The sequence below is a fragment of the Theobroma cacao genome, chromosome 9 (genome assembly GCF_053813885.1).
Source record: "Theobroma cacao isolate CCN51 chromosome 9, ASM5381388v1, whole genome shotgun sequence".
NCBI classification, from domain to species: Eukaryota; Viridiplantae; Streptophyta; class Magnoliopsida; order Malvales; family Malvaceae; genus Theobroma; species Theobroma cacao.
Window position 1 is genome coordinate 14,369,537 of NC_142647.1, and position 144,179 is coordinate 14,513,715.

The 144,179-nt window shown below is 33.1% G+C and overlaps 3 protein-coding genes and 5 long non-coding RNA genes across 13 annotated transcripts; 5 read left to right on the forward strand and 3 right to left on the reverse strand.

The window, feature by feature from the left end:
• Positions 1-7,965: 7,965 nt before the first annotated feature.
• LOC148760760 (uncharacterized) lies at positions 7,966-10,017 on the reverse strand. The gene is made up of 3 exons (XR_016028601.1): positions 9,679-10,017; positions 8,946-9,029; positions 7,966-8,077 (listed from the first exon to the last, which is right to left on the reverse strand). It is a non-coding gene; the product is annotated as an uncharacterized LOC148760760 (long non-coding RNA).
• A 2,495-nt stretch (positions 10,018-12,512) lies between these two features.
• On the forward strand, positions 12,513-20,643 carry LOC148760761 (uncharacterized). The gene is made up of 3 exons (XR_016028219.1): positions 12,513-12,596; positions 13,455-13,522; positions 20,538-20,643. It is a non-coding gene; the product is annotated as an uncharacterized LOC148760761 (long non-coding RNA).
• Positions 20,644-23,221: 2,578 nt separating this feature from the next.
• On the reverse strand, positions 23,222-25,068 carry LOC148760762 (uncharacterized). The gene is made up of 3 exons (XR_016028160.1): positions 24,982-25,068; positions 24,249-24,332; positions 23,222-23,413 (listed from the first exon to the last, which is right to left on the reverse strand). It is a non-coding gene; the product is annotated as an uncharacterized LOC148760762 (long non-coding RNA).
• A 2,264-nt stretch (positions 25,069-27,332) lies between these two features.
• Positions 27,333-36,992, reverse strand: LOC18589289 (Transducin/WD40 repeat-like superfamily protein). 2 transcript variants are annotated; one of them, XM_018126959.2, is made up of 16 exons: positions 36,764-36,992; positions 36,489-36,674; positions 35,663-35,842; positions 34,744-35,152; positions 34,220-34,338; positions 34,038-34,115; positions 33,480-33,620; positions 33,237-33,281; positions 32,979-33,145; positions 32,552-32,630; positions 32,379-32,464; positions 31,850-31,979; positions 31,071-31,203; positions 29,636-29,787; positions 28,405-28,603; positions 27,333-27,979 (listed from the first exon to the last, which is right to left on the reverse strand). In XM_018126959.2, exons 1-16 carry the CDS (start codon positions 36,881-36,883, stop codon positions 27,765-27,767), a joined length of 2,439 nt encoding a protein of 812 aa, XP_017982448.2. In that variant the 5' UTR covers positions 36,884-36,992; the 3' UTR covers positions 27,333-27,764. The 2 variants fall into 2 exon arrangements, with proteins under 2 accessions (XP_017982448.2, XP_088666432.1); XM_088810306.1 differs by lacking the exon at positions 34,038-34,115.
• Positions 36,993-43,986: 6,994 nt separating this feature from the next.
• Positions 43,987-112,800, forward strand: LOC148760763 (uncharacterized). Of its 5 annotated transcripts, XR_016028440.1 has the most exons (4): positions 43,987-45,348; positions 45,499-45,603; positions 62,969-63,021; positions 63,728-63,913. It is a non-coding gene; the product is annotated as an uncharacterized LOC148760763 (long non-coding RNA). The 5 variants fall into 5 exon arrangements; XR_016028442.1 differs by lacking the exons at positions 62,969-63,021; positions 63,728-63,913 and adding an exon at positions 112,675-112,800; XR_016028443.1 differs by lacking the exon at positions 62,969-63,021 and having other exon boundaries at positions 63,733-63,913.
• LOC148760764 (uncharacterized) lies at positions 87,229-92,580 on the forward strand. Its single transcript, XM_088810295.1, has 3 exons — positions 87,229-87,297; positions 88,031-88,407; positions 92,577-92,580. The coding sequence occupies exons 2-3, from the start codon at positions 88,037-88,039 to the stop codon at positions 92,578-92,580; spliced, it is 375 nt and encodes a 124-aa protein (XP_088666421.1). The 5' UTR covers positions 87,229-87,297; positions 88,031-88,036.
• On the forward strand, positions 94,299-99,651 carry LOC148760765 (uncharacterized). Its single transcript, XM_088810296.1, has 3 exons — positions 94,299-94,367; positions 95,102-95,478; positions 99,648-99,651. The coding sequence occupies exons 2-3, from the start codon at positions 95,108-95,110 to the stop codon at positions 99,649-99,651; spliced, it is 375 nt and encodes a 124-aa protein (XP_088666422.1). The 5' UTR covers positions 94,299-94,367; positions 95,102-95,107.
• A 16,047-nt stretch (positions 112,801-128,847) lies between the features above and the next one.
• LOC148760766 (uncharacterized) lies at positions 128,848-129,823 on the forward strand. Its single transcript, XR_016028628.1, has 2 exons — positions 128,848-128,941; positions 129,590-129,823. It is a non-coding gene; the product is annotated as an uncharacterized LOC148760766 (long non-coding RNA).
• The last annotated feature ends 14,356 nt before the right edge of the window (positions 129,824-144,179 follow it).

Here is a 144,179-nt window from a genome sequence, read left to right on the forward strand (position 1 = left end):
TTATCCGAATAATTCTTCTGCCTATCTTGAGCTGTCTTTAACCGCTCTCGGATAACCTTGACCTTATCATTTGTCAGATCAATCAATTCCACATTCACCAATTTTCTCTCACCTACTTCATCCCAACAAAGTGGAGTTCGACACTTCCTTCCATACAAAGCCTCGTATGGTGCCATCCCAATACTAGACTGAAAACTGTTATTATACGCGAACTCCACCAATGGCAAGTGTCTGTCCCAACTCCTAATAAAGTCAATGACACAAGCCCGTAACATATCCTCTAAGGTCTGAATAGTTCTCTCATATTGACCATCTGTCTGCGGATGAAAGGCAGTACTAAATCTCAATTTAGTTCCAAAAGCTTCCTGAAATTTCGACCAAAATCGAGAAGTAAACCGATGGTCTTGATCTGACACAATAGAAACTGGAACTCCATGCAATCTCACAACCTCATCTATATAAAGTCTTGCCAGCCTCTTAATAGAATACGTGCTATGGATAGCCAAGAAATTGGCGAACTTAGTCAATCTATCCACAATCACCCAAATAGTATCCTTCCCACTTTGTGTCCGTGGCAAACCCAATACAAAGTCCATAGTCACGTGTTCCCACTTCCATTTAGGAATCGATAAAGGTTGAAGAGTACCTGACAGTTTTTTATGCTCCGCCTTAATCTGTTGGCATGTGAGACATTTCGCTACAAACTCTGCTATGTCTCGTTTCATACCCGGCCACCAATAACTTTCTTTAATAGTCCAATACATCTTGGTGCTTCCGGGATGTAAAGCGTAGGCGGAAGAATGAGCTTCCTCCAAAATAGCTCATCTCAACTGATCATCCTTAGGGACACAAATTCGGTCTCTAAGCATCAGAGTACCATCATCGCTGAGTCTAAACTCACTAGTTTCTCCATCTTGTAGCTTTTGAACTTCCCGTTTCAACCAATCATCAGATTTCTACAATTCTCTGATCTGATTCAACAATGAAGGTCTCACGACGAAACTAGCAAGTAGGGTTCCATCCTCACCATTATTCAACTAGATCCCTAGAGATTTCATCTCAAGTAACATCAAAAAATAAGAACTCCGAATTGTTGCTAACGACGATGAGGATTTACGACTTAAGGCATCCGCTACCACATTTGCTTTTCCCGGATGATAATCAATCACTAAGTCATAATCCTTAATCAACTCCAACTATCGTCTCTGTCTCAAGTTAAGCTCTTTCTGGGTGAGCAAATACTTCAAACTCTTATGATCAGTAAAAATTCGACAACGCTCACCATATAAATAATGTCTCCAAATCTTCAATGCGAAGACTACTGCTGCTAACTCCAAGTCATGAGTAGGGTAATTCGTCTCATGCTTTTTCAACTGCCGGAAAGCATAAGCTATTACCTTCTCATCTTGCATCAACACACACCCTAATCCCAACTTAGATGCATCACTGTATACCACAAATTCTTTTCCACTAACAAGAAGTGTTAAAACGAGAGCGGAGGTTAACCGGTTCTTTAGCTCTTGAAATCGATTCTCACAAACATCATCCCACTCATACTTAACTCCTTTACGAGTCAAACGAGTCAGAGAAGCCGCTATCAAAGAAAATCCTTGAACAAATCTCCGGTAATAACTGGCTAAACCAAGAAAACTACGAATCTCAGTTACCGTTCTCGGTTGCTCCCATCGCAAGATTGCCTCAAACTTCTTGGGATCAACATAAATTCTAGCTCCGGACACCACATGTACCAAGAAAACCACTTCCTTCAACCAGAATTCACATTTAGAGAACTTGGCATAGAGTTGCCTCTCTCGCAAAGTTTGCAACACAATGCGTAAATGGACAGCATGTACATCATCATTCTTCGAATAAACCAGGATGTCATCTATGAATACTATCACAAACTTATCCAAGTATGGATGGAACACCCTGTTCATAAGATCCATAAAAACTATCGGGGCATTAGTCAAACCAAACGACATCACCAGAAACTCATAATGCCCATAACGCGTCCTGAAGGCAGTCTTGGGTACATCCTACTCCTTAATCCTCAACTGATAGTACCCAGATCTCAAATCAATCTTAGAGAATACCATAGCACCTTGTAATTGATCAAAAAGATCATCTATCCGGGGTAAAGGGTATTTATTCTTGATGGTCATTCAGTTCAGCTGACGGTAATCGATACACAATCGAAAAGTGCCATCCTTCTTCTTTACAAATAGAACTGGTGCTCCCCAAGGAGAAATGCTAGGGCGAATGAAACATTTATCCACCAAATCTTGCAATTGGACTTTTAATTCCTTCAACTCTACCGGAGCCATTCTATATGGAGGAATAGAAATAGGTGCGGTACCCGAAAGTAAATCAATAGGGAACTCAATCTCTCGATCAGGAGGTAGTCCCGATAAATCATCAGAAAATACATCAGGAAACTCACTTACTATTGGGACATTCTCTAACTTAGGTTCCCCCTTTGACGTATCAATCACGTATGCCAAATAAGTCGGATACCCTTTTTGCACTAATTTAGAAGCTTTGATGGCTGAGATTACACAAGATGGTAATACTCGACGTTCCCATACAAACACAATCTCTGCTCCCTTCGAATTCTGAAGAACAACTTCTTTTCGGAAACAATCCACGTTCGCCCGATGTGCAGTTAACCAATCCATACCCAATATTAAATCAAAATCCAAGATCTCTAGAGGAATTAAGTCACCCCTAAATTCTTTCTCACCTACCCTTACCCCACAGTCTCTATAACAAGTATTTCTAATCAACTGTTCTTCTAGAGGGGTATGCACTACAATTTCTCCCTCTAATGGTGATAGGTTTCTATCAGCAATTGATGCAAATGTCGTACTCACATAAGATCTATCTGAGCCAGAATCTATCAAAACATAAGCATCTTTATCAAATAAAGACATAATACCTGTCACTGCTCCAAGTCGGACCCGTGCCTCATCTTCCGTCATAGCGAAAACTCTTGTCGAAGTATGAGTCTGTGGTCTTGAAACTGGATGCGCCAGGGTATTACTCTCTACACCGGATCATATGGCTACTCCCTCTCTTGGTGGTAACCCAGAAGAATCTCTCCTCTACATATCAGTGCGAGCTGGTGGAGATGATGCAGCTACAGTGGTTCGTCCTAACCGTGGGCAATTACTCCTAATATGACCCGTCTGTCCACATTGAAAACATCTTGTTGGCCCTCTACATAGCCCACTATGATAATTCCCACAATTTCTGCATCTGTCAGAAGACATACCAGGATTCTTCCTTTTTGCAAACTCAATCCGAATCCTCCTATTCTCAGTCGCGAGCTTCTCAGCCCGTAAAGCCATCTGTACGACCTCCTTATGTGGCTCCCTACCAGTCACTGTCATCCGCTATCTAATCTCATTACGGAGCCCTTCCTCGAAATAACTGGCCTGATCCTGCTCAGATTTCACCAGATCCGGCACATATAACATCAACTCGTTAAAACGAGTCTCGTACTCCTCTACAGTTAGATTTCCCTATTTCAAACTCAGAAATTCTCTCTTCTTTTCTTTCTGATGAAAATAAGTGAAATACTGACCATCGAATTCCTTGAGAAAATCGGACCATGTCATGACATGTGTTTATAGGGTCAGGTTTTACAAGAGTTGAGTACATGGAGACAATAAAATAAATCATCGTAAACTGGGTCACAGCATAAGAATACATTTCATTTAAAATATGTAAAGAGGCTTATGAATTTCATAAAAACTAGACTTGTGCCATAAATCCATTCTCAAGGACACCTTGGCCTAGGCATCCTACTGAGACCGCCGAGGCTATTAAAATTCACATTTCACATAAATCATGTTTTTGTTTTGAAAACATAGTCGTTCCTTGGCATTGGCTGAGTTCACCCTCACGTAGTGGTTTAGCGTGAAGTGAACTCTAAACTTTACCCCAAGAGATACCCTACGCGCCTCTCCGTTCGATATAAGAATATAATGGGGTTTACTGTGCCCCTCTAAAAGGCTGGTCCACAGAAACCCCCTACTGCAGTGATTAATTAATATATATAATCCACCATACAATAAAACTCAATAACATGATATGGCAATTTTGTAATTCACAGTCTTTCAAGGCAATCAAATAATTCGCATTTCAATACAATTGCCAATTAGCCAATCATGCCCGATTTATCATAAGCCAATCAATTTAAATAATCAAATTGCCACAATTAACAGTCTCCGTGTACTCTATTTTTCAAAATCACTATTAATTTCAAAACAATTTATAATTTAATTTCATTGAAACACATTTATTCATAAAACATGAAGATTTACCTTTTTAAATTTCTTTTTCCATAGAATTCATGAAATTATCTAAAAACCACCCTAGATAATTAAAATGACAGTAAGTTTACTCACAATGTCTAGAATGCAGACTTTCGACGCACTCTGTCTACTGATCCTCGGATGCAATTTCCTTACCTTTATCGGATGACTCACCACCTTGACACAGTACAAAATCGAGAAGTTCACTACATTGGTACTAAATTGAAATTAAACTAATTTAGACTATTAATGCATAATATGGAATGCAAAAATGCACTGGTAACTATCTAAACTCGGTATTAGCCTAATTCGTCTTATCACCCGATTAAATTACTAACGCGTCCAGTTTAATCCCAAATTAATTTTTCAGTTTCTATTCCTCAATTGCACCCAAATTGACTTAATGTCCCTCAATGTGGTGTAAATTATCAGTCTTAATAGCAAATTATGAAAATACCCCTAATGGGTAAAAATTCGTATTTTTCCTTCGAAAATTTCCATTATTTTTTTAGGCTCATAATTCATCATTTCTTAACCAATTCTCCTAGAATAAAAATCAAACTCATCCTCACTCATACATGGTAAATTCGGCCATTAATGGTTGTGGGAGAAAATAAATTCTTTTCTTGTTGTTTTGTTTCTAAATATGCTAAACTAACTAAAAACACTAACATAACTTAAAATCAAATTAATCTAACAACTTTCTCTCTCCTAACCCATTTTGATCAGCCAACAATTCATCATAAAAACATGTAATTTAAGCATGGAAAATAAGGAGAAATGCTTAAGGAAAATAGATTTCAAGCTTAAGTTGAAAAATCCTACCTTTTTCACTTGTTTTCCTTGATTTTCCACACTTTTTCTCTTGAAATTCCTCACCTAGGGTTTGATCTTCCTCTCTTTCTCTCTCTTACTTGCTTGGCCGAATATTTGGAGAGTAATGGGCCGATTTGTGCTGATTTTTTAGTTAAATAATAAAACATCCTAAGCTTGACACATGGCATTTTCTTATTGGTCCATTTTTAAAATTTTAAAAATTTAAACATTTTATCTCCACCACATGATTAGTCAAGGGTCAAAGATGAAGATAAAGGAAGACCATGTGCTGAAAAAAATGTCTTGATGGTGGAAAATTACAATTTTGCCCCTGAGGTGGCAAAATTACCATTTTACCCTTTTACTCCAAATTATACCGAAATTAAAAATTTTCACTTCTAAACCTCAAATCATACTCCAATAAGTCAAATTATACTCCAATAAGTCAAATGGGGTCAAAAAAATCTTTTCTAAAATTCTCATTTTGTCCCTAGGTGGCCAATAACCATTTTGCCCCTAGATAGTGAAAATTTCGATTCGACTCCAAATTGATCCTCAAACTCCGAATTACCATTTTGAGTCATCCTTGGACTGTGACGATCTTAATCTCACCTTAAAATTCCTATTTGATCTAGTTCGAGGATTAAATCAACTTTGCTGTACCTCTAGGTACAATACCGACTTTTGTAAATTTTTTGGGACTCTCCTAGCATACAATCATGCTATCATCACATGTACGTCATGAATAGTATTTTATAAGGTCGGACTTTACAATAACATTTCACGTACAATGTATAAAAAGTGTCAAAATTAACTTAAAAACTTATAATGACTTAAAACGTAACAAAAGGTAATAATAACCTAATTATAATTTAACGTAAATAAGTAAGATGTACCATAAAGTTGAAATTAATTATCCTAAAATCTTAATGTAAATGTATTATGATAAAAGTAAAAAGTTATATCAAATATCATAAAATAGAAAAATCAAATATTTAGTATTTTTTAAACATTTTAAAGTAATTTGTATCCCTCAAACTAATTACTAATAATTCTTACACAAACTTTCAAAAAAAATTCTTACACAAAAATTATATTCTCCTCCCTTCTTCCACCACTCTACCTCAAATTTCATGCAATTAAATAAAATATTAATGTTAAAAAATATTTTTAAATTTTAACGTAAACGTGTGAGAATAAAGATAAAATAGCAAAATGTTTAAAGAGTTGCGTAATCAACTTAAAAATAAATTATAATGATTTAAAATGCAAGGAAAGGTAACAATAAAAATAATTTGATTACAGTATAACATAAATAAGTAAGATATACCATAAAATTGAAATTAGTCTTTAAAAAAGCTTAACGTAAAATTCCTACACTAAAAATGTAATTTCACGCGTTTAACTAAAATGTTAATGTTAAAAGTTAAATTTTTTTAAAAAAAATTCTAACATAAATGCATGAGAATAGGGATAAAAATACATAACATCTAATGTAAAATGAGTAAAAAGTATTGTAATCAAGTTAAAATAAATTATAATGATTTTAAAGGTAATTGACGGTAACAACAAGCATTACCTAATAACAGTTTAACGTAAATAAATAAGATGCAATAGAAAGTTGAAATTAATTTTTTAAAAAATCTTAACGTAAATGTATAAAAATAAAGGTAAAAAGTTATATCGTTTATTGTAAAATAAAAAACCTAGTATTTAGTTTTTTAAACAATTTTAAAGTAATTTGTATCCCTCAAGTTAACTATAAAAAAATCTTACAAAAAAATATAATTTCATATAATTAAATATAATGCAAATGTTAATGTTTTTTTTAATTTTTAACATAAACGTGCAAGGAAGAGGATAAAATACTTAACAATTAACATAAAATAGGTATGTAAAGTAGTTTCGTAATCATTTAAAATAAATTATCATGATTATAAACATTGCAAACTTATAATAAATGTGTGAAAATAGGATAAAAATATGTAACATCTAATCTAAAATGTGTAAAAATGTTGTAATCAATTTAAAAATATATTCTAATAATTATAAACGTAAATGGAGGTTAAGAATAAACATAATTCAGTAATAATTTAACATAAACACAGATGCGGTGTTTCAACACTCAATCTGTAAAGCCACTAGATGTAAGGTTATTTGGTGTCATGAAGGTTTTTGGATAAATGGATTTGTAGTAAATTTGGGTTTGTGTTCTTCTTATAGAGGAGAATTGTGGAGAGTTTTCTATGGGTTGAAATTGGTTTGGGAGTCAAGGATTCGCAAAATTTGGCTTCAAGTGGATTACAAGATGGTTGGAAATGCTATTTCTGTCACGACCCGGAACTCCCTATCGGGCCCGTGACAACCGCCGCGAGGCCTCAACAGACATTCTTCACCCCGAATACTGATTGAAACCCCGCAAGGCTTAGCATCAACTTCCTCATCTTCCCGGTGAGCAACAGTTATTAAATCTTGCATTTCAAAAAAATCATAAGTCATTTTCAAATAAGAACAATAAAATATTATTTTCTGGCTCATAGGGGTATTTTTGTAATTTTTCGTCGAAAACCTCGAAACTTGCTAAAAATGTAGTAGGTAAGCAGAAAATATATATTTAATGATTTAAAAACAATTAAGTATCTAAAACGTTCATTTGAAAGCAAATTGTTGACAACTAGTACTATTTAAAAATAATAAATAAAATATTCTATTTTCTCATAAAATAAATTTTTTATAGAAATATTCGTAAATAATTTTTCGCACATGAAAGTAAAGTAAAAATTGTATGAATAGAAATACAGATAACCAAAATATAAGTTTTGATCTGCAATGACACGTGGGCTCCAATTAACCAAGAGGGTGTAACACTGTGAACTCTTACTTTCTATAATGCAGTTCCGAGCTTAGTTCTCGTCCTACTCGACTATCTACAAACTGTCCTGAGCCTGAAATATGTATAGGAAGAAGGGGTGAGATTTTATAATCCCAGTGAGTAAACAGATACCATCTAAAGTATCTAAAGCCGAGTAAATGGAGACAATTAAAATAAGTCATCGTACCGTAATTTCATTACCTTTCAGTTCATTTCAACCAAATAAAATCAATTCATATAAATCGAGTAATCAACTTGGCTTATGAATTTCTTAAAACTTTGGCTCGTGCCAAAACTCATACTCGGTGATACCTTGCGCAGGGCATCTAACCGAGTCCGCCAAGACTGTTAAAATTTTGTGTACACTTAAAATATATTTTTGTTTGAAAAAAATACAGCCGTTCCTTGGCGTTGGCTGAGTTCCCCTTCACGTGGTGGTTTGGCGTGAAGTGAACCCTAAGCTATACCCCAAGAGATACCCTACGCGCCTCTCCGTTCGAGGTAATAATATAATGGAGTTTACCGTGCCCCTCTAATAGGCTGGTCCACGGAACCCCCTCTGCAGTAAATAATTAATATATAATCCACCAATCAATAAAATTCATTCTAGCATGTCATGGCAATTTATCGCAACCTAGCCTCTCAAGGCTGAATACACAGTATAAATAATTATAACACCAAAATCAGTTTAGCCATTCATGCTCATTTATTGTCATAAGCCATTCAATTCAGAACCATAAATTTGCAACACAAACTAGCAGTCTCCAATTACTCTATTTTCAAAACCAATATTCGATTTTTCAGAAAATTTATAAAATCATTTTATAAAATCACAATTTCATTTAAAACATAACAATTTACCATTTAAATTCATTTTTCATAAAATCACATAGTTGTATAAAACTACTCTAGATAATTAAGACGATAATAAGTTTACTCACAATGTCTAGAATGCAGACTTTCAAAGCACTCTGTCTACTGGTCCTCGGATGCAATTTCCTTGCCTTTATTGGAGGACTCACCACCTTGACACAGTACAAAATCGAGAATTTCACTAAGTTGGTACTAAATCAAAATTAAACTAATTTGGACTACCAATGCATGATATGGAATGCAAAAATGCACTGGTAACTATCTAAATCCGGTATTAGCCTAATTCGTCTTATCACCCGATTAAATTCCTAACGGGTTCGTTTAAACTCCAATTTAATTCTTTTCAGTTTCTATACCTCAATTGCACCCAAATTAACTTAATGTCCCTCAATGTGATGCAAATTATCAGTCCCAATAGTAAATTACGAAAATACCCCTAGTGGGTAAAAATTCATATTTTTGCTCCGAAAATTCCCATTATTTTTCTAGGCTCATAATTCATTATTCCTTAACCAATTCTCCTAGAATAAAATCAAACTCATCCTCACTCACTACATGGTAAATTCAGCCATTAATGGTTGGGGGAGAAAATAAATTCTTTTCTTGTTGTTTTGTTTCTAAATATGCTAAACTAACTAAAAACACTAACATAAATTAAAATCAAATAAATCCAACAACTTTCTCTCTCCTAACCCATTTTTTCAGAATTGAATTCATCATGAAAACATGTAATTTAATCATGGAAAATAAAGAGAAATGCTTGGGAATAAGAAAACTCAAGCTTAATAGAAAAAATCTCACCTTTTTCACTTAATTTCCTTGAAAATTCACACTTTTTCTTTGATTTTCTCTCTCTAGGGTTTTGTTTTCTCCTTTCTCTCTCTTGTTTCTTGCTTGGCCGAATGTTGAAGAAGAAGAATGGGTGGGCTGATTTTTTTATGCCTTTTTTATTGTTTAATGAAATAATATTATTTTATTCATATTTTAAATATTTTATTAATTCATTTGTTTTTTCTAGCCATCCATTTGTCCTAATTTTTCCACCATGCATTCCCTTTGACTTATCCAAGCCTTAAGTGAAATTTCCAGATTTTTCCAAAGTTTTGGTGGAGCAAATTCTTCAAAATTACACTTTTGCCCCCGAACTTTTCAAAAATTACATTTTTGCCCCAAAAATTGAAAATTTTCCATAATGCATAATTTGCACTCCTCATACTCATTTCACACTCCAAATAATTAAATTTGATCAAAATCCTTTCAAAAAATTAAATTTTCGATTTCGAATGGTAAAATTACCATTTTACCCTTTTACTCCAAATTATACCGAAATTAAAATTTTTCACTTCTAAACCTCAAATCTTACTCCAATAAGTCAAATGGGGCCAAAAATCTTTTCTAAAAATTTCCATTTTGTCCCCAGGTGGCAAATGACCATTTTGCCCCTGGATAGCGAAAATTCCAGTTTGACTCCAAATTGATCCTCAAACTCCGAATCACCATATTAAACAATTCTGGGACATTAAAATTCTTAATTTCATCGTAAATTCTCTATTTGATCTAGTTCGAGGTTTAAATCAACTTTGTTGTACCTCTAGGTACAACACCGACTTTTGTAAATTTTTTTTTTTTGGGACTCTCCTAGCATGCAAACATGCTATCCATCACGTGTATGTCATGATAAATATTTTTATAGAGTCGGGCTTGTCATCTTCTCCCCCACTTGAATCAACCATATGATCTTTCTTCTTGACTGATTTCGACATCCGGCTAAATATTAATATTTTAAAAATTTTATCTTGTCTCCTTGGTACCTGAAATACCTTATTATGCCTCACTTGACTTCTGAATTGCCTTTTATCTCACAAATTCTCCTCTGATAAAATTATTATTATTTTATTGTTATTTTCTCACTTACGGAATATTTTATCCTAAACTACTCCTTTCGTGTCTTATCACTTTTAAACATTTTAATTGACTTCAATTTGCATTCGCTCAACTTTATTTATCACCATATCAAAGTATGGGGTATTTCAATTTCAATGTCAGTTGTTCCTCCATGTGTTAATATGGACTTTGTCAAGCCCGACCTTATAAAATACTTTCCATGTCATTCATATGATTGACAATATGCTTGCATACTTGGAAAGCCCTGAAAGAAAAATCGTTAAAAGACGACAATGTACCAAATGGTACAATTAAGTTAATTTAAGTCTCGAACTAGATCAAATAGAGAATTTAAAATGAAATTAAGAATATTAAAGTCCCAGAATGGTTTAATATAGTGATTTGGAGTTCGAGAATCAATTTGAAGTCAAACTAGAATTTTTACTGTCCAGGGGCAAAATGGTCATTTGCCACCCAAGGACACAATGGGAATTTTTAGAAAAGAATTTTTTTAGCCCCATTTGACTTATTGGAGTATGATTTGAGTATTGGAGTATAATTTGAGGGTTTGGCAGTGAAAAAGTTTAATTCCAGTGATTTCTAGAGTGTAGGGGCAAAATCGTAATTTTGCCACTCACGGACAAAATTTGAGATTTTGAGAGAATTTAGATCAAATTTGACAAATTGGAGAATGGTATGAGTATAAGGGATGAAAAATATGTCTATGGGCAATTTTTCAATTTTTGGGGCAAAAATGTAATTTTTGACTTTTACGGGGGTAAAAGTGTAAATTTCAAAAATTACTCCACCAAGACTTTGGATAAGTCTGAGAATTTTACCTAAGCTATGGATATGTGGGACAAGTGTATGGTGAAAATTTGGAAATAAATGGATGGCTAGAATTTAAGGAATTAATAAAAATATTAAAAAAATGAATAAAATAATATTATATTATTTTAGCCTTTAAAAAGGTGAAAATTCCGGAATTCTCATCTTCGTCAGCTGTCCAAACCAGGGGAGAAAAGGGGAAAAAAAAAACAAGAATCCTACCTGAAAAATTTGGAGAAAATCAAGAGAAATCAAGAAATCAAGCATTAAAAAGGTAAATTTCATTGATTTTCCTTGTGATTTTCACTACCCATGCATTTTTTTCTCATTTCCATGCAAAATTAGAAAGTGGGTATGGACACCCATGCTGGCCAAACCTCCATGGATGAGTTTTGAGCTTGATTTTTGGTTGATTTTAATTGAATTAAGTGATTTTAGTTAAGTTATATTGAAATATAGCAAAAATAAGCTAGAAATATAATTTTCTCCCATTGAAACCCATTATGCTGAATTTTCTAGGGGAATATTGGCTGCTGATCTTGATGGTTATTTGAGGAATTATGATGAATAATGATGAATTATGAACCTAGAAAAATAATGGAAATTTTCGGAGCAAAAATACAAATTTTTACCCACTAGGGGTATTTTCGTAATTTGTTATCGGGATTGATAATTTGCACCACACTGAGGGACATTAAGTCAATTTGGGTGCAATTGAGGTATAGAAACTGAAAAAAATTAATTTGGAGTTTAAACGGACGCGTATATCAATTTATCGGGTAAAAGACCGAAATAGGCTAACACCGCATTTAGGCAAAAATTTAGACATTTTTGCATTCCATATCAAGCATTAGTAGTCTAAATTAGTTTAATTTCAATTTAGTACCAATGTGGTGAATTTCTCGATTTTGTACTATGTCAAGGTGGTGAGTCCTCTGATAAAGGCAAGGAAATTGCACCCGAGGACCAATAGTCTGAGTATTTCGAAAATCCTCACTCTAGACACGGTGAGTAACCTTACCATCATTTTAATTATCTAAAGTATGTTTTTATTCGGTTTTGGTGAATTTTATGAAAATGAGTTCAAATGGTAAATTTTTATGTTTTGTAAACAAAATGAGTTTAAATGAAAATATTTTATAAATTGTCTTGAAACGAAATAACGATTTTGAAAAATAGAGTAATTGGAGACCACTGATATGTTGTAAATTTAAAATTGAATTAATGGCTTATGTTATTGTATTGGCATGACTAGCTGGGCTGTGTTTTTATGAATTATATGAATTGCTTTATTTTACCCTTGCAGGCTGGGTAGTAATATATTAGCCCTGTCATGCTGTCAAAATTTTATTGTATGGTGGGTTTGACCTGCTGCAGTGGGCTGGATTCTGTGGACTAGCCTATTAGAGGGGCACGGAATCCTGTTATATTTTTACCTCGGTTGGAGAGGCGAGTAGGGTAACTCCTGAGGTATAACTTTTAGAGTTCACTTCACGCCAAACCACCTCGTGAAGGGGAACTCGGCCAACGTCAAGGAATGGCTATGTTTTCAAAATAAAAACATGACTTTCTAATAGCCTTGGCGGACTCAGTTGGGAAAGCCCTCGGCCAAGGTATCCCAAATAACTGAGTATGATAATAATTTTTGGCATGAGCCAAGCTTTTTAAGAAATTCATAAGCCATACTGATTACTTGCTTTAAATAAATTGATTTCATTTGGTTGAAATAAGTTGAAAGATGATAAATTACAGTTTGATGAAATGTTTTAATAGTCTCATTTTACTCGACTTTAGATATTTTGAGTGATGTTTGTTTACTCACTGGGATTTTATAATCTCACCACCCTCATTTCCACCCATTTCAGGTTCAGAATAGATTGTAGATAACTGATATCGGCAAGGATTACAGTTGAACTTGCCACATCCAAAGACTGTAGGTTCATTTTTTTTGATACTTTTGGTCATTCGTGGGCCCACGTGTCACTGAAATTAAATTCTATACTTTGGTTATCTGTATTACGGTATGTAAGAATTTATTTTGCTTTTACGCTATAAAAATTATTTATGCAGTGTTCTTAAAATATCGTTTTATGTGAAAATTGAATATTTTATTGAATATTTTTATTTTATTATAACAGTCATAATTCCATTTTAAACGAATGTTTTAGACATCCAAAATTATTTTTGATTAAGAAATATGTGTTTTCCACTTACATACTATATTTTTAGATGATTTTTTTTTATTTTTGGGATAAATGACAAAAATACCCTTGTGAGACGAAAATTATTATTTCATTTGTTTAAGTTGGAAACAGTTTAAAATCTTTTAAAATGTGGTATTTGGAAACAGTTACCCACAAGGGAAATGAGAAGCTGATATTAAAGCCTTGCGGGGTCTCGGTTGACATTCCGGGTAATGAATGTAAATTGAGACGTCGCGGCGGTTGTCACGGGCTCGATGGGAGTTTCGGGTCGTGACAATTAAGTTGGTATCAGAGCTGTTGGTTTGAAAGATTAGAGTTTTGGGTTTAAAGTTATTTTAAAGCTGTTTTAAAAATTTACAGTGTCAGTGTGGCCCTGAGTTAAGTTAGGTTAGGTTGAATAAAATACATGCATAAGCATATAGAGCCTGAGGTTGCCTAAACTCACTTTGTTCCCTATTATAGATTATTATGTCTCCTCGACGCGAACAACCACCTTTCACTAGATCAGCTGGAAGGGGAAGAGGTCGTTTCCAACGTCGTCAGTTAGGTGCAATAGAGGAGGAATTGACTGCATCCACCATTCGGGCAGCACCTGCTGCTGAACAAACCAAGACTCCTCCACATCCTCCACCTCCTCTACCACTTACTAGTATTCCTGCTATGCCTCTTGAGGCAGTTCAGGCATTAGCAGCCTTCTTTACTGCTATTGCTGGCCAGGCTCAAGCTGGTCAAGCTCTTCCTACAGTTCCTCTGGCTGCTCCTTCAGTACCACCATCCCCACCTCCTATCCCACCACCAGTGCTGGATGTTTCTGATTCTAAGAAGCTTAAAGAGGCTAGGCAACATAGTTGTGTTTCTTTTATGGGTGAGTCGGACGCAACCGTGGCTAAAGAGGTGGTGCGAATGGCTTTAAGAGCTGAGAAGCTTGCGAATGAAAATAGGAGTTTGCGAGCTGAGTTAGCAAAAAGGAGAAATCTGAGTGTATCTTCTAGTCAGCCACCAAAAAGGGGCAAAAACTCTTCTGTTTCAGGAAGTTCAAGTAGATGCAGAAATTGTGGGAATTATCATGTTGGGCCGTGCAGAGGGCCTGCACGATGTTTTCATTGTGATCAACTGGGTCACATTAGGAGAGATTGTCCACAGTTAGGACGGGCTACGGTAGCTGCTCCATCTCCACCAGCTCATACGGATATACAGAGGAGAGATTCCTCTGGATTGCAACCGAGACAGGATGATTTTGACATACCACCAAGGGTAGATTAAATAAGTTGAAATTAGTGCTCTAATAAAGTACGTATGATAGAAAGCTAGTTTGTAAGTTGTAGTTTTCATGATCATGAAATATATAAAGATTATCAATATATGGACATACATTTAGAGTTGTAATTTACAAGTTTGAAGTATTTAAGATATGATTAAATGGAATTAGCATTAGTTAGGGTACGTAAATCTTTTAATTAATTTCTATGGAGTATCCATGATAGTAGAATGGAGGAACATCGTGCAGTGATGCTATATGGTGAAATCACTATACAATATGGAAAGGGTATTTTCGAGTGGGATTTATGGACTGATGATAAGTGATGAGCAATTTGAGATACATGTAGCTATGAATAAATTTGGAGATCTTTGCTTAAGCAAACTCGTATTAAATGTTATGGTAAAGATATATGAATGCTAGTGGCAAAAAAAAAAAAATACGTTAAATCAATGTTTTGATCGCAAACTTGTGATAGAAAGTTAGTCTTACTAATTGTGGTATAGACTCGAAGGGAAGCCACACGATTGTGAATAATTGAGGTAGTAGCTTTAAGGGTAGAAGAGTTGCTGGGATAAAGTGAAATCAAATAGTTGCAACGCCACAGTACTGACTCTCAAACACTGTCGCGTTAAGAACCCCTAACGGCTAGCAAGCAAGAGCAAATTGAGAGTGGCATGAAGATGAAACTCACGAGTTGAAGAATGGTCATTGGTTTTCATGCTAAGCTTTGTTGTTTGGAGTCTTAAATGCATTGGGAGGTATTAAGATAAAGATGATGAGTGAAATTACAAAGTTTTTTTTTTTTTTTTTATTTTATTGCCTTATATATATTGGCATGTAAGAGGAAGAAAAGTTAGAGAATTTTTGAGATGGCTACATAAAAATAAATTAACATGTGGAGTGTTAAGATGAATAATATGATGACTGAAGTCAAATCTTAAGAAATAAAGAAGACAAGAGATTAAGTCTTGTTAAAGACTAAAGAGGAAGCGAGCGAAAGGTTAGATGAATGTATGAGATACTGATAAGAGATGTCAATAGCAAGTGAGGAAAATGTAAATAAAGATTTCAATAATGATATAGCAAATGAGTTTATATAGAATATTGTTATGAGAATATACTGATCTTGTCTTGACCTTGTTGAAAGGAAAGGATTAGTAACAACACAAGTAAACTAGGTGACATGCTAGAAACCCATGGAGATAAATTGAAGCATGAGTAGTTGGGCATGCCTTTATGGAAATGATATACTTGGTGTATAAAAGAGTAAATAAGTGATTAAGTGTTTCAAGAATGTTTAAACGCCCTTGAGAAAGAATTATAAGTTATACATGATGGGCATAAGATGCGTGACTTTGAAACTTGCTAAGGAGCCAAATGGCTAAGTTACGGGTTAAATGATCATATGTTGTGAGACATAAATTTAAAATAAATATCCCTAAGGAAATACTCAAGAGAAGTTCTGCCATGGATCTTGTGAAAGCAAGCACTAAGTTATGTAGTTATAAAAAGGAAGCTATAAGCTGAGAGTGGTATAAGTATTAACATTAAAAAGTACTTGAGGAGAATTTAGTTTCAAGTCTTGTAATTTCAAGTACAATTTGTAAATTAGTTAAGGAAGAATGATGTTATATTCATATGAAAGAGTGGAATAAAGGATGATAGAAGTTAACCTTGATAATGAAGTCAGATAATGAAACTTTCTTAATATATTATGGGAATTGGAATTCGAAAATGCGTAAGGCATACATGATTCAAATGAATCTGAGTTTTAAGTGACAAATCAATATCGAAATGCAATAAGGATACAATATATAGGAGACATGAAGGATAATCGAGGAATAAGGATGACTTTTAGGAATTGTAGTATTGCATAAGATGCAATGATCAAGTCAAGATAAATTTTTGAGATACCAATGGGATTATAAAACATACACGCATAATAGATTATAATTCAATGGAGATGACATTGTGATGCAATGATATACAGTACAAGGAAACTTAAGCATATAATTGGAAACGATAAGAAGAGAATATAAGTATATAAATGATGAGGAACTATACACAGGCATGATGAGAATTTGTATGAATTATGAAGCTTATTTTATTGAATCTTGATTGTGGATGGGAATGAATTAAGAGAAATTAGTCTGAAGGCATTTGAAAACAGATACTCGTATACATAATGAGGAATATAGACATTTGAATGTATATGTATATGTATGTGTGGAGTAGTGATGTACCCAACTAAATGAATAATGGTTTTAGTGGTTCAAGATTTGAACTCAATATATTTGATGAGTTGTATAGATAATGTAACGATTAAGAATCTTATCAGAAGAAGATTTATGGTGACCTAAGGAATTTTGGAGAAATAGTTAAGGGAATATAATCTATAGTACGATTAAGCCATATGAGATGGATTAATAGGATTAAGAAGATTGAAATTTCCTAAATGCAAAGTAAACATGAAATATGTAGAAATAATTAAAGCCATTAATTTTCCTGAACGCTGAGGATATGTACAGGAATGAGTATGGCGTGTTAATGATGTTGTAAACTACACAATAGTGTATGAGGATAGGATGAATGAATGAAAGTCGAGAAGTTTGATATGGAATGAAGTAATAAGATAGTGATTGGTATACCTAAATAAGAATAAAATGTGATCGAAATTGGTATGATTGAGATGGAGTTATGGTTCAAGCTTAATGATAGTAATAGAACCATGCTTAATGTCTCAATATAAGAGATCATAATTGTGAAGGTTATTGTTGATCTGATTTTAAAGGATAATAATAGACATAAGCGAAATACTTGAGTTGAATTGGAGGTAAATGAGGTGAACAAATCGAAATTCCCTATAAAGGGGAAGACATAAGAATTCGAGCATTATATGAGAAAATAATACCCCTACCTTTTCTCTGACTTCAGTACATGAAATTTTGAGGTCAAAATTTTATTTTAAGGAGGGTAGTGTTGTCAAGCCCGACCTTATAAAATACTTTCCATGTCATTCATATGATTGACAATATGCTTGCATACTTGGAAAGCCCTGAAAGAAAAATCGTTAAAAGACGACAATGTACCAAATGGTACAATTAAGTTAATTTAAGTCTCGAACTAGATCAAATAGAGAATTTAAAATGAAATTAAGAATATTAAAGTCCCAGAATGGTTTAATATAGTGATTTGGAGTTCGAGAATCAATTTGAAGTCAAACTAGAATTTTTACTGTCCAGGGGCAAAATGGTCATTTGCCACCCAAGGACACAATGGGAATTTTTAGAAAAGAATTTTTTTAGCCCCATTTGACTTATTGGAGTATGATTTGAGTATTGGAGTATAATTTGAGGGTTTGGCAGTGAAAAAGTTTAATTCCAGTGATTTCTAGAGTGTAGGGGCAAAATCGTAATTTTGCCACTCACGGACAAAATTTGAGATTTTGAGAGAATTTAGATCAAATTTGACAAATTGGAGAATGGTATGAGTATAAGGGATGAAAAATATGTCTATGGGCAATTTTTCAATTTTTGGGGCAAAAATGTAATTTTTGACTTTTACGGGGGTAAAAGTGTAAATTTCAAAAATTACTCCACCAAGACTTTGGATAAGTCTGAGAATTTTACCTAAGCTATGGATATGTGGGACAAGTGTATGGTGAAAATTTGGAAATAAATGGATGGCTAGAATTTAAGGAATTAATAAAAATATTAAAAAAATGAATAAAATAATATTATATTATTTTAGCCTTTAAAAAGGTGAAAATTCCGGAATTCTCATCTTCGTCAGCTGTCCAAACCAGGGGAGAAAAGGGGAAAAAAAAAACAAGAATCCTACCTGAAAAATTTGGAGAAAATCAAGAGAAATCAAGAAATCAAGCATTAAAAAGGTAAATTTCATTGATTTTCCTTGTGATTTTCACTACCCATGCATTTTTTTCTCATTTCCATGCAAAATTAGAAAGTGGGTATGGACACCCATGCTGGCCAAACCTCCATGGATGAGTTTTGAGCTTGATTTTTGGTTGATTTTAATTGAATTAAGTGATTTTAGTTAAGTTATATTGAAATATAGCAAAAATAAGCTAGAAATATAATTTTCTCCCATTGAAACCCATTATGCTGAATTTTCTAGGGGAATATTGGCTGCTGATCTTGATGGTTATTTGAGGAATTATGATGAATAATGATGAATTATGAACCTAGAAAAATAATGGAAATTTTCGGAGCAAAAATACAAATTTTTACCCACTAGGGGTATTTTCGTAATTTGTTATCGGGACTGATAATTTGCACCACACTGAGGGACATTAAGTCAATTTGGGTGCAATTGAGGTATAGAAACTGAAAAAAATTAATTTGGAGTTTAAACGGACGCGTATATCAATTTATCGGGTAAAAGACCGAAATAGGCTAACACCGCATTTAGGCAAAAATTTAGACATTTTTGCATTCCATATCAAGCATTAGTAGTCTAAATTAGTTTAATTTCAATTTAGTACCAATGTGGTGAATTTCTCGATTTTGTACTATGTCAAGGTGGTGAGTCCTCTGATAAAGGCAAGGAAATTGCACCCGAGGACCAATAGTCTGAGTATTTCGAAAATCCTCACTCTAGACACGGTGAGTAACCTTACCATCATTTTAATTATCTAAAGTATGTTTTTATTCGGTTTTGGTGAATTTTATGAAAATGAGTTCAAATGGTAAATTTTTATGTTTTGTAAACAAAATGAGTTTAAATGAAAATATTTTATAAATTGTCTTGAAACGAAATAACGATTTTGAAAAATAGAGTAATTGGAGACCACTGATATGTTGTAAATTTAAAATTGAATTAATGGCTTATGTTATTGTATTGGCATGACTGGCTGGGCTGTGTTTTTATGAATTATATGAATTGCTTTATTTTACCCTTGCAGGCTGGGTAGTAATATATTAGCCCTGTCATGCTGTCAAAATTTTATTGTATGGTGGGTTTGACCTGCTGCAGTGGGCTGGATTCTGTGGACTAGCCTATTAGAGGGGCACGGAATCCTGTTATATTTTTACCTCGGTTGGAGAGGCGAGTAGGGTAACTCCTGAGGTATAACTTTTAGAGTTCACTTCACGCCAAACCACCTCATGAAGGGGAACTCGGCCAACGTCAAGGAATGGCTATGTTTTCAAAATAAAAACATGACTTTCTAATAGCCTTGGCGGACTCAGTTGGGAAAGCCCTCGGCCAAGGTATCCCAAATAACTGAGTATGATAATAATTTTTGGCATGAGCCAAGCTTTTTAAGAAATTCATAAGCCATACTGATTACTTGCTTTAAATAAATTGATTTCATTTGGTTGAAATAAGTTGAAAGATGATAAATTACAGTTTGATGAAATGTTTTAATAGTCTCATTTTACTCGACTTTAGATATTTTGAGTGATGTTTGTTTACTCACTGGGATTTTATAATCTCACCACCCTCATTTCCACCCATTTCAGGTTCAGAATAGATTGTAGATAACTGATATCGGCAAGGATTACAGTTGAACTTGCCACATCCAAAGACTGTAGGTTCATTTTTTTTGATACTTTTGGTCATTCGTGGGCCCACGTGTCACTGAAATTAAATTCTATACTTTGGTTATCTGTATTACGGTATGTAAGAATTTATTTTGCTTTTACGCTATAAAAATTATTTATGCAGTGTTCTTAAAATATCGTTTTATGTGAAAATTGAATATTTTATTGAATATTTTTATTTTATTATAACAGTCATAATTCCATTTTAAACGAATGTTTTAGACATCCAAAATTATTTTTGATTAAGAAATATGTGTTTTCCACTTACATACTATATTTTTAGATGATTTTTTTTTATTTTTGGGATAAATGACAAAAATACCCTTGTGAGACGAAAATTATTATTTCATTTGTTTAAGTTGGAAACAGTTTAAAATCTTTTAAAATGTGGTATTTGGAAACAGTTACCCACAGGGGAAATGAGAAGCTGATATTAAAGCCTTGCGGGGTCTCGGTTGACATTCCGGGTAATGAATGTAAATTGAGACGTCGCGGCGGTTGTCACGGGCTCGATGGGAGTTTCGGGTCGTGACAGACTTACTCACAACAATTCAGGAGATGTTACAAAGACAATTGGAGGTCAAAGTCACTCACATATATCATGAAGCCATATGGTTACTGACTTCTTAGCCAATTTGGGATTCACTTCTGATGTTTCTTATATTGCTCATAATAATCCTTCAACAAGAGTTAGAAACTTATTATTGTATTGTATGATGGGAATATGTTTTCCCAAAATGATTCCAACTTAATATTATAACTTCTCCATTGAAAAAAAAAAGATGTCAATGTAAATCTCAAAAAACCCTAAACTTTCATAAAATTTTAATATAGGTGCGAAGTACAATAATAAAAAAAATAAATACAATACTTTTCATAAATAAAGAAAACTTAATTTAAAGATTAAATTAAAAAGAAATCTAACATATGTTAAAAATATAATGTGTAACACAAATTAAGTATGAAATGTAATAATTGCATTTAATTTTTAGATTTATGTCAATTGTGTCTTTTGAAAAAGTATGAAATTATGGTGTTGGTATATGCCCTTGAGCTAATTAGATTGGTCGAGAAATATATATTGTCATTTAATGCATACTTAATTGCATAAATTTATGGTGTTGGTATATGCCCTTGAGCTAATTGGATTGGTTGAGGAATATATATTGTCATTTAATGCATACTTAATCACATAACTATATGTCATAAAGGTTTTCCTTTATGTTAGTACAATAATAAGAAGTTATTAAGTATTAATTGGATGAAGCCCATGGAACATAAAGGCCTTGCAAAAGAATTATAAAGTTGTTACATTTATGAGATCTCTATGAATCAAAGTCATGTTCCTAAAATAGTTTTTGGTTATTGTATTATCAAGACAGGGCATTGAAAATACTTAAAAATAATTATATGTTAAGCTTCCTTAAGTAAGCAATCAATTTCATAGATTGAAGTATATGAGAAACTTGAGAATGGCATATGGGTGCTTGTTAGAGAACAAGTTCACTGAACGTGACCTTCTATAAGAACTCCATTAGGTATTTCACCCAAATGTTTATGGAATATATTCTCATATGATAGTTGTGCAACTAGTCCTCGGACTTGAGACACCCAGTCATCTTATATGGGGAATGATATACTTATTTCACCTTTACTGGTTTAAAGAAGACCAGATGCTTAAACAGGGTGTTTTGGGTGTGCCATGAAACATGCAACAATGGATGAGTTGTCAATAAAGGACTCAGCACCCCAAGTGATATGAAGGAATGTATCACACTTGTTCTCAATTTTAGATTAACTTATATAAAGTCATTGGCCAAAGCATTTTATGACATATTTAGGATATTTGATGAAAGGATCATATTGCACTGAGAGGCTTATAACTGAAAGGCTTTGTGAAATTTTTTAATTGACTCTCTAATATTTGGATGGTCATAATGTGTTGCTAGATACCACTTATGAGCTATAAATATAAATCAATTATTAAATTGATATTTGATCATGATATATATTTATTGCCAACATGTTAAAAACCTAATGGGTTACACACATTAAGTGACATGATTGAGATTAAATAAGGATAATTAATTAAGTTGAACTTAATTGAAATAGACTAAAATAAAGTAAAAAAATTAATTAAGTTCACAATGACTTAATTGAATAAAAATACATGTCACGATCCGGTACTCCCCTCGAGCCCGTGACAACCGTCGTGGTGTCCCGGTAGACACTTATTGCCCGGAATGTCAACCCGAAACCCCGCAAGGCTTTACTATCAGTTTCTCTGTTCCCTTGTGAGCAACCATTGTCAAATATCGTGTTCTAAAATATTTTAAGCTGTTTCCAACTTTAAACAAATAAAATATTAATTTTTCGTCTCACAAGGGTATTTTGATCATTTTTCTCAAAAATTTTAAAACTGGCTAAAACGTAATATACAAGTACAAAACACACAATTCATATTCAAAATGAGTTTAAAAGTCTAAAATCTTCATTTAAAACGAAATTATGGTTATTTGAATATAATAAAAAAATAAAAGAAATATTAAGTAAAATATTCTATTTTCTTATAAAACAATATTTATAGAGTTATACGTGAATAATTTTTATAACGTAAAAGTTAAATAAATTTATACATACTTAAATACAGTAAGCCAAAATATTTAATTTAATTTACAATAACAAGAGTGCCCCCGAATAAACAAAAGTAAAGAGGACTGTGAACCTACGGTTTGGAAAATGCAGATCCCACTGTAGTCCTCGATGAGATCAGCTATCTACAGTCTATACTGAACCTGAAATGGGTGGAAAGGAGGGTGGTGAGATTATAAAATCCCAATAAGTAAACAAACATCATCATAAACATCTAGAGTTGAGTACATTGAGACAATAAAGTAAATCATCATAAACTGGGTTATAGCATTAGAACACATTTTGTTCAAAACACGTAAAGAGGCTTATGAATCTCATAAAAATCTAGGCTTGTGCCATAAATCCATTCTCGGGGACACCTTGGCCGAGGCATCCTACCGAGACCGCCAAGGCTATTAAAATTCACATTTCACATAAATCATGTTTTTGTTTTGAAAACATAGCCGTTCCTTGGCGTTGGCTGAGTTCCCCCTCACGTGGTGGTTTAGCGTGAAGTGAACCCTAAACTTTACCCCAGGAGATACCCTACGCGCCTCTCCGTTCGAGGTAAGAATATAATGGGGTTTATCGTACCCCTCTAAAAGGCTGATCCACAGAAACCCCCTACTGCAGTGATTAATTAATATATAATCCACCATATAATAAAACTCAATAACATGATATGGCAATTTTGTAATTCGTAGTTTTTCAAGGTAACCAAACAATTCGCATTTCAATACAATTGCCAACTAGCCAATCATGCTCGATTTATCATAAGCCAGTTAATTTAAACAATCAAATTGCCACAATTAATAGTCTCCGTGTACTCTATTTTTCAAAATCACTATTAATTTCAAAACAATTTATAATTTAATTTCATTGAAACTCATTTATTCATAAAACATGAAACTTTATCTTTTTAAATTCCTTTTTCCATAGAATTCATGAAAGCATTTAAAAACCACCCTAGATAATTAAAATGACAGTAAGTTTACTCACTATGTCTAGAATGCAGACTTTCGAAGCACTCTGTCTACTGGTCCTCGGATGCAATTTCCTTGCCTTTATCGGAGGACTCACCACCTTGACACAGTACAAAATCGAGAGTTTCACCAAGTTGGTACTAAATCAAAATTAAACTAATTTAGACTACCAATGCATGATATGGAATGCAAAAATGCACTGGTAACTATCTAAACCCGGTATTGGCCTAATTCGTCTTATCACCCGATTAAATTCCTAACGGGTCCGTTTAAACTCCAATTTAATTCTTTTCAGTTTCTATACCTCAATTGCACCCAAATTAACTTAATGTCCCTCAGTGTGGTGCAAATTATCAGTCCCAACAGAAAATTACGAAAATACCCCTAGTGGGTAAAAATTCGTATTTTTGCTCCGAAAATTCCCATTATTTTTCTAGGCTCATAATTCATCATTCCTTAACCAATTCTCCTAGAATAAAATCAAACTCATCCTCACTCACTACATGGTAAATTCAGCCATTAATGGTTGGGGGAGAAAATAAATTCTTTTCTTGTTGTTTTGTTTCTAAATATGCTAAACTAACTAAAAACACTAACATAAATTAAAATCAAATAAATCCAACAACTTTCTCTCTCCTAACCCATTTTTTCAGAATTGAATTCATCATGAAAACATGTAATTTAATCATGAAAACTAAAGAGAAATGCTTGGGAATAAGAAAACTCAAGCTTAATAGAAAAAAACTCACATTTTTCACTTAATTTCCTTGAAAATTCACACTTTTTCTTTGATTTTCTCTCTCTAGGGTTTTGTTTTTGTTTTCTCTCTCTTCTTGCTGGTTTGGCCGGCCATGGGGTGGAAGATGGGCTGATTTTGTGCCTTTTAAAAAGGAAAATAATAAATTAATAAAGGCATGACACATGGCATCATGTCATTGGCCCGTTTTTAAAATTTTAAAAATTTAAACATTTTATCTCCACCACATGTTTAGTCAAGGGTCAAAGATGAAGACAAAGGAAGACCATGTGCTGGAAAAAATATCCTGGTGGTGGAAAATTACAATTTTGCCCCTGAGGTGGCAAAATTACCATTTTACCCCTATACTCCAAATTATACCGAAATTAAAATTTTTCACTTATAAACCTCAAATCATACTTCAATAAGTCAAATTATACTCCAATAAGTCAAATGGGGTCAAAATAATCTTTTCTAAAATTCTCATTTTGTCCCCAGGTGGCAAATGACTATTTTGCCCCTAGTTAGTGAAAATTCCGATTTGACTCCAAATTGATCCTCAAACTCCAAATTACCATTTTAAGTCATCCATGAACTATGAAACTCTTAATCTCACCTTAAAATTTCTATTTGATCTAGTTCGATGATTAAATAAACTTTGTTGTACCTCTAGGTACAATACCGACTTTTGTAAATTTTTCGGGACTCTCCTAGCATGCAATCATGCTATCATCACATGTATGTCATGAATAGTATTTTATAAGGTCGGGCTTTACAATACAAATGTTGTATCTAAGGTTACAACTTAATTTGGCTACATAAATATGTTATGTTAGCCAACTAAATCTCAAAGCTTTAAGCTACTTCTCAGCCGATTCATAAAAATAAGAAAAGAAAAATAAGTTTTCTTTGTCTAATAAAATAAGATTCGGCTAGGATTTTTGGTCTTCTGGTTTTTTTTTTAAAAAAACATAACTTGTTAATACAAGTAAAATAAATCTTACCTTTGAGAAGGTCTTATTTAGTTACTGTGTGGATTACTGTTAGAAGCCAAACACTTGAGTGACTGAAAATTTAACAAATCTTAAAAGTGAAGAAGCAAAGATTTCCACTACAAGATTTCAAACTGTCTCATTCTTTTTTCAAGTTTCTTGCTTCATCAAAAGCTTTTTGGATTTACGATATTAAAGCAAAGTATATAATGCTTAAACTTATAAGTATTCATAACTAATCTAAAATTTCATGAAAAACACAAACAATTGATCTCGAGGGATTTGGCTATTTCTTTAATTAAATGTATATTTTATTTTTTCGTTGTGTTATGCTTTTAATTTATTAATTAATTTCATGTATGAGTATGAGGTCAAATCCTAGCATATTGTTGGTAAAATAATTTTGTGCATAAACAAATAAAGCTAATAGCATTTAAAAAAAATTCAACTTCTTAAACTTAGAGAAATATTATTTTTTTTAAAATCAAAATAAATATAATAAAAATATTTAATTTATTTGTTATAATAAAAATATTTAATTTATTTGTTTTAAATTTTCAAATATGATATATTTACATGTAAATAACTTTTACTTTAAAAAATTAAATTACTATTATTCAATTATTTTTGTTAAAATATTTATTATTTTCATTCACCTCTATCATTTGTTATTATGTTGTTCAAGTCAATCTTTATTATTTAAAATAATTTATGCTATAAAGTATAATAATTTTAATTACTATGATTGTTGTAGTATAATTTGATATGCAAACAAAGACAAGTGGGGTAAAATGACAAATGATAATTAATCATAAAATCTTATTTGACTTAAAATAAAAGTAAAAAAACTTAATTGAACACAATAAAAAACAAAAATTTATTTGAAATTTTTTGAATAATTAAAGAATTTTTAAAATATAATTTATTTTAATTTTCAAGTTTACTTATTAATTGGTTTAATTATTTTCCTTATATTTTAAACTCTTATGAGACATTGATATAGTATCGTGACAAACACTTGGCATGAACATGATCACTTCACGGAATAACTTATTCCAAGATTCAAATTTCAATATTGTCCAGGTGTGAGGGGAGATACGAGGTGTCGCTCCGGCATCGAAAAGATTGCCAAACGACCAATCCTGCGATCGTCAGAAGCATCAGTAGAGGCTTGGCGACAGTTAAATATCCTTGATACTAGCACTTTGGAGAACCCCTCGCTCTTTCCTCACTTCCTCTGTAACAATACTGTTTTATTACGAAAATAGACGATTACTCTTGCCTCTTGCACCATTAACACTTTCATTCAGGAAAATCTTAACCTCATTCAACAAACAAACGCAAATCAAGCCAAAAAAGAGATAATGAAACATTTTAGCATCACACTGATTACCTCAATTTTTTTTTTTTTTTTGGGTAGATGTTTTCTTAATTTACATAATGAAACATAATCCTTTTCTATTTCATAAATCTCAATATACCCATCCTAAAATTTGAACTCAAAGACCTCTAAAATGAGTTTTGCACAAGTATGAAAATCAATGAACATATGATCCCTATTCAGGTTACAAAATTTCGACATCAATTCTGACCTTATAAGCTTGTTGGTACTCACCTCAAGCCTGCCTCTGAGCTCATCTTACTTCATCAACCAGACAGCTTCCTTCATTGGTGATGTTTCAGAAAAAAGAATGGACAGGTTCCCTTGAACGCAAAAAAGTGGCAGAGAGAACATTTGCATCTAACATCACCCAAAAAGGCTGGCATAAGAAACACCTGTATGTATCTAAACAGCCATCTAGAGTTACTCCACAGCAGCTGTCCTCTTTTCCAATAATGATTCAAGGAAACCCGAACACAATTTGGTGAGTGGTGGCAAATTATGAGATGGTCCTGTGAATATGGATTCCCATGGTCTCGCTGATGGAAACGATGGAACCCAAGAAGTCTGGGTTCTCTTCATGTCAAACTCTAGTAGCTCACCATAGATGGATGCATACCCAAACTGCCCTGCTTGTCCTGTCATAGGAGAGGCAAAGAATCGGGAAAAAGATGACAATAGAATTAGTCATGAGATAAAATCATTGCTGCAAAAACTTATCATCATTAACTTAAATTCATGTGTTTTTTTTTTTTTTTTATCATAATAAGAAGAGCCCTACTTAGATCAGAATCCTAAAAGGACAGAATCATACACAAGTTCTCAACCTGCATGTGATATGTTTATACTTCACAATCTCAGCTAAACACAGCGTAAATCTATCATTTCATGGGATAAATAAAACAGGATAACAAGAGCACCTGACAAATTGAAGCATCTCATAGAAAAGCTACATTTGCTTTGCCCATTAATAGTGATGATAGTGCCATAGTGCAATAGTGAAGAACATCATGAATTTCATTTCGATATAAATGAGGTTAAAACTATTATAAGGAAGACTCACCTTTCTGTTCAAGGGCAGCGAGACCTTCCCTTCGGCTCATGCTAACCTCATGGACATCTTTGCTGTATGGGTCAAAGAGAACATATTCATGATCACCATTCATGTATGCAAGCATCACCTGAGGTGTTTTACCATCTATACTGATTTCTTCAACAGAAGATGGATTTACTTGAAGAAAACCAAGAGCCCCTCCCTTGGCCTGCAAAAAGCAAATAGAGTATACACATAATTCTGCCCCTATTATCCTGAACTATGATTGACAAGTATGCTAATATTGGAGCAGAATACAGTAACACTAAAGATATAGTTAACAATGGTATGGGATTTCATGCAACAAGATTTCAGCTTCTATATAAATATATAGAGTATAGACACATACGCACACAAATCATCATCAAAAGAATTTCGGTGGTATATGCACTTAAAATTACTTATAAGTCAATTGTTAGGAGAGAAATGGGTGAAAAGTACAACATTAGCACTCTCTCTCTCTCTCTCTATATATATATATACATATAATATTATATTATATCCATCTATCTATCTATATATATTATTGTCCTTTCAAGGCAACAATAAAAGGTTGTGTTTCTCTATTGCTTCTTTTTAAAAAATTACAAGGATCTCCAACCTCCTCTCCATGTTTGCACTGTCACCACTATATAAATAGACAACATGAAACTCAGAATGCAAAACCTTATAGGGGCAGAGCAAATTTCCATTATCATAGGGAAGTGGTACTGAATGCTTATCACCAGCTAGAACTCAAAATAACTGTTTCAAAGGTTGCTTATGCAAACAACAGAAAATCTTAAGACAACCACAATTGATCCGTGGTGCTCCAAGAGAATGATATTATAACTGTTTTCACTTGATATTTCACAGATCACATTAAACTTTTCCATTTGGGTTGGCAGATGATAAAAATCATATCGTTACAAGTAAAATACAAAGAACCCAATAACCAATTGAAATTTTGTTCTTCAGTATATAATGTTGTAGCAATATAATTGTCCATATACTTGAACAAAAGAAAATTTTAAAAAAACCTTCTAAATGCTAATAAATAATGTTTAAGCTACTAGAACTGCCTGACTGCAGGTATTTGTCCAAGAAAAAAGTCACAATTCTTAATAAATTTGATCTTGGGCATATTTGTTTATCCATCTTCATCACAAGCTAAGTTTTGCTCTTCATTCCAATGATAATTAGAAACGGATTGAGATCATACCTTCCTCACAGACCAGATTGCAGTAGGAACAGGATCAGTTACATTGTATAAGAATATTACACCATCCCTTTCTTCAAAAGTTGTTTCATTAGATGATTCAGGAAGAAGGGCCAGAGCAGCAAAATAAGATAAATCAACTGCAGAAGCTACAGCTGCAAAATACAAGAACATAAAAATTTAACAATGCCAGATACAGCAACCAAAGTAAAAACACATTTTGACTTGACACATGTCATATGCATAAAATTAAGCATGCCATAACCCATGCGAGTACAGTAGCACAGGGCATAAAATAAGGCAAGCAGTTTCCAACACTACAAATCAATAACTTCAACTACTCACGAAATCCACTAAATTTTACAAATTGGAATGTCACAGACCAGTTTTGACTTATGCCATCTTGGAGAAAGGATTCATCGAATATGATAAATCCCAAATAAAAAGAGGACAGCAATTATATTTTTATATTTGTTTGCATAATTTACATAAATTGTCTTTTTCACTAATAGTGAGTTAATGTTCTAGCTACTTTAAATTAAGATTAACAGCACAGGGTTTGTTGAATACCCGAAAATTCGCAGTTCAGACATTTGTACTAACTTGCTGATGAATTTAACATGCATTATTCAGACTTCTCTAAGGTATTCAGCAATGTTGACCAGTGTTTCACAATTGTACAACTCAACAGGCTAAATCAGAAAAAATTATAATTGGCACAAGTGCCACTTAGAATGTATTCGATTACCATTAAAAATGAATATTTACAGTGGTTTAATATTTTCTATGCGTTTAATAACTCATTTTAAAAACTATTTTTAAATGGAAGATTTTCAATGAAAAAGAGTTGAAACTCTTAAATAGTTAAAAGCTACTTACCGTATTCAATCATTCTTATTTAAGGAAAAATTTGTCATTTAAATACATTAAACTTATATTCTTTCCTTTTTAACTATTTAGTTTTCCTCTTTAATTTTTATTAACGTAAAATACTTGTAAAAGATCAACAAAAAAAATCTATTTAATATTTAACTTTCAGAAGAATACCAAATATTTTTACAGTAGAGATTCAATACTTAATTTTTCAGAACTAAAAATTCATTACTTAATTTTTCAGTGTTCAATTTTTTCAGTTTACCAAATAGCACCTTATTTAGCAATCATCAAAACCACGTCTTGTTATTCTATATCAAAATGACTTATATATCACAACAATCTACCTTAAGCTTCCAAAAAAAAGGCATACAACTTAAAGCAGGAGGATCTAACATTTATTGCTTTGATAATTGCATTTAGATATTAATTCTTTCCTTTTTATGGCTATAAATACTAATAGTAGTTATATTCAGAAAAATTTGAACATGGAACCTCTCCAGGCCTTAGAAGATCATTGATGTTTGGCAAAAATATCATCAGCTGAAAAGAAAAAGTGTTTCACCTTCTGTACGAAGCTTATATGACCAAGATAGTGATAACTTTGACATACTCCAAACAGACAGTTGTGGCTTTGAACCACGTGATGCAGCGACAAGATTATCTGACCTCCCAACAAATGATAGGGTAACAATTGGCTGTGGGACAAAAAAAACGTAGAAACAATTAACCTTAAACTAAAGATTTAAGCATACAAAATACATGAATGCATTAGCAAAGACAGAAGGCCATATTCTGTCAAATAGAGGAACTCCATTTTTCTTTTTATAGGGATAGAGAAACTCTATTTGTAAACAGCAAACAGACAAAAGGAGATGGCTCATGTTCCAACAGAGAAGGAAATTGAATTCCAAAATTTTGTTCCTTTAGCTTTCCATTCTTGTAGGCAATTTCAACCTATTATTCCCTTATTTAGTAAATACTCTTATACATAGGTTCCTGCCTGTACATTCTATCCTGGTCAGATCAAGAATGTGGTTACTTCTCCGTTTCCAGCAGACACATAATAACAAACAACAAATTAAAAATGTACAGAATCATTGAGACAAACCCTTGAGAAAACTAAAGTCTAAAGTTGTTGGCAAAGACTAAGCTATGTTAAGCTTACAGACATTTATTTACTATAAGGAGGTGTCGAAGTGATCCACAAAAGGATCCAAAAAGGACCAAAGCATGATGGCTAGGCCATGCCTGTCACCCTGCATGTATATGCTAGTTGTTTATTAATATATGGTTTCCACAGCACAAATAGGGAAAGACAGATGGTACTAATAACATAATTACCGTGAGAGTTTCCCCAAGTACAGCCAAGAGAACATTCGTGCACGGGTTCCATAATGTAATAAGGGTTTCTGCTGCAACAGCAAGAACAGAACCATCAGCAGAAAATGCAGCAGCAGTCATCGGCTTTTTTCTGCAACAGGGGAGACAATAGTTTAGAATAACAGAGATTGATATCTTTTAATCCCCATGCTGCGTAGGGAAGATAATATATCAGATTTATACGTGTTGCAAACTACCATTCTGTCTCTCTCCATGCAGAAGGCATATCTCAACATGTCAAGTTCTAACATTTAAAAGTACCAAGTGAACACTGATTGATTAATTTGAAACACAAAAGAAAATGTAGAACATGCCTCATTGAAATTAAGATGCCTTTAATGCAACAAAAAATCCTTGTAAAATCAATTTGTGCTCAAGTATATCATTCCATCTATGCAAGTTTTCTAATATATTAGTTAATCCATCTGTCTTGGGCATGTAATACCGGCCTCCATGGGACAAGAATTGCATGTAAATTTAGAAGTCATACTTATAAGAACCAATAGCATGGCAAGTCCAGCTAGAATTCTGACGCATCTGATCATTCTGTGGACTCTCATTGCTGCATATCCAAACCTGATATATCAGAATAAACCAAAAGATAAGGTTAATTTCATTGGAAATAGAGCACAGAACTCCAAAAGCATGCTGATCCAAGATTACCTTGAAGTCACCTCCATAAGATGAACTAACCGCCATATCACCAGAAGGTTGGAATGCAACAGCAGAAATGCCCGCATCCCTATAAAATGTCAAGTATCATCATATATTCATTTCTACTTCTGATACATTAAAAGATAGTATATTCTAATCAACATGCAATTCAACTGCCACTCTTTAGCAGAAACAAATACATAAGAGAAAATCAGAGGGGAAAACAATCAAGAACATGTGCTTTTTGGACAAAAAAGAGGACAAGTTTATTGTCACCAGAAAAATTGAACTCCAAAAGCTTAAAGTTCCATCTTTTCATACATCATGGCAGTATGAAAGTAGAGCTAGCAATGAGGGCTATCATGCACAAAACAGTTCATCAGGCATTTCACATTTTCGATTTCTCAAGGGGAAGGGGGTGAATAAACCAGTTCACCTGTGTGGTTCATAAACAATGGTTGACAAGCTAAACTCCTTGTTTTGAGATCCTGATGCCCAAAACTTGAGGGAAACTAGACCACCTATGCCCTCTTCAGCAAGCTTCATTTCAGCAGTGCTCATCATAGAGCCATCAAGGGAGAGAGCCACTGCAGTCACTATTACCTGTAAAATTGGTCTCAAATGATATCAACTACGGTCAATAACACATCAAATTTATCAGAAGACATGTAATTGTAAAAGAAAACTCAATTACCGTGACATCATCACCAGGTTGATGGTTTCTCTCACAAACTTGAACCTGAAAGGCAGCATAGTTAAGAAATTTTCAACTTCCACCTTATTCCAAAACTAGGAAGTACTGGTACAAAAATTTGTATTCCATGATAGGCAAAGCACATATGCAAAAAAACTCCGTATACAATTTGATTTGTCCCACTAACATCCATTAGGATAGATGTCCATTAAGATTTAAGCAACTGAATAATAATATGCTCACCTCAGAAATTCCACGATCATCAAATAGGCTGTAAAATTGTATGCAATAATTCTCTGTGCGTAAGGCAACCAACCCAGCAGTTTGATCAAAAGCAATCCCATTACCCAAGCCTTTATACATCTCAGGATAAGAGCATCGAGCCTGAAACATACAATACATACGATTAACTAAGTTGAATTAGCAGAAAATAGAAATAGATATACCAAGGTGGACCAAATCAAAGGTCCCAGAACTAGGCATTGACAACTACTATCCACATATCCTATGAACTAACTTAGCAGCATATTTATGAACTACTTTTTAAGTTCACAACCATAAGGCGTAAGCAATTTTGCACATTTACACATTAGCATGGAAATGCATATCCATGGTGTCAACCATCACCAAGCACAGTAAATCATTTATATGGGATCTATTAACATTATATAGAAAATTAATATCTGCAAATCATCCAGTTCATTGTATGGTCGTTTCAGTCAATCAGATACTTGATGATCACAACAACATAACTAGAAAGGAAAACGTTCGTGACATTGTGGTCATGCACATCAGAACAACCTTTATCCCCGAAATAGTCTTCAAAATTCCCATTGAAGGCATTTTCAGTAGATGAATTTGATTATCTGCACAAGATATCTGAAGACCCTCAGTTAGGACTTAGGACAATAACTACAACTACATAATACTCTCTTAAGGAACAAAAAGCAATAACACAACTGTAGACAACAATTTCTGCTTACAGAAGAAAGGGTAGGATCAAGAGAATCTACAAAATACAGCAGAGGAGATCCAATTCGTGGCAGAAATTTCTTCTTCCCTGTGTCTAGTTGCCAAACGACAAGCACTCCTTCCTTTCCACCTGAATACTTGAAAAAGTCAGTGTTATAAATAGAAAACTGACTTCAGTGAGTGTATGAACAAAAAGCTGGAGGAAAAAAATAGTGGAAGCGATTGATTTGAAGCACATTTCAGCCAATTAATTTAGCCAACAACCAAAAGGGTTAATAATGAAGTTAAAACATATACCCACTTTGTCTATTGCCAATGAAATTTGTAATTTATCATATGCAAGCACTCAACAAAATGCACAATGCCACTAATCTAGGGTCCACAGAAAACAAAAATATATTCAGTTGGTGAACTACGACCAAAAACAAAAGGCCAATCCATTCTCATCCTCATGCCAGCATAATTGCAAGAAACCCCCAGAAACAGAAGTACACAAAAGTTCATGAGTTATACATGTATATCAATTTTCAGTTACCTGAATACAAATATGCGCCATCCGAAGAGAAAGAGAGGACATTGACTACAGTAGGGTGCCAGTGCCATGTAGAGCACGAATCAGCATCATCATTATCCCTCACGCCAGGTTTGTCTTCTTGAACATCTATTAACCTTTCATTCACTACTCTATTTCCTATAGCAAAAGTTCTATTGCCAAATCCCCTCCAAATTAAAATTCTCCCAGTCACATCCCCTGCAGCTACAATTCTCTGAGTTGGATGGAATGCAATGACAGTAATCTTCTTTGTATGATGTAGTGTTATCTTTGTGACTGCTGCATGCTCAGACCCTGGATCAGGAACCTTCCATACATGAAGCTTACACTTATTTTGGATGCCAAAAAATTTTCCTGAAGGACTAACAGTTAAAACCTCTGGCTTTTTTGTCTGTAGAAGAAAGAGACAAACATAGTATCATTCATCTAAATTATAATCCTTGAAAAAAAAAAAGGGGCAGAATCCCACTTTTTTAAATGACTCCAAACACGCTCTAAGCTCAAAACTCAAGTAAGCCAAAATCATCATAATAACAAATATAACTCTTTTTCAGGAGGGAAGCAAGGGAGTTTTCTCACAAGATTTTTATGCCATAGTCATAGTAAGAAATCACCACATTAAGAACATCTCTACTCTCTCCATTACTCAAGCATACTTAAACACCCCATGTTGAACAATTTTTTAATGTTCAGGCAAACATTCCTACCACCATATCAACATCCAGTCACTTTAATTAAGCTACAGCTATGTACAGCATTTCTCACAGCATTAATTTTATTAAGTCAAGGTCGCAAGGTCTATCTCTAGTTACTTAGTAAGGCAAATCACACCTGCTTTACATTTTCAAAAGCTATACTTACAAACAGAAAAGAAGATCTGTAGAAATCTTTTGGATTATACCTCTCCCAAAATTAATCTACCAACTAAACGAGATTTGCTTAAGTTACACTTCCGGATTTGTCTCCGCAAGCCTTTAGGCTTCTCTTTTGTTTCCTTTGTATCTTCAGCAGACACATATGCGAAAAGGTCTCGACGCTTTTCATTATTCTCAGCTGGAACGTCAAGGAAAGACGGAATCACCTACCATTAGAGATAAAATAATCAACACTCACTAAGAATTAAGGTAAGAAAAATAAGCAAAAATTTAAAATAAGAACAATAAAGGAAAAGAACAACTCTATGCACTCATTGCAAGCACAAAACAAATGTATAACTAATAAACAAAAAAAAATCTAGGATGTACTTATTTCAATCACACAGATCAATGCATGAACTTTTAAGCAAATTAGACTTGATTTGAGTAACCAGATTTTCTTCTTGTCATGGTTAGCCAATATCAATTCAATTTGTCATGTATGGTAATGAATAATCCCCGTCACTATTAATACTCGTTAATAGCTTTTCATTATAAAGTAACTCAGTCCAATAAAAATAGAAAAAATGTCACAACAGAACATCTTCAACAGAATTAGCCTGGATCTTAAATAAGTTTTGAAAATTGTAATATAATAGCACAACTACCAGTTATAATGAGCTTATAATATTCAATACATAAAACTTTTTTCATTATTACTTTTACTACTCTGACTTTTCTTTTTCTCAAAAGCAACATAATAGATTAAAAATAAGGAAACAGCCAAACTGTAACCCGCATTCAAACATTTTTTATCAACAAAAATTTAAAAATTTTAATTCCGAAGTATTGAAACAAATGTTAAATGCTGACCATGGAGAAAATTGGCATTCGAATATCGACAGTCTTCATTAACTCAGGCACCGAAAAATCCCAATAACGAATGGTACCATCAAGCGAGGCGGTCCAACAATAACACAAAACCTTGGCGGCTGGATTCGACGCTGGCACCACGATGACCGAGGTGACGAGCGACGTGTGACCCTCAAGTGAGGTTATCTACGCCCAACCAAAAAACAAAAAAGAATATTGAAATTTCAGAAGATGAAGCGAAGAAGAAAGAAAAAACAAAAAGAAAAAGAAAAAACCTGCAAGCCGGTGGCGGTGCTGAAGATGGAGACGGTGTTGGCGGTGCAGACGAGGAGTTTCCTTGCGTCGTTAGAGAAAGCAGGAGCTGAAGCCACGAAGCTTCGACCACCTCTTATCATTGTTTTTCTGTGAGAGGGACTTTCTTGTCTGAGAGGAAAAGAATGTTAGTCTGCGGTCGTCGGCTCTGCTTGCTCCTCCGCAAAGCCCTAGCTAAAACCCCATTTTAATGTTTTTCTTCTTTCTTGGTTCGTATAGGTTTTTCTAGTGCTGAGCTGGCACTTTCATGTATGAACAACTGTTTCTCCTAAATAAAAAAAAAGAACTCCTAAACAATTTTAAAAAATGCAAATTAATTTTTATTCATTTATTATATTAAATTAAATTTTTATATTTTTATTTTTAATCAAATAAATCATTGTACTTTTATTTTAAATTAAATTAACTCTTACAATTAAAGATTAATTTAATCAAAATATCTCTTATCATTTTATATTACGTGACGCTAACGTGACATATTGAAATGATATAATTAATGATAATATAATATACTAACATATTCTAATTGATAATAATATAGCATGTTATGTGGTAATTTTTACCCTCTACATCAATACCACATCATGCCATGTGGATATAAAATGACAAGTAGTATTTTAATTTATGAAAATTACTCAATCATTCGTCATAAGAATTTATTTGATCCAAAATAAAAGTATATGGGTTTAATTAAACATAATAAAATAATAAAGGTTCATTTGAATTTTTTAAACTATTTCAAGGATTTTTTCAAACATTATGCTATTTAAAAATGAATAATATGATATTTTTAATACGCAGCTAGCATTTTATGATCATTATAAACATATAGTCAATAAGTTATAAATGTAACAATGCATTGTATTATCTAACCTATATTGATTTCTACCTACATACATTCTCTACATCTAACACCTGTTCATGGTATTTTATCAATTTGAAAAAGTATTTTCGATTTTTCATTTCTTTTCTCCTTTCTTCTTTACTTTCGTTCTTTCAAAATAGGCGATGCTTGAGACCCAGCTCCTCTTCTACTTTCACACCAAATTTTTAAAGCTTTCCAGTTCTTTCTGATATTGCTTGTTGAAATTGATGCATCAACAATCACATTAGAATGGGCAATGTTTGAGACTCTTTGATTGAACCTAGCAGCTCCTCTTTTGCTCCCACACCAAAATTTTAAAGGTTTCAAATATTCCGCTCCTTTAAGAGATGTTTGTTGAGATCTCCCTTATCTTTGCATTTATTTATTTTTTAATTCTTGCACTCCTCTTTTACCTACCCCTCCCTTTTTGTATTCCATCTTTTGTTTTATATTTTAAGTCTTTGTCTAAATTCTCTACATTTGAAAATTGTTTTTCTAGTCTAAAGGTATTAGTTCAAAATCACAAGTGGAGGATTTAGGGCATAAAGATAATTCTGGTGCTATTAGGCATGTGAATATGGTTTACTATGTCAATACTTTGCTGTTGTGGATTTTGTCCAATTCTAACGTTTGCTGCCTCAATGATTATGGCCGTGAAGTTTGCATATGCTTGACAGAAATGTAACACCATTACATAAGTTTGAACCAACAATTCCATCTACAATTGATTTTGTTAGAACTTTCAGCAATTCAAAACAACGGCATTTTGTACTTATGTCTAGGATCTTTTCGTGGCTAGCTCAAATAAAATCATGTACAACTATTGTATTAATCCGCATACCTTAAAGATCTAGGTTTTGACCATCTTCCCATGCATCATTATAGACGAAATCCAAGTTTAGTCTTATTATATCTTTTACATTGAATGTTTGGTCTAAATAATGGAACTAAAAATTCTATGGTTTTTTGCTTTTCAGGTTCAATATTCAACACAAGAGATGTAAAAGACTTTGAAAACAGTTTTGGAGGTGTTATGGGGGCAAAAGGGCATTCTGCAATTGACTATAACCACACATGGGTGACATGCAAGGATAGTTGATGTGGAATTAAAATGGGGATGGGGATGTCGAATATTAGGTAATTTTTTCTTTTTCACCTTTTTGTAGTCTTTTCAATGTAGTGTTTGTCTCCTATTTTTATTTCTTCCTTTATTTGCTTTATTTTTCTACTTTCATTCTTTACTTCTTCTTCTCTTTATTGACTTCGGTTTTTTCGCAATATATGAAAAGTAAGTTTCAGTATCTTGCTTGTGGTCTCATTTTTTTAAGCTTTGACATTTCGAAGGGCAACCACTCAAAAAGGGGCATAATTTCAGCTTCCAAAAGTAGTGTAGTTGAAGGGTGTTAGCACATACTTAGATGTGTTATGAGTTTGTAGTTGAATTTGGAACATTATTGTCCTTTCACTAACACTTTTGACTTTTGAAACTAAATGTAATCTCTTTCTGTATGAATAATTGAACTTTATTTTTTTTTTATGCTGGTTTTTTTTCTAGAGATCACAAAATAATATGATATCTTGTTTTTCGTCTTATATTTGAAGCTTTGACATCATGTATTGGATGCTCTTGGTTTGCATCTAAAGTTGCAACATGTTTAGTGCCATAGATATTTCTTTGTGCCCACGTTAAATTCTATTCATTTGAATTGATTTCAAAATCTTTCATCATCATATTGTTCAAATCCTTATAATTTTTTGCTGCCAATATTTAATTCCTTATGATCATATGATGAAATTAATTATCTTATTTATTGTCCTTATTTAGGTAGTATTAAATTATTCTTTTTACACATCAATAGATTTGCTTATAATTTTTTTCAATTGTGCAAATGTTACTTATTAGTAACTGCAGTTGTATCAATTATTTTGAATATGAACTTCTACTTTACCTGTATATACAATTACTGATATCCTAAGTCAAATTGAGTTCTTTACTATTTTGCATGTATCTTCTTTGACTCCTTTAAAACAAAATGATTTCTATCACTCTACTTACCTCTTTAACTTACGTTTTAGACCTTTCTTACTTTTTTTTTCTTTTTTTTTTCTCCTTTAAAGTGCAGTTACTATTTCTTATCCTTTAACATGTCAAATTGGCTTGCAGCTTATGGAATAACCACTTACTGACACCTTGCATAGGCTAAGTATTAGTGTGCTCAGCAATGTTTACGTTGGAATGTGCTTCTTTCTAGTTACTGGTGTTAATTCTCTCAAGTACAATATTATTATAGGTACACATTTAATACATCAATATCTGGACTTTCGCTACTAAAGTGATGTTTCTACATTTTATATGAGAATATAAATGTAGGTGAAGAGTGTTGGCCCATGCTTAGATGTGTTATAAATTTGAAGTTGAATTTGGAACATTATTGTTGTCTAATGAGATGACTTGATTCCATCAAGCTCTTTATCCTTTCAGAAACTCTTTTGAATTTTGAAACTAAATATGCTATTCCTTTCTCAATGAATAATTGAACTTTGTTTTTTTTTTTTTGTGTGTTATGTATGTTCTACTGTCAAATAATTCTTTATGCTATTTTTTTTAGAGATCACAAAATAATATAATACCTTGCTTATGGTTTTATTTTTGAAGCTTTGACATTATGTATTGGATGCTCTTGGTTTGAGTTTAAAGTTGCAACATGTTTAGTTTCATAGATATTTTTTTTACGCGCACGTTATATCATTTGAACTAATTTTAGCATTTTTCATGATCATATTATTCAAATCCTTATAATTTTTTCCTGTCAATATTTAATTCTTCATGATCATATGATGAAATTACTTATTTTACTTACTATCCTTATTTAGGTAGTATTAAATTTATCTTTCTTACATGTTTTGATTTTTACTTGATTAGATTACATATTCTTCGTTGCTTTGTATGCATTGATTATGATGCTGACTTTGACACCTTAATATTGTCATATTAATTGTATCGATTTCAAAAAATTGCCATGTCTCTTCTAATGGAAAGATCTTTCATATTATTTTAAATTCTAAGATATATAATATCGAAACAAATCTTTTTTTTTTAGGGTATATAACCATCAAAGTCATGGTATTCTCTTAGGTAAGTTTAAAGTATCTCAATTAAAATATCTCCATCGTCATGTTTTTATAATTAAATAATCATGGTTATTAAAATTTCAAATTTCTATCATTTCCTTTTTCGCATGAGTGTTGTGTTTTTCTTTTTGTTTGATTTTTTTTAATGTGTTAAATGTGTCAATTTAAAATCAATTGTCCACTTTTTTGTTGTTTGCATCTTGATAAACAGAGACAAAGCTAAGATTAGAATATGGAATGTGCCGAATTTTATTCTAACCGTGCTGCTCTTGTGCGTCATCCAGATGTTTTCTTGTATTTAGTTGTTGGGTTCAATGGTGAACTAAAGACTGTGTCTCAAAAATCTGTTGATGTTTTTGTACTTTCTCATTTTTATTATTCGTGCTTCTTGAATCTAAGCACAAATGAGTATCACCAATTGTTGGCAAACACTAGTCAAATACAAAATTCTATTGTGATTACAAACACCAAACAAAAGCTTAGTTATAAAATTGTTGAATCATCATCCTATATTCAAAAATGTTGAACATGATTGTCCAAATTCTTGAAGGAGGAAAATTGTGAGCTTTGACGTTGATCATAGAGATGATGACAACTTTCTCGAATGGGAGTTGTCTTTTGCTTCTGACGCTTCTCAAATGCTTCTTATTCTTAATGATGAAGATGATGTCTCAACATTTGATAGACAAAACGCTCACATTGGGACTAGCTTTGTTGGAGATAATCTAACTTCTATGCATTTTGATTCAAGTGATTATTTTTATGAATTTTCATTTTATATATAATATTTTTTTATTTTCATGATTATTTACTCTTGGTTTTCCTAACCACTTTATATCATTCATATGTAGATCAATATACTATTCCTCTATATCTAGGTGGCCTAAGATATGTGTGTTGTTTTTGTGGTGCATAGATGTGGTATGAAAAAAGAAAAACGAAGTCAAGGAATGAGTGAAATTTGAGATTTTACCATGTGTTGTATGGAGGGCAAAGTGTCTTTGCCATCTTTCATGCAAACACCTCCACTATTGGCTACATTGCTCAATTACAAAAGGGGTCAAACTACTTATAAATTTAGAGACAACATACAGGTTTACAATTCGATGTTTTAGTTCAGATTTATAGGTTGTAAAATAGATAGTGAAATTAATAGAAGGCCAAGGTGTAATATCCCGCACCCTCGTTGGACACAAATAAGACGCTATTGATCAAACGAATGATCGTTTGATGTGAATTTACGTGCTAAAGAGCGACAAAGGATGAAAGGAACGTTCAAGAATAAAATGCTTTGCGTGTGCAGAAACAACAATTAAATAATAATATGTTTGTTGGAGAGGAATTAGTAAGCTAAAGGATGATTCGGAAGTAAAACTGAGATGTAATGATGTGTTTCGGGACCAAAGAAGGCAAGTGAAAATTTTTGAAATAAAATAATATTTTATTCAATAAAATAATATTAAAATATTAATATTTTATATGTTGTCGGAATTAGTCATGAAAAATGGAATATGACTAATTTAAGTGGGGGAGATGAAGTAAAGAAGAATTTTGAAGGAAAACGACGATAATTGCATCAGCGTGATTTTATTAAATCGAGTTAACGCGGGTAAGTAAATATTTAAATATTATGATGACACCGCGTTGAAATGCGATCTCGATATTTTGATTATACACGTGTAAGAAAAGGAAGATAAAAGGAAATTAGAATTTTTACACATGTCGAAAGAATTAATTTTAAAATATGAAAATTTGAGGGAGGTGTGTTAAATAAAATGAAGTTAAGGCATAATATGTAAATTTTATTGTTTTGAAGAAATAAAAATAAAATGAAAATAAAATGGATAATAAAATAATGAAGAAAAGATGTTGAAAAGTCAAATAATATTTTTATATGTACATGAGTGGCCACATGAGTCAAGAATGGGAATGATGTGGTTTGGATGGGAATGAAAAAAAGTCAAAGTCAATTGAAAGAATACTAAATTGGAACCAAGTGAAGTGAATGGCCGGTTGAACAAAGGAATAAAAGAAAGACAAAAAAGTAAAGAAAACAAAAGAGAAGAGTGTAGAAAGGAAAGTGGGGGCTGGCCATCTGAGGAAAGAAAAAGGAAGAGAGAAAAGTTAAGTCGGTTATGAAGAAGAAAAAGAGAAGAAAAATAAAGGAAGAAAGAAATGAAGAGAAAAAGGGAGAGAAAGAACCGTGGGAGAGGAAGAGCAACGAGAATGGTTTTGCTGCACTTTGAAGAAGGAAAAGAGAGCTTTTTGCTGCAATTTTTGGAGGAAGAAGAAAGCTGAAAATTTTAAAGTAAGAAAGCTGATTTTTTTTAAGGTAAATTGCTGGAATTTTTGAGGTTTTTATGGCTGATTTTGGTGCTAAAAATTTAAGGTTTTTGTCGCTGAAATTGTGTGAATTTGCAGTTGAAAATTTTGGAGGTTTTGCTGCCATTGAAGGACAGCAAAGTGCTGCCAATTTGTGCAAAAAAATTGGAGCTGTTTGCTGCCAATTTGTGCAAAAAATTGGATAGCTTTGTGCTGCCAAAATTAAGGAGTTTTGTTGCTGAAAATTGAGTTGGAAATCTGCTAATTTTAGAGCAGAAAATAGCAATAAAAAGGGTGAGAAAATGAGGCTTTTGGTGATCGATTTTGAGAGGAAGCCACTGTGGTGAAGAGAGGAAACCATGATGGTGAAGAGAGGAAGCCACGGTGGTGAAGAGAGGAAGCCACGGTGTAATACTCGGCACCCTCGTTGGACACAAATAAGACCTTATTGATCAAACGAATGATCATTTGATGCGAATTGGCGTGCTAAAGAGCGACAAAGGATGAAAGGAACATTCAAGAATAAAATGCTTCGCGCGTGCAAAAACAATAATTAAATAATAATATTTTCGTTGGAGAAGAATTAGTAAGCTAAAGGATGATTCGAAAGTAAACCGATATGTAATGATGTGTTTCGAGACCAAAGAAGGCAAGTAAAAAAATTTTGAAATAAAATAATATTAAAATATTAATATTTTATATGTTGTCGAAATTAGTCATGAAAAATGGAATATGACTAATTTATGTGGGGGATAAGAAGTAAAGAAGAATTTTGAAGGAAAACGATGATAATTGTGACAACGTGATTTTATTAAATCGAGCTAACGTGAGTAAGTAAATATTTAAATATTATAGTGACAGCGCGTTGAAATGCGATCTCGATATTTTGATTATACACGTGTAAGAAAAGGAAGATAGAAGGAAATTAGAATTTTTAAACATGTCGGAATGATCAAATTTTAAGATACGAAAATTGGAAGATTGAGTACCAAATAAAATGAAGTTAAGGCATAATATGTAAATTTTATTGTTTTGAAGAAATAAAAATAAAATAAAAATAAAATGGATGATAAAATAATGAAGAAAAGATGTTGAAAAGTCAAACAATATTTTTATATGTACATGAGTGACCACATGAGTCAAGAATGGAAATGATGTGGTTTGGATGGGAATGAAGAAAAGTCAAAGTTATTTGGAATAATATTAAATTGGAACCAAGTGAGGTGAATGGCCGACCATACAAAAGAAAGGAAGAAAGACAAAAAAGTAAAGAAAACAAAAGAGAAGAGTGTAGAAACGAAGGTTGGGGCCGATCATGTGAGGAAAGAAAAAGGAAGAGAGAAAAGTTAAGTCGGTTAGTGAAGAAGAAAAAGAGAAGAAAAATAAAGGAAGAAAGAAATGAAGAGAAAAAGGGAGAGAAAGAACCGTGAGAGAGGAAGAGCAACGAGAATGGTTTTGCTGCACTTTGAGGAAGGAAAAAGAGAGTTTTTGCTGCAATTTTGGAGGAAGAAGAAAGCTAAAATTTTTGAGGTAAGAAAGTTGATATTTTCGAGGTTAATTGCTAAAATTTTTGAGGTTTTTATGGCTGATTTTGGATGCAAAAAAATTGGAGCTATTTGCTACCAATTTGTTTAGAAAAATTGGAGTTGTTTGCTGCCAATTTGTGCAGAAAATTGGAGCTGTTTGCTGCAGAAAAATTAGAGCTGTTTGTTGCCAATTTGTGCAGAAAAATTGTGCAGAAAAATTAGAGCTGTTTGCTGCCAATTTGTGCAGAAAATTGGACAGCTTTGTGCTACCAATATTGAGGAGTTTTGTTACTGAAAATTTACCGATTTTAAAGCAGAAAATGGCAGCAAAAAGAGTGAGAAAATGAGGTTTTTGGTAATTGATTTTGAGAGGAAAGGAAGAGAGGAAGCCACAATGATGAAGAGAGGAAGCCATGGTGGTGAAAAGAGGAAGCCATGGTGGTGAAGGGAAGCCACGGGCTGGAAAGAAAAAAGAAGAAGAAACATGGAAGAGAGAAAAAGAAAGAAAAAGAAAAAAGAAAAGAAAAGAAATAGAAAATAAATGGGCATGACCCAATGGAAAATAAGTGGGCATGACCCAATAGAAAATAAGTGGGCATGGCCTAATAGGAAATAAAAATAAATGGGCTTAGCCCAAATAAAAAAAATGGAGAAGCCCATGGAGAGGGCCTAAAGGTCATAAAGAAATGAAAAAGGCCCAATGGTAAGTTAATTTTATATTTTAAGATTTATGGGTAGTTTAATATTGTGCATATTTTGGATGAAAAATATGCAAGTTGCTTAAGAAATTCTTAATTAAGTTGCTACCCATACAAATGTGTGATTAAGTATACTGAGTTTAAATTGTTGCTAGGAAAGTTTGTCGTGGAGGTGTGCCGAACGAAGTATGTGACCGACAAATAGGAATAATTATATACGCGTACGAATCAATAGTGAAGTAATATCCCACTATTATGAGGTGAGTAAGGGGTGTCAATTTTAAAAATTCCTTATATATATACATGTATGTATATTTTACGTGAAGTGCAAAATTTATGGAAAGCATGCGTTGATAGAATTTTAAAGAATTGTGGGTGTAAGTTATTTTTAGAAATAATTTGGAATATATATATATTATAAGTAAAGTGTTTTCAACTAGGAAACAAGCTTTTCGAAAAGATTTATATCAAAGGAAATTGTGCCTTATTGTTTGTGTGGTGTGCATTCATCAAATTTATTACATATTCACCATGCTATTTTGATACAAAATATCATGCAAATATTTACAATGAACATTTTATGAAAAGAGAGTTTTAACATGATGTGGGGACTGATATTTTGAGAAAGATTTAAAATATCCCCTTGAAGATCAAATTTCAATTCTTTTAAAAGGTGATTTCATTTTAATCGAGAAATTCAAGAGTAATTGGAGATTGCTACTTGTTGTGTTATAAATTGTATTTTGAATCGAATGGCTTATGACAATACTTGCATGAATGGCTAAATTGGTATTTGTGTTGAAATATATGAACTGTGTATTTAGCCTTGAGAGGCTGGATTGTGAAATAATTGCCATGTCATGCTATTGAAAATTTTATTATATGGTGGGTTTAGCTTGCTGCAGTGGGCGAGTTTTGTGGACCAGCCTATTAGAGGGGCACAAAATCCGGTTATATATGTGTCACGACCCGAAACTCCCATCGGGCCCGTGACAACCGCCGCGACGTCCCGATAAGCACTCATTACCCCGAATGCCGATCGAAACCCCGCAAGGCTTAGCATCAACTTTCGCATCTCTCCGGTGAGCGACAGTTATTAAATCTCGCATTGCAAGAAATCATAAGTTGTTTCCAACTCAAAACAATAAAAATATTATTTTCTGGCTCACAGGGGCATTTTCGTCATTTTTCTTCGAAAATATCGAAACTCGCCAAAAACATGGTGTAAAAGCTAAATATATTCCTACGTACTTTAAATCAAATAACTGAAGAATAAAATTACTTTTTCAGTGACACGTGGGCCCCCAACTGACTAAGAAGATGTAAGGCTACGAACCCTTACTTCCTATGATGCAACTCCGAGATTAATTCTCGTCTTAATCAACTATCAACAACTGTCCTGAGCCTGAAAATGGATAGGAAGAGGGGTGAGATTATGATTACATAATCACAGTGAGTAAACAATTACCATCAAAAGCATCTAAAGCCGAGTAGATGGAGACAATATAAAAACGTTATATCTCAATAATGTTCATAACACAAATTTCGTTTCAATCTATACCAAACAATTTATTTTCATCAAAATTTTCCGGCTTATGAATTTCTTAAACTTGGCCCCTGCCATAATCATTCTCGCGGGTACCTTCGTCAAGGTATCCCACTGAGACCGCCAAGGCTGTTCAATGACCCATACCCATAAACATGTTTTCACATTTGACACACAGCCGTTCCTTAGCGTTGGCTGAGTCTCACTCTCACGTGGTGGCCCGAACGTGAGGTGCACTCAAATCATACCTCAGGAGATACTTCACCCAACATCTCCCCCCGGAGGTAAGTATATAATTGAGTTACCGTGCCCCTCTCATAGGCAGTCCACGGAAACCCCCACCACTGCAGTGACGGTTTAATATACCACCAGACCCATAAAAATTCCAGTAGCATAATATGGCGAATAAAATGTAATCCAGTCTATCAAGACCAATCCAAAACTGTTCATGTATTTCATGCCAACCTCAAAATTTTAGCCATCATGCTACCATAGTGTCATAAGCCACAATTTCAATAACATATAAAATCATAAATTTCAACACAGTCTCCATATACTCAATTTTCCCAAAACAATATTAGTTTTCAAAACCAGTATAAATCTCATTTTTTATTAAAAAACATTTTAATTGGAAAACATAATATTTTATAATTTAAATTCACCATTCAATAAAAGCATCAAACAAGTATAATAACTCTAGATATTTAAGACGATAAATTGTCCACTCACAGTTCTAGGAGTCGATGTACTCCTAATCCCAGTCTTCAAACACAATTTTTTGTACTTTTACCAGTGTAATTTGCTCACCACCTATCCATAATGTACAATACATAATTCACCAAAGCAATGCTTGACCATTATAAAATCAATTCAGGCTCGGTATATATGCATGATATGATATACAACTTATCCGACTACCGCTTAAATGCAGTGCTGACCTAATTCGGCCTATTACCCGATTAAATCGATATACGCGTCCGTTTAAACTCCAAATTAATTTTTTTCAGTTTCTATACCTCAATTGCACCCAAATTGACTTGATGTCCCTCAGTGTGGTGCAAATTATCAGTCCTGATAGCAAATTACGAAAATACCCATAATGGGTAAAAATTCATATTTTTGCTCCGAAAATTTCCATTATTTTTCTAGACTCATAATTCATCATTATTCATCATAATTCCTCAAATAAACATCAAGATCAGCAGCCAATATTCCCCTAGAAAATTCAGCCAATAATGGTAATGGAGGAAAATAAATTCTTTTCTTGTTGTTTTGTTCCTAAATATGCTAAACTAACTTAAAACACTAACATAACTTAGAATCAAATTAATCTAACAAGTTTCTCTCTCCTAACCCATTTTTTCAGAATTGAATTCATCCTCAAATCACATGATTCAACCATGGAAAATGATGGGAAATGCATGGAAATGATAAATCTTAAGCTAAGCTTGAAAAATCATACCTTTAAACACTTGATTCCTTGAAAAATCACACTTTTTCTTTGAATTTTCTCACTCTAGGGTTTGTTCTTATTTCTCTCTCTCTCCTGCTGCTTTTGGCTGACCATCCCAATGAAGAATTCTGGAACTTTCAAGCCTTTTAATAGGCTTAATAAAATATTATTATTTTATTTACCTTTTGAATATTTTATTATTTTATTTTTTTCTAGCCATCTTTTTTACTTTCTTTTTCTACCACTCAATCCTCTTCACTTATCCATGTCTTCCATGAAATTTCTAGACTTTTTCAAAGTTTTGGTGGAGCAAATTTTTAAAAATTACACTTTTACCCCCGTAAAGTGAAAAATTACATTTTTACCCCAAAAACTGAAAAATTGCCCATAGACATATTTTTCATCCCTTATACTCATACCATTCTCCAATTTGTCAAATGTGATCTAAATTCTCTCAAAATCTCAAAATTTATCCGCGAGTGGAAAAATTACAATTTTACCCCTAGATAGTGAAAATTTCGGTTTGACTCCGAATTGATCCTCGAACTCCTAAATACCGTTTTGAGTCATCCCTGAACTGTGAAACTCTTAATTTCACCTTAAAATTTCTATTTGAACTAGTTCGAGGCTTAATCGACTTAATGATACCATTAGGGGCAATATCGTCTTTTAACGATTTCTCGAACTTCCTAAATATACAAACATTCTATCGAGCATGTGAATGACATTATAATTATTTTACAAAGCAGGGTTTGACAACACTACCCCCCTTAAAATAAAATTTTATCCTCAAAATTTCACTTGTCAACTCAAAGAAAAGGCAGGGTATTATCTTTTATTTGATGCTCAACTTCTCATGTTATCTCCTTTATAGGGAATCTTGAGTTTCTCCTCGTATTTATTTCCAACTCAACTTGAATACTTCACTTATATCTATTGTTACCCTTTAGAAGTTTGATCAGCAATAATCCTCTCGATCATGAGTCTTTATGTCATTTAGGATTATACTAAGTGGTTTCCCAAGATAAAGAGTCTACGTAGCCTCCTGTCTATAATCGGTGCTGCAGTCACTGACTATAAACAAGACTCTACATCAACTCCACTATTTCGCTGTTTACCACAAGAGTTGCTTCATTAATCACTTTTCATTTAACTGAGTTAATACAAGAATTATAAATCCTCTTAGTAATCCTTTATAGTACTCATTTTCTATGCCACCGTCGTAATCCTTTATTCACAAATTCGTTACTTAACATTGATGTTCCTTCTCATTAATCTCTCATCCTCTTTATTTCTTAAGATTTGACTTTGATCAATACATTATTGATCTTAATACTCCACAAGGTAATTTATTTCAATGTAGCCGTTGGAATCTACTTAATTAAAACAAATCTTTCACTTTTGGAGTTACTACCTTAGTCATTCTCAACGGCTTGGCTCCTTTTTGAGTCTATACCACAATTAGCAAAGTAAATTTTCTATCACAGATGCATGATCGGGATACTGACCCCAACATATCCATATTATCTATGTGATATGCCACCGTCATCCCTTAGGGCATATTTCATTACCAATATTCACATATCTTTACCATGACAATTTCTCAAATAAATTAAAACTTGGAAAAAACATACTTTACAATTTATATCTCCCTCTATAAGCATCTCCAAAAATCCTCATGTCCTATGTCCCACCTTAGGACAGTCTTCCCATATGGTTCAATGGATCACAACTTCATCACACGCCTAAGGATTCATTATTGATAGTATCCCACTATTCTCATAGTCGAAACCGATTATATTCCTCATCTTAAAATTTTACGGTATCACTTTCTAATTCCCTCCATACTCAAATTTATAATCCTTGACTTAACCCCGTTAACTGGTGATCAATTCATAGTACTACAAGGTTTAATCGTTATTAAATCCAATAATTGCTCGAACCATTAATGGCTTTCTATTTCAACCTTCAGCACTTATTTAAAATAATCGATCTTGCCACTAAGATAATTATTCATCCTCAATACTTATATTACTAATCTACCTTTGTCATACTAAAAGATTTTTATACTCCTTCTGTCCTTTAAACAACTACTCCATCATCCGTTTATATTATACAAGACAAAAGTCAACTCTTAAGACTTTTATACAAGGGATTATTATCCTTCTCATTCTGCATCTGCCTAGGATTACATTATTACAAGCTTCAACAAGGCACTAAACATCTTTAGGATCATTATCATCTTGATCCTTTTTCGAGTATGTTTTAAGTTTTCCCTTTTTCTTCTGTTGCCATTTACTTACATCGCTCCCACAGCCTAGGGGGGGATGTCTAACGACCGATGCCGATGTTTTCCCACAATAATATTCTTCTTCTGCTATCCTCATTTTCTTCCTCCCTTTGGCATATTCCTCAATTCCTTTTAAGAGAAAATTTCTCATGCCTTCATTTACGTCATTACTATCAACGCTCTCATCAGTCTCACTGTCACTAGGACTTTCCCTTATTTTAACTTTTGTTCCCAAATCTGATGGAGCCCAATTAGTAGGTACTCTAAATGGATCTCCTTCTAGATTATTAAGTTCAGGACACCATCGACTTTCAGCAGTAAAATTTGTTGGTTCTTCACTAACACTCTGTGAAATATCAGAATCACTGTCCCCCCTAGACATGTTAAGTGTAATCCAACACACTTCAAAACCTATATGAAATCAAACGAAAATCACTTAATCTCTTATACACCCTGCAAACAAATAGGTCTCTATATGCAGACTCATGCATTCTATTTGACTTAACTTAACTTGGGGATACGCAGTGTCAATGTGGATTTCTTAAAACAACTTCAAAACTAAAAACTTTAAAATCCAAAACTTTAAAATCGAAATCTTTGATCTTTAAACCATGCTCTGATACCAATCTAATTGTCACGACCCGAAACTCCCATCGGGCCCGTGACAACCGCCGCGACGTCCCGATAAGCACTCATTACCCCGAATGCCGATCGAAACCCCGTAAGGCTTAGCATCAACTTTCGCATCTCTCCGGTGAGCGACAGTTATTAAATCTCGCATTTCAAGAAATCATAAGTTGTTTCCAACTCAAAACAATAAAAATATTATTTTCTGGCTCACAGGGGCATTTTCATCATTTTTCTTCGAAAATATCGAAACGCGCCAAAAACATGATGTAAAAGCTAAATATATTCCTACGTACTTTAAATCAAATAACTGAAGAATAAAATTACTTTTTCAGTGACACGTGGGCCCCCAACTGACTAAGAAGATGTAAGGCTACGAACCCTTACTTCTTATGATGCAACTCCGAGATTAATTCTCGTCTTAATCAACTATCAACAAACTGTCCTGAGCCTGAAAATGGATAGGAAGAAGGGTGAGATTATGATTACATAATCACAGTGAGTAAACAATTACCATCAAAAGCATCTAAAGCCGAGTAGATGGAGACAATATAAAAACGTTATATCTCAATAATGTTCATAACACAAATTTCGTTTCAATCTATACCAAACAATTTATTTTCATCAAAATTTTCCGGCTTATGAATTTCTTAAACTTGGCCCCTGCCATAATCATTCTCGCGGGTACCTTCGTCAAGGTATCCCACTGAGACCGCCAAGGCTGTTCAATGACCCATACCCATAAACATGTTTTCACATTTGACACACAGCCGTTCCTTAGCGTTGGCTGAGTCTCACTCTCACGTGGTGGCCCGAACGTGAGGTGCACTCAAATCATACCTCAGGAGATACTTCACCCAACATCTCCCCCCGGAGGTAAGTATATAATTGAGTTACCGTGCCCCTCTCATAGGCAGTCCACGGAAACCCCCACCACTGCAGTGACGGTTTAATATACCACCAGACCCATAAAAATTTCAGTAGCATAATATGGCGAATAAAATGTAATCCAGTCTATCAAGACCAATCCAAATCTGTTCATGTATTTCATGCCAACCTCAAAAATTTAGCCATCATGCTACCATAGTGTCATAAGCCACAATTTCAATAACATATAAAATCATAAATTTCAACACAGTCTCCATATACTCAATTTTCCCAAAACAATATTAGTTTTCAAAACCAGCATAAATCTCATTTTTTATTAAAAAACATTTTAATTGGAAAACATAATATTTTATAATTTAAATTCACCATTCAATAAAAGCATCAAACAAGTATAATAACTCTAGATATTTAAGACGATAAATTGTCCACTCACAGTTCTAGGAGTCGATGTACTCCTAATCCCAGTCTTCAAACACAATTTTTTGTACTTTTACCAGTGTAATTTGCTCACCACCTATCCATAATGTACAATACATAATTCACCAAAGCAATGCTTGACCATTATAAAATCAATTCAGGCTCGGTATATATGCATGATATGATATACAACTTATCCGACTACCGCTTAAATGCAGTGCTGACCTAATTCGGCCTATTACCCGATTAAATCGATATACGCGTCCGTTTAAACTCCAAATTAATTTTTTTCAGTTTCTATACCTCAATTGCACCCAAATTGACTTGATGTCCCTCAGTGTGGTGCAAATTATCAGTCCTGATAGCAAATTACGAAAATACCCATAATGGGTAAAAATTCATATTTTTGCTCCGAAAATTTCCATTATTTTTCTAGACTCATAATTCATCATTATTCATCATAATTCCTCAAATAAACATCAAGATCAGCAGCCAATATTCCCCTAGAAAATTCAGCCAATAATGGTAATGGAGGAAAATAAATTCTTTTCTTGTTGTTTTGTTCCTAAATATGCTAAACTAACTTAAAACACTAACATAACTTAGAATCAAATTAATCTAACAAGTTTCTCTCTCCTAACCCATTTTTTCAGAATTGAATTCATCCTCAAATCACATGATTCAACCATGGAAAATGATGGGAAATGCATGGAAATGATAAATCTTAAGCTAAGCTTGAAAAATCATACCTTTAAACACTTGATTCCTTGAAAAATCACACTTTTTCTTTGAATTTTCTCACTCTAGGGTTTGTTCTTATTTCTCTCTCTCTCCTGCTGCTTTTGGCTGACCATCCCAATGAAGAATTCTGGAACTTTCAAGCCTTTTAATAGGCTTAATAAAATATTATTATTTTATTTACCTTTTGAATATTTTATTATTTTATTTTTTTCTAGCCATCTTTTTTACTTTCTTTTTCTACCACTCAATCCTCTTCACTTATCCATGTCTTCCATGAAATTTCTAGACTTTTTCAAAGTTTTGGTGGAGCAAATTTTTAAAAATTACACTTTTACCCCCGTAAAGTGAAAAATTACATTTTTACCCCAAAAACTGAAAAATTGCCCATAGACATATTTTTCATCCCTTATACTCATACCATTCTCCAATTTGTCAAATGTGATCTAAATTCTCTCAAAATCTCAAAATTTATCCGCGAGTGGAAAAATTACAATTTTACCCCTAGATAGTGAAAATTTCGGTTTGACTCCGAATTGATCCTCGAACTCCTAAATACCGTTTTGAGTCATCCCTGAACTGTGAAACTCTTAATTTCACCTTAAAATTTCTATTTGAACTAGTTCGAGGCTTAATCGACTTAATGATACCATTAGGGGCAATATCGTCTTTTAACGATTTCTCGAACTTCCTAAATATACAAACATTCTATCGAGCATGTGAATGACATTATAATTATTTTACAAAGCAGGGTTTGACAACACTACCCCCCTTAAAATAAAATTTTATCCTCAAAATTTCACTTGTCAACTCAAAGAAAAGGCAGGGTATTATCTTTTATTTGATGCTCAACTTCTCATGTTATCTCCTTTATAGGGAATCTTGAGTTTCTCCTCGTATTTATTTCCAACTCAACTTGAATACTTCACTTATATCTATTGTTACCCTTTAGAAGTTTGATCAGCAATAATCCTCTCGATCATGAGTCTTTATGTCATTTAGGATTATACTAAGTGGTTTCCCAAGATAAAGAGTCTACGTAGCCTCCTGTCTATAATCGGTGCTGCAGTCACTGACTATAAACAAGACTCTACATCAACTCCACTATTTCGCTGTTTACCACAAGAGTTGCTTCATTAATCACTTTTCATTTAACTGAGTTAATACAAGAATTATAAATCCTCTTAGTAATCCTTTATAGTACTCATTTTCTATGCCACCGTCGTAATCCTTTATTCACAAATTCGTTACTTAACATTGATGTTCCTTCTCATTAATCTCTCATCCTCTTTATTTCTTAAGATTTGACTTTGATCAATACATTATTGATCTTAATACTCCACAAGGTAATTTATTTCAATGTAGCCGTTGGAATCTACTTAATTAAAACAAATCTTTCACTTTTGGAGTTACTACCTTAGTCATTCTCAACGGCTTGGCTCCTTTTTGAGTCTATACCACAATTAGCAAAGTAAATTTTCTATCACAGATGCATGATCGGGATACTGACCCCAACATATCCATATTATCTATGTGATATGCCACCGTCATCCCTTAGGGCATATTTCATTACCAATATTCACATATCTTTACCATGACAATTTCTCAAATAAATTAAAACTTGGAAAAAACATACTTTACAATTTATATCTCCCTCTATAAGCATCTCCAAAAATCCTCATGTCCTATGTCCCACCTTAGGACAGTCTTCCCATATGGTTCAATGGATCACAACTTCATCACACGCCTAAGGATTCATTATTGATAGTATCCCACTATTCTCATAGTCGAAACCGATTATATTCCTCATCTTAAAATTTTACGGTATCACTTTCTAATTCCCTCCATACTCAAATTTATAATCCTTGACTTAACCCCGTTAACTGGTGATCAATTCATAGTACTACAAGGTTTAATCGTTATTAAATCCAATAATTGCTCGAACCATTAATGGCTTTCTATTTCAACCTTCAGCACTTATTTAAAATAATCGATCTTGCCACTAAGATAATTATTCATCCTCAATACTTATATTACTAATCTACCTTTGTCATACTAAAAGATTTTTATACTCCTTCTGTCCTTTAAACAACTACTCCATCATCCGTTTATATTATACAAGACAAAAGTCAACTCTTAAGACTTTTATACAAGGGATTATTATCCTTCTCATTCTGCATCTGCCTAGGATTACATTATTACAAGCTTCAACAAGGCACTAAACATCTTTAGGATCATTATCATCTTGATCCTTTTTCGAGTATGTTTTAAGTTTTCCCTTTTTCTTCTGTTGCCATTTACTTACATCGCTCCCACAGCCTAGGGGGGGATGTCTAACGACCGATGCCGATGTTTTCCCACAATAATATTCTTCTTCTGCTATCCTCATTTTCTTCCTCCCTTTGGCATATTCCTCAATTCCTTTTAAGAGAAAATTTCTCATGCCTTCATTTACGTCATTACTATCAACGCTCTCATCAGTCTCACTGTCACTAGGACTTTCCCTTATTTTAACTTTTGTTCCCAAATCTGATGGAGCCCAATTAGTAGGTACTCTAAATGGATCTCCTTCTAGATTATTAAGTTCAGGACACCATCGACTTTCAGCAGTAAAATTTGTTGGTTCTTCACTAACACTCTGTGAAATATCAGAATCACTGTCCCCCCTAGACATGTTAAGTGTAATCCAACACACTTCAAAACCTATATGAAATCAAACGAAAATCACTTAATCTCTTATACACCCTGCAAACAAATAGGTCTCTATATGCAGACTCATGCATTCTATTTGACTTAACTTAACTTGGGGATACGCAGTGTCAATGTGGATTTCTTAAAACAACTTCAAAACTAAAAACTTTAAAATCCAAAACTTTAAAATCGAAATCTTTGATCTTTAAACCATGCTCTGATACCAATCTAATTGTCACGACCCGAAACTCCCATCGGGCCCGTGACAACCGCCGCGACGTCCCGATAAGCACTCATTACCCCGAATGCCGATCGAAACCCCGTAAGGCTTAGCATCAACTTTCGCATCTCTCCGGTGAGCGACAGTTATTAAATCTCGCATTTCAAGAAATCATAAGTTGTTTCCAACTCAAAACAATAAAAATATTATTTTCTGGCTCACAGGGGCATTTTCGTCATTTTTCTTCGAAAATATCGAAACACGCCAAAAACATGATGTAAAAGCTAAATATATTCCTACGTACTTTAAATCAAATAACTAAAGAATAAAATTACTTTTTCAGTGACACGTGGGCCCCCAACTGACTAAGAAGATGTAAGGCTACGAACCCTTACTTCTTATGATGCAACTCCGAGATTAATTCTCGTCTTAATCAACTATCAACAAACTGTCCTGAGCCTGAAAATGGATAGGAAGAGGGGTGAGATTATGATTACATAATCACAGTGAGTAAACAATTACCATCAAAAGCATCTAAAGCCGAGTAGATGGAGACAATATAAAAACGTTATATCTCAATAATGTTCATAACACAAATTTCGTTTCAATCTATACCAAACAATTTATTTTCATCAAAATTTTCCGGCTTATGAATTTCTTAAACTTGGCCCCTGCCATAATCATTCTCGTGGGTACCTTCGTCAAGGTATCCCACTGAGACCGCCAAGGCTGTTCAATGACCCATACCCATAAACATGTTTTCACATTTGACACACAGCCGTTCCTTAGCGTTGGCTGAGTCTCACTCTCACGTGGTGGCCCGAACGTGAGGTGCACTCAAATCATACCTTAGGAGATACTTCACCCAACATCTCCCCCCGGAGGTAAGTATATAATTGAGTTACCGTGCCCCTCTCATAGGCAGTCCACGGAAACCCCCACCACTGCAGTGACGGTTTAATATACCACCAGACCCATAAAAATTCCAGTAGCATAATATGGCGAATAAAATGTAATCCAGTCTATCAAGACCAATCCAAATCTGTTCATGTATTTCATGCCAACCTCAAAAATTTAGCCATCATGCTACCATAGTGTCATAAGCCACAATTTCAATAACATATAAAATCATAAATTTCAACACAGTCTCCATATACTCAATTTTCCCAAAACAATATTAGTTTTCAAAACCAGTATAAATCTCATTTTTTATTAAAAAACATTTTAATTGGAAAACATAATATTTTATAATTTAAATTCACCATTCAATAAAAGCATCAAACAAGTATAATAACTCTAGATATTTAAGACGATAAATTGTCCACTCACAGTTCTAGGAGTCGATGTACTCCTAATCCCAGTCTTCAAACACAATTTTTTGTACTTTTACCAGTGTAATTTGCTCACCACCTATCCATAATGTACAATACATAATTCACCAAAGCAATGCTTGACCATTATAAAATCAATTCAGGCTCGGTATATATGCATGATATGATATACAACTTATCCGACTACCGCTTAAATGCAGTGCTGACCTAATTCGGCCTATTACCCGATTAAATCGATATACGCGTCCGTTTAAACTCCAAATTAATTTTTTTCAGTTTCTATACCTCAATTGCACCCAAATTGACTTGATGTCCCTCAGTGTGGTGCAAATTATCAGTCCTGATAGCAAATTACGAAAATACCCATAATGGGTAAAAATTCATATTTTTGCTCCGAAAATTTCCATTATTTTTCTAGACTCATAATTCATCATTATTCATCATAATTCCTCAAATAAACATCAAGATCAGCAGCCAATATTCCCCTAGAAAATTCAGCCAATAATGGTAATGGAGGAAAATAAATTCTTTTCTTGTTGTTTTGTTCCTAAATATGCTAAACTAACTTAAAACACTAACATAACTTAGAATCAAATTAATCTAACAAGTTTCTCTCTCCTAACCCATTTTTTCAGAATTGAATTCATCCTCAAATCACATGATTCAACCATGGAAAATGATGGGAAATGCATGGAAATGATAAATCTTAAGCTAAGCTTGAAAAATCATACCTTTAAACACTTGATTCCTTGAAAAATCACACTTTTTCTTTGAATTTTCTCACTCTAGGGTTTGTTCTTATTTCTCTCTCTCTCCTGCTGCTTTTGGCTGACCATCCCAATGAAGAATTCTGGAACTTTCAAGCCTTTTAATAGGCTTAATAAAATATTATTATTTTATTTACCTTTTGAATATTTTATTATTTTATTTTTTTCTAGCCATCTTTTTTACTTTCTTTTTCTACCACTCAATCCTCTTCACTTATCCATGTCTTCCATGAAATTTCTAGACTTTTTCAAAGTTTTGGTGGAGCAAATTTTTAAAAATTACACTTTTACCCCCGTAAAGTGAAAAATTACATTTTTACCCCAAAAACTGAAAAATTGCCCATAGACATATTTTTCATCCCTTATACTCATACCATTCTCCAATTTGTCAAATGTGATCTAAATTCTCTCAAAATCTCAAAATTTGTCCGCGAGTGGAAAAATTACAATTTTGCCCTTAGATAGTGAAAATTTCGGTTTGACTCCGAATTGATCCTCGAACTCCTAATTACCGTTTTGAGTCATCCCTGAACTGTGAAACTCTTAATTTCACCTTAAAATTTCTATTTGAACTAGTTCGAGGCTTAATCGACTTAATGATACCATTAGGGGCAATATCGTCTTTTAACGATTTCTCGAACTTCCTAAATATACAAACATTCTATCGAGCATGTGAATGACATTATAATTATTTTACAAAGCAGGGTTTGACAACACTACCCCCCTTAAAATAAAATTTTGTCCTCAAAATTTCACTTGTCAACTCAAAGAAAAGGCAGGGTATTATCTTTTATTTGATGCTCAACTTCTCATGTTATCTCCTTTATAGGGAATCTTGAGTTTCTCCTCGTATTTATTTCCAACTCAACTTGAATACTTCACTTATATCTATTGTTACCCTTTAGAAGTTTGATCAGCAATAATCCTCTCGATCATGAGTCTTTATGTCATTTAGGATTATACTAAGTGGTTTCCCAAGATAAAGAGTCTACGTAGCCTCCTGTCTATAATCGGTGCTGCAGTCACTGACTATAAACAAGACTCTACATCAACTCCACTATTTCGCTGTTTACCACAAGAGTTGCTTCATTAATCACTTTTCATTTAACTGAGTTAATACAAGAATTATAAATCCTCTTAGTAATCCTTTATAGTACTCATTTTCTATGCCACCGTCGTAATCCTTTATTCACAAATTCGTTACTTAACATTGATGTTCCTTCTCATTAATCTCTCATCCTCTTTATTTCTTAAGATTTGACTTTGATCAATACATTATTGATCTTAATACTCCACAAGGTAATTTATTTCAATGTAGCCGTTGGAATCTACTTAATTAAAACAAATCTTTCACTTTTGGAGTTACTACCTTAGTCATTCTCAACGGCTTGGCTCATTTTTGAGTCTATACCACAATTAGCAAAGTAAATTTTCTATCACAGATGCATGATCGGGATACTGACCCCAACATATCCATATTATCTATGTGATATGCCACCGTCATCCCTTAGGGCATATTTCATTACCAATATTCACATATCTTTACCATGACAATTTCTCAAATAAATTAAACCATTTCATAATGTTTTCAATTTGTTTCTTAAACCATAAAATATTTGTAATTTACCAAAACAGTTGTTAAGGCTTATGTCTTTTATTAAAATAAGGCTCAAGCCAAAACTAATCCTCGGGGATACCTTGACCGAGGCATCTAATCGAGTCTGCCAAGGGTGTTAAAATATTCACACGTGAAACACATTTTTATTTTTAAAAACTAGCCGTTCCTTGGCGTTGGCCGAGTTACACATTCACGTGGGGGTTCGACGTGAAGTGAGCTCTAATACTACCCCAGGAGTTACCCTCCTCGCCTCTACAACCGGAGTAACTATATAACTGGGTGTACCGTGCCCCTCTAATAGGCAGTCCAAGGAAACCAGTCACTGCAGTGACTAACCCACCAATTTTAATAAAATTTCGACAGTATAACGTGGCTTTTATTTATTTATCCAGCCTGCATAGTAAAACAACTTACATAAATTTCTCAATGCATTCTCAAAATATAGCCACATATACTTACTTCTCATAAGCCATTCCTAGGAAAATATATATTTTTCAAGTCAATTTGTAGCCTCCAATTACTCAATTTCATAATCAATACAATATATTTTATTTGTCACATTTATTCCTAAAACATCAAAAATCTCGTTTTAATCTCGTTTTCATTTCATAAAATACATAAAGGGCATTTAAAAATAAACTCTAGATAATTTACAATAATAATAAGTTTACTCACCGTTTGTACAAACTAAAAGCTTTCTAAGCACTCCGATCACTACTCGTCGGGTACGACTTCTTTGCCTTTTCCGGAAGGCTCTCCTCCTAGACACATTACAAAAATTTACACAATTCATCACATTGATACTAAATCACTATATAATTAACTTAAATCCTATACTAATGCATGGTATGAAATGCAATAGCCTAAAACGGCTTAAACGCGGTATTAACCTATTTTTGGCACTTTGCCTGATAAATTGCTAACGCGCTCCATTTTAGCTCTAAATCATCCCATTCTCTCTCCAACATTTCTAACCATTAAATATCAGCCAATAACCTTCTAAAAACAACAAAATCAGCTCACTCCCTTCCTTGGAAAATTCGGCCAAAAATGGGACATTAACTCGGTTAATTTTCTACTTTGTTTTTCTATCACGTTTAATCGTTTTTCATCATTTTCTCTTCATTTCCCTTAGAATAAAATCAATTCATCATCATTGTACAGCATTGAGCATCCAGCCAAGAGTGGGTATTGTGAAAATTTAATGATTTCTTGCCCAATTTAATTTCTAAACACATTTAACTAACTAAAACTATCAATTTAACTAAAAATCAAAACCTAAAAATTTCAATTTCTCTCCCCTAGAATTTCGTCGAGACCTTGATATCACTTTTGATCTCTCTCCTCAAGCATGCTAAATGGAAATAAAGGCATAGGAAAGGTAGAAATCAAGCTAAAATCAAAAAATCTTACCGTCAGAAGCGTAAACAGTCGAAAACTGTGAATTTCCCATTGAATTTTCTTGTTTCTCTTTGGTTTTTCTTTTTTTCTTCCTTTCCTCTCTATTTCCTCTCTTGTTCTTCCTTATGGACGGCCAGCACTTAAAATTTGGGTTTAAATGGGCTGATTTTTTATTAAAATAATATTATATCATTAAAAAATGCCACATGTCACTTTCCCATTGGCCCATTTTTAAAATTTCATCCATTTGTTTCCAAATTTTCACCATACACTTGTCTCATATATTCATAGCTTAGATAAAATTCTCAGACTCATCCAAAGTCTCGGTGGAGTAATTTTTGAAATTTACACTTTTACCCCCGTAAAAGTCAAAAATTACATTTTTGCCCCAAAAATTGAAAAATTGCCCATAGACATATTTTTCATCCCTTATACTCATACCATTCTCCAATTTATCAAATTTGATCTAAATTCTCTCAAAATCTCAAATTTTGTCCGTGGGTGGCAAAATTACGATTTTGCCCCTACACTCCAAAAATACCAGAATTAAACTTTTTCACTTCCTATCATTAAATTATACTCCAAATAGTTAATCTTGGTCAAAAATTTCACTCCATGATCAAATTATTATCTTAGGTGGTAAAATGACGATTTTGCCCTTGAATATCAAAATTTCTAATTTTACCCCAAATGAACCCTCAAACTCCGAACAATCATTTTTAGTCATTCCTCGACTATAAAATATTAAATTTCATCCTACAATTCCTATTTGAACTAGTTCGAGGTTAAATCAATTTAAGTGTACCGTTAGGTACAATATCAGGTTTCGTCTATTCTTAGGTGCTTTTCTAGCGTAATAACATGCTACTCAATGCATGTATGTCATGACATGTATTTATAGGGTCAGGTTTTACAGGGTATCTCTTGAGGTATGGTTAGAGTTCACGTCACGCCAAACCACCTCGTGATGATGAACTCCGCTAACGCCAAGGAACGGCTGTGTTTTCAAAATAAAAATATGATTTATATGTACATGACTTTTTACCAGCCTTAGCGGATTCGGTTGGGATAACCCCAGGCCAAGGTATCCTTGACAACCGAGTATGAGAATGATTTTGACACAAGCCAAGTTTTTAAGAAAGTCATAAGCCATGTTATTTATTTTTGACAAAAATGTAATGGTTTTATACGAATTGAAATAAGTTTTAGTATTATAAATTATATTTCTTTGCATGGTGGAAATAGAATTAAACGGTTTTTCACAGCTCCCCTATTTGTTTATCCGTGAAATGAATCTGTAATTCCTCGCATATGGGGCGAGTTATGATTTGTGCATGATTTTAAATATTATATGGTTTCACGGGAGCTTGCTAAATTTTATTGATTTGATTCAAAAATGATTATTAATATATTTTGATGCGAAAAATTTTATTATCTCGATTATTTATACTTTATAAGAAATTCTCGACTTTTATATAAGGCACAAATCCCCGTTTGAAACGAATTGCTTTTATAATCCTGCATTTTTATATTCAATTGATCTGCCGTTTACTTATTTCCCATCTACACCCTACTCGCTGAGTTGATGATTATCACTGAGTCTATGAGATTCACACCCCTTTATTTCCCCTTTGGCAGATAAGGATCAGCCTAGCGTGTAGTTAGTGACGCGTTTGGTCCACTGTGAATAGGTAAAGGCATCTCCTAGCATTTTATTACGAGTCGCTCCACTGTTAAGGGTCAAGTCGTAGCATTTTATTTGTTAAGTTGTAAACGAATTCTAAATTTTTATATAAGCATTAATTTGGAGATTATAGATTTAATGCATATACTTACGAATAAAAGGAAAAAGTTTGTATTGATTTTTATATTTATGGTTCAATTTAGTATATGAAAGTATCAATATTATATGGTGATTGAATGTAGTGGATTAACGAGCAAATTCCAGATAGGCTTGTTCGAGACTTGGCAGGTCTTTTTCGGAAGTCTTGGACTCCAGCAACGATTGGGGAGAGGTCGTTGCACACGGGCTGGAAAGAAAAGAAAAAGATGAAGAAACATGGAAGAGAGCAAAAGAAAGAAAAAAGAAAAGAAAAGAAATAGAAAATAAATGGGCATGACCCAATAGAAAATAAGTGGGCATGGCCTAATATGAAATAAAAATAAATGGACTTGGCCCAAGTAAGAAAAATGGATAAGCCCATGGAGAGGGCCCAAAGGTCATAAGGAAATGAAAAAGGCCCAATGATAAGTTAATGTTATATTTTAAGGTTTATAGGTAGTTTAATATTGTGTATATTTTGGATGGAAAATATGCAAGTTACTTAAGGAATTTTTAATTAAGTTGCTACCCATACAAATGTGTGATTAAGTATACTGAGTTTAAATTGTTGCTAGGAAAGTTTGTCGTGGAGGCGTGCCGAACGAAGTAGGTGACCGACAACTAGAAATAATTATACACGCATACGAATCAATAGTGAAGTAGTATCCCACTATTATGAGGTGAGTATAGGGTGTCAATTTTAAAAATTCCTTATATATATACATGTACGTATATTTTACGTGAAGTGCAAAATTTATGAAAAGCATGCGTTGATAGAATTTTAAGGAATTATGGGTGTAAGTTATTTTTAGAAATCATTTGAAATATATATATATATATATATATATATATATATATTAGACGTAAAGTGTTTTAAACCGGGAAACAAGCTTTTCGAAAAGATTTATATTAAAGGAAATTGTGCCTTATTGTTTGTGTGGTGTGCATTCATGAAATTTATTACATATTCACCATGCTATTTTGATACAAAATATCATGCAAATATTTACAATGAACATTTTACGAAAAGAGAGTTTTAACGTGATGTGGGGATCGATATTTTGAGAAAGATTTAAAATATCCCCTTGAAGATCAAATTTGAATTCTTTTAAAAGATGATTTCATTTTAACCAAGAAATTCAAGAGTAATTAGAGATTGCTACTTGTTGTGTTATAAATTGTATTTTGAATTGAATGGCTTATGACAATATTTGCATGAATGGCTGAATTGGTATTTGTGTTGAAATATATGAACTGTGTATTTAGCCTTGAGAGGCTGGATTGTGAAATAATTGCCATGTAATGCTATTGCAAATTTTATTGTATGGTGGGTTTAGCTTGCTGCAGTGGGCGGGTTCTGTGGACCAGCCTATTAGAGGGGCACAAAATCCGATTATATATGTACCTCGGTCGGAGAGGCGCGTAGGGTATCTCCTGAGGTATGGTTAGAGTTGACGTCACGTCGAACCACCTCGTGATGATGAACTCTGCTAACGCCAAGGAACGACTGTATTTTCAAAATAAAAATATGATTTATGCGTACATTACTTTTTAACAGCCTTGGCGGATTCGGTTAGGATAGCCCCAGGCCAAGGTATCCCTGACAACCGAGTATGAGAATGATTTTGGCACAAGCCAAGTTTTTAAGAAAGTCATAAGCCATGTTGTTTATTTTTGACAAAAAATGTAATGGTTTTATATGAGTTGAAATAAGTTTTAATATTATGAATTATATTTCTCTGCATGACGAAAAAGGAATTAAACGGTTTTTCGCAGCTCCCCTATATGTTTATCTGTGAAATAAATCTGTAATTCCTCGCATATGGGGTGAGTTATGATTTGGACATGATTTTAAATATTATTTGGTTTCGCTGGAGCTTGCTAAATTTTATTGATTTGATCAGAAAATGATTATGAATATATTTTGATGCAGAAAATTTTATTACCTTGATTATTTATACTTTATAAGAAATTCTCGATTTTTATATAAGGCACAAATCCTCGTTTGAAACGAATTGCTTTTATAATCTTGTATTTTTATATTCGACTGATCTGCCGTTTGTTTGTTTCCCATCTATGCCCTACTTGCTGAGTCGATGATTATCACTGAGTCGATGAGACTCACACCCCTTTTGAAATACCCCATACTTTGATATGGTGATAAATAAAGTTGATCGAATGCAAATTGAGGTCAATTAAAATGTTTAGAAGTGATAAAAGACGAAAGGAGTAGTTTAGGATAAAATGTTTCGCAAGTGAGAAAATAATAATAATTTTATCGGAGGAGAATTTGTGAGATAAAAGGCGATTTGGAAGTCAAGTGAGGCATAATAAGGTATTTTTGGTACCAAGGAGACAAGATAAAATTTTTAGAATAAAATAATATTTTATTAATAAAATAATATTAAAATATTAATATTTAGCCGGATGTCGAAGTTAATCAAGAAGGAGGATCATATGGTTGATCCAAGTGGGGGAGAAGATGACAAGCCCGACTCTACAGAAATATTTGTGATGACATACATGTGGTGGATAGCATGTTTACATGCTAAGAGAGTCTTGAAAAATTTACAAAAGTCGGTATTGTACCTAGAGATACAATAAAGTTGATTTAAGCCTCGAACTAGATCAAATAGAGAATTTACAATGAAATTAAGAATTTTAAAGTCCCAGAATGGGTTAATATGGTGATTCGGAGTTCGAGGATCAATTTGGAGTCAAACTGGAATTTTCGCTATCCAAGGGCAAAATGGTCATTTGCCACCTGGGGACAAAATGGAAATTTTTAGAAAAGATTTTTGGCCCCATTTGACTTATTGGAGTAAGATTTGAGGTTTAGAAGTGAAAAATTTTAATTTCGGTATAATTTGGAGTAAAAGGGTAAAATGGTAATTTTATCATTCGAAATCGAAAATTTAATTTTTTGAAAGGATTTTGATCAAATTTAATTATTTGGAGTGTGAAATGAGTATGAGGAGTGAAAATTATGCATTATGGAAAATTTTCAATTTTTGGGGTAAAAATGTAATTTTTGAAAAGTTCAGGGGCAAAAGTGTAATTTTGAAAAATTTGCTCCACCAAAACTTTGGAAAAATCTGGAAATTTCACTTAAGACTTGGATAAGTCAAAGGGAATGCATGGTGAAAAAAATAGGACAAGTGGATGGCTAGAAAAAAAAAATGAATTAATAAAATATTTAAAATATGAATAAAATAATATTATTTCATTAAACAATAAAAAGGCATAAAAAAAAATCAGCCCACCCATTCTTCTTCTTCAACATTCGGCCAAGCAAGGAACAAGAGAGAGAAAGGAGAAAACAAAACCCTAGAGAGAGAAAATCAAAGAAAAAGTGTGAATTTTCAAGGAAATTAAGTGAAAAAGGTGAGATTTTTTCTATTAAGCTTGAGTTTTCTTATTCCCAAGCATTTCTCTTTATTTTCCATGATTAAATTACATGTTTTCATGATGAATTCAATTCTGAAAAAATGGGTTAGGAGAGAGAAAGTTGTTGGATTTATTTGATTTTAATTTATGTTAGTGTTTTTAGTTAGTTTAGCATATTTAGAAACAAAACAACAAGAAAAGAATTTATTTTCTCCCCCAACCATTAATGGCTGAATTTACCATGTAGTGAGTGAGGATGAGTTTGATTTTATTCTAGGAGAATTGGTTAAGGAATAATGAATTATGAGCCTAGAAAAATAATGAGAATTTTCGGAGCAAAAATACGAATTTTTACCCACTAGGGGTATTTTCGTAATTTGCTGTTGGGACTGATAATTTGCATCACACTGAGGGACATTAAGTTAATTTGGGTGCAATTGAGGTATAGAAACTGAAAAGAATTAAATTGGAGTTTAAACGAACCCGTTAGGAATTTAATCGGGTGATAAGAAGAATTAGGCCAATACCGGGTTTAGATAGTTACCAGTGCATTTTTGCATTTCATATCATGCATTGGTAGTCTAAATTAGTTTAATTTTGATTTAGTACCAACTTAGTGAAATTCTCGATTTTGTACTGTGTCAAGGTGGTGAGTCCTCCAATAAAGGCAAGGAAATTGCATCCGAGGACCAGCAGACAGAGTGCTTCGAAAGTCTGCATTCTAGACATTGTGAGTAAACTTATTATCATCTTAATTATCTAGAGTAGTTTTATACAACTGTGTGATTTTATGAAAAATGGGTTTAAATGGTAAATTGTTATGTTTTAGGAGAAATTGTAATTTTATAAAATGATTTTATAAATTTTCTGGAAAATCGAATATTGGTTTTGAAAATAGAGTAATTGGAGACTGCTAGTTTGTGTTTCAAATTTATGGTTTTCAATTGAATGGCTTATGATAATAAATGAGCATGAATGGCTAAACTGATTTTGGTGTTAAAATTATTTATACTGTGTATTCAGCCTTGAGAGGCTAGATTGCGATAAATTGCCATGTCATGCTAGAATGAATTTTATTAAATTGGTGGAGTATATATTAATTATTTACTGCAGAGGGGGTTCCGTGGACCAGCCTATTAGAGGGGCACGGTAAACTCCATTATATTATTACCTCGAACGGAGAGGCGCGTAGGGTATCTCCTGGGGTAAAGCTTAGGGTTCACTTCACGCCAAACCACCACGTGAAGGGGAACTCAGCCAACGCCAAGGAACGGCTGTATTTTTCTCAAACTAAAAATATATTTTAAGTGTATATGAAATTTTAACAGCCTTGGCGGACTCGGTTGGATGCCCTGCGCAAGGTATCACTGAGTATGAGTTTTGGCACGAGCCAAAGTTTTAAGAAATTCATAAGCCAAGTTGATTACTCGATTTTTATGGATTGATTTTATTTGGTTGAAATGAGTTGAAAGGTAATGAAATTACAGTATGATGACTTATTTTAATTGTCTCTATTTACTCGGCTTTTGATACTTTAGATGGTATCTGTTTACTCACTGGGATTATAAAATCTCACCCCTTCTTCCTATACATTTTTCAGGCTTAGGACAGTTTGTAGATAGTCGAGTAGGACGAGAACTAAGCTCGGAACTGCATTATAGAAAGTAAGAGCTCACAATCTTACATCCTCTTGGTCAATTGGAGCCCACGTGTCATTGCAGATCAAAACTTATATTTTGGTTATCTGTATTTCTATTCATACAATTTTTACTTTACTTTCATGTGCGAAAAATTATTTACGAATATTTCTATAAAAATTTATTTTATAAGAAAATAAAATATTTTATTTATTATTTTTGAATAGTGCTAGTTGTCAACAATTTGCTTTCAAATGAACGTTTTAGATACTTAATTTGTTTTTAAATCATTAAATATATATTTTCTGCTTACCTACTACATTTTTAGCAAGTTTTGAGATTTTTGACGAAAAATTACGAAAATACCCCTGTGAGCAAGAAAATAATATTTTATTGTTCTTATTTAAAAATGACTTATGATTTTTTTGAAATGCGAAATTTAATAACTGTTGCTCACTGGGGAGATGCGGAAGTTGATGCTAAGCCTTGCGGGGTTTCAATCGACATTCGGGGTGAAGAATGTCTGTCGAGGCCTCGCGACGGTTGTCACGGGTCCGATGGGGAGTTCCGGGTCGTGACAATTTTATTGGTATCAGAGCATGGTTTAAAGATCAGATATTTTGATTTTAAAGAATTAGATTTTAAATCCTTTGGTTTTAAAGTTGTTTTAAGGAATCTACATTGACATTGCGTGGCCCCAAGTCTAGTTAAGTTAAGATAAGTTAAGTTAAGTTAAGTAGGTTCGATTGAATAGAATGTATGCATCTACATATAGAAATCTACATACTTTTGAGATGCATAAATAATTATGCAATTACTATTTGATTGCATATAGGTTTTGAGGTGCACTGGTGACATACACACCATGTCTAGAAGAGGTGGTAGTCTCAATACCTCTCATAGTGATAGCGAGGGATCTCTAGATTCTACGGCTAGAAGCAAATGGCACCCTGATATAGGTGATTCGGAAGGTGGTCCATCCCGAATTCTTAATAACAGAATTCCTCTAAACTTAGCAGAATGGGTTCATAATAAGGAAAGCTTTGAGAGTAGCCAGAATTTTGAAAGTGAGAGTAGCTCCAATATTCTGAAAACTGATATAGATTTTCTTTTGAAACAATCCGAGGAGTACTATAGAGAACATACGAGGAAGACAATTGCAAGGGGAGATATTCGTCTTAGGAAGGGGGTAAACGTTGTACGCCATTTTCCTCCTGGATGTGGAAGGAATGCTGCACCGGTGAGTGCCGAGGAAATTAGGATAAGACAACAAGCTTGGATTGAAAAACAAAGAAGGAAATCTTAGGAGGAGGAAAACCTAGAAGAGGATCTTCAGAAGGACTCGGAGTAGAATATTCCGATAAGATCAGATTAAGATGATGATCCCAAGGACATGTAATATTTTCGTAGGATTTTACACTACTTTAACTCTAAGTAGATGTTGTGTAAAAGAGATAATAATAATCTGTACAAAGAAGGAAAAATAGTTTGACTTTTAAAGTATAGGACTAGAATGTATTATAAAATGGTTGTTTAAGTAACTGAAGGTATATGGGAATCTTTTAGTGTAACAGAGATAAATTGGTGATATAATTATTGAGGAAAGTTATAGAAGGAAGCAATAAGGTTATAAATGACATTCGAAATGGATAATGTGATTACATTAATGATTGTAATTTAAGCATGAAGGGGATTATTCAGTGATGTTATGACAATATGAGATAATAGTTGGGCACAAATATAACCCAATGAAGTTAAATTATGGAATATGGGGAATATAAAAGTTTGATTCAGTAAGGATTGTGAGAATAAAGTGAGGAGGAAGCCGAGCTATTTTCGTAGTTAATTATACCGAAAGTCAAGAAGATTATTGGAGTATAAGACAAAAAATATAATTGGATAGGGATGACAATAAATTTGAGGAAAGTTGTAGATAGTAAGCAACTTATGTGTGGAGTGGTATATTTATCATGAATTTATTACACTGTATGGAAAGGATGTTTTGAGGTGGAATTTTATGAATGTTGATAAAAGTCAAAAGATGACATGAGATGGAAGTATTAATCTGGCTTAATGTGTATGATAAGAAAATAGAAGGTACCTATACTTATGGAACTCATGATATATATCTAAAAGGGAAACCACTGGTTGAGAATGATTGATGTGGTGACTTTCAATGCAGACAAATAGCTTTGATGAGAAAATTTCTAATAGCTACAATACTTCAGCATTGACTGTTCAACGCTATACTGCTCCAAATACCTCACGCTTATGATGCATGAGTAAGATGGGAGTGACACGATAATGAGCTTACAAATTGAATTTTGGTTGTTGGTCATTGTGTTTTGTTATCTGGGAGTCTTAAATATTCTGGAGAATGTTTACCCAAATGAATTGAAAAACTTCTTTATTGCGTTGTATATGGGCATATAATTAAAAAAAAAAAATTTGAAAGATTCTTGAGATGACTATATTGAGATGAGATACCAAGTAATGAAAGTGTGAAGGAAGAATTACGAGACTGGTATAAAAAAAATCAGTTTATATAGAATATCATTATGAGAATTTGTAATATCTGTTTTGATACAGTAAAATGACAAGGGTTAGTAACGACAAGAGGCTAATTGTGTGGCACCCTGGAAACCTTTGAGGATGAGTTAGGGATTGAATGGATGAGTATGTATTTATATATCTTTAAGAGTAAATGTTTTAGGAATACATAAACATCTTTGAGAAGAGATTATAATCATACACAGCAAGTATGAAACGTAAAATTTTTAAAAACTTGCTGAGAAGCCTAACGGCTAAATCACAAGTTAAGGGATCACATGCTGTGAGACATAAGTTTAAGATAGATATTCCCAAGGAAATACTCAAGAGAAGTTTTGCTGTGGATCTCGTTAAAGCAAGCACTAAGTTATGTGATTATAAAAAGAAGTTGTAAGCTGAGAGTGATATTAGTATTAGTATTGAAAAATACTTGAGGAGAATCTAGTTTTAAGTTTTACAATTTCAAGTACAATTTATAAATTAGTTAAGGAAGAATGATGTTATGTTCATATGAAGGAGTGGAACAAAGGATGATAGAAGTTGACCTTGAAAATGAAGTCAGATAATGAAACTTTCCTAATATATTATGGAAATTGGAATTCGAAAATGCTTAAGGCATACATGATTCAAATGGGTTTGAGTCTTAAGTGACAAATCAATATCGTAAAGCAAGAAAGATACAAGGTAATATAGAGGCATGAAAGATGATTAAGGACAAAAAGGATGACTCTTAGGAATTGTGGTATTGCATGAGATGCAATGATCAAGTTGAGATAAATCTTTGAGGCATCAATAGGATTATAAAGCATTTAATTGAACTGAAGGTGAACGAGGGAAATAAATTGAATGTCCTTATAGAAGGAACAAGGAGTAGGATCATAGAAGGAGATTGATAACGCAACATCGACGCGAATTCGAGGACGAATTCTATTTAAGTTGGGGAGATTGAAATACCCCATACTTTGATATGGTGATAAATAAAGTTGATCGAATGCAAATTGAGGTCAATTAAAATGTTTAGAAGTGATAAAAGACGAAAGGAGTAGTTTAGGATAAAATGTTTCGCAAGTGAGAAAATAATAATAATTTTATCGGAGGAGAATTTATGAGATAAAAGGCGATTTGGAAGTCAAGTGAGGCATAATAAGGTATTTTTGGTACCAAGGAGACAAGATAAAATTTTTAGAATAAAATAATATTTTATTAATAAAATAATATTAAAATATTAATATTTAGCCGGATGTCGAAGTTAATCAAGAAGGAGGATCATATGGTTGATCCAAGTGGGGGAGAAGATGACAAGCCCGACTCTACAGAAATATTTGTGATGACATACATGTGGTGGATAGCATGTTTACATGCTAAGAGAGTCTTGAAAAATTTACAAAAGTCGGTATTGTACCTAGAGATACAATAAAGTTGATTTAAGCCTCGAACTAGATCAAATAGAGAATTTACAATGAAATTAAGAATTTTAAAGTCCCAGAATGGGTTAATATGGTGATTCGGAGTTCGAGGATCAATTTGGAGTCAAACTGGAATTTTCGCTATCCAAGGGCAAAATGGTCATTTGCCACCTGGGGACAAAATGGAAATTTTTAGAAAAGATTTTTGGCCCCATTTGACTTATTGGAGTAAGATTTGAGGTTTAGAAGTGAAAAATTTTAATTTCGGTATAATTTGGAGTAAAAGGGTAAAATGGTAATTTTATCATTCGAAATCGAAAATTTAATTTTTTGAAAGGATTTTGATCAAATTTAATTATTTGGAGTGTGAAATGAGTATGAGGAGTGAAAATTATGCATTATGGAAAATTTTCAATTTTTGGGGTAAAAATGTAATTTTTGAAAAGTTCAGGGGCAAAAGTGTAATTTTGAAAAATTTGCTCCACCAAAACTTTGGAAAAATCTGGAAATTTCACTTAAGACTTGGATAAGTCAAAGGGAATGCATGGTGAAAAAAATAGGACAAGTGGATGGCTAGAAAAAAAAAATGAATTAATAAAATATTTAAAATATGAATAAAATAATATTATTTCATTAAACAATAAAAAGGCATAAAAAAAAATCAGCCCACCCATTCTTCTTCTTCAACATTCGGCCAAGCAAGGAACAAGAGAGAGAAAGGAGAAAACAAAACCCTAGAGAGAGAAAATCAAAGAAAAAGTGTGAATTTTCAAGGAAATTAAGTGAAAAAGGTGAGATTTTTTCTATTAAGCTTGAGTTTTCTTATTCCCAAGCATTTCTCTTTATTTTCCATGATTAAATTACATGTTTTCATGATGAATTCAATTCTGAAAAAATGGGTTAGGAGAGAGAAAGTTGTTGGATTTATTTGATTTTAATTTATGTTAGTGTTTTTAGTTAGTTTAGCATATTTAGAAACAAAACAACAAGAAAAGAATTTATTTTCTCCCCCAACCATTAATGGCTGAATTTACCATGTAGTGAGTGAGGATGAGTTTGATTTTATTCTAGGAGAATTGGTTAAGGAATAATGAATTATGAGCCTAGAAAAATAATGAGAATTTTCGGAGCAAAAATACGAATTTTTACCCACTAGGGGTATTTTCGTAATTTGCTGTTGGGACTGATAATTTGCATCACACTGAGGGACATTAAGTTAATTTGGGTGCAATTGAGGTATAGAAACTGAAAAGAATTAAATTGGAGTTTAAACGAACCCGTTAGGAATTTAATCGGGTGATAAGAAGAATTAGGCCAATACCGGGTTTAGATAGTTACCAGTGCATTTTTGCATTTCATATCATGCATTGGTAGTCTAAATTAGTTTAATTTTGATTTAGTACCAACTTAGTGAAATTCTCGATTTTGTACTGTGTCAAGGTGGTGAGTCCTCCAATAAAGGCAAGGAAATTGCATCCGAGGACCAGCAGACAGAGTGCTTCGAAAGTCTGCATTCTAGACATTGTGAGTAAACTTATTATCATCTTAATTATCTAGAGTAGTTTTATACAACTGTGTGATTTTATGAAAAATGGGTTTAAATGGTAAATTGTTATGTTTTAGGAGAAATTGTAATTTTATAAAATGATTTTATAAATTTTCTGGAAAATCGAATATTGGTTTTGAAAATAGAGTAATTGGAGACTGCTAGTTTGTGTTTCAAATTTATGGTTTTCAATTGAATGGCTTATGATAATAAATGAGCATGAATGGCTAAACTGATTTTGGTGTTAAAATTATTTATACTGTGTATTCAGCCTTGAGAGGCTAGATTGCGATAAATTGCCATGTCATGCTAGAATGAATTTTATTAAATTGGTGGAGTATATATTAATTATTTACTGCAGAGGGGGTTCCGTGGACCAGCCTATTAGAGGGGCACGGTAAACTCCATTATATTATTACCTCGAACGGAGAGGCGCGTAGGGTATCTCCTGGGGTAAAGCTTAGGGTTCACTTCACGCCAAACCACCACGTGAAGGGGAACTCAGCCAACGCCAAGGAACGGCTGTATTTTTCTCAAACTAAAAATATATTTTAAGTGTATATGAAATTTTAACAGCCTTGGCGGACTCGGTTGGATGCCCTGCGCAAGGTATCACTGAGTATGAGTTTTGGCACGAGCCAAAGTTTTAAGAAATTCATAAGCCAAGTTGATTACTCGATTTTTATGGATTGATTTTATTTGGTTGAAATGAGTTGAAAGGTAATGAAATTACAGTATGATGACTTATTTTAATTGTCTCTATTTACTCGGCTTTTGATACTTTAGATGGTATCTGTTTACTCACTGGGATTATAAAATCTCACCCCTTCTTCCTATACATTTTTCAGGCTTAGGACAGTTTGTAGATAGTCGAGTAGGACGAGAACTAAGCTCGGAACTGCATTATAGAAAGTAAGAGCTCACAATCTTACATCCTCTTGGTCAATTGGAGCCCACGTGTCATTGCAGATCAAAACTTATATTTTGGTTATCTGTATTTCTATTCATACAATTTTTACTTTACTTTCATGTGCGAAAAATTATTTACGAATATTTCTATAAAAATTTATTTTATAAGAAAATAAAATATTTTATTTATTATTTTTGAATAGTGCTAGTTGTCAACAATTTGCTTTCAAATGAACGTTTTAGATACTTAATTTGTTTTTAAATCATTAAATATATATTTTCTGCTTACCTACTACATTTTTAGCAAGTTTTGAGATTTTTGACGAAAAATTACGAAAATACCCCTGTGAGCAAGAAAATAATATTTTATTGTTCTTATTTAAAAATGACTTATGATTTTTTTGAAATGCGAAATTTAATAACTGTTGCTCACTGAGGAGATGCGGAAGTTGATGCTAAGCCTTGCGGGGTTTCAATCGACATTCGGGGTGAAGAATGTCTGTCGAGGCCTCGCGACGGTTGTCACGGGTCCGATGGGGAGTTCCGGGTCGTGACAATTTTATTGGTATCAGAGCATGGTTTAAAGATCAGATATTTTGATTTTAAAGAATTAGATTTTAAATCCTTTGGTTTTAAAGTTGTTTTAAGGAATCTACATTGACATTGCGTGGCCCCAAGTCTAGTTAAGTTAAGATAAGTTAAGTTAAGTTAAGTAGGTTCGATTGAATAGAATGTATGCATCTACATATAGAAATCTACATACTTTTGAGATGCATAAATAATTATGCAATTACTATTTGATTGCATATAGGTTTTGAGGTGCACTGGTGACATACACACCATGTCTAGAAGAGGTGGTAGTCTCAATACCTCTCATAGTGATAGCGAGGGATCTCTAGATTCTACGGCTAGAAGCAAATGGCACCCTGATATAGGTGATTCGGAAGGTGGTCCATCCCGAATTCTTAATAACAGAATTCCTCTAAACTTAGCAGAATGGGTTCATAATAAGGAAAGCTTTGAGAGTAGCCAGAATTTTGAAAGTGAGAGTAGCTCCAATATTCTGAAAACTGATATAGATTTTCTTTTGAAACAATCCGAGGAGTACTATAGAGAACATACGAGGAAGACAATTGCAAGGGGAGATATTCGTCTTAGGAAGGGGGTAAACGTTGTACGCCATTTTCCTCCTGGATGTGGAAGGAATGCTGCACCGGTGAGTGCCGAGGAAATTAGGATAAGACAACAAGCTTGGATTGAAAAACAAAGAAGGAAATCTTAGGAGGAGGAAAACCTAGAAGAGGATCTTCAGAAGGACTCGGAGTAGAATATTCCGATAAGATCAGATTAAGATGATGATCCCAAGGACATGTAATATTTTCGTAGGATTTTACACTACTTTAACTCTAAGTAGATGTTGTGTAAAAGAGATAATAATAATCTGTACAAAGAAGGAAAAATAGTTTGACTTTTAAAGTATAGGACTAGAATATATTATAAAATGGTTGTTTAAGTAACTGAAGGTATATGGGAATCTTTTAGTGTAACAGAGATAAATTGGTGATATAATTATTGAGGAAAGTTATAGAAGGAAGCAATAAGGTTATAAATGACATTCGAAATGGATAATGTGATTACATTAATGATTGTAATTTAAGCATGAAGGGGATTATTCAGTGATGTTATGACAATATGAGATAATAGTTGGGCACAAATATAACCCAATGAAGTTAAATTATGGAATATGGGGAATATAAAAGTTTGATTCAGTAAGGATTGTGAGAATAAAGTGAGGAGGAAGCCGAGCTATTTTCGTAGTTAATTATACCGAAAGTCAAGAAGATTATTGGAGTATAAGACAAAAAATATAATTGGATAGGGATGACAATAAATTTGAGGAAAGTTGTAGATAGTAAGCAACTTATGTGTGGAGTGGTATATTTATCATGAATTTATTACACTGTATGGAAAGGATGTTTTGAGGTGGAATTTTATGAATGTTGATAAAAGTCAAAAGATGACATGAGATGGAAGTATTAATCTGGCTTAATGTGTATGATAAGAAAATAGAAGGTACCTATACTTATGGAACTCATGATATATATCTAAAAGGGAAACCACTGGTTGAGAATGATTGATGTGGTGACTTTCAATGCAGACAAATAGCTTTGATGAGAAAATTTCTAATAGCTACAATACTTCAGCATTGACTGTTCAACGCTATACTGCTCCAAATACCTCACGCTTATGATGCATGAGTAAGATGGGAGTGACACGATAATGAGCTTACAAATTGAATTTTGGTTGTTGGTCATTGTGTTTTGTTATCTGGGAGTCTTAAATATTCTGGAGAATGTTTACCCAAATGAATTGAAAAACTTCTTTATTGCGTTGTATATGGGCATATAATTAAAAAAAAAAAATTTGAAAGATTCTTGAGATGACTATATTGAGATGAGATACCAAGTAATGAAAGTGTGAAGGAAGAATTACGAGACTGGTATAAAAAAAATCAGTTTATATAGAATATCATTATGAGAATTTGTAATATCTGTTTTGATACAGTAAAATGACAAGGGTTAGTAACGACAAGAGGCTAATTGTGTGGCACCCTGGAAACCTTTGAGGATGAGTTAGGGATTGAATGGATGAGTATGTATTTATATATCTTTAAGAGTAAATGTTTTAGGAATACATAAACATCTTTGAGAAGAGATTATAATCATACACAGCAAGTATGAAACGTAAAATTTTTAAAAACTTGCTGAGAAGCCTAACGGCTAAATCACAAGTTAAGGGATCACATGCTGTGAGACATAAGTTTAAGATAGATATTCCCAAGGAAATACTCAAGAGAAGTTTTGCTGTGGATCTCGTTAAAGCAAGCACTAAGTTATGTGATTATAAAAAGAAGTTGTAAGCTGAGAGTGATATTAGTATTAGTATTGAAAAATACTTGAGGAGAATCTAGTTTTAAGTTTTACAATTTCAAGTACAATTTATAAATTAGTTAAGGAAGAATGATGTTATGTTCATATGAAGGAGTGGAACAAAGGATGATAGAAGTTGACCTTGAAAATGAAGTCAGATAATGAAACTTTCCTAATATATTATGGAAATTGGAATTCGAAAATGCTTAAGGCATACATGATTCAAATGGGTTTGAGTCTTAAGTGACAAATCAATATCGTAAAGCAAGAAAGATACAAGGTAATATAGAGGCATGAAAGATGATTAAGGACAAAAAGGATGACTCTTAGGAATTGTGGTATTGCATGAGATGCAATGATCAAGTTGAGATAAATCTTTGAGGCATCAATAGGATTATAAAGCATTTAATTGAACTGAAGGTGAACGAGGGAAATAAATTGAATGTCCTTATAGAAGGAACAAGGAGTAGGATCATAGAAGGAGATTGATAACGCAACATCGACGCGAATTCGAGGACGAATTCTATTTAAGTTGGGGAGATTGAAATACCCCATACTTTGATATGGTGATAAATAAAGTTGATCGAATGCAAATTGAGGTCAATTAAAATGTTTAGAAGTGATAAAAGACGAAAGGAGTAGTTTAGGATAAAATGTTTCGCAAGTGAGAAAATAATAATAATTTTATCGGAGGAGAATTTATGAGATAAAAGGCGATTTGGAAGTCAAGTGAGGCATAATAAGGTATTTTTGGTACCAAGGAGACAAGATAAAATTTTTAGAATAAAATAATATTTTATTAATAAAATAATATTAAAATATTAATATTTAGCCGGATGTCGAAGTTAATCAAGAAGGAGGATCATATGGTTGATCCAAGTGGGGGAGAAGATGACAAGCCCGACTCTACAGAAATATTTGTGATGACATACATGTGGTGGATAGCATGTTTACATGCTAAGAGAGTCTTGAAAAATTTACAAAAGTCGGTATTGTACCTAGAGATACAATAAAGTTGATTTAAGCCTCGAACTAGATCAAATAGAGAATTTACAATGAAATTAAGAATTTTAAAGTCCCAGAATGGGTTAATATGGTGATTCGGAGTTCGAGGATCAATTTGGAGTCAAACTGGAATTTTCGCTATCCAAGGGCAAAATGGTCATTTGCCACCTGGGGACAAAATGGAAATTTTTAGAAAAGATTTTTGGCCCCATTTGACTTATTGGAGTAAGATTTGAGGTTTAGAAGTGAAAAATTTTAATTTCGGTATAATTTGGAGTAAAAGGGTAAAATGGTAATTTTATCATTCGAAATCGAAAATTTAATTTTTTGAAAGGATTTTGATCAAATTTAATTATTTGGAGTGTGAAATGAGTATGAGGAGTGAAAATTATGCATTATGGAAAATTTTCAATTTTTGGGGTAAAAATGTAATTTTTGAAAAGTTCAGGGGCAAAAGTGTAATTTTGAAAAATTTGCTCCACCAAAACTTTGGAAAAATCTGGAAATTTCACTTAAGACTTGGATAAGTCAAAGGGAATGCATGGTGAAAAAAATAGGACAAGTGGATGGCTAGAAAAAAAAAATGAATTAATAAAATATTTAAAATATGAATAAAATAATATTATTTCATTAAACAATAAAAAGGCATAAAAAAAAATCAGCCCACCCATTCTTCTTCTTCAACATTCGGCCAAGCAAGGAACAAGAGAGAGAAAGGAGAAAACAAAACCCTAGAGAGAGAAAATCAAAGAAAAAGTGTGAATTTTCAAGGAAATTAAGTGAAAAAGGTGAGATTTTTTCTATTAAGCTTGAGTTTTCTTATTCCCAAGCATTTCTCTTTATTTTCCATGATTAAATTACATGTTTTCATGATGAATTCAATTCTGAAAAAATGGGTTAGGAGAGAGAAAGTTGTTGGATTTATTTGATTTTAATTTATGTTAGTGTTTTTAGTTAGTTTAGCATATTTAGAAACAAAACAACAAGAAAAGAATTTATTTTCTCCCCCAACCATTAATGGCTGAATTTACCATGTAGTGAGTGAGGATGAGTTTGATTTTATTCTAGGAGAATTGGTTAAGGAATAATGAATTATGAGCCTAGAAAAATAATGAGAATTTTCGGAGCAAAAATACGAATTTTTACCCACTAGGGGTATTTTCGTAATTTGCTGTTGGGACTGATAATTTGCATCACACTGAGGGACATTAAGTTAATTTGGGTGCAATTGAGGTATAGAAACTGAAAAGAATTAAATTGGAGTTTAAACGAACCCGTTAGGAATTTAATCGGGTGATAAGAAGAATTAGGCCAATACCGGGTTTAGATAGTTACCAGTGCATTTTTGCATTTCATATCATGCATTGGTAGTCTAAATTAGTTTAATTTTGATTTAGTACCAACTTAGTGAAATTCTCGATTTTGTACTGTGTCAAGGTGGTGAGTCCTCCAATAAAGGCAAGGAAATTGCATCCGAGGACCAGCAGACAGAGTGCTTCGAAAGTCTGCATTCTAGACATTGTGAGTAAACTTATTATCATCTTAATTATCTAGAGTAGTTTTATACAACTGTGTGATTTTATGAAAAATGGGTTTAAATGGTAAATTGTTATGTTTTAGGAGAAATTGTAATTTTATAAAATGATTTTATAAATTTTCTGGAAAATCGAATATTGGTTTTGAAAATAGAGTAATTGGAGACTGCTAGTTTGTGTTTCAAATTTATGGTTTTCAATTGAATGGCTTATGATAATAAATGAGCATGAATGGCTAAACTGATTTTGGTGTTAAAATTATTTATACTGTGTATTCAGCCTTGAGAGGCTAGATTGCGATAAATTGCCATGTCATGCTAGAATGAATTTTATTAAATTGGTGGAGTATATATTAATTATTTACTGCAGAGGGGGTTCCGTGGACCAGCCTATTAGAGGGGCACGGTAAACTCCATTATATTATTACCTCGAACGGAGAGGCGCGTAGGGTATCTCCTGGGGTAAAGCTTAGGGTTCACTTCACGCCAAACCACCACGTGAAGGGGAACTCAGCCAACGCCAAGGAACGGCTGTATTTTTCTCAAACTAAAAATATATTTTAAGTGTATATGAAATTTTAACAGCCTTGGCGGACTCGGTTGGATGCCCTGCGCAAGGTATCACTGAGTATGAGTTTTGGCACGAGCCAAAGTTTTAAGAAATTCATAAGCCAAGTTGATTACTCGATTTTTATGGATTGATTTTATTTGGTTGAAATGAGTTGAAAGGTAATGAAATTACAGTATGATGACTTATTTTAATTGTCTCTATTTACTCGGCTTTTGATACTTTATGTCAAGCCCGACCTTATAGAATACTTTCCATGTCATTCATATGATTGACAATATGCTTGCATACTTGGAAAGCCCTGAAAGAAAAATCGTTAAAAGACGACAATGTACCAAATGGTACAATTAAGTTAATTTAAGTCTCGAACTAGATCAAATAGAGAATTTAAAATGAAATTAAGAATATTAAAGTCCCAGAATGGTTTAATATGGTGATTTGGAGTTCGAGGATCAATTTGAAGTCAAACTAGAATTTTTACTGTCCAGGGGCAAAATGGTCATTTGCCACCCAAGGACACAATGGGAATTTTTAGAAAAGATTTTTTTTAGCCCCATTTGACTTATTGGAGTATGATTTGAGTATTGGAGTATAATTTGAGGGTTTGGCAGTGAAAAAGTTTAATTCCAGTGATTTCTAGAGTGTAGGGGCAAAATCGTAATTTTGCCACTCGCGGATAAAATTTGAGATTTTGAGAGAATTTAGATCAAATTTGACAAATTGGAGAATGGTATGAGTATAAGGGATGAAAAATATGTCTATGGGCAATTTTTCAATTTTTGGGGCAAAAATGTAATTTTTGACTTTTACGGGGGTAAAAGTGTAAATTTCAAAAATTACTCCACCAAGACTTTGGATAAGTCTGAGAATTTTACCTAAGCTATGGATATGTGGGACAAGTGTATGGTGAAAATTTGGAAATAAATGGATGGCTAGAATTTAAGGAATTAATAAAACATTAAAAAAATGAATAAAATAATATTATATTATTTTAGCCTTTAAAAAGGTGAAAATTCCGGAATTCTCATCTTCTTCAGCTGTCCAAACCAGGGGAGAAAAGGGGAAAAAAAAAAAACAAGAATCCTACCTGAAAAATTTGGAGAAAATCAAGAGAAATCAAGAAATCAAGCATTAAAAAGGTAAATTTCATTGATTTTCCTTGTGATTTTCACTACCCATGCATTTTTTTCTCATTTCCATGCAAAATTAGAAAGTGGGTATGGACACCCATGCTGGCCAAACCTCCATGGATGAGTTTTGAGCTTGATTTTTGGTTGATTTTAATTGAATTAAGTGATTTTAGTTAAGTTATATTGAAATATAGCAAAAATAAGCTAGAAATATAATTTTCTCCCATTGAAACCCATTATGCTGAATTTTCTAGGGGAATATTGGCTGCTGATCTTGATGGTTATTTGAGGAATTATGATGAATAATGATGAATTATGAGCCTAGAAAAATAATGGATATTTTCGGAGCAAAAATACAAATTTTTACCCACTAGGGGTATTTTCGTAATTTGTTATCGGGACTGATAATTTGCACCACACTGAGGGACATTAAGTCAATTTGGGTGCAATTGAGGTGTAGAAACTGAAAAAAATTAATTTGGAGTTTAAACGGACGCGTATATCAATTTATCGGGTAAAAGACCGAAATAGGCTAACACCGCATTTAGGCAAAAATTTAGACATTTTTGCATTCCATATCAAGCATTAGTAGTCTAAATTAGTTTAATTTCAATTTAGTACCAATGTGGTGAATTTCTCGATTTTGTACTGTGTCAAGGTGGTGAGTCCTCTAATAAAGGCAAGGGAATTGCACCCGAGGACCAATAGTCTGAGTATTTCAAAAATCCCCACTCTAGACACGGTGAGTAACCTTACCATCATTTTAATTATCTAAAGTATGTTTTTATTCGGTTTTGGTGAATTTTATGAAAATGAGTTCAAATGGTAAATTTTTATGTTTTGTAAACAAAATGAGTTTAAATGAAAATATTTTATAAATTGTCTTGAAACGAAATAACGATTTTGCAAATAGAGTAATTGGAGACCACTGATATGTTGTAAATTTAAAATTGAATTAATGGCTTATGTTATTGTATTGGTATGACTGGCTGGGCTATGTTTTTTATGAATTGTATGAATTGCTTTATTTTACCCTTGCAAGCTGGGTAGTAATATATTAGCCCTGTCATGCTGTCAAAATTTTATTGTATGGTGGGTTTGACCTGCTGCAGTGGGCTGGATTCTGTGGACTAGCCTATTAGAGGGGCACGGAATCCTGTTATATTTTTACCTCGGTTGGAGAGGCGAGTAGGGTAACTCCTGAGGTATAACTTTTAGAGTTCACTTCACGCCAAACCACCTCGTGAAGGGGAACTCGGCCAACGTCAAGGAATGGCTATGTTTTCAAAATAAAAACATGACTTTCTAATAGCCTTGGCGGACTCAGTTGGGATAGCCCTCGGCCAAGGTATCCCAAATAACTGAGTATGATAATAATTTTTGGCATGAGCCAAGCTTTTTAAGAAATTCATAAGCCATACTGATTACTTGCTTTAAATAAATTGATTTCATTTGGTTGAAATAAGTTGAAAGATGATAAATTACAGTTTGATGAAATGTTTTAATAGTCTCCTTTTACTCGACTTTAGATATTTTGAGTGATGTTTGTTTACTCACTGGGATTTTATAATCTCACCACCCTCATTTCCACCCATTTCAGGTTCAGAATAGATTGTAGATAACTGATATCGGCAAGGATTACAGTTGAACTTGCCACATCCAAAGACTGTAGGTTCATTTCTTTTGATACTTTTGATCATTCGTGGGCCCACGTGTCACTGTAAATTAAATTCTATACTTTGGTTATCTGTATTACGGTATGTAAGAATTTATTTTGCTTTTACGCTATAAAAATTATTTATGCAGTGTTCTTAAAATATCGTTTTATGTGAAAATTGAATATTTTATTGAATATTTTTATTTTATTATAACAGTCATAATTCCATTTTAAACGAATGTTTTAGACATCCAAAATTATTTTTGATTAAGAAATATGTGTTTTCCACTTACATACTATATTTTTAGATGATTTTTGAGATTTTTGGGATAAATGACAAAAATACCCCTGTGAGACGGAAATTATTATTTCATTTGTTTAAGTTGGAAACAGTTTAAAATCTTTTAAAATGTGGTATTTGGAAACAGCTACCCACAGGGGAAATGAGAAGCTGATATTAAAGCCTTGCGGGGTCTCGGTTGACATTCTGGGTAATGAATGTAAATTGAGACGTCGCGGCGGTTGTCACGGGCTCGATGGGAGTTCCGGGTCGTGACACTTTAGATGGTATCTGTTTACTCACTGGGATTATAAAATCTCACCCCTTCTTCCTATACATTTTTCAGGCTTAGGACAGTTTGTAGATAATCGAGTAGGACGAGAACTAAGCTCGGAACTGCATTATAGAAAGTAAGAGCTCACAATCTTACATCCTCTTGGTCAATTGGAGCCCACGTGTCATTGCAGATCAAAACTTATATTTTGGTTATCTGTATTTCTATTCATACAATTTTTACTTTACTTTCATGTGCGAAAAATTATTTACGAATATTTCTATAAAAATTTATTTTATAAGAAAATAAAATATTTTATTTATTATTTTTGAATAGTGCTAGTTGTCAACAATTTGCTTTCAAATGAACGTTTTAGATACTTAATTTGTTTTTAAATCATTAAATATATATTTTCTGCTTACCTACTACATTTTTAGCAAGTTTTGAGATTTTTGACGAAAAATTACGAAAATACCCCTGTGAGCAAGAAAATAATATTTTATTGTTCTTATTTAAAAATGACTTATGATTTTTTTGAAATGCGAAATTTAATAACTGTTGCTCACTGGGGAGATGCGAAAGTTGATGCTAAGCCTTGCGGGGTTTCAATCGACATTCGGGGTGAAGAATGTTTGTCGAGGCCTCGCGGCGGTTGTCACGGGTCCGATGGGGAGTTCCGGGTCGTGACAATTTTATTGGTATCAGAGCATGGTTTAAAGATCAGATATTTTGATTTTAAAGAATTAGATTTTAAATCCTTTTGTCAAGCCCGACCTTATAAAATACTTTCCATGTCATTCATATGATTGACAATATGCTTGCATACTTGGAAAGCCCTGAAAGAAAAATCGTTAAAAGACGACAATGTACCAAATGGTACAATTAAGTTAATTTAAGTCTCGAACTAGATCAAATAGAGAATTGAAAATGAAATTAAGAATATTAAAGTCCCAGAATGGTTTAATATGGTGATTTGGAGTTCGAGGATCAATTTGAAGTCAAACTAGAATTTTTACTGTCTAGGGGCAAAATGGTCATTTGCCACCCAAGGACACAATGGGAATTTTTAGAAAAGAATTTTTTTAGCCCCATTTGACTTATTGGAGTATGATTTGAGTATTGGAGTATAATTTGAGGGTTTGGCAGTGAAAAAGTTTAATTCCAGTGATTTCTAGAGTGTAGGGGCAAAATCGTAATTTTGCCACTCGCGGACAAAATTTGAGATTTTGAGAGAATTTAGATCAAATTTGACAAATTGGAGAATGGTATGAGTATAAGGGATGAAAAATATGTCTATGGGCAATTTTTCAATTTTTGGGGCAAAAATGTAATTTTTGACTTTTACGGGGGTAAAAGTGTAAATTTCAAAAATTACTCCACCAAGACTTTGGATAAGTCTGAGAATTTTACCTAAGCTATGGATATGTGGGACAAGTGTATGGTGAAAATTTGGAAATAAATGGATGGCTAGAATTTAAGGAATTAATAAAACATTAAAAAAATGAATAAAATAATATTATATTATTTTAGCCTTTAAAAAGGTGAAAATTCCGGAATTCTCATCTTCTTCAGCTGTCCAAACCAGGGGAGAAAAGGGGAAAAAAAAAAACAAGAATCCTACCTGAAAAATTTGGAGAAAATCAAGAGAAATCAAGAAATCAAGCATTAAAAAGGTAAATTTCATTGATTTTCCTTGTGATTTTCACTACCCATGCATTTTTTTCTCATTTCCATGCAAAATTAGAAAGTGGGTATGGACACCCATGCTGGCCAAACCTCCATGGATGAGTTTTGAGCTTGATTTTTGGTTGATTTTAATTGAATTAAGTGATTTTAGTTAAGTTATATTGAAATATAGCAAAAATAAGCTAGAAATATAATTTTCTCCCATTGAAACCCATTATGCTGAATTTTCTAGGGGAATATTGGCTGCTGATCTTGATGGTTATTTGAGGAATTATGATGAATAATGATGAATTATGAGCCTAGAAAAATAATGGAAATTTTCGGAGCAAAAATACAAATTTTTACCCACTAGGGGTATTTTCGTAATCTGTTATCGGGACTGATAATTTGCACCACACTGAGGGACATTAAGTCAATTTGGGTGCAATTGAGGTATAGAAACTGAAAAAAATTAATTTGGAGTTTAAACGGACGCGTATATCAATTTATCGGGTAAAAGACCGAAATAGGCTAACACCGCATTTAGGCAAAAATTTAGACATTTTTGCATTCCATATCAAGCATTAGTAGTCTAAATTAGTTTAATTTCAATTTACTACCAATGTGGTGAATTTCTCGATTTTTTACTGTGTCAAGGTGGTGAGTCCTCCGATAAAGGCAAAGGAATTGCACCCGAGGACTAGTAGTCTGAGTATTTCAAAAATCCCCACTCTAGACACGGTGAGTAACCTTACCATCATTTTAATTATCTAAAGTATGTTTTTATTCGGTTTTGGTGAATTTTATGAAAATGAGTTCAAATGGTAAATTTTTATGTTTTGTAAACAAAATGAGTTTAAATGAAAATATTTTATAAATTGTCTTGAAATGAAATAACGATTTTGCAAATAGAGTAATTGGAGACCACTGATATGTTGTAAATTTAAAATTGAATTAATGGCTTATGTTATTGTATTGGTATGACTGGCTGGGCTATGTTTTTTATGAATTGTATGAATTGCTTTATTTTACCCTTGCAAGCTGGGTAGTAATATATTAGCCCTGTCATGCTGTCAAAATTTTATTGTATGGTGGGTTTGACCTGCTGCAGTGGGCTGGATTCTGTGGACTAGCCTATTAGAGGGGCACGGAATCCTGTTATATTTTTACCTCGGTTGGAGAGGCGAGTAGGGTAACTCCTGAGGTATAACTTTTAGAGTTCACTTCACGCCAAACCACCTCGTGAAGGGGAACTCGGCCAACGTCAAGGAATGGCTATGTTTTCAAAATAAAAACATGACTTTCTAATAGCCTTGGCGGACTCAGTTGGGATAGCCCTCGGCCAAGGTATCCCAAATAACTGAGTATGATAATAATTTTTGGCATGAGCCAAGCTTTTTAAGAAATTCATAAGCCATGCTGATTACTTGCTTTAAATAAATTGATTTCATTTGGTTGAAATAAGTTGAAAGATGATAAATTACAGTTTGATGAAATGTTTTAATAGTCTCCTTTTACTCGACTTTAGATATTTTGAGTGATGTTTGTTTACTCACTGGGATTTTATAATCTCACCACCCTCATTTCCACCCATTTCAGGTTCAGAATAGATTGTAGATAACTGATATCGGCAAGGATTACAGTTGAACTTGCCACATCCAAAGACTGTAGGTTCATTTCTTTTGATACTTTTGATCATTCGTGGGCCCACGTGTCACTGTAAATTAAATTCTATACTTTGGTTATCTGTATTACGGTATGTAAGAATTTATTTTGCTTTTACGCTATAAAAATTATTTATGCAGTGTTCTTAAAATATCGTTTTATGTGAAAATTGAATATTTTATTGAATATTTTTATTTATTATAACAGTCATAATTCCATTTTAAACGAATGTTTTAGACATCCAAAATTATTTTTGATTAAGAAATATGTGTTTTCCACTTACATACTATATTTTTAGATGTTTTTTTGAGATTTTTGGGATAAATGACAAAAATACCCCTGTGAGACGGAAATTATTATTTCATTTGTTTAAGTTGGAAACAGTTTAAAATCTTTTAAAATGTGGTATTTGGAAACAGCTACCCACAGGGGAAATGAGAAGCTGATATTAAAGCCTTGTGGGGTCTCGGTTGACATTCCGGGTAATGAATGTAAATTGAGACGTCGCGGCGGTTGTCACGGGCTCGATGGGAGTTCCGGGTCGTGACAATTAAGTTGGTATCAGAGCTGTTGGTTTGAAAGATTAGAGTTTTGGGTTTAAAGTTATTTTAAAGCTGTTTTAAAAATTTACAGTGTCAGTGTGGCCCCGAGTTAAGTTAGGTTAGGTTGAATAAAATACATGCATAAGCATATAGAGCTTGAGGTTGCCTAAACTCACTTTGTTCCCTCTTATAGATTATTATGTCTCCTCGACGCGAACAACCACCTTTCACTAGATCAGCTGGAAGGGGAAGAGGTCGTTTCCAACGTCGTCAGTTAGGTGCAATAGAGGAGGAATTGACTGCATCCACCATTCGGGCAGCACCTACTGCTGAACAAACCAAGACTCCTCCACATCCTCCACCTCCTCTACCACTTACTAGTATTCCTGCTATGCCTCTTGAGGCAGTTCAGGCATTAGCAGCCTTCTTTACTGCTATTGCTGGCCAGGCTCAAGCTGGTCAAGCTCTTCCTACAGTTCCTCTGGCTGCTCCTTCAGTACCACCATCCCCACCTCCTGTCCCACCACCAGTGCTGGATGTTTCTGATTCTAAGAAGCTTAAAGAGGCTAGGCAACATAATTGTGTTTCTTTTATGGGTGAGTCGGACGCAACCATGGCTAAAGAGGTGGTGCGAATGGCTTTAAGAGCTGAGAAGCTTGCGAATGAAAATAAGAGTTTGCGAGCTGAGTTAGCAAAAAGGAGAAATCTAAGTGTATCTTCTAGTCAGCCACCAAACAGGGGCAAAAACTCCTCTGTTTCAGGAAGTTCACGTATATGCAGAAATTGTGGGAATTATCATGTTGGGCCGTGCAGAGGGCCTGCACGATGTTTTCATGGTGATCAACTGGGTCACATTAGGAGAGATTGTCCACAGTTAGGACGGGCTACGGTAGCTGCTCCATCTCCACCAGCTCATACGGATATACAGAGGAGAGATTCCTCTGGATTGCAACCGAGACAGGGATGATTTTGACATACCACCAAGGGTAGATTAAATAAGTTGAAATTAGTGCTCTAATAAAGTACGTATGATAGAAAGCTAGTTTGTAAGTTGTAGTTTTCATGATCATGAAATATATAAAGATTATCAATATATGGACATACATTTGGAGTTGTAATTTACAAGTTTGAAGTATTTAAGATATGATTAAATGGAATTAGCATTAGTTAGGGTACGTAAATCTTTTAATTAATTTCTATGGAGTATCCATGATAGTAGAATGGAGGAACATCGTGCAGTGATGCTATATGGTGAAATCACTATACAATATGGAAAGGGTATTTTCGAGTGGGATTTATGGACTGATGATAAGTGATGAGCAATTTGAGATACATGTAGCTATGAATAAATTTGGAGATCTTTGCTTAAACAAACTCGTATTAAATGTTATGGTAAAGATATATGAATGCTAGTGGCAAAAAAAAAATACGTTAAATCAATGTTTTGATTTCACACTTGTGATAGAAAGTTAGTCTTGCTAATTGTGGTATAGACTCGAAGGGAAGCCACACGATTGTGAATAATTGAGGTAGTAGCTTTAAAGGTGGAAGAGTTGCTAAGATAAAGTGAATTCAAACCGTTGCAACGCCACAGTACTGACTATCAAACGCTGTCACGTTAAGAACCCCTAATGGCTAGAAAGCAGAGCAAATTGAGAGTGGCATGAAGATGAAACACACGAGTTGAAGAATGGTCATTGGTTTTCATGCTAAGCTTTGTTGTTTGGAGTCTTAAGTGCATTGGGAGGTATTAAGATAAAGATGATGAGTGAAATTGCAAAGTTTTTTTTTATTATTGCCTTATATATATTGGCATGTAAGAGAAAGAAAAGTTAGAGAATTTTTGAGATGGCTACATAAAAATAAATTAACATGTGGAGTGTTAAGATGAATAATATGATGATTGAAGTCAAATCTTAAGAAATAAAGAAGACAAGAGATTAAGTCTTGTTAAAGACTAAAGAGGAAGCGAGCGAAAGGTTAGATGAATGTATGAGATACTGATAAGAGATGTCAATAGCAAGTGAGGAAAATGTAAATAAAGATTTCAATAATGATATAGCAAATGAGTTTATATAGAATATTGTTATGAGAATATACTGATCTTGTCTTGACCTTGTTGAAAGGAAAGGATTAGTAACAACACAAGTAAACTAGGTGACATGCTAGAAACCCATGGAGATAAATTGAAGCATGAGTAGTTGGGCATGCCTTTATGGAAATGATATACTTGGTGTATAAAAGAGTAAATAAGTGATTAAGTGTTTCAAGAATGTTTACACGCCCTTGAGAAAGAATTATAAGTTATACATGATGGGCATAAGATGCGTGACTTTGAAACTTGCTAAGGAGCCAAATGGCTAAGTTACGGGTTAAATGATCATATGTTATGAGACATAAATTTAAAATAAATATCCCTAAGGAAATACTCAAGAGAAGTTCTGCCATGGATCTTGTGAAAGCAAGCACTAAGTTATGTAGTTATAAAAAGGAAGCTATAAGCTGAGAGTGGTATAAGTATTAACATTAAAAAGTACTTGAGGAGAATTTAGTTTCAAGTCTTGTAATTTCAAGTACAATTTGTAAATTAGTTAAGGAAGAATGATGTTATATTCATATGAAAGAGTGGAATAAAGGATGATAGAAGTTAACCTTGATAATGAAGTCAGATAATGAAACTTTCTTAATATATTATGGGAATTGGAATTCGAAAATGCGTGAGGCATACATGATTCAAATGAATCTGAGTTTTAAGTGACAAATCAATATCGAAATGCAATAAGGATACAATATATAGGAGACATGAAGGATAATCGAGGAATAAGGATGACTTTTAGGAATTGTAGTATTGCATAAGATGCAATGATCAAGTCAAGATAAATTTTTGAGATACCAATGGGATTATAAAACATACACGCATAATAGATTATAATTCAATGGAGATGACATTGTGATGCAATGATATACAGTACAAGGAAACTTAAGCATATAATTGGAAACGATAAGAAGAGAATATAAGTATATAAATGATGAGGAACTATACACAGGCATGATGAGAATTTGTATGAATTATGAAGCTTATTCTATTGAATCTTGATTGTGGATGGGAATGAATTAAGAGAAATTAGTCTGAAGGCATTTGAAAATAGAGACTCGTATACATAATGAGGAATATAGACATTTGAATGTATATGTATATGTATGTGTGGAGTAGTGATGTACCCAACTAAATGAATAATGGTTTTAGTGGTTCAAGATTTGAACTCAATATATTTGATGAGTTGTATAGATAATGTAACGATTAAGAATCTTATCAGAAGACGATTTATGGTGACCTAAGGAATTTTGGAAAAATAGTTAAGGGAATATAATCTATAGTACGATTAAGCCATATGAGATGGATTAATAGGATTAAGAAGATTGAAATTTCCTAAATGCAAAGTAAACATGAAATATGTAGAAATAATTAAAGCCATTAATTTTCCTGAACGCTGAGGATATGTACAGGAATGAGTATGGCGTGTTAATGATGTTGTAAACTACACAATAGTGTATGAGGATAGGATGAATGAATGAAAGTCGAGAAGTTTGATATGGAATGAAGTAATAAGATAGTGATTGGTATACCTAAATAAGAATAAAATGCGATCGAAATTGGTATGATTGAGATGGAGTTATGGTTCAAGCTTAATGATAGTAATAAAAGCATGCTTGGTGTCTCGATATAAGAGATCATAATTGTGAAGGTTATTGTTGATCTGATTTTAAAGGATAATAATAGACATAAGCGAAGTACTTGAGTTGAATTGGAGGTAAATGAGGTGAACAAATCGAAATTCCCTATAAAGGGGAAGACATAAGAAGTCGAGCATTAGATGAGAAAATAATACCCCTACCTTTTCTCTGAGTTCAGTACATGAAATTTTGAGGTCAAAATTTTATTTTAAGGGGGGTAGTGTTGTCAAGCCCGACCTTATAAAATACTTTCCATGTCATTCATATGATTGACAATATGCTTGCATACTTGGAAAGCCCTGAAAGAAAAATCGTTAAAAGACGACAATGTACCAAATGGTACAATTAAGTTAATTTAAGTCTCGAACTAGATCAAATAGAGAATTGAAAATGAAATTAAGAATATTAAAGTCCCAGAATGGTTTAATATGGTGATTTGGAGTTCGAGGATCAATTTGAAGTCAAACTAGAATTTTTACTGTCTAGGGGCAAAATGGTCATTTGCCACCCAAGGACACAATGGGAATTTTTAGAAAAGAATTTTTTTAGCCCCATTTGACTTATTGGAGTATGATTTGAGTATTGGAGTATAATTTGAGGGTTTGGCAGTGAAAAAGTTTAATTCCAGTGATTTCTAGAGTGTAGGGGCAAAATCGTAATTTTGCCACTCGCGGACAAAATTTGAGATTTTGAGAGAATTTAGATCAAATTTGACAAATTGGAGAATGGTATGAGTATAAGGGATGAAAAATATGTCTATGGGCAATTTTTCAATTTTTGGGGCAAAAATGTAATTTTTGACTTTTACGGGGGTAAAAGTGTAAATTTCAAAAATTACTCCACCAAGACTTTGGATAAGTCTGAGAATTTTACCTAAGCTATGGATATGTGGGACAAGTGTATGGTGAAAATTTGGAAATAAATGGATGGCTAGAATTTAAGGAATTAATAAAACATTAAAAAAATGAATAAAATAATATTATATTATTTTAGCCTTTAAAAAGGTGAAAATTCCGGAATTCTCATCTTCTTCAGCTGTCCAAACCAGGGGAGAAAAGGGGAAAAAAAAAAACAAGAATCCTACCTGAAAAATTTGGAGAAAATCAAGAGAAATCAAGAAATCAAGCATTAAAAAGGTAAATTTCATTGATTTTCCTTGTGATTTTCACTACCCATGCATTTTTTTCTCATTTCCATGCAAAATTAGAAAGTGGGTATGGACACCCATGCTGGCCAAACCTCCATGGATGAGTTTTGAGCTTGATTTTTGGTTGATTTTAATTGAATTAAGTGATTTTAGTTAAGTTATATTGAAATATAGCAAAAATAAGCTAGAAATATAATTTTCTCCCATTGAAACCCATTATGCTGAATTTTCTAGGGGAATATTGGCTGCTGATCTTGATGGTTATTTGAGGAATTATGATGAATAATGATGAATTATGAGCCTAGAAAAATAATAGAAATTTTCGGAGCAAAAATACAAATTTTTACCCACTAGGGGTATTTTCGTAATCTGTTATCGGGACTGATAATTTGCACCACACTGAGGGACATTAAGTCAATTTGGGTGCAATTGAGGTATAGAAACTGAAAAAAATTAATTTGGAGTTTAAACGGACGCGTATATCAATTTATCGGGTAAAAGACCGAAATAGGCTAACACCGCATTTAGGCAAAAATTTAGACATTTTTGCATTCCATATCAAGCATTAGTAGTCTAAATTAGTTTAATTTCAATTTACTACCAATGTGGTGAATTTCTCGATTTTTTACTGTGTCAAGGTGGTGAGTCCTCCGATAAAGGCAAAGGAATTGCACCCGAGGACTAGTAGTCTGAGTATTTCAAAAATCCCCACTCTAGACACGGTGAGTAACCTTACCATCATTTTAATTATCTAAAGTATGTTTTTATTCGGTTTTGGTGAATTTTATGAAAATGAGTTCAAATGGTAAATTTTTATGTTTTGTAAACAAAATGAGTTTAAATGAAAATATTTTATAAATTGTCTTGAAATGAAATAACGATTTTGCAAATAGAGTAATTGGAGACCACTGATATGTTGTAAATTTAAAATTGAATTAATGGCTTATGTTATTGTATTGGTATGACTGGCTGGGCTATGTTTTTTATGAATTGTATGAATTGCTTTATTTTACCCTTGCAAGCTGGGTAGTAATATATTAGCCCTGTCATGCTGTCAAAATTTTATTGTATGGTGGGTTTGACCTGCTGCAGTGGGCTGGATTCTGTGGACTAGCCTATTAGAGGGGCACGGAATCCTGTTATATTTTTACCTCGGTTGGAGAGGCGAGTAGGGTAACTCCTGAGGTATAACTTTTAGAGTTCACTTCACGCCAAACCACCTCGTGAAGGGGAACTCGGCCAACGTCAAGGAATGGCTATGTTTTCAAAATAAAAACATGACTTTCTAATAGCCTTGGCGGACTCAGTTGGGATAGCCCTCGGCCAAGGTATCCCAAATAACTGAGTATGATAATAATTTTTGGCATGAGCCAAGCTTTTTAAGAAATTCATAAGCCATGCTGATTACTTGCTTTAAATAAATTGATTTCATTTGGTTGAAATAAGTTGAAAGATGATAAATTACAGTTTGATGAAATGTTTTAATAGTCTCCTTTTACTCGACTTTAGATATTTTGAGTGATGTTTGTTTACTCACTGGGATTTTATAATCTCACCACCCTCATTTCCACCCATTTCAGGTTCAGAATAGATTGTAGATAACTGATATCGGCAAGGATTACAGTTGAACTTGCCACATCCAAAGACTGTAGGTTCATTTCTTTTGATACTTTTGATCATTCGTGGGCCCACGTGTCACTGTAAATTAAATTCTATACTTTGGTTATCTGTATTACGGTATGTAAGAATTTATTTTGCTTTTACGCTATAAAAATTATTTATGCAGTGTTCTTAAAATATCGTTTTATGTGAAAATTGAATATTTTATTGAATATTTTTATTTTATTATAACAGTCATAATTCCATTTTAAACGAATGTTTTAGACATCCAAAATTATTTTTGATTAAGAAATATGTGTTTTCCACTTACATACTATATTTTTAGATGTTTTTTTGAGATTTTTGGGATAAATGACAAAAATACCCCTGTGAGACGGAAATTATTATTTCATTTGTTTAAGTTGGAAACAGTTTAAAATCTTTTAAAATGTGGTATTTGGAAACAGCTACCCACAGGGGAAATGAGAAGCTGATATTAAAGCCTTGTGGGGTCTCGGTTGACATTCCGGGTAATGAATGTAAATTGAGACGTCGCGGCGGTTGTCACGGGCTCGATGGGAGTTCCGGGTCGTGACAATTAAGTTGGTATCAGAGCTGTTGGTTTGAAAGATTAGAGTTTTGGGTTTAAAGTTATTTTAAAGCTGTTTTAAAAATTTACAGTGTCAGTGTGGCCCCGAGTTAAGTTAGGTTAGGTTGAATAAAATACATGCATAAGCATATAGAGCTTGAGGTTGCCTAAACTCACTTTGTTCCCTCTTATAGATTATTATGTCTCCTCGACGCGAACAACCACCTTTCACTAGATCAGCTGGAAGGGGAAGAGGTCGTTTCCAACGTCGTCAGTTAGGTGCAATAGAGGAGGAATTGACTGCATCCACCATTCGGGCAGCACCTACTGCTGAACAAACCAAGACTCCTCCACATCCTCCACCTCCTCTACCACTTACTAGTATTCCTGCTATGCCTCTTGAGGCAGTTCAGGCATTAGCAGCCTTCTTTACTGCTATTGCTGGCCAGGCTCAAGCTGGTCAAGCTCTTCCTACAGTTCCTCTGGCTGCTCCTTCAGTACCACCATCCCCACCTCCTGTCCCACCACCAGTGCTGGATGTTTCTGATTCTAAGAAGCTTAAAGAGGCTAGGCAACATAATTGTGTTTCTTTTATGGGTGAGTCGGACGCAACCATGGCTAAAGAGGTGGTGCGAATGGCTTTAAGAGCTGAGAAGCTTGCGAATGAAAATAAGAGTTTGCGAGCTGAGTTAGCAAAAAGGAGAAATCTAAGTGTATCTTCTAGTCAGCCACCAAACAGGGGCAAAAACTCCTCTGTTTCAGGAAGTTCACGTATATGCAGAAATTGTGGGAATTATCATGTTGGGCCGTGCAGAGGGCCTGCACGATGTTTTCATGGTGATCAACTGGGTCACATTAGGAGAGATTGTCCACAGTTAGGACGGGCTACGGTAGCTGCTCCATCTCCACCAGCTCATACGGATATACAGAGGAGAGATTCCTCTGGATTGCAACCGAGACAGGGATGATTTTGACATACCACCAAGGGTAGATTAAATAAGTTGAAATTAGTGCTCTAATAAAGTACGTATGATAGAAAGCTAGTTTGTAAGTTGTAGTTTTCATGATCATGAAATATATAAAGATTATCAATATATGGACATACATTTGGAGTTGTAATTTACAAGTTTGAAGTATTTAAGATATGATTAAATGGAATTAGCATTAGTTAGGGTACGTAAATCTTTTAATTAATTTCTATGGAGTATCCATGATAGTAGAATGGAGGAACATCGTGCAGTGATGCTATATGGTGAAATCACTATACAATATGGAAAGGGTATTTTCGAGTGGGATTTATGGACTGATGATAAGTGATGAGCAATTTGAGATACATGTAGCTATGAATAAATTTGGAGATCTTTGCTTAAACAAACTCGTATTAAATGTTATGGTAAAGATATATGAATGCTAGTGGCAAAAAAAAAATACGTTAAATCAATGTTTTGATTTCACACTTGTGATAGAAAGTTAGTCTTGCTAATTGTGGTATAGACTCGAAGGGAAGCCACACGATTGTGAATAATTGAGGTAGTAGCTTTAAAGGTGGAAGAGTTGCTAAGATAAAGTGAATTCAAACCGTTGCAACGCCACAGTACTGACTATCAAACGCTGTCACGTTAAGAACCCCTAATGGCTAGAAAGCAGAGCAAATTGAGAGTGGCATGAAGATGAAACACACGAGTTGAAGAATGGTCATTGGTTTTCATGCTAAGCTTTGTTGTTTGGAGTCTTAAGTGCATTGGGAGGTATTAAGATAAAGATGATGAGTGAAATTGCAAAGTTTTTTTTTATTATTGCCTTATATATATTGGCATGTAAGAGAAAGAAAAGTTAGAGAATTTTTGAGATGGCTACATAAAAATAAATTAACATGTGGAGTGTTAAGATGAATAATATGATGATTGAAGTCAAATCTTAAGAAATAAAGAAGACAAGAGATTAAGTCTTGTTAAAGACTAAAGAGGAAGCGAGCGAAAGGTTAGATGAATGTATGAGATACTGATAAGAGATGTCAATAGCAAGTGAGGAAAATGTAAATAAAGATTTCAATAATGATATAGCAAATGAGTTTATATAGAATATTGTTATGAGAATATACTGATCTTGTCTTGACCTTGTTGAAAGGAAAGGATTAGTAACAACACAAGTAAACTAGGTGACATGCTAGAAACCCATGGAGATAAATTGAAGCATGAGTAGTTGGGCATGCCTTTATGGAAATGATATACTTGGTGTATAAAAGAGTAAATAAGTGATTAAGTGTTTCAAGAATGTTTACACGCCCTTGAGAAAGAATTATAAGTTATACATGATGGGCATAAGATGCGTGACTTTGAAACTTGCTAAGGAGCCAAATGGCTAAGTTACGGGTTAAATGATCATATGTTATGAGACATAAATTTAAAATAAATATCCCTAAGGAAATACTCAAGAGAAGTTCTGCCATGGATCTTGTGAAAGCAAGCACTAAGTTATGTAGTTATAAAAAGGAAGCTATAAGCTGAGAGTGGTATAAGTATTAACATTAAAAAGTACTTGAGGAGAATTTAGTTTCAAGTCTTGTAATTTCAAGTACAATTTGTAAATTAGTTAAGGAAGAATGATGTTATATTCATATGAAAGAGTGGAATAAAGGATGATAGAAGTTAACCTTGATAATGAAGTCAGATAATGAAACTTTCTTAATATATTATGGGAATTGGAATTCGAAAATGCGTGAGGCATACATGATTCAAATGAATCTGAGTTTTAAGTGACAAATCAATATCGAAATGCAATAAGGATACAATATATAGGAGACATGAAGGATAATCGAGGAATAAGGATGACTTTTAGGAATTGTAGTATTGCATAAGATGCAATGATCAAGTCAAGATAAATTTTTGAGATACCAATGGGATTATAAAACATACACGCATAATAGATTATAATTCAATGGAGATGACATTGTGATGCAATGATATACAGTACAAGGAAACTTAAGCATATAATTGGAAACGATAAGAAGAGAATATAAGTATATAAATGATGAGGAACTATACACAGGCATGATGAGAATTTGTATGAATTATGAAGCTTATTCTATTGAATCTTGATTGTGGATGGGAATGAATTAAGAGAAATTAGTCTGAAGGCATTTGAAAATAGAGACTCGTATACATAATGAGGAATATAGACATTTGAATGTATATGTATATGTATGTGTGGAGTAGTGATGTACCCAACTAAATGAATAATGGTTTTAGTGGTTCAAGATTTGAACTCAATATATTTGATGAGTTGTATAGATAATGTAACGATTAAGAATCTTATCAGAAGACGATTTATGGTGACCTAAGGAATTTTGGAAAAATAGTTAAGGGAATATAATCTATAGTACGATTAAGCCATATGAGATGGATTAATAGGATTAAGAAGATTGAAATTTCCTAAATGCAAAGTAAACATGAAATATGTAGAAATAATTAAAGCCATTAATTTTCCTGAACGCTGAGGATATGTACAGGAATGAGTATGGCGTGTTAATGATGTTGTAAACTACACAATAGTGTATGAGGATAGGATGAATGAATGAAAGTCGAGAAGTTTGATATGGAATGAAGTAATAAGATAGTGATTGGTATACCTAAATAAGAATAAAATGCGATCGAAATTGGTATGATTGAGATGGAGTTATGGTTCAAGCTTAATGATAGTAATAAAAGCATGCTTGGTGTCTCGATATAAGAGATCATAATTGTGAAGGTTATTGTTGATCTGATTTTAAAGGATAATAATAGACATAAGCGAAGTACTTGAGTTGAATTGGAGGTAAATGAGGTGAACAAATCGAAATTCCCTATAAAGGGGAAGACATAAGAAGTCGAGCATTAGATGAGAAAATAATACCCCTACCTTTTCTCTGAGTTCAGTACATGAAATTTTGAGGTCAAAATTTTATTTTAAGGGGGGTAGTGTTGTCAAGCCCGACCTTATAAAATACTTTCCATGTCATTCATATGATTGACAATATGCTTGCATACTTGGAAAGCCCTGAAAGAAAAATCGTTAAAAGACGACAATGTACCAAATGGTACAATTAAGTTAATTTAAGTCTCGAACTAGATCAAATAGAGAATTGAAAATGAAATTAAGAATATTAAAGTCCCAGAATGGTTTAATATGGTGATTTGGAGTTCGAGGATCAATTTGAAGTCAAACTAGAATTTTTACTGTCTAGGGGCAAAATGGTCATTTGCCACCCAAGGACACAATGGGAATTTTTAGAAAAGAATTTTTTTAGCCCCATTTGACTTATTGGAGTATGATTTGAGTATTGGAGTATAATTTGAGGGTTTGGCAGTGAAAAAGTTTAATTCCAGTGATTTCTAGAGTGTAGGGGCAAAATCGTAATTTTGCCACTCGCGGACAAAATTTGAGATTTTGAGAGAATTTAGATCAAATTTGACAAATTGGAGAATGGTATGAGTATAAGGGATGAAAAATATGTCTATGGGCAATTTTTCAATTTTTGGGGCAAAAATGTAATTTTTGACTTTTACGGGGGTAAAAGTGTAAATTTCAAAAATTACTCCACCAAGACTTTGGATAAGTCTGAGAATTTTACCTAAGCTATGGATATGTGGGACAAGTGTATGGTGAAAATTTGGAAATAAATGGATGGCTAGAATTTAAGGAATTAATAAAACATTAAAAAAATGAATAAAATAATATTATATTATTTTAGCCTTTAAAAAGGTGAAAATTCCGGAATTCTCATCTTCTTCAGCTGTCCAAACCAGGGGAGAAAAGGGGAAAAAAAAAAACAAGAATCCTACCTGAAAAATTTGGAGAAAATCAAGAGAAATCAAGAAATCAAGCATTAAAAAGGTAAATTTCATTGATTTTCCTTGTGATTTTCACTACCCATGCATTTTTTTCTCATTTCCATGCAAAATTAGAAAGTGGGTATGGACACCCATGCTGGCCAAACCTCCATGGATGAGTTTTGAGCTTGATTTTTGGTTGATTTTAATTGAATTAAGTGATTTTAGTTAAGTTATATTGAAATATAGCAAAAATAAGCTAGAAATATAATTTTCTCCCATTGAAACCCATTATGCTGAATTTTCTAGGGGAATATTGGCTGCTGATCTTGATGGTTATTTGAGGAATTATGATGAATAATGATGAATTATGAGCCTAGAAAAATAATGGAATTTTTCGGAGCAAAAATACAAATTTTTACCCACTAGGGGTATTTTCGTAATCTGTTATCGGGACTGATAATTTGCACCACACTGAGGGACATTAAGTCAATTTGGGTGCAATTGAGGTATAGAAACTGAAAAAAATTAATTTGGAGTTTAAACGGACGCGTATATCAATTTATCGGGTAAAAGACCGAAATAGGCTAACACCGCATTTAGGCAAAAATTTAGACATTTTTGCATTCCATATCAAGCATTAGTAGTCTAAATTAGTTTAATTTCAATTTACTACCAATGTGGTGAATTTCTCGATTTTTTACTGTGTCAAGGTGGTGAGTCCTCCGATAAAGGCAAAGGAATTGCACCCGAGGACTAGTAGTCTGAGTATTTCAAAAATCCCCACTCTAGACACGGTGAGTAACCTTACCATCATTTTAATTATCTAAAGTATGTTTTTATTCGGTTTTGGTGAATTTTATGAAAATGAGTTCAAATGGTAAATTTTTATGTTTTGTAAACAAAATGAGTTTAAATGAAAATATTTTATAAATTGTCTTGAAATGAAATAACGATTTTGCAAATAGAGTAATTGGAGACCACTGATATGTTGTAAATTTAAAATTGAATTAATGGCTTATGTTATTGTATTGGTATGACTGGCTGGGCTATGTTTTTTATGAATTGTATGAATTGCTTTATTTTACCCTTGCAAGCTGGGTAGTAATATATTAGCCCTGTCATGCTGTCAAAATTTTATTGTATGGTGGGTTTGACCTGCTGCAGTGGGCTGGATTCTGTGGACTAGCCTATTAGAGGGGCACGGAATCCTGTTATATTTTTACCTCGGTTGGAGAGGCGAGTAGGGTAACTCCTGAGGTATAACTTTTAGAGTTCACTTCACGCCAAACCACCTCGTGAAGGGGAACTCGGCCAACGTCAAGGAATGGCTATGTTTTCAAAATAAAAACATGACTTTCTAATAGCCTTGGCGGACTCAGTTGGGATAGCCCTCGGCCAAGGTATCCCAAATAACTGAGTATGATAATAATTTTTGGCATGAGCCAAGCTTTTTAAGAAATTCATAAGCCATGCTGATTACTTGCTTTAAATAAATTGATTTCATTTGGTTGAAATAAGTTGAAAGATGATAAATTACAGTTTGATGAAATGTTTTAATAGTCTCCTTTTACTCGACTTTAGATATTTTGAGTGATGTTTGTTTACTCACTGGGATTTTATAATCTCACCACCCTCATTTCCACCCATTTCAGGTTCAGAATAGATTGTAGATAACTGATATCGGCAAGGATTACAGTTGAACTTGCCACATCCAAAGACTGTAGGTTCATTTCTTTTGATACTTTTGATCATTCGTGGGCCCACGTGTCACTGTAAATTAAATTCTATACTTTGGTTATCTGTATTACGGTATGTAAGAATTTATTTTGCTTTTACGCTATAAAAATTATTTATGCAGTGTTCTTAAAATATCGTTTTATGTGAAAATTGAATATTTTATTGAATATTTTTATTTTATTATAACAGTCATAATTCCATTTTAAACGAATGTTTTAGACATCCAAAATTATTTTTGATTAAGAAATATGTGTTTTCCACTTACATACTATATTTTTAGATGTTTTTTTGAGATTTTTGGGATAAATGACAAAAATACCCCTGTGAGACGGAAATTATTATTTCATTTGTTTAAGTTGGAAACAGTTTAAAATCTTTTAAAATGTGGTATTTGGAAACAGCTACCCACAGGGGAAATGAGAAGCTGATATTAAAGCCTTGTGGGGTCTCGGTTGACATTCCGGGTAATGAATGTAAATTGAGACGTCGCGGCGGTTGTCACGGGCTCGATGGGAGTTCCGGGTCGTGACACCTTTGGTTTTAAAGTTGTTTTAAGGAATCTACATTGACATTGCGTGGCCCCAAGTCTAGTTAAGTTAAGATAAGTTAAGTTAAGTTAAGTTAGGTTCGATTGAATAGAATGTATGCATCTACATATAGAAATCTACATACTTTTGAGATGCATAAATAATTATGCAATTACTATTTGATTGCATATAGGTTTTGAGGTGCACTGGTGACATACACACCATGTCTAGAAGAGGTGGTAGTCTCAATACCTCTCATAGTGATAGCGAGGGATCTCTAGATTCTACGGCTAGAAGCAAATGGCACCCTGATATAGGTGATTCGGAAGGTGGTCCATCCCGAATTCTTAATAACAGAATTCCTCTAAACTTAGCAGAATGGGTTCATAATAAGGAAAGCTTTGAGAGTAGCCAGAATTTTGAAAGTGAGAGTAGCTCCAATATTCTGAAAACTGATATAGATTTTCTTTTGAAACAATCCGAGGAGTACTATAGAGAACATACGAGGAAGACAATTGCAAGGGGAGATATTCGTCTTAGGAAGGGGGTAAACGTTGTACGCCATTTTCCTCCTGGATGTGGAAGGAATGCTGCACCGGTGAGTGCCGAGAAAATTAGGATAAGACAACAAGCTTGGATTGAAAAACAAAGAAGGAAATCTTAGGAGGAGGAAAACCTAGAAGAGGATCTTCAGAAGGACTCGGAGTAGAATATTCCGATAAGATCAGATTAAGATGATGATCCCAAGGACATGTAATATTTTCGTAGGATTTTACACTACTTTAACTCTAAGTAGATGTTGTGTAAAAGAGATAATAATAATCTGTACAAAGAAGGAAAAATAGTTTGACTTTTAAAGTATAGGACTAGAATGTATTATAAAATGGTTGTTTAAGTAACTGAAGGTATATGGGAATCTTTTAGTGTAACAGAGATAAATTGGTGATATAATTATTGAGGAAAGTTATAGAATGAAGCAATAAGGTTATAAATGACATTCGAAATGGATAATGTGATTACATTAATGATTGTAATTTAAGCATGAAGGGGATTATTCAGTGATGTTATGACAATATGAGATAATAGTTGGGCACAAATATAACCCAATGAAGTTAAATTATGGAATATGGGGAATATAAAAGTTTGATTCAGTAAGGATTGTGAGAATAAAGTGAGGAGGAAGCCGAGCTATTTTCGTAGTTAATTATACCGAAAGTCAAGAAGATTATTGGAGTATAAGACAAAAAATATAATTGGATAGGGATGACAATAAATTTGAGGAAAGTTGTAGATAGTAAGCAACTTATGTGTGGAGTGGTATATTTATCATGAATTTATTACACTGTATGGAAAGGATGTTTTGAGGTGGAATTTTATGAATGTTGATAAAAGTCAAAAGATGACATGAGATGGAAGTATTAATCTGGCTTAATGTGTATGATAAGAAAATAGAAGGTACCTATACTTATGGAACTCATGATATATATCTAAAAGGGAAACCACTGGTTGAGAATGATTGATGTGGTGACTTTCAATGCAGACAAATAGCTTTGATGAGAAAATTTCTAATAGCTACAATACTTCAGCATTGACTGTTCAACGCTATACTGCTCCAAATACCTCACGCTTATGATGCATGAGTAAGATGGGAGTGACACGATAATGAGCTTACAAATTGAATTTTGGTTGTTGGTCATTGTGTTTTGTTATCTGGGAGTCTTAAATATTCTGGAGAATGTTTACCCAAATGAATTGAAAAACTTCTTTATTGCGTTGTATATGGGCATATAATTAAAAAAAAAAAATTGAAAGATTCTTGAGATGACTATAGTGAGATGAGATACCAAGTAATGAAAGTGTGAAGGAAGAATTACGAGACTGGTATAAAAAAAATCAGTTTATATAGAATATCATTATGAGAATTTGTAATATCTGTTTTGATACAGTAAAATGACAAGGGTTAGTAACGACAAGAGGCTAATTGTGTGGCACCCTGGAAACCTTTGAAGATGAGTTAGGGATTGAATGGATGAGTATGTATTTATATATCTTTAAGAGTAAATGTTTTAGGAATACATAAACATCTTTGAGAAGAGATTATAATCATACACAGCAAGTATGAAACGTAAAATTTTTAAAAACTTGCTGAGAAGCCTAACGGCTAAATCACAAGTTAAGGGATCACATGCTGTGAGACATAAGTTTAAGATAGATATTCCCAAGGAAATACTCAAGAGAAGTTTTGCTGTGGATCTCGTTAAAGCAAGCACTAAGTTATGTGATTATAAAAAGAAGTTGTAAGCTGAGAGTGATATTAGTATTAGTATTGAAAAATACTTGAGGAGAATCTAGTTTTAAGTTTTACAATTTCAAGTACAATTTATAAATTAGTTAAGGAAGAATGATGTTATGTTCATATGAAGGAGTGGAACAAAGGATGATAGAAGTTGACCTTGAAAATGAAGTCAGATAATGAAACTTTCCTAATATATTATGGAAATTGGAATTCGAAAATGCTTAAGGCATACATGATTCAAATGGGTTTGAGTCTTAAGTGACAAATCAATATCGTAAAGCAAGAAAGATACAAGGTAATATAGAGGCATGAAAGATGATTAAGGACAAAAAGGATGACTCTTAGGAATTGTGGTATTGCATGAGATGCAATGATCAAGTTGAGATAAATCTTTGAGGCATCAATAGGATTATAAAGCATTTAATTGAACTGAAGGTGAACGAGGGAAATAAATTGAATGTCCTTATAGAAGGAACAAGGAGTAGGATCATAGAAGGAGATTGATAACGCAACATCGACGCGAATTCGAGGACGAATTCTATTTAAGTTGGGGAGATTGAAATACCCCATACTTTGATATGGTGATAAATAAAGTTGATCGAATGCAAATTGAGGTCAATTAAAATGTTTAGAAGTGATAAAAGACGAAAGGAGTAGTTTAGGATAAAATGTTTCGCAAGTGAGAAAATAATAATAAAATAATAATAATTTTATCGGAGGAGAATTTGTGAGATAAAAGGCGATTTGGAAGTCAAGTGAGGCATAATAAGGTATTTTTGGTACCAAGGAGACAAGATAAAATTTTTAGAATAAAATAATATTTTATTAATAAAATAATATTAAAATATTAATATTTAGCCGGATGTCGAAGTTAATCAAGAAGGAGGATCATATGGTTGATCCAAGTGGGGGAGAAGATGACAAGCCCGAATCTACAGAAATATTTGTGATGACATACATGTGGTGGATAGCATGTTTACATGCTAAGAGAGTCTTGAAAAATTTACAAAAGTCGGTATTGTACCTAGAGATACAATAAAGTTGATTTAAGCCTCGAACTAGATCAAATAGAGAATTTACAATGAAATTAAGAATTTTAAAGTCCCAGAATGGGTTAATATGGTGATTCGGAGTTCGAGGATCAATTTGGAGTCAAACTGGAATTTTCGCTATCCAAGGGCAAAATGGTCATTTGCCACCTGGGGACAAAATGGAAATTTTTAGAAAAGATTTTTGGCCCCATTTGACTTATTGGAGTAAGATTTGAGGTTTAGAAGTGAAAAATTTTAATTTCGGTATACTTTGGAGTAAAAGGGTAAAATGGTAATTTTACCATTCGAAATCGAAAATTTAATTTTTTGAAAGGATTTTGATCAAATTTAATTATTTGGAGTGTGAAATGAGTATGAGGAGTGAAAATTATGCATTATGGAAAATTTTCAATTTTTGGGGTAAAAATGTAATTTTTGAAAAGTTCAGGGGCAAAAGTGTAATTTTGAAAAATTTGCTCCACCAAAACTTTGGAAAAATCTGGAAATTTCACTTAAGACTTGGATAAGTCAAAGGGAATGCATGGTGAAAAAAATAGGACAAGTGGATGGCTAGAAAAAAAAATGAATTAATAAAATATTTAAAATATGAATAAAATAATATTATTTCATTAAACAATAAAAAGGCATAAAAAAAAATCAGCCCACCCATTCTTCTTCTTCAACATTCGGCCAAGCAAGGAACAAGAGAGAGAAAGGAGAAAACAAAACCCTAGAGAGAGAAAATCAAAGAAAAAGTGTGAATTTTCAAGGAAATTAAGTGAAAAAGGTGAGATTTTTTCTATTAAGCTTGAGTTTTCTTATTCCCAAGCATTTCTCTTTATTTTCCATGATTAAATTACATGTTTTCATGATGAATTCAATTCTGAAAAAATGGGTTAGGAGAGAGAAAGTTGTTGGATTTATTTGATTTTAATTTATGTTAGTGTTTTTAGTTAGTTTAGCATATTTAGAAACAAAACAACAAGAAAAGAATTTATTTTCTCCCCCAACCATTAATGGCTGAATTTACCATGTAGTGAGTGAGGATGAGTTTGATTTTATTCTAGGAGAATTGGTTACGGAATAATGAATTATGAGCCTAGAAAAATAATGAGAATTTTCGGAGCAAAAATACGAATTTTTACCCACTAGGGGTATTTTCGTAATTTGCTGTTGGGACTGATAATTTGCATCACACTGAGGGACATTAAGTTAATTTGGGTGCAATTGAGGTATAGAAACTGAAAAGAATTAAATTGGAGTTTAAACGAACCCGTTAGGAATTTAATCGGGTGATAAGAAGAATTAGGCCAATACCGGGTTTAGATAGTTACCAGTGCATTTTTGCATTTCATATCATGCATTGGTAGTCTAAATTAGTTTAATTTTGATTTAGTACCAACTTAGTGAAATTCTCGATTTTGTACTGTGTCAAGGTGGTGAGTCCTCCAATAAAGGCAAGAAAATTGCATCCGAGGACCAGCAGACAGAGTGCTTCGAAAGTCTGCATTCTAGACATTGTGAGTAAACTTATTATCGTCTTAATTATCTAGAGTAGTTTTATACAACTGTGTGATTTTATGAAAAATGGGTTTAAATGGTAAATTGTTATGTTTTAGGAGAAATTGTAATTTTATAAAATGATTTTATAAATTTTCTGGAAAATCGAATATTGGTTTTGAAAATAGAGTAATTGGAGACTGCTAGTTTGTGTTTCAAATTTATGGTTTTCAATTGAATGGCTTATGATAATAAATGAGCATGAATGGCTAAACTGATTTTGGTGTTAAAATTATTTATACTGTGTATTCAGCCTTGAGAGGCTAGATTGCGATAAATTGCCATGTCATGCTAGAATGAATTTTATTAAATTGGTGGAGTATATATTAATTATTTACTGCAGAGGGGGTTCCGTGGACCAGCCTATTAGAGGGGCACGGTAAACTCAATTATATTATTACCTCGAACGGAGAGGCGCGTAGGGTATCTCCTGGGGTAAAGCTTAGGGTTCACTTCACGCCAAACCACCACGTGAAGGGGAACTCAGCCAACGCCAAGGAACGGCTGTATTTTTCTCAAACTAAAAATATATTTTAAGTGTATATGAAATTTTAACAGCCTTGGCGGACTCGGTTGGATGCCCTGCGCAAGGTATCACTGAGTATGAGTTTTGGCACGAGCCAAAGTTTTAAGAAATTCATAAGCCAAGTTGATTACTCGATTTTTATGGATTGATTTTATTTGGTTGAAATGAGTTGAAAGGTAATGAAATTACAGTATGATGACTTATTTTAATTGTCTCTATTTACTCGGCTTTTGATACTTTAGATGGTATCTGTTTACTCACTGGGATTATAAAATCTCACCCCTTCTTCCTATACATTTTTCAGGCTTAGGACAGTTTGTAGATAGTCGAGTAGGACGAGAACTAAGCTCGGAACTGCATTATAGAAAGTAAGAGCTCACAATCTTACATCCTCTTGGTCAATTGGAGCCCACGTGTCATTGCAGATCAAAACTTATATTTTGGTTATCTGTATTTCTATTCATACAATTTTTACTTTACTTTCATGTGCGAAAAATTATTTACGAATATTTCTATAAAAATTTATTTTATAAGAAAATAAAATATTTTATTTATTATTTTTTAATAGTGCTAGTTGTCAACAATTTGCTTTCAAATGAACGTTTTAGATACTTAATTTGTTTTTAAATCATTAAATATATATTTTCTGCTTACCTACTACATTTTTAGCAAGTTTTGAGATTTTTGACGAAAAATTACGAAAATACCCCTGTGAGCAAGAAAATAATATTTTATTGTTCTTATTTAAAAATGACTTATGATTTTTTTGAAATGCGAAATTTAATAACTGTTGCTCACTGGGGAGATGCGGAAGTTGATGCTAAGCCTTGCGGGGTTTCAATCGACATTCGGGGTGAAGAATGTCTGTCGAGGCCTCGCGACGGTTGTCACGGGTCCGATGGGGAGTTCCGGGTCGTGACAATTTTATTGGTATCAGAGCATGGTTTAAAGATCAGATATTTTGATTTTAAAGAATTAGATTTTAAATCCTTTGGTTTTAAAGTTGTTTTAAGGAATCTACATTGACATTGCGTGGCCCCAAGTCTAGTTAAGTTAAGATAAGTTAAGTTAAGTTAAGTTAGGTTCGATTGAATAGAATGTATGCATCTACATATAGAAATCTACATACTTTTGAGATGCATAAATAATTATGCAATTACTATTTGATTGCATATAGGTTTTGAGGTGCACTGGTGACATACACACCATGTCTAGAAGAGGTGGTAGTCTCAATACCTCTCATAGTGATAGCGAGGGATCTCTAGATTCTACGGCTAGAAGCAAATGGCACCCTGATATAGGTGATTCGGAAGGTGGTCCATCCCGAATTCTTAATAACAGAATTCCTCTAAACTTAGCAGAATGGGTTCATAATAAGGAAAGCTTTGAGAGTAGCCAGAATTTTGAAAGTGAGAGTAGCTCCAATATTCTGAAAACTGATATAGATTTTCTTTTGAAACAATCCGAGGAGTACTATAGAGAACATACGAGGAAGACAATTGCAAGGGGAGATATTCGTCTTAGGAAGGGGGTAAACGTTGTACGCCATTTTCCTCCTGGATGTGGAAGGAATGCTGCACCGGTGAGTGCCGAGGAAATTAGGATAAGACAACAAGCTTGGATTGAAAAACAAAGAAGGAAATCTTAGGAGGAGGAAAACCTAGAAGAGGATCTTCAGAAGGACTCGGAGTAGAATATTCCGATAAGATCAGATTAAGATGATGATCCCAAGGACATGTAATATTTTCGTAGGATTTTACACTACTTTAACTCTAAGTAGATGTTGTGTAAAAGAGATAATAATAATCTGTACAAAGAAGGAAAAATAGTTTGACTTTTAAAGTATAGGACTAGAATGTATTATAAAATGGTTGTTTAAGTAACTGAAGGTATATGGGAATCTTTTAGTGTAACAGAGATAAATTGGTGATATAATTATTGAGGAAAGTTATAGAAGGAAGCAATAAGGTTATAAATGACATTCGAAATGGATAATGTGATTACATTAATGATTGTAATTTAAGCATGAAGGGGATTATTCAGTGATGTTATGACAATATGAGATAATAGTTGGGCACAAATATAACCCAATGAAGTTAAATTATGGAATATGGGGAATATAAAAGTTTGATTCAGTAAGGATTGTGAGAATAAAGTGAGGAGGAAGCCGAGCTATTTTCGTAGTTAATTATACCGAAAGTCAAGAAGATTATTGGAGTATAAGACAAAAAATATAATTGGATAGGGATGACAATAAATTTGAGGAAAGTTGTAGATAGTAAGCAACTTATGTGTGGAGTGGTATATTTATCATGAATTTATTACACTGTATGGAAAGGATGTTTTGAGGTGGAATTTTATGAATGTGGATAAAAGTCAAAAGATGACATGAGATGGAAGTATTAATCTGGCTTAATGTGTATGATAAGAAAATAGAAGGTACCTATACTTATGGAACTCATGATATATATCTAAAAGGGAAACCACTGGTTGAGAATGATTGATGTGGTGACTTTCAATGCAGACAAATAGCTTTGATGAGAAAATTTCTAATAGCTACAATACTTCAGCATTGACTGTTCAACGCTATACTGCTCCAAATACCTCACGCTTATGATGCATGAGTAAGATGGGAGTGACACGATAATGAGCTTACAAATTGAATTTTGGTTGTTGGTCATTGTGTTTTGTTATCTGGGAGTCTTAAATATTCTGGAGAATGTTTACCCAAATGAATTGAAAAACTTCTTTATTGCGTTGTATATGGGCATATAATTAAAAAAAAAAAATTTGAAAGATTCTTGAGATGACTATATTGAGATGAGATACCAAGTAATGAAAGTGTGAAGGAAGAATTACGAGACTGGTATAAAAAAAATCAGTTTATATAGAATATCATTATGAGAATTTGTAATATCTGTTTTGTCAAACCCTGCTTTGTAAAATAATTATAATATCATTCACATGCTCGATAGAATGTTTGTATATTTAGGAAGTTCGAGAAATCGTTAAAAGACGATATTGCCTCTAATGGTATCATTAAGTCGATTAAGCCTCGAACTAGTTCAAATAGGAATTTTGAGGTGAAATTAAGAGTTTCACAGTTCAAGGATGACTCAAAATGGTAATTAGGAGTTCGAGGATCAATTCGGAGTCAAATTGAAATTTTCACTATATAAGGGTAAAATTGTAATTTTTCCATCTGCGGATAAAATTTGAGATTTTGAGAGAATTTAGATCACATTTGACAAATTGGGGAATGATATGAGTATAAGGGATAAAAAAATATGTCTATGGACAATTTTTCAGTTTTTGGGGCAAAAATGTAATTTTTGATTTTTACGGGGGCAAAAGTGTAAATATCAAAAATTACTTCACCAACACTTTGGAAAAATCTGGAAATTTCACTTAAGACTTGGATAAGTCAAAGGGAATGCATGGTGGAAAAAGTAGGACAAATGGATGGCTAGAAAAAAAAATGAATTAATAAAATATTTAAAATATGAATAAAATAATATTATTTCATTAAACAATAAAAAAGGCATAAAAAAATCAGCCCACCCATTCTTCTTCTTCAACATTCGGCCAAGCAAGAAACAAGAGAGAGAAAGGAGAAAATAAAACCCTAGCTAAGAAATTTAAAGGGAAAATAGGTGGAAATTCAAAAATCAAGTGAAAAAAGGTAACATTTCTTAAATTTGTCTTGTGCTTTACCTTTCCCATGCATTTTCCATCATTTTTCATGGTTGAATCATGTGATTTGAGGATGATTTGAATTCTGGTCATATGGGTTTAGAGAGAGAAAGTTGTTAGATAAATTTGATTTTGAGCTATGTTAGTGTTTAGTGTTAGTTTAGCATATTTAGGAACAAAACAACAAGAAAAGAATTTATTTTCCTCCATTACCATTATTGGCTGAATTTTCTAGGGGAATATTGGCTGATGATCTTGATGTTTATTTGAGGAATTATGATGAATAATGATGAATTATGAGTCTAGAAAAATAATGGAAATTTTTGGAGCAAAAATATAAATTTTTACCCATTAGGGGTATTTTCGTAATTTGCTATCAAGACTGATAATTTGCACCACACCGAGGGACTTTAAGTCAATTTGGGTGCAATTGAGGTATAGAAACTGAAAAAAATTAATTTGAGATTAAATTGGACGCGTTAGTAATTTAATCGGGTAATAGGCCGAATTAGGTCAGCACCGCATTTAAGCGGTAGTCGGATAAGTTGCATGTCATATCATGCATATATACCGAGCCTGAATTGATTTTATAATGGTCAAGCATTAATGTGGTGAATTATGTATTGTACATTGTGGATAGGTGGTGAGCAAATTACACTAGTAAAAGTACCAAAATTGTGCTTGAAGACTGGGATTAGGAGTACATCGACTCCTAGAACTGTGAGTGGATAATTTATCGTCTTAAATATCTAGAGTAATTATACTTGTTTGATGCTTTTATTGAATGGTGAATTTAAATTATAAAATATTATGTTTTCCAATTAAAATGTTTTTTAATAAAAATGAGATTTATACTGGTTTTGAAATCAAATATTGTTCTGGAAAAATTGAGTATATGGAGACTGTGTTGAAATTTATGATTTTATATGTTATTGAAATTGTGGCTTATGACACTATGGTAGCATAATGGCTAAATTTTTTAGGTTGGCATGAAATATATGAACAGTTTTGGATTGGTCTCGGTAGACTGGATTACATTTTATTCGCCATATTATGCTACTGAAATTTTTATGGGTCTGGTGGTATATTAAACGGTCACTGCAGTGGTGGGGGTTTCCGTGGACTGCCTATGAGAGGGGCACGGTAACTCAATTATATACTTACCTCCAAGGGGAGATGTTGGGTGAAGTATCTCCTGAGGTATGATTTGAGTGCACCTCACGTTCGGACCACCACGTGAGAGTGAGACTCAGCCAACGCCAAGGAACGGCTGTGTGTCAGATGTGAAAACATGTTTATGGGTATGGGTCATTGAACAGCCTTGGCGGTCTCAGTGGGATACCTTGACGAAGGTACCCGCGAGAATGATATTGGCAGGGGCCAAGTTTAAAAAAATTCATAAGTCGGGGAAATTTTGATGAAAAGAAATTATTTGGTATAGATTGAAACGAATTTTGTGTTATGAACATTATTGAGATATAACGTTTTTATATTGTCTTCATCTACTCGGCTTTAGATGCTTTTGATGGTAATTGTTTACTCACTGGGATTATTTAATCTCACCCCTCTTCCTATCCATTTTTCAGGCTCAGGACAGTTTGTTGATAGTTGATTAAGACGAGAATTAATCTCGAAGTTGCATCATAGGAAGTAAGGGTTCGTAGCTCTACACTTTCTTGGTTAGTTAGGGGCCCACGTGTCACTGTAAACGAAATTTCATACTTTAATTATCTTTATTACTATATAACTAAATTTATTCTACTTTTACGCTACAAAAGTTATTTTAGGAAGACTTTGAAAATATTGTGTTTTAAGAAAATAGAATATTTTATTTAATGTTTTTATTATATTCAAATAGCTATAATTTTACTTTAAATGAATGTTGTAGACTTCAAAATTTAATTTAAATCATGAAATATGTGTTTCCACTTACATATTACATTTTTCGGATTTCAAAATTTAAAAAAAAAAAAATTGACGAAAATGCCCCTGTGAGCTAGAAAATAATATTTTATTATTTTGAGTTGGAACCAACTTATGTTTTCTTGAAATGCGAGATTTATCTAATTGTCGCTCACCGGGGAGATGCGAAAGTTGATGCTAAGCCTTGCGGGGTTTCGATCGGCATTCGGGGTAATGAGTGCTTATCGGGACGTCGCGGCGGTTGTCACTGGCTCGATGGGAGTTCCGGGTCGTGACATGTTTTGATACAGTAAAATGACAAGGGTTAGTAACGACAAGAGGCTAATTGTGTGGCACCCTGGAAACCTTTGAAGATGAGTTAGGGATTGAATGGATGAGTATGTATTTATATATCTTTAAGAGTAAATGTTTTAGGAATACATAAACATCTTTGAGAAGAGATTATAATCATACACAGCAAGTATGAAACGTAAAATTTTTAAAAACTTGCTGAGAAGCCTAACGGCTAAATCACAAGTTAAGGGATCACATGCTGTGAGACATAAGTTTAAGATAGATATTCCCAAGGAAATACTCAAGAGAAGTTTTGCTGTGGATCTCGTTAAAGCAAGCACTAAGTTATGTGATTATAAAAAGAAGTTGTAAGCTGAGAGTGATATTAGTATTAGTATTGAAAAATACTTGAGGAGAATCTAGTTTTAAGTTTTACAATTTCAAGTACAATTTATAAATTAGTTAAGGAAGAATGATGTTATGTTCATATGAAGGAGTGGAACAAAGGATGATAGAAGTTGACCTTGAAAATGAAGTCAGATAATGAAACTTTCCTAATATATTATGGAAATTGGAATTCGAAAATGCTTAAGGCATACATGATTCAAATGGGTTTGAGTCTTAAGTGACAAATCAATATCGTAAAGCAAGAAAGATACAAGGTAATATAGAGGCATGAAAGATGATTAAGGACAAAAAGGATGACTCTTAGGAATTGTGGTATTGCATGAGATGCAATGATCAAGTTGAGATAAATCTTTGAGGCATCAATAGGATTATAAAGCATTTAATTGAACTGAAGGTGAACGAGGGAAATAAATTGAATGTCCTTATAGAAGGAACAAGGAGTAGGATCATAGAAGGAGATTGATAACGCAACATCGACGCGAATTCGAGGACGAATTCTATTTAAGTTGGGGAGATTGAAATACCCCATACTTTGATATGGTGATAAATAAAGTTGATCGAATGCAAATTGAGGTCAATTAAAATGTTTAGAAGTGATAAAAGACGAAAGGAGTAGTTTAGGATAAAATGTTTCGCAAGTGAGAAAATAATAATAAAATAATAATAATTTTATCGGAGGAGAATTTGTGAGATAAAAGGCGATTTGGAAGTCAAGTGAGGCATAATAAGGTATTTTTGGTACCAAGGAGACAAGATAAAATTTTTAGAATAAAATAATATTTTATTAATAAAATAATATTAAAATATTAATATTTAGCCGGATGTCGAAGTTAATCAAGAAGGAGGATCATATGGTTGATCCAAGTGGGGGAGAAGATGACAAGCCCGACTCTACAGAAATATTTGTGATGACATACATGTGGTGGATAGCATGTTTACATGCTAAGAGAGTCTTGAAAAATTTACAAAAGTCGGTATTGTACCTAGAGATACAATAAAGTTGATTTAAGCCTCGAACTAGATCAAATAGAGAATTTACAATGAAATTAAGAATTTTAAAGTCCCAGAATGGGTTAATATGGTGATTCGGAGTTCGAGGATCAATTTGGAGTCAAACTGGAATTTTCGCTATCCAAGGGCAAAATGGTCATTTGCCACCTGGGGACAAAATGGAAATTTTTAGAAAAGATTTTTGGCCCCATTTGACTTATTGGAGTAAGATTTGAGGTTTAGAAGTGAAAAATTTTAATTTCGGTATAATTTGGAGTAAAAGGGTAAAATGGTAATTTTACCATTCGAAATCGAAAATTTAATTTTTTGAAAGGATTTTGATCAAATTTAATTATTTGGAGTGTGAAATGAGTATGAGGAGTGAAAATTATGCATTATGGAAAATTTTCAATTTTTGGGTTAAAAATGTAATTTTTGAAAAGTTCAGGGGCAAAAGTGTAATTTTGAAAAATTTGCTCCACCAAAACTTTGGAAAAATCTGGAAATTTCACTTAAGACTTGGATAAGTCAAAGGGAATGCATGGTGAAAAAAATAGGATAAGTGGATGGCTAGAAAAAAAAAATGAATTAATAAAATATTTAAAATATGAATAAAATAATATTATTTCATTAAACAATAAAAAGGCATAAAAAAAAATCAGCCCACCCATTCTTCTTCTTCAACATTCGGCCAAGCAAGGAACAAGAGAGAGAAAGGAGAAAACAAAACCCTAGAGAGAGAAAATCAAAGAAAAAGTGTGAATTTTCAAGGAAATTAAGTGAAAAAGGTGAGATTTTTTCTATTAAGCTTGAGTTTTCTTATTCCCAAGCATTTCTCTTTATTTTCCATGATTAAATTACATGTTTTCATGATGAATTCAATTCTGAAAAAATGGGTTAGGAGAGAGAAAGTTGTTGGATTTATTTGATTTTAATTTATGTTAGTGTTTTTAGTTAGTTTAGCATATTTAGAAACAAAACAACAAGAAAAGAATTTATTTTCTCCCCCAACCATTAATGGCTGAATTTACCATGTAGTGAGTGAGGATGAGTTTGATTTTATTCTAGGAGAATTGGTTAAGGAATAATGAATTATGAGCCTAGAAAAATAATGAGAATTTTCGGAGCAAAAATACGAATTTTTACCCACTAGGGGTATTTTCGTAATTTGCTGTTGGGACTGATAATTTGCATCACACTGAGGGACATTAAGTTAATTTGGGTGCAATTGAGGTATAGAAACTGAAAAGAATTAAATTGGAGTTTAAACGAACCCGTTAGGAATTTAATCGGGTGATAAGAAGAATTAGGCCAATACCGGGTTTAGATAGTTACCAGTGCATTTTTGCATTTCATATCATGCATTGGTAGTCTAAATTAGTTTAATTTTGATTTAGTACCAACTTAGTGAAATTCTCGATTTTGTACTGTGTCAAGGTGGTGAGTCCTCCAATAAAGGCAAGAAAATTGCATCCGAGGACCAGCAGACAGAGTGCTTCGAAAGTCTGCATTCTAGACATTGTGAGTAAACTTATTATCGTCTTAATTATCTAGAGTAGTTTTATACAACTGTGTGATTTTATGAAAAATGGGTTTAAATGGTAAATTGTTATGTTTTAGGAGAAATTGTAATTTTATAAAATGATTTTATAAATTTTCTGGAAAATCGAATATTGGTTTTGAAAATAGAGTAATTGGGGACTGCTAGTTTGTGTTTCAAATTTATGGTTTTCAATTGAATGGCTTATGATAATAAATGAGCATGAATGGCTAAACTGATTTTGGTGTTAAAATTATTTATACTGTGTATTCAGCCTTGAGAGGCTAGATTGCGATAAATTGCCATGTCATGCTAGAATGAATTTTATTAAATTGGTGGAGTATATATTAATTATTTACTGCAGAGGGGGTTCCGTGGACCAGCCTATTAGAGGGGCACGGTAAACTCCATTATATTATTACCTCGAACGGAGAGGCGCGTAGGGTATCTCCTGGGGTAAAGCTTAGGGTTCACTTCACGCCAAACCACCACGTGAAGGGGAACTCAGCCAACGCTAAGGAACGGCTGTATTTTTCTCAAACTAAAAATATATTTTAAGTGTATATGAAATTTAACAGCCTTGGCGGACTCGGTTGGATGCCCTGCGCAAGGTATCACTGAGTATGAGTTTTGACACGAGCCAAAGTTTTAAGAAATTCATAAGCCAAGTTGATTACTCGATTTTTATGGATTGATTTTATTTGGTTGAAATGAGTTGAAAGGTAATGAAATTACAGTATGATGACTTATTTTAATTGTCTCTATTTACTCGGCTTTTGATACTTTAGATGGTATCTGTTTACTCACTGGGATTATAAAATCTCACCCCTTCTTCCTATACATTTTTCAGGCTTAGGACAGTTTGTAGATAGTCGAGTAGGACGAGAACTAAGCTCGCAACTGCATTATAGAAAGTAAGAGCTCACAATCTTACATCCTCTTGGTCAATTGGAGCCCACGTGTCATTGCAGATCAAAACTTATATTTTGGTTATCTGTATTTCTATTCATACAATTTTTACTTTACTTTCATGTGCGAAAAATTATTTACGAATATTTCTATAAAAATTTATTTTATAAGAAAATAAAATATTTTATTTATTATTTTTGAATAGTGCTAGTTGTCAACAATTTGCTTTCAAATGAACGTTTTAGATACTTAATTTGTTTTTAAATCATTAAATATATATTTTCTGCTTACCTACTACATTTTTAGCAAGTTTTGAGATTTTTGACGAAAAATTACGAAAATACCCCTGTGAGCAAGAAAATAATATTTTATTGTTCTTATTTAAAAATGACTTATGATTTTTTTGAAATGCGAAATTTAATAACTGTTGCTCACTGGGGAGATGCGGAAGTTGATGCTAAGCCTTGCGGGGTTTCAATCGACATTCGGGGTGAAGAATGTCTGTCGAGGCCTCGCGACGGTTGTCACGGGTCCGATGGGGAGTTCCGGGTCGTGACAATTTTATTGGTATCAGAGCATGGTTTAAAGATCAGATATTTTGATTTTAAAGAATTAGATTTTAAATCCTTTGGTTTTAAAGTTGTTTTAAGGAATCTACATTGACATTGCGTGGCCCCAAGTCTAGTTAAGTTAAGATAAGTTAAGTTAAGTTAAGTTAGGTTCGATTGAATAGAATGTATGCATCTACATATAGAAATCTACATACTTTTGAGATGCATAAATAATTATGCAATTACTATTTGATTGCATATAGGTTTTGAGGTGCACTGGTGACATACACACCATGTCTAGAAGAGGTGGTAGTCTCAATACCTCTCATAGTGATAGCGAGGGATCTCTAGATTCTACGGCTAGAAGCAAATGGCACCCTGATATAGGTGATTCGGAAGGTGGTCCATCCCGAATTCTTAATAACAGAATTCCTCTAAACTTAGCAGAATGGGTTCATAATAAGGAAAGCTTTGAGAGTAGCCAGAATTTTGAAAGTGAGAGTAGCTCCAATATTCTGAAAACTGATATAGATTTTCTTTTGAAACAATCCGAGGAGTACTATAGAGAACATACGAGGAAGACAATTGCAAGGGGAGATATTCGTCTTAGGAAGGGGGTAAACGTTGTACGCCATTTTCCTCCTGGATGTGGAAGGAATGCTGCACCGGTGAGTGCCGAGGAAATTAGGATAAGACAACAAGCTTGGATTGAAAAACAAAGAAGGAAATCTTAGGAGGAGGAAAACCTAGAAGAGGATCTTCAGAAGGACTCGGAGTAGAATATTCCGATAAGATCAGATTAAGATGATGATCCCAAGGACATGTAATATTTTCGTAGGATTTTACACTACTTTAACTCTAAGTAGATGTTGTGTAAAAGAGATAATAATAATCTGTACAAAGAAGGAAAAATAGTTTGACTTTTAAAGTATAGGACTAGAATGTATTATAAAATGGTTGTTTAAGTAACTGAAGGTATATGGGAATCTTTTAGTGTAACAGAGATAAATTGGTGATATAATTATTGAGGAAAGTTATAGAAGGAAGCAATAAGGTTATAAATGACATTCGAAATGGATAATGTGATTACATTAATGATTGTAATTTAAGCATGAAGGGGATTATTCAGTGATGTTATGACAATATGAGATAATAGTTGGGCACAAATATAACCCAATGAAGTTAAATTATGGAATATGGGGAATATAAAAGTTTGATTCAGTAAGGATTGTGAGAATAAAGTGAGGAGGAAGCCGAGCTATTTTCGTAGTTAATTATACCGAAAGTCAAGAAGATTATTGGAGTATAAGACAAAAAATATAATTGGATAGGGATGACAATAAATTTGAGGAAAGTTGTAGATAGTAAGCAACTTATGTGTGGAGTGGTATATTTATCATGAATTTATTACACTGTATGGAAAGGATGTTTTGAGGTGGAATTTTATGAATGTCGATAAAAGTCAAAAGATGACATGAGATGGAAGTATTAATCTGGCTTAATGTGTATGATAAGAAAATAGAAGGTACCTATACTTATGGAACTCATGATATATATCTAAAAGGGAAACCACTGGTTGAGAATGATTGATGTGGTGACTTTCAATGCAGACAAATAGCTTTGATGAGAAAATTTCTAATAGCTACAATACTTCAGCATTGACTGTTCAACGCTATACTGCTCCAAATACCTCACGCTTATGATGCCTGAGTAAGATGGGAGTGACACGATAATGAGCTTACAAATTGAATTTTGGTTGTTGGTCATTGTGTTTTGTTATCTGGGAGTCTTAAATATTCTGGAGAATGTTTACCCAAATGAATTGAAAAACTTCTTTATTGCGTTGTATATGGGCATATAATTAAAAAAAAAAAAATTGAAAGATTCTTGAGATGACTATATTGAGATGAGATACCAAGTAATGAAAGTGTGAAGGAAGAATTACGAGACTGGTATAAAAAAAATCAGTTTATATAGAATATCATTATGAGAATTTGTAATATCTGTTTTGATACAGTAAAATGACAAGGGTTAGTAACGACAAGAGGCTAATTGTGTGGCACCCTGGAAACCTTTGAAGATGAGTTAGGGATTGAATGGATGAGTATGTATTTATATATCTTTAAGAGTAAATGTTTTAGGAATACATAAACATCTTTGAGAAGAGATTATAATCATACACAGCAAGTATGAAACGTAAAATTTTTAAAAACTTGCTGAGAAGCCTAACGGCTAAATCACAAGTTAAGGGATCACATGCTGTGAGACATAAGTTTAAGATAGATATTCCCAAGGAAATACTCAAGAGAAGTTTTGCTGTGGATCTCGTTAAAGCAAGCACTAAGTTATGTGATTATAAAAAGAAGTTGTAAGCTGAGAGTGATATTAGTATTAGTATTGAAAAATACTTGAGGAGAATCTAGTTTTAAGTTTTACAATTTCAAGTACAATTTATAAATTAGTTAAGGAAGAATGATGTTATGTTCATATGAAGGAGTGGAACAAAGTATGATAGAAGTTGACCTTGAAAATGAAGTCAGATAATGAAACTTTCCTAATATATTATGGAAATTGGAATTCGAAAATGCTTAAGGCATACATGATTCAAATGGGTTTGAGTCTTAAGTGACAAATCAATATCGTAATGCAAGAAAGATACAAGGTAATATAGAGGCATGAAAGATGATTAAGGACAAAAAGGATGACTCTTAGGAATTGTGGTATTGCATGAGATGCAATGATCAAGTTGAGATAAATCTTTGAGGCATCAATAGGATTATAAAGCATTTAATTGAACTGAAGGTGAACGAGGGAAATAAATTGAATGTCCTTATAGAAGGAACAAGGAGTAGGATCATAGAAGGAGATTGATAACGCAACATCGACGCGAATTCGAGGATGAATTCTATTTAAGTTGGGGAGATTGAAATACCCCATACTTTGATATGGTGATAAATAAAGTTGATCGAATGCAAATTGAGGTCAATTAAAATGTTTAGAAGTGATAAAAGACGAAAGGAGTAGTTTAAGATAAAATGTTTCGCAAGTGAGAAAATAATAATAAAATAATAATAATTTTATCAGAGGAGAATTTGTGAGATAAAAGGCAATTTGGAAGTCAAGTGAGGCATAATAAGGTATTTTTGGTACCAAGGAGACAAGATAAAATTTTTAGAATAAAATAATATTTTATTAATAAAATAATATTAAAATATTAATATTTAGCCGGATGTCGAAGTTAATCAAGAAGGAGGATCATATGGTTGATCCAAGTGGGGGAGAAGATGACAAGCCCGACTCTACAGAAATATTTGTGATGACATACATGTGGTGGATAGCATGTTTACATGCTAAGAGAGTCTTGAAAAATTTACAAAAGTCGGTATTGTACCTAGAGGTACAATAAAGTTGATTTAAGCCTCGAACTAGATCAAATAGAGAATTTACAATGAAATTAAGAATTTTAAAGTCCCAGAATGGGTTAATATGGTGATTCGGAGTTCGAGGATCAATTTGGAGTCAAACAAGAATTTTCGCTATCCAAGGGCAAAATGGTCATTTGCCACCTGGGGACAAAATGGAAATTTTTAGAAAAGATTTTTGGCCCCATTTGACCTATTGGAGTAAGATTTGAGGTTTAGAAGTGAAAAATTTTAATTTCGGTATAATTTGGAGTAAAAGGGTAAAATGGTAATTTTACCATTTGAAATCGAAAATTTAATTTTTTGAAAGGATTTTGATCAAATTTAATTATTTGGAGTGTGAAATGAGTATGAGGAGTGAAAATTATGCATTATGGAAAATTTTCAATTTTTGGGGTAAAAATGTAATTTTTGAAAAGTTCGGGGGCAAAAGTGTAATTTTGAAAAATTTGCTCCACCAAAACTTTGGAAAAATCTGGAAATTTCACTTAAGACTTGGATAAGTCAAAGGGAATGCATGGTGAAAAAAATAGGACAAATGGATGGCTAGAAAAAAAATGAATTAATAAAATATTTAAAATATGAATAAAATAATATTATTTCATTAAACAATAAAAAGGCATAAAAAAAAATCAGCCCACCCATTCTTCTTCTTCAACATTCGGCCAAGCAAGAAACAAGAGAGAGAAAGGAGAAAACAAAACCCTAGAGAGGGAAAATCAAAGAAAAAGTGTGAATTTTCAAGGAAATTAAGTGAAAAAGGTGAGATTTTTTCTATTAAGCTTGAGTTTTCTTATTCCCAAGCATTTCTCTTTATTTTCCATGATTAAATTACATGTTTTCATGATGAATTCAATTCTGAAAAAATGGGTTAGGAGAGAGAAAGTTGTTGGATTTATTTGATTTTAATTTATGTTAGTGTTTTTAGTTAGTTTAGCATATTTAGAATGAAAACAACAAGAAAAGAATTTATTTTCTCCCCCAACCATTAATGGCTGAATTTACCATGTAGTGAGTGAGGATGAGTTTGATTTTATTCTAGGAGAATTGGTTAAGGAATAATGAATTATGAGCCTAGAAAAATAATGAGAATTTTCGGAGCAAAAATACGAATTTTTACCCACTAGGGGTATTTTCGTAATTTGCTGTTGGGACTGATAATTTGCATCACACTGAGGGACATTAAGTTAATTTGGGTGCAATTGAGGTATAGAAACTGAAAAGAATTAAATTAGAGTTTAAACGAACCCGTTAGGAATTTAATCGGGTGATAAGACGAATTGGGCCAATATCGGGTTTAGATAGTTACCAGTGCATTTTTGCATTCCATATCATGCATTGGTAGTCTAAATTAGTTTAATTTTGATTTAGTACCAACTTAGTGAAATTCTCGATTTTGTACCGTGTCAAGGTGGTGAGTCCTCCAATAAAGGCAAGGAAATTGCATCCGAGGACTAGTAGACAGAGTGCTTCGAAAGTCTGCATTCTAGACATTGTGAGTAAACTTATTATCGTCTTAATTATCTAGAGTAGTTTTATACAACTGTGTGATTTTATGAAAAATGGGTTTAAATGGTAAATTGTTATGTTTTAGGAGAAATTGTAATTTTATAAAATGATTTTATAAATTTTCTGGAAAATCGAATATTGGTTTTGAAAATAGAGTAATTGGAGACTGCTAGTTTGTGTTTCAAATTTATGGTTTTCAATTGAATGGCTTATGATAATAAATGAGCATGAATGGCTAAACTGATTTTGGTGTTAAAATTATTTATACTGTGTATTCAGCCTTGAGAAGCTAGATTGCGATAAATTGCCATGTCATGCTAGAATGAATTTTATTAAATTGGTGGAGTATATATTAATTATTTACTGTAGAGGGGGTTCCGTGGACCAGCCTATTAGAGGGGCACGGTAAACTCCATTATATTATTACCTCGAACGGAGAGGCGCGTAGGGTATCTCCTGGGGTAAAGCTTAGGGTTCACTTCACGCCAAACCACCACGTGAAGGGGAACTCAGCCAACGCCAAGGAACGGCTGTATTTTTCTCAAACTAAAAATATATTTTAAGTGTATATGAAATTTTAACAGCCTTGGCAGACTCGGTTGGATGCCCTGCGCAAGGTATCACTGAGTATGAGTTTTGGCACGAGCCAAAGTTTTAAGAAATTCATAAGCCAAGTTGATTACTCGATTTTTATGGATTGATTTTATTTGGTTGAAATGAGTTGAAAGGTAATGAAATTACAGTATGATGACTTATTTTAATTGTCTCCATTTACTCGGCTTTAGATACTTTAGATGGTATCTGTTTACTCACTGGGATTATAAAATCTCACCCCTTCTTCCTATACATTTTTCAGGCTCAGGACAGTTTGTAGATAGTTGAGTAGGATGAGAACTAAGCTCGGAACTGCATTATAGAAAGTAAGAGTTCACAGTCTTACATCCTCTTGGTCAATTGGAGCCCACGTGTCATTGCAGATCAAAACTTATATTTTGGTTATCTGTATTTCTATTCATACAATTTTTACTTTCATGTGCAAAAAATTATTTACGAATATTTCTATAAAAATTTATTTTTTGAGAAAATAGAATATTTATTTATTATTTTTGAATAGTACTAGTTGTCAATAATTTGCTTTCAAATGAACGTTTTAGATACTTAATTTGTTTTTAAATCATTAAATATATATTTTCTGCTTACCTACTACATTTTTAGCAAGTTTCGAGGTTTTCGACAAAAATGACGAAAATGCCCCTGTGAGCCAAAAAAAAAAATATGTTATGTTATGATTTGGAAATGATTTGTAATCCTTCGTATTTTGATTATTTGATAACTATTGCTCACCGGGGAAGTGCGAAAGCTGATACGAGAGCCTTGCGAGGTTTCGATCGACATTCGGGGTGAAGAATGTTTGTCGAGGCTTCGCGGCGGTTGTCACGGGCTCGATGGGGAGTTCCGGGTCGTGACAATTTAGATTGGTATCAGAGCATGGTTTAGAGATCAGATATTTTGATTTTAAAACTTTAGATTTTAAAGTCTTTGATTTTAAAGTTGTTTTAAGGAATCTACACTGACATTGCGTGGCCCCAAGTCCAGTTAAGTTAAGATAAGTTAAGTTAGGTTAGATTGAATAGAATGTATGCATCTACATATAGAAATCTACCTATTTTTTTAGATGCATAAATAATTAAACAATTACTATTTGATTACATATAGGTTTTGAGGTGCGTTGGTGACACATACACCACGTCTAGGAGAGACGGTAGTCCCGACGCCTCTCATAGTATTAGCGAGGGATCGCTAGATTCTACTGCTAAAAGCCGATGGCAACTCGAACCGAGTAGTCCAAAAAGTGCAGATAGTAATAATATTAATGTAAGCATAAGAGGTTCCCTTTTGAGAAAATCTAAGGAACATGTTAAAGAAAGGGGGAAATTAAGGATAGCTGAAGGAGGTATTCGTTCTAGGAAGAGCGTGACAGTAATCCGACACTTTCCACCAGGCTGTGGGAGAAATGTAAGGGGACAATCAGAAAAGGATAAGGAGAAAGTAACAGTGGCGAGTAAACCCCTTAGAAAAGTGTCAAGTGTACGACATTTTCCTCCCGGTTGTGGAAGAAATGCTGCACCGGTGAGTGATGAAGAATATAGGAGAATACAACAAGCTTGGATTGAAGAACAAAGGAGAAAATCTCAGGAGGAAGAGGATCCATTGATGTGCCCGGATCAGGACAATGAGGAACCTAAAGATGTTTAATACTTTAGTTGAAGTTGTATTATCATAAATCTAGGCAAGTGTCGTTTAAGGGAAGATGTAGTAGTTACTTGTGTAAAGGAGTTAGGAGTGGCTTTTATTTTGTATGACTCGAACGGAATGTAAAATAGCAGTTTAAATAATTGGATATGTATGGGAATCTTTTAGTATGATAGAGATAAATTGGTAATATAATTATTGAGGAAGGTTATAGAAGGAAGCAATAAGGTTATAAATGACATTCGGAATGGATAATGTGATTAAGTTAATGATTGTAATTTAAGCATGAAGGGGATTATTCAGTGATGTTATGACACTATGAAGTAATAGTTGGGCACAAATATAACCCAATGAAGTTAAATTATAGAATATGGGGAATATAAAATTTTGATTCAGCAAGGATTGTGAGAATAAAGTAAGGAGGAAGCTGAGCTATTTTCGTAGTTAATTATACCGAAAGTCAATAAGATTATTGGAGTATAAGACAAAGAAGATAATTGGATAGGGATGACAATAAATTTGAGGAAAGTTATAGATAGTAAGCAACTTATGTGTGGAGTGGTATATGTATCATGAATTTATTATACTGTATGGAAAGGATGTTTTGAGGTGGAATTTTATGAATGTTGATAAAAGTTAAAAGATGACATGAGATGAAAGTATTAATCTGGCTTAGTGTGTATGACAAGAAAATAGAAGGTACCTATACTTATGGAACTCATAATATATATCTAGAAGGGAAACCACTGGTTGAGAATGATTGATGTGGTGACTTTGAATGCAAACAAATAGCTTTGATGAGAAAATTTCTAATAGCTACAGTGCTTCAACATTGACTGTTCAACGCTATAATGCTCCGAATACCTCACGCTTATGATGCATGAGTAAGATGGGAGTGACACGATAATGAGCTTACAAATTGAATTTTGGTTGTTGGTCATTGTGTTTTGTTATCTGGGAGTCTTAAATATTCTGGAGAATGTTTACCCAAATGAATTGAAAACTTCTTTATTGCCTTGTATATAGGCATATAATTAAAAGAAAAAAATTTGAAAGATTCTTGAGATGACTATATTGAGATGAGATACCAAGTAATGAAAGTGTGAAGGAAGAATTACGAGACTGGTATAGAAAATCAGTTTATATAGAATATCATTACGAGAATTTGTAATATCTGTTTTGATACAGTAAAATGACAAGGGTTAGTAACAACATGAGGCTAATTGTGTGGCACCCTAGAAACCTATGAAGATAAGTTAGAGATTGAATGGATGAGTACGTATTTATATATCTTTAAGATTAAGTGTTTTAGGAATACATAAACATCTTTGAGAAGAGATTATAATCATACACAGCAAGTATGAAACGTAAAATTTTTAAAACTTGTTGAGAAGCCTAACGGCTAAATCACAAGTTAAGGGATCACATGCTGTGAGACATAAGTTTAAGATAGATATTCCCAAGGAAATACTCAAGAGAAGTTCTACTCTGGATCTCATTAAAGTAAGCACTAAGTTATGTGATTATAAAAAGGAAGCTGTAGGCTGAGAGTGATATTAGTATTAATATTGAAAAATACTTGAGGAGAATCTAGTTTTAAGTTTTACAATTTCAAGTACAATTTATAAGTTGGTTAAGGAAGAATGATGTTATGTTCATATGAAGGAGTGGAACAAAGGATGATAGAAGTTGACCTTGAAAATGAAGTAAGATAATGAAACTTTCCTAATATATTATGGAAATTGGAATTCGAAAATGCTTAAGGCATACATGATTCAAATGGGTTCGAGTCTTAAGTGACAAATCAATATCGTAATGCAAGAAAGATACAAGGTAATATAGAGGCATGAAAGATGATTAAGGACAAAAGGATGACTCTTAGGAATTGTGGTATTGCATGAGATGCAATGATCAAGTTAAGATAAATCTTTGAGGCATCAATAGGATTATAAAGCATACACGCATAATAGATTATAATTCAATGGAGATGACATTGTGATGAATGATATATAGTATAAGGAAACTCAAACATATGGTTGGAAATGATATGAATGATGTGAAGTTATACACAAGTATAATAAGAAGGTTGACATGCACTATAAGAATTATTATATTGAAACTAGGATTGGGATACGGATGAATAATGGGGGAATGTAGTCCAAGGCATGTGAACACATGGATTCCTATATATAAAGAGAGAGGTTGACATTTGAAAATGCATGTATATATGTATATATGAAATTGATAATTTTACTAACTGAAGTGAAGAATGGTTCTCGGTAATTGGGAGATTTTGAAATAGTGTCCAGAGAGGTTAGTGAGCTAAAGTGTTAACAGACATGTAATGAACGATTAAAGTTATGAATGACTTTGAAAGTAAACCTTGAATTGTTTAAGTTTTTAATGGAACTCCATTAAAGGAAGGGTTTGGACCAGTATAAGATGGATGAATCAAGGTTGAGAAAATTGGTATGGAGCAAATTAATAAAACGATGAATAGGTATACATAAGTAAGTATGATATGTGATCGAAATCGTTATAATTGAGATGAAGTTATGGTTCAAATGTAATAATGGTGATAAAGGCATGCTTAGTGTCTAGATATAAGAGATCATAGTTGTGAAAAGTATTACTGATACGATTCCAAAGGATGATAATTGCCGTAAATAAAGCATTTAATTGAACTGAAGGTGAACGAGGGAAATAAATTGAATGTCCCTATAGAAGGAACAAGGAATAGGATCATAGAAGGAGATTGATAACGCAACATCGACGGGAATTCGAGGACGAATTCTATTTAAGTGGGGGAGATTGAAATACCCCATACTTTGATATGGTGATAAATAAAGTTGATCAAATGCAAATTGAGGTCAATTAAAATGTTTAGAAGTGATAAAAGACGAAAGGAGTAGTTTAGGATAAAATGTTTCGCAAGTGAGAAAATAATAATAAAATAATAATAATTTTATCAGAGGAGAATTTGTGAGATAAAAGGCGATTTGGAAGTCAAGTGAGGCATAATAAGGTATTTTTGGTACCAAGGAGACAAGATAAAATTTTTAGAATAAAATAATATTTTATTAATAAAATAATATTAAAATATTAATATTTAGCCGGATGTCGAAGTCAATCAAGAAGGAGGATCATATGGTTGATCCAAGTGGGAGAGAAGATGACAAGCCCGACTCTACAGAAATATTTTTGATGACATACATGTGGTGGATAGCATGTTTACATGCTAAGAGAGTCTTAAAAAATTTACAAAAGTCGGTATTGTACCTAGAGGTACAATAAAGTTGATTTAAGCCTCGAACTAGATCAAATAGAGAATTTACAATGAAATTAAGAATTTTAAAGTCCCAGAATGGGTTAATATGGTGATTCGGAGTTCGAGGATCAATTTGGAGTCAAACTGGAATTTTCGCTATCCAGGGGCAAAATGATCATTTGCCACCTGGGGACAAAATGGAAATTTTTAGAAAAGATTTTTGGCCCCATTTGACTTATTGGAGTAAGATTTGAGGTTTAGAAGTGAAAAATTTTAATTTCGGTATAATTTGGAGTAAAAGGGTAAAATGGTAATTTTACCATTCGAAATCGAAAATTTAATTTTTTGAAAGGATTTTGATCAAATTTAATTATTTGGAGTGTGAAATGAGTATGAGGAGTGAAAATTATGCATTATGAAAAATTTTCAATTTTTGGGGTAAAAATATAATTTTTGAAAAGTTCAGGGGTAAAAGTGTAATTTTGAAAAATTTGCTCCACCAAAACTTTGGAAAAATCTGAAAATTTCACTTAAGACTTGGATAAGTCAAAGGGAATGCATGGTGAAAAAAATAGGACAAGTGGATGGCTAGAAAAAAAAATGAATTAATAAAATATTTAAAATATGAATAAAATAATATTATTTCATTAAACAATAAAAAGGCATAAAAAAAAAAATCAGCCCACCCATTCTTCTTCTTCAACATTCGGCCAAGCAAGAAACAAGAGAGAGAAAGGAGAAAACAAAACCCTAGAGAGAGAAAATCAAAGAAAAAGTGTGAATTTTCAAGGAAATTAAGTGAAAAAGGTGAGATTTTTTCTATTAAGCTTGAGTTTTCTTATTCCCAAGCATTTCTCTTTATTTTTCATGATTAAATTACATGTTTTCATGATGAATTCAATTCTGAAAAAATGGGTTAGGAGAGAGAAAGTTGTTGGATTTATTTGATTTTAATTTATGTTAGTGTTTTTAGTTAGTTTAGCATATTTAGAAACAAAACAACAAGAAAAGAATTTATTTTCTCCCCCAACCATTAATGGCTGAATTTACCATGTAGTGAGTGAGGATGAGTTTGATTTTATTCTAGGAGAATTGGTTAAGGAATAATGAATTATGAGCCTAGAAAAATAATGAGAATTTTCGGAGCAAAAATACGAATTTTTACCCACTAGGGGTATTTTCGTAATTTACTGTTGGGACTGATAATTTGCATCACACTGAGGGACATTAAGTTAATTTGGGTGCAATTGAGGTATAGAAACTGAAAAGAATTAAATTGGAGTTTAAACGAACCCGTTAGGAATTTAATCGGGTGATAAGACGAATTAGGCCAATACCGGGTTTAGATAGTTACCAGTGCATTTTTGCATTCCATATCATGCATTGGTAGTTAAATTAGTTTAATTTTGATTTAGTACCAACTTAGTGAAATTCTCGATTTTGTACTGTGTCAAGGTGGTGAGTCCTCCAATAAAGGCAAGGAAATTGCATCCGAGGACCAGTAGACAGAGTGCTTCGAAAGTCTGCATTCTAGACATTGTGAGTAAACTTATTATCGTCTTAATTATCTAGAGTAGTTTTATACAACTGTGTGATTTTATGAAAAATGGGTTTAAATGGTAAATTGTTATGTTTTAAGGGAAATTGTGATTTTATAAAATGATTTTATAAATTTTCTAGAAAATCGAATATTGGTTTTGAAAATAGAGTAATTGGAGACTGCTAGTTTGTGTTGCAAATTTATGGTTTTGAATTGAATGGCTTATGACAATAAATGAGCATGAATGGCTAAACTGATTTTGGTGTTATAATTATTTATACTGTGTATTCAGCCTTGAGAGGCTAGGTTGCGATAAATTGCCATGTCATGCTAGAATGAATTTTATTGATTGGTGGATTATATATTAATTATTTACTGCAGAGGGGGTTTCGTGGACCAGCCTATTAGAGGGGCACGGTAAACTCCATTATATTATTACCTCGAACGGAGAGGCGCGTAGGGTATCTCTTGGGGTATAGCTTAGGGTTCACTTCACGCCAAACCACCACGTGAAGGGGAACTCAGCCAACGCCAAGGAACGGCTGTATTTTTCTCAAACAAAAATATATTTTAAGTGTATACAAAATTTTAACAGCCTTGGCGGACTCGGTTAGATGCCCTGCGCAAGGTATCACCGAGTATGAGTTTTGGCACGAGCCAAAGTTTTAAGAAATTCATAAGCCAAGTTGATTACTCGATTTATATGGATTGATATTATTTGGTTGAAATGAACTGAAAGGTAATGAAATTACAGTATGATGACTTATTTTAATTGTCTCCATTTACTCGGCTTTAGATACTTTAGATGGTATCTGTTTACTCACTGGGATTATAAAATCTCACCCCTTCTTCCTATACATTTTTCAGGCTCAGGACAGTTTGTAGATAGTTGAGTAGGATGAGAACTAAGCTCGGAACTGCATTATAGAAAGTAAGAGTTCACAGTCTTACATCCTCTTGGTCAATTGGAGCCCACGTGTCATTGCAGATCAAAACTTATATTTTGGTTATCTGTATTTCTATTCATACAATTTTTACTTTCATGTGCGAAAAATTATTTACGAATATTTCTATAAAAATTTATTTTTTGAGAAAATAGAATATTTATTTATTATTTTTGAATAGTACTAGTTGTCAATAATTTGCTTTCAAATGAACGTTTTAGATACTTAATTTGTTTTTAAATCATTAAATATATATTTTCTGCTTACCTACTACATTTTTAGCAAGTTTCGAGGTTTTCGACAAAAATGACGAAAATACCCCTGTGAGCCAAAAAAAAAATATGTTATATTATGATTTGGAAATGATTTGTAATCCTTCGTATTTTGATTATTTGATAACTATTGCTCACCGGGGAAGTGCGAAAGCTGATACGAGAGCCTTGCGAGGTTTCGATCGACATTCGGGGTGAAGAATGTTTGTCGAGGCTTCGTGGCGGTTGTCACGGGCTCGATGGGGAGTTCCGGGTCGTGACATATAAGGTTGTCATAGACTTTATGGTGCACAGACCATGTGGAGCAATCAAGCCAAATGCTATATGCATGATCAAAAACTAGTGTAGCAAACCTTATCGGAAGAAGTTCCAACCTCAAACAAATTTGCCAGAAGATGGAGTTTCACTTTATAGAAGGAGAAATCAATTAAAAGGTATTTTGTTGGATGTCAGATCTGGATTCGAAATTGATAATTGGTACATTGTTCCTCACAATTGGAATTTAAATACCAATCCCACATCAATGTTGAAATTTGTAACAAAGCAAGATCCATCAAATACCTTTTCAAATATCTAAGCAAGGGTCCTGACAAAATTAGAGTTACTATCGAACAAAATGCCATAGCAAAATGCATCTAATATTCATATGACTTCCACACCAATTGATGAAATAAAAAACAACTTAGATTGTAGATATGTTTCAACACATGAAGCATGTTGGAGGTTGTTCAATTTTGAATTGCATTATGGAGATCCATCTGTGGAACCGTTACCCATTCATCTTCCTAATCAACAAAGGGTATCTTTTCATGATGATGACTGCCTGTTACGTGTTCTCTCTAGACCTGGAATCTATGATACAAAATTCATAAAATGGATGGAAGTTAATGCACTGCATGAAGATGCACGATGTTTGACTTACGTAAAGTTTCCCACGAAATGGGTTTGGAAAGACAACGTGAAAGAATAGAAAAGAAGAGAATAAGGTAGATCTATTGGTAGAATTAACTACATCCATCCAATAGTAGGAGAATTATTCTTTTTGAGGATGTTAATCAATGTTGTTAGGGGACCATCTGATTATAAAGATTTACGTACAATTGATAGAATCTTATATGAATCATTCAAGCTACATGTAATGTGTTGGGATTGTTTGGTGATGATAAAGAATGGGATGAAGCTTTGGCTTAAGCATCTCAGTGGGCTATGCTTTATCAATTGAGGCAACTTTTCACAACAATAATGCCCTTTGGCCAAGTCACAGATGCTAGACAGTTGTGGGAAAAACATTGGGAAACAATGTCAAAAGATATTCGACATTGATTTTAGAGGTTATATCAATTACAAAATTACGTGATACCAGATGAGCATATCAAAGATTATACATTGAGTGTTTTGGAATTACTGTTTAGCAACAACTCTACCTCATGGGCAAAGTATGGTCTTCCAACTCTGATGGTCAACATGACAGCCAATCGATTAACAAGTTGTTGATCAAAGAATTAGATTACAACATTGAAGAACTTCGTGTTGAGCATGTGACATTATTCGCTAAACTAAACAATGAGCAAAAAGAGATATACCATGATGTTTCGCAATCTATTACTAATGACCAAAGGAACTTTTTTTTTTCGTGTATGGTCATGGTGGTATAGGAAAAACTTTTCTTTGGAAAACCATCATATGTGCCCTTAAAGGTATTGGTCAGATTGTCTTGGCTGTTGCTTTGTCTGGCATAGCTTCTTTACTGCTCTCTCAAGGTAAAACTGCTAATTCGAGATTCAAGATACCTATTGATGTTGATGATCTGTATACTTGTGAAATAAAAAAAGGAACACAATTAGCGAGATTGCTTTTAAAAAACTGCTTTCATTCTTTGGGATGAAGCACCAATGATACATAGGAATTGTTTGGAATCATTGCACAGAAGTCTCCTAGATATCATGCATGATGATACCCAACATGAAAACGGGAAAACCTTTGGTGGGAAAATAGTCATCCTCAGAGGTGATATCAGACAAATTTTGCTTGTCATTCCATCTGGATTTAAGCATGATGTAATCAATGCTTCGATATGTAAATCTCCTCTATGGAAACACTGCAAAATCTTTACTCTACAAACAAACATGAGATTATTGAGTTGATCACTTGATCAAGTTATAGCTGGTGAAATTGAGGACTTTGTCAAATGGATTTTGAATGTTGGTGATGGTTGTGCACTAGGAACTGGTCCTGATGTTGACAACGATACAACAATCATTGAAATTCCAAATGATTTGTTACTCAGTCCTGGAAATGATCCAATTCAAACCATATGTTTTACTATTTATCTTGAATTTGCTAAAAAATTTGCAGATATATCATATTTTCAACATAAGGTAATAGTAACTCCATACAATGATATAGTCATCCTTATCAACGAATTCATGCTTTCCGAACTACCTGCTGACATCAAAACTTACTTGAGCTATGACATAATATTAAAGAATTTGCCTAGTAGCAGAGATGAAGATTTCTTGTATCCGATTGAGTTTCTCAATTATCTATATTTTAATGGGATCCTGAACCATAAACTTCAACTAAAAGTTGATGCTACAATCTTGTTATTAAGGAACATAAACTAAAGCTTGGGATTATGCAATGGCACTAGATTGATGGTGACTCATTTAGTGTCCTGTGTGACCCAAGTTGAGATCATCACTGGAAACCATATAAGTGAAAAAGCATTTGTTCCTAGAATAAACATGACAGTGAAAAATTCAAAGTGGCCACTTGTTTTGACTAGAAAACAATTTTTGATCAGATTGTGTTATGGGATGACAATAAATAAGAGTAAAGGACAAACACTTGACATAGTTGGACTGTGTCGATTTTCACTCATGACTAGTTATAAAAGAGTAACAAGTAGGCAAGGATTAAAAGTATTAATCCAATATGAAAATGATTCTGATATAGGAACTACTAAAAACATTTTTTATAAAGAAATTTTACATGCTTTACATTAGATATATTCCATTCGTTGTTGATACTATTATATTTTGGGGTTTCCTATTGTATCCTATCTATAATAAAAATGTGTGTGTCGATTAACTTCATGCAAATTATTATGAATTATTGTATCGTACAAGATTTTTGTATGAATGTATATCTTCTTTGTAAATTTTAGTAGATGTTTACGATCTTGATTGTCTTAACTATTACTATGCATTTTCAAAATTTCTGTCAATTGATTCTTCTTTAATTACTATTTCAACATTTAACACTAGGTGCTTTTCTTCATTTTACAAAATTTTGGCTACTATCTCTTAATACTCTTGTTTATATTTATTTTCTATTAATATATCTAAGGTCATGATAATTTTTTTACTACCCAAATTATCTAAACTTATTATCACATGGTTTCACAAGAAATCATGTCATGCCAACCTCTGTACGACTTATAAATTAAAAAAGAAGGAGGCACAATTCAAATATGTGTTGCATTCATTTGGCATAGCATCAACTACAAAGAGGTAAATGACATTATCAGCCTTGATTTCCTTGCCACCGATAATAAGGTTCGTCAATGTTTCATAATGCTATGATCTTAAAACTGTGATGTTCTAAATCTTATGAACAAATTAATAATCTTTTTTTGCATCCAGGGCAATGTGATTCGAGCTGTCATCCATAAAACACACATGAAAGAATTTGAATCCATGCCAAAAGAAGGACACATTAACTGCATCTCTTATTTCAAGGTGTCTAAACAAAAAAAAAAGCTACAATGTAATTTCAGCTGCTTGTCCCATCACAATCACTCTAAAAACGAAGATTGTCAAGGCATCATCATTTGCTTTATCATTTCAACGCCACTACTTCCATTTTGTGAAATTTAAACATCTGCCACACAAATATAAGTTTAACGAAACTCTCACTGGTCTGTTAAAATCTTTTTCTTATCTATTTAAAATTGTCACTTATTTACAAATTTTTACATAAAAGTGTAATTCAATTAAAATATTTAGACAAAGCATTCAAATTAGCATTGAAATTTTTGGGCCATTACTTTATTATGAAGTACGTGTTGGAACAGAATAAGGTAGCCTTTACCCAATTAATTGGTGTGAATATTCTTCAAAATGCTGCATCTTTTTTCATTGCTTCGTGCCTTGTATGTCACGACCCGGAACTCCCATCGAGCCCGTGACAACCGTCGCGACGTCTCGATCGACATTCATTACCTGGAATGTCAACCGGAACCCCGCAAGGCTTTAATATCAGCTTCTCATATCCCCTGTGGGTAAACTGTTTCCAAATACCACATTCTAAAACATTTTAAACTGTTTCCAACTTAAACAAATAAAATAATAATTTCCGTCTCACATGAGTATTTTGATCATTTATCCCAAAAATCTCAAAATCATCTAAAAATATAGTATGTAAGTGGAAAACACATATTTCATAATCAAAAATAATTTTGGATGTCTAAAACATTCGTTTAAAATGGAATTAAGACTGTCATAATAAAATCAAAATATTAAATAAAATATTCAATTTTCACATAAAACGATATTTTAAGAACACTACATAAATAATTTTTATAGCGTAAAAGCAAAATAAATTCTTACATACCGTAATACAGATAACCAAAGTATAGAATTTAATTTACAGTGACACGTGGGCCCACGAATGACCAAAAGTATCAAAAGAAATGAACCTACAGTCTTTGGATGTGGCAAGTTCAACTGTAATCCTCGCCGATATTAGTTATCTACAATCTATTCTGAGCCTGAAATGGGTGAAAATGAGGGTGGTGAGATTATAAAATCTCAGTGAGTAAACAAACATCACTCAAAATATCTAAAGTCGAGTAAAAGGAGACTTTTAAAACATTTCATCAAACTGTAATTTATCATCTTTCAACTTATTTCAACCAAATGAAATCAATTTATTTAAAGCAACTAATCAGTATGGCTTATGAATTTCTTAAAAAGCTTGGCTCATGCCAAAAATTATTATCATACTCAGTTATCTGGGATACCTTGGCCGAGGGCTATCCCAACTGAGTCCGCCAAGGCTATTAGAAAGTCGTGTTTTTATTTTGAAAATATAGCCGTTCCTTGGCGTTGGCCGAGTTCCCCTTCACGTGGTGGTTTGGCGTGAAGTGAACCTTAAAGTTATACCTCGGGAGTTACCCTACTCGCCTCTCCAATCGAGGTAAAAATATAACAGGATTCCGTGCCCCTCTAATAGGCTAGTCCACAGAACCCAGCCCACTGCAGCAGGTCAAACCCACCATACAAGAAAATTTTGACAGCATGACAGGGCCAATATATTACTACCCAGCCTGCAAGGGTAAAATAAAGCAATTCATACAATTAATAAAAAACACAGCCCAACCAGTCATGCCAATACAATAACATAAGCCATTAATTCAATTTTAAATTTACAACATATCAGTGGTCTCCAATTACTCTATTTTCAAAATCGTTATTTCGTTTCAAGACAATTTATAAAATATTTTCATTTAAACTCATTTTGTTTACAAAACATAAAAATTTACCATTTGAACTCATTTTCATAAAATTCACCAAAACCGAATAAAAACATACTTTAGATAATTAAAATAATGGTAAGGTTGCTCACCGTGTCTATAGTGGGGATTTTCGAAATACTCAGACTATTGGTCCTCGGGTGCAATTCCCTTGCCTTTATCAGAGGACTCACCACTTTGACACAGTACAAAATTGAGAAATTCACCACATTGGTACTAAATTGAAATTAAACTAATTTAGACTACTAATGCTTGATATGGAATGCAAAAATGTCTAAATTTTTGCCTAAACGCAGTGTTAGCCTATTTCGATCTTTTACCCGATAAATCGATATACGTGTCCGTTTAAACTCCAAATTAATTTTTTCATTTTCTATACCTCAATTGCACCCAAATTGACTTAACGTCCCTCAGTGTAGTGCAAATTATCAATCCCAGTAGCAAATTACGAAAATACCCCTAGTGGGTAAAAATTTGTATTTTTACTCTGAAAATTCCCATTATTTTTCTAGGCTCATAATTCATCATTATTCATCATAATTCCTTAAATAAACATCAAGATCAGCAGCCAATATTCCCCTAGAAATTTTGGCATAATGGGTTTCAATGGGAGAAAATTATATCTATAGCTTATTTTTGCTATATTTCAATATAACTTAACTAAAATCACTTAATTCAACTATAATCAACAAAAAATCAAGCTCAAAACTCATCCATGGAGGTTTGGCCAGCATGGGTGTCCATACCCACTTTCTAATTTTGCATGGAAATGAGAAAAAAATGCATGGGTAGTGAAAATCATAAGGAAAATCAATGAAATTTACCTTTTCAATGCTTGATTTCTTGATTTATCTTGATTTTCCCCAAATTTTCAGGTAGGGTTCTTATTTGTTTTTTTCCCCCTTTTCTCCCCTGGTTTGGACAGCTGAAGAAGATGAGAATTCTGGAATTTTTACCTTTTTAAAGGCTAAAATAATATAATATTATTTTATTCATTTTTTTAATGTTTTATTAATTCCGTAAATTCTAGCCATCCATTTGTTTCCAAATTTTCACCATACACTTGTCCCACATATCCATAGCTTAGATAAAATTCTCAGACTTATCCAAAGTCTTGGTGGAGTAATTTTTGAAATTTACACTTTTGCCCTCGTAAAAGTCAAAAATTACATTTTTACCCCAAAAACTGAAAAATTGCCCATAGACATATTTTTCATCCCTTATACTCATACCATTCTCCAATTTGTCAAATTTGATCTAAATTCTCTCAAAATCTCAAATTTTATCCGCGGGTGGTAAAATTACGATTTTGCCCATATACTCTAGAAATCACTGGAATTAAACTTTTTCATTGCCAAACCCTCAAATTATACTCCAATAAGTCAAATGGGGCCAAAAAAAATTTTTCTTTTCTAAAAATTCCCATTGTGTCCATAGGTGGCAAATGACCATTTTACCCCTAGACAGTAAAAATTTCGGTTTGACTCCAAATTGATCCTCGAACTCCAAATCACCATATTAAACCATTCTGGGACTTTAATATTCTTAATTTCATTTTAAATTCTCTATTTGATCTAGTTCGAGGCTTAAATTAACTTAATTGTACCATTTGGTACATTATCGTCTTTTAACGATTTTTCTTTCGAGGCTTTCCAAGTATGCAAGCATATTGTCAATCATATGAATGACATGGAAAGTATTTTATAAGGTCGGGCTTGACATTGTAGATATGTGGATATTGCATAACTTTTTCTTTTAATTAGTTCACTCTCACATTTTTCTTTTTTAATTAACAATGATGTTAAATGTGATGATTAGCACATACTTTAATGAATTTTTTCTCTAATAAAGGTAGTAGTATGCATTGGATTTTGAAACACTTAGCTTTTTTGCATATTAAGGGAACCATAAGGCTTTGTATTGTTATTTAAATAGCGGAGAGACTAAATATATTCCACTTATATATAAATTTATTACAACACCACCAACAACCATGCTTTAAATGCTGCCAATTTGCAATTAAAACCCTTAAACTTGCACCATCTGTATTAATCTTTTAAGATGATTTGGATTGGTGGTGGCTCACTCCAACCTACAGAACTCGATTCCTCTTATTCAATGGTCATGATAAAACCAGCTGAGTGTATGTAAAAATTTGCAATTTAATAGGTAATATTCATCTTAAAGAATGTTGAAACAATTCTGTTTTATAAGATAAGGAAAGAAAAAGGGTGTTTTTTTTAATGCCATTTGTATAAATTTTTGTCATAACCCTTTGTGAATTTTCTCCTTCAAGTAATATGGTTTAAAGCAATGAAATTCTCAAATAGAGTTGGAACTCAAATTTCTGAAGCAAGCTATACTTGATATATTATCATTCTCTAATAATTTGATTTTTACTTTCATAAAATGGTATAATTACTCAAATTTCATAAAATGCTATATTTTGAAATTTGTTCCTTCATTTTTGCATTTCTTTTGGATGATTTTCTTCTTTTCAAGCATCATTGATATATTTTGGATTTCTTTCTTCTTAACTATTGAATCCTCTTGAAAGTTAACTCACCCAATTACTATGACACTATCCAACTTAGTAATTCTATGTAAATTCTTAGTAACTTATTCATTGTTAAATGCAGATGTCATTGGTCAAGTCATTTCAATGAGCAAAGTTATTGTCATATACGTCAACAACAAGTCAACTAAAGTTTCTAAATGGAACTTCCAACTGTAGAACATCACGTTTGCTGCATTTATCATTACATGATGCAATTACTAAAGATACAAAACCTTTTCTCTTGAAATTATTTTTTTGATGTAACAATGATTGACATCAAACTATACTTTCTAAACCAATATTACATTTCTGCAAATGATTAATGTAAGTTGACTATTTGATATTCCCTCCCTTTTTATCCAGAGGCACAATAATTAATGTGACCCTCTGGAGAGATCTTGCATACTGTGTTGATGATGATATTATAGGACTAAAAAACAAGCCAATCATTATTTTGGTTGCTGTGACCAAGGTAAGTCAATTAAATTTTCAACCATTATAATATCTTCAATCATTATAATGTTTGATATGAACATATTCGCAATCTAATCCATTCTATGCATAAATTTATAAGACAACCATCAGTTGCTTCATGCTTTGCATCCAAAGTTTTTGTTGACTTAAATCTTCCAATTATGGTAGACATGAAAGCTAGGTAAACATTGAATAGAATTTATGATCTATAATGTTTTTTTTTTTCATTTGCTGTTGTTTCTTTAACCACCATGCATTAGCATTGAACTTATTATTTCTTGCTTTCATGTTCAATTCATATTCAAATTTGCTGCTTCGTGTTGCTGCTTGAGGTCCGCCAACGACCATAAATACCACCTGATCAACACGAAAATCATAATCATGTGACGATTAAGCAATTGTTGCAAATTGATCACTCCCAATCACAAGTAACGATATCTTTGAATAATTAATTATGAAAACATAAATTATATTCATTCTATTTTTCATCATTACTTGTTTATATTTGAACATCTCATTATAGATAGAGATATACACTTGCATTGCAAAAATCAAAGAATTTGAGTGCACAGAATGATTGTCACGACCTGGTACTCTCCTTTAGCCCGTGACAACCGCCGCGGTGTCCCTGTAGACACTCATTGTCCGAAATGTCAACCCGAAACCTCGCAAGGCTTTACTGTCAGTTTCTCATTTCCCTTGTGAGCAACCATTATCAAATATCGTGTTCTAAAAGATTTTAAAATGTTTCCAACTAAAAACAAATAAAATATTAATTTTCGTCTTACAGGGGTATTTTGGTCATTTTTCTCAAAAATTTTGAAACAGGCTAAAACGTAATATACAAGTACAAAACACATAATTCATATTCAAAATGAGTTTAAAAGTATAAAATCTTCATTTAAAAAGAAATTATGGTTATTTGAATATAATAAGAAAATAAAAGAAATATTAAGTAAAATATTCTATTTTCTTATAAAATAATATTTATAGAGTTTTACGTGAATAATTTTTATATCGTAAAAGCTAAATAAATTTATACATACTGTAATACAGTAAGCCAAAATATTTAATTTAATTTACAATAACAAGAGGGCCCCCGAATAAACAAAAGTAAAGAGGACTGTGAACTTACGGTTTGGAAAATGCAGATCCAACGGTAGTCCTCGATGAGATAAGCTATCTACAGTCTATACTGAACCTGAAATGGGTGGAAAGGAGGGTGGTGAGATTATAAAATCCCAATGAGTAAACAAACATCATCATAAACATCTAGAGTTGAGTACATGGAGACAATAAAGTAAATCATTATAAATTGGGTCACAGCATTAGAATAAATTTAATTTAAAATACGTAAAGAGGCTTATGAATCTCATAAAAACAAGGCTTATGCCATAAATCCATTCTCAAGGACACCTTGGTCGAGACATCCTACCGAGACCGCCAAGGCTATTAAAATTCACATTTCACATAAATCATGTTTTTGTTTTGAAAACATAGTCATTCCTTGGCGTTGGCTGAGTTCCCCCTCACGTGGTGGTTTGGCGTGAAGTGAATCCTAAGCTTTACCCCAAGAGATACCCTACGCGCCTCTCCATTCAAGGTAAGAATATAATGGGGTTTACCATGCCCCTCTAAAAGGTTGGTCCACAAAAACCCCCTACTACAGTGATTAATTAATATATAATCCACCATACAATAAAACTCAATAACATGATATGGCAATTTTGTAATTCGTAGTCTTTCAAGGCAACCAAACATTTCGTATTTCAATACAATTGCCAACTAGCCAATCATGCCCGATTTATCATAAGCCAATCAATTTAAACAATCAAATTGCCACAATTAACAGTCTTCGTGTACTCTATTTTTCAAAATCACTATTAATTTCAAAACAATTTATAATTTAATTTCATTGGAACACCTTTATTTATAAAACATGAAAATTTACCTTTTTAAATCCATTTTTCCATAGAATTAATGAAATCATCTAAAAATCACCCTAGATAATTAAAATGACAGTAAGTTTACTCACAATGTCTAGAGTGCCGATTCTCGAAATACTCAAACTATTGGTCTTCGGATGCAATTCCCTTGCCTTTATCGGAGGACTCGCCACCTTGACATAGTACAAAATTGAGAAACTCACTACATTAGTACTAAATTGAAATTAAACTAATTTAGATTATTAATGCATAATATGGAATGCAAAAATGCACTGGTAACTATCTAAACTCGGTATTGGCCTAATTCTTCTTATCACCCGATTAAATTACTAACACGTCCAATTTAATCTCAAATTACTCCAAATTGTTCCAATTCTTTTCCAATATCTTAATTCACCAAATTCAAATCAAATAACCTAAAATTTGGCAAAACTATCTTCACTTTTCTTCTTAAAATTTTCAGCCAGTAATGGTGCATTAACACCATGATTTTTCCTATTACTTTTCCACACCATAATTCATCATTTCTTAACCAATTCTCCTAGAATAAAAATCAAACTCATCCTCACTCAATACATGGTAAATTCGGCCATTAATGGTTGTGGGAGAAAATAAATTCTTTTCTTGTTGTTTTGTTTCTAAATATGCTAAACTAACTAAAAACATTAACATAACTTAAAATCAAATCAATCCAACAACTTTCTCTCTCCTAACCCATTTTGATTAGCCAACAATTCTTCATAAAAACATGTAATTTAAGCATGGAAAATAACGAGAAATGCTTAAGAAAAATAGATTTCAAGCTTAAGTTGAAAAATCCTACCTTTTTCACTTGTTTTCCTTGATTTTTCACACTTTTTCTCTTGAAATTCCTCACCTAGGGTTTGTTCTTCCTTTCTTTCCCTCTCTTCCTTGCTTGGCCAAATATTTGGAGAGTAATGGGCTGATTTATGCTGATTTTTAAGTTAAATAATAAATTATCCTAAGCTTGACACATGGCATTTTCTTATTGGTCCATTTTTAAAATTTTAAAAATTTAAACATTTTATCTCCACCACATGATTAGTCAAAGGTCAAAAATGAAGATAAAGGAAGACCATGTGCTGGAAAATTGTCCTGGTGGTGGAAAATTACAATTTCCCCCCTGGAGTGGTAAAATTACCATTTTACCCATATACTCCAAATTATACCGAAATTAAAATTTTTCACTTCTAAACCTCAAATCATACTCCAATACTCAAATCATACTCCAATAAGTCAAATTATACTCCAATAAGTCAAATGGGGTCAAAAAATCTTTTCTAAAATTTTCATTTTATCCCCAAGTGGCAAATGACCATTTTACCCCTGGATAGTGAAAATTTCGATTTTACTCCAAATTGATCCTCAAACTCCGAATTACCATTTTAAGTCATTCATGGATTGTGAAACTCTTAATCTCACCTTAAAATTCCTATTTGATCTAGTTCGAGGATTAAATCAACTTTGTTGTACGTCTAGGTACAATACCGACTTTTGTAAATTTTTCGGGACTCTCCTAGCATGAAATCATGCTATCATCACATGTATGTAATGACTAGTATTTTATAAGGTTGGGCTTTACAATGATGGTATTACATTGGTTGCAAAATATGCATGAAAACATTGCAACAAATAAGTGATACTTTTTGGTGTCCAGGTGCAAAACATGAAGAGCAACTGTCTCATCTATGGTACATTTATCATCATAAATCATGAGTCATTAACAAATCCTAATTTTTCATCACTCCTATCATTGTTTAACAAAATCATGTTTTCTTTCTTCCAAATTAGCTACAAATTGATCATCACTGTTGAAGACAATATTGGCAATGCAACATTTGTAGTGTTTGGTGATAATGGCGCAAAAGTTGTTGGTGCATCAATTCTTAAACTTGTATTGCTAAACCACTTAGACAAATATGTCTTTCCTAAACCAATCACCAAACTCATTGATCAAAAAAGCTATTCAGCACAAGCTTTGTGACAAAATCATTGGACACTGAAAATCTTACCTTTAGAATTAATAGTTGCAAAGCTATTGATGAATCCCAAAAACCAGCAATGATGCGCAGACAATCATCCACCTGTGTATTGACTTTACGGTTGGATAAAAAAAAACCAACTTGGCAGTCCAAGAATGTCCTCCCTCCCCACCAGAAAACCAGATACAACAAGCCCTCTTTCTTGAAGAATCTCCAAACAAAAAAGTCAAAATAAGGTAACAGATAAATACTTTACATTTTCTTACTTTGTTTTAAATTTTTGAATTTAATAATATATATTTGGGATATCTTCCCAATAACAATGTTGGTGTTATGGTTATATTTTCCTTGCTATTAGATGTTGATACTTGGCAATTACAATTGTTTTTTATTAAAACTACAACATACCTTTTTATTTAATTTCCTTTGGTGATTTTTGTTGGGTACATTTTTTAGTTTGATAATATACATTTAGGATATTTTCTCAATCACAGTATTGCTATTTGTATTTCTGAGAGTTTGTTGTTGGATTCTATATTAGATTATTTATTCACTCTTTTCCTTTGAACTAACTAATTTTTTTTGTTCTTTCCATCTTTTTAATTAAAGAAAATAATTACTTGATAGCGACAGACATGTGCAAGAGTGTTGCAAAAGGTTCAAACATGTTATCCAAATTCATTTCCCTTTCTATATTCATCCTTTTTTTTTTTGTACAAGATTTGAAAAGGTTAAAAAAATAATTTTTCATAGCAAAAGAAAGCCACCCGCCT

Excerpts from the sequence above, each read along its gene's own strand:
- LOC18589289 (XM_018126959.2), bottom strand. The coding sequence starts at position 36,883 with ATGATAAGAGGTGGTCGAAGCTTCGTGGCTTCAGCTCCTGCTTTCTCT. Across the intron at positions 33,146-33,236 it reads AACCTGGTGATGATGTCACG|GTAATAGTGACTGCAGTGGC; the intron begins GTAATTGAGTTT and ends CCAATTTTACAG. Across the intron at positions 29,788-31,070 it reads ATATAAGCTTCGTACAGAAG|CTGTAGCTTCTGCAGTTGAT; the intron begins GTGAAACACTTT and ends TGTATTTTGCAG.
- LOC148760764 (XM_088810295.1), top strand. The coding sequence starts at position 88,037 with ATGTCTCCTCGACGCGAACAACCACCTTTCACTAGATCAGCTGGAAGG.
- LOC148760765 (XM_088810296.1), top strand. The coding sequence starts at position 95,108 with ATGTCTCCTCGACGCGAACAACCACCTTTCACTAGATCAGCTGGAAGG.